The sequence below is a fragment of the Hibiscus syriacus genome, unplaced genomic scaffold (genome assembly GCF_006381635.1).
Source record: "Hibiscus syriacus cultivar Baekdansim isolate YM2019G1 unplaced genomic scaffold, ASM638163v2 tig00111392_pilon, whole genome shotgun sequence".
In the NCBI taxonomy this organism is placed as follows: Eukaryota; Viridiplantae; Streptophyta; class Magnoliopsida; order Malvales; family Malvaceae; genus Hibiscus; species Hibiscus syriacus.
Window position 1 is genome coordinate 1876444 of NW_024063078.1, and position 136873 is coordinate 2013316.

Here is a 136873-nt window from a genome sequence, read left to right on the forward strand (position 1 = left end):
ACAAGATAAGATTTGTTAAGAATATTTTTAACTAAATATATATATATATATATATATATATATATATATATTATAGGTATAATTATTTAAACTCAAAACTTTTAAAAATAATAATATTATCTTCCGACACTAAAGTGGTTTTATAAATTAATACTAAAATGCATGTTATCTTAACCAAACAAGCTAAACCTTTACGTAAAGTTGCCACAATTTAATTGTTGGTTAAATGTCGTTTGTTTCACGAAAAATAATTTTCATAAAATGAATTACATTATTTAGAAAATAATTTCTAAAATTATATTAGGGAGTTTGGATAATATATTGTAAAATATATTTCACTAGTTGGTAACTTTTCATAAACTATTTATTATAAATATTAAATACAAGAAATAATATAATTTATTATATATTATTGTTCTACAATTAAATATATTATAATAACACTAAGAAATATAATATTATATTATTAAACTTATTAATAAATATATTTTAATAATTAACATTTTTATTAAATAATACCAAAATAGTATATTAATATTAAATATATAAAGTATTTATGTTTTGAAGTGAATAATTCAGAAAACGATTTAGGAAAATCAGACGGTAAGTCACTTTTTATAAAATGTAAAAAGAATTTATGTTTTGAAGGAAATTATAAATTACATCAATTATATATTTTTCACCAACTAAATATTAGAAAATAAAAAAAATATTTTCCAATTAATAAATTATAATAAAACAAATAGACCCTAAGTATCAATAAAATAACATAAAATTAACCTATAAAATGTAATTTAACTACCTTCGATTAGATTTTGTCATCAATCTTTGTTTGAAATTCTGTCTATGAAGATATTAACTAGGGTTTGTAATATTTTTCTCTATTTTTCCAAAGCTTTTGTTACTTTATTTATTTTTTATCTTTGTGACGTCGGCAACACCAATTTTGATATTGGTTGTCGACCATTGGTATTCAATATTTTTTCTTTCCTTTATTATATCATATATTTGTTTTTTATTCTTAATAATTATGCATTTTTTTACATATTCTTCTACTTTTATGACACGTTTTTATTTGCCTTTATGACATGTTTTGGGTTGTTTGACCATTGTTTTCGTTTATTTTTTTTAAAGTTGGATTTGACATCATCACGATTGATCAAGATGACGTTTATTTGTTATCATAGTGATCTTCCATGCTTTAGATCTTCGGATTGATTTGGATATGTAATTTGCGTTCGTGGATAATATTTTCACATCGCTCAATTTTGATTTGAGCAATGTTGGTGGTCTTTCAATATATTTATTTTATTTTGTGGTTCGTTTACAGATGTAGTCAGATATATTCATATTTATCTATCGTTCTAGTTTATTTGGTTAGGTTTTTTAAACTTTTTCTTGTATGATCATTGTGTGATCTTAAATGTCTAATTTTATTGTTTTCAGGATAATATTCTTATTATACGTTTATTTTATGATTGTAATTGTAAAGTTTCATTATAATTTAAATGTTTTATATTTTTAATAAAATTAGCTGCTTCTATAAAAAATAATTAAGTATATAAAACATATATTATTAAAAAAGAAAAAGAAAATGAAAAAATATGTTGTGTTCCGTATGACTAATAATTCAAATTTTTAAAAAGAGGAAAAGGAAGTAAATGTGTTCGTATTAAAATCTTAACTATTTTCCAACAAAAAGATTTTCTACTCCATATAAATCTTTGGATAAAATATGTCGGAGGTCTTTAAATAATGTTTTAATGATCATTTTAATCATTAAAATTTTAAAAATTATAAAATAGTCATTAAATTTTTTAAACTATTATAAAATAATTATCTTTTTTCATATTTTTATAAAATCATCATTGAATTTATTGAATTATTATAAAGTTATTATTATATTTATTAAAAATGTACACTTATTATTATATTATTAAAACTTTATACTTATTATAATTCAACAACTATTTTATAATAATTTAATCAATTTAAAAACTTTTATAATAATTTTATTATTTTTATTAGTTTTAGGTGATTATAAGATAATACATGTTTGAATTTTTAACCATTTGATAATTCATACTGAATCTATCCCATAAAAAATGTCCATTATTAACTTTTTTTTGGTCAAATTTAAACGTTGACTAATTATTATTTAAAATTTATTATTGAAAAATATGTAAAAAATATATTTTAAAAACCTTCAATCAAGTAATTCTCAAATGTATATTTTATAATATTTAAATATTTAAAATAAACATGGTCAAAATTTAAAAATTTTGACTTTTTAAAAAATTAATAAGGGAAAATTTTTATGAGACAGAGAGAGTATACATATTGTATACACAATTGTTAAAATCTGAATTATCCATTGAAAACACTATTTCGTTTTATCATTGATACAACTTAATACAGTTATTCTTACCATATTTAAAATAATAAAAAATCTATGAAAATAAAAGAAAGAAATTGGAAAAGGGTAGCAAAGTAATTTAGCAAAGCATATTAAAAGGACAAGGATTAGGGCTGTAAATGAGACGAGACAGATCGCGAGTTATTCGAGATCGATACGATCAAGACTCGATAAATACTCGGATCGAATGGACTCGACTCGAGATCGACTCGATCAAGGCTCGATAAATACTCGGATCGAATGGACTCGACTCGAGCTCGAGCTCGAGCTCGACTCGAGTTCTTAATGAGCTGAAACGAGCTACTCGATATTCGACTCGAAAAGCTCGTGAGTAGCTCGAAAATATAATATATTAAGATTTTATTTTAAAAAATAAATTAATAATAATATTAATATTTATGTATTGATTTTTTTTAAAAAAATATAATAAGATTTTATGTATTTAAGGTTCATGTTCGAGTTTGAGTTTGAGGCTCCAATCGAGTTAAGTTTAAGAGTTTTTTTTTTCATTTCGAGCCTTTTCGAGCTGCTCACGAGCTTCAGTTCAGAATTTCGACTTCGAGTCGAGCTTAAAAATTTTAAGCTTGCGAATTTTCGAGTCTAGTCGAGCTCAGCAATACTCGAGCTCGACTCGGTTCGTTTACACCCCTAACAATGATAACTATTCCAATTCCAATAGAGTGAAAGGCAAGTGCTGCTACCTTCCCTTCAATTTGCTCAGTGAAAACAAGAAAAAAATGTAAATAAAATCAAAAGAGATGCTAATTTTCTAAATATTAAAATTATCAAAATATTATAAAAATATCACTACATACAATAAAAATGATAATTTTTTATAAATTAAAAAATATTTTACAATAATTCAATAAATTTCATTAATTATTATATAATAATTTGATAAAATTCAACTATTATTTTAAATTAATATGACAAAATCAATAATTAGTAAATAATTATAAAATTATAATGACAAAAAATGATAGTAAAAGTGTGAATTGGGTCACTGTCAAAAGTTGTGATGGTGGCATATAAAGAAAGGATCTATTCATTCAATCAATCTGATCTAATCAAAACAAAGCATCCAAACAGTTCTTAACTTCTACTATGAACCAAGTTAAAAAGGTTGTAACTTTCTTACCACGTCCAGGTTGAAAATTTTAGTCAAAACAAAAACCCTAATTCTTCAACAAGAAAGTGGCATCAAATCATATCTATCTATCTATAGTTAGTAAAAAATAAGATAAAGGTTATAATTTTATAATTAGGTGAGAAGGTGAAAAAAAGGTGGGATTTTAGCTTGGTTGAAATGGTGTTTGTTTAGGGTAATAGTACAATAAACAGCGGTAGAAGGTAGTGATGAGATGAAGCAGAGGGATCTTTAGTCTTTTGTCTGACCGCAAAAACGCTCTGCCACCCCTTGCCAGTGGTAATATCATCATCAACAACATCAAGGGTTTGTATAGGCCAAGAAAAGTGAAATTACTCTTCCCTATACTAGCTATTAGGCATTAGCTATAAGGCCCCCTAAACACATAACAAAATATCTTTTTCTCTCTTTTTGTTCTGGTAGTGTAGCTGTAATGGAAACTTTCTAGTTTATAGTGTATTTTCCCGAGAAAATATTTGTTGAGAAAAGAAAGAACTTTTGTTTTTGTTGTTGTTGTTGGGTTATCCTGATCAAGTTGGTGGCTAACCCATTTCTGTAATTTGGTGACTGAATAGAATAGTACAGATAAAAGAGAAGACCCAATTTGCCAAAAGTTGAGTTTTTAATGATGGGTTAGGCTGGAAATAAAAAAAGCTGGTGTTTTTAAGAGTGTTTCCGGCTAGTCTTGGTGGAGGAGCTGGTGGTGTGTCCTCCATTAAAAGCTGGAACAGGGAAAGCACAAGGATCTGAGCCTGGATCCACAAAGGCATCATCAGCATCAGCAACAACAGGGGCAACAATTGTATGCAAGCCTGGAAACTCAAGAGTGCCCACCGCCATTGAAGAAGCGCTCGTACTTGCAGTCGTCCAGTGCTTCTTTCGGTTCAAAATCGACACAACATGCAAGAAAAATGGGGGATAGCCACCACCAAGCTGCAACATCGTCAAGATTGGGGATAAAGCACTCCGGAGGGGAGATGGTAGAAGTCCAAGGTGGTCACATTGTTCGGTCTACCGGAAGGAAAGACCGTCACAGCAAAGTTTGCACTGCTAAAGGTCCTCGGGACCGACGTGTTCGTCTCTCGGCTCACACCGCCATCCAGTTCTACGACGTACAGGACCGCCTTGGCTATGACCGTCCTAGCAAAGCCGTGGATTGGCTTATAAAAAAGGCCAAGCCCGCCATTGACGAGCTCGCTGAGCTACCTCCTTGGAAACCAGAAAGTTTCAATACTTCTTCTTCGATTGCTAAACCTAGTAACCAAGAACAAAACGCCACGACGACTACTGACAATGATAAGCCGTATCACTTTCACATCAACCATGGTGGAAACCTGGTTGAGAACCTTGCTGCCGGGTCGGGTACTCGGAGGAGAACGGAAACAATAATGGGGAATGAAGTTCAAAATCTTCAGCAACGAGAAATGGGAGATAACCCGAATAATAATTCGGGTTTTCTTCCACCTGCTTTAGTTTCTGATGAGATTGCTGATACTATTAAGTCTTTTTTTCCATTGGGAGCTTCGAGTGAGGCTCAGTCTTCTTCCATACAGTTTCAGAATTATCCACCGGATTTGTTGTCGAGAACCAGCAGCCACAGTCAGGATCTTCGGCTTTCACTTCAGTCTTTTCCGGAGCCGATTCTTTTTCACCACCACGCACAAGCTGCTGCTGCAGCTCAGGCACAGCACAGTGAGCCTGTTTTGTTCTCTGGAACCAGCCCATTAGCTGGTTTTGATGGGTCTTCTGCTGGATGGGAGCATCACCACCAACATCCGGGGGAGATAGGAAGGTTCCAGAGATTGTTTGCCTGGAATAATAGCGGCGCTACTGCTGATACTGGCAGTGGCGGTGGTGCTGGTGGCGGCGGTAATGGTGGAGTAGGAGGATTTCTCTTTGGCACTCCAACATCGCATCCGCTGCCGCCGACTTTTGGCCAAAACAGCCAATTGTATTCTCAGAGGGGACCCCTTCAGTCCAGTAACACGCCCTTGGTTCGTGCTTGGATAGACCAGCCAATTTCCACAACCGACCAACACCAACACCAACACCATCATCATCATCAAATCCCAGAAAACATCCATCATCAAGCTGCTCTTTCTGGCATTGGATTCACCACACCTGGTGTATTCTCTGGATTTCGCTTTCCAGCACGAATTCAGGGCGAAGAAGATGAGCACGACAGCATCGCCAATAAGCTGTCCTCTGCTTCATCTGATTCTCACCATTGATCAAGTAAATCAAAGGGAAGCCAAAATCTTTCCCCTCTATCCGGTTAGCCCTTCTTTCTATGTCCATATTTAGTTTTCAATACCATATATTGCACTGACAGGCTTTTCTGCTCATTTAGGTGATTAATCTTTCACACTGGTTGATCATCGATGGTTGACAGTTGACCGTGAACTCAAGGAGGAGACAGTGTGATAGATACAAGAGTCAAAGACGGGAAGATTTTGGTCACTTAGAATCAATGGCCTATTGCCGTGGGAAAGAGAAATCTGTGTGGATTTCAGGTTTTTCAATCCCCGGTTTTATTTAGTTTTTATCATTTGATTGTGTTGTAGCTTAAATTTGGGCTCTTAGAGCTTAACAATGGTTTCCATCTTTGTTGGACGTGTGTTTCATGTTGCCAGTCAATTTGTTAGCAATGTTTGCTACTGTTTTCCTAGTGTTACCACCGAGACAACCTGGTTGTTTTAATTCTGATTTGATTCTTCCCTCAAATAGGACTGACTCAGTTTAGCATATCCACTCATTCTTTCGAAAAATTATCATGAAATAAGGTAGGTTGGGTAACCCCTGATCAGCTAATATTGGAAAAAGTCTTTCCGGATCCTATATATCCCTTTGATCAGATACCGAACTAGAGAAGCAGTCCAGAGTCTTTTCCTCTCTTTAGAAGTTGTCAATTTCTCATGTGGATGAAAGAGAACTCTGCTAGTAGTTTCGTTTTATTGCTTTATCGTTTACGGAACAGATTGTGCGGGGAACACCTTAAACCTGTAGAGTGGTAGCAGATTCCCACGGTCAGCGTCTACCTGGCCAAAAACAATGTATAACTTCCCCTCATAACTCTTTTCTTTCCGTGTTGTTTTACTAAACATAGGCTTGTTTTAGATGCTTCAGTTTAGAATCAAAAGCTCATTATAGAAACAAAGAATTGAAAACCCAATTCATTCTATTAGTTCAAATTGAACAAAAGAACAATGAACCAATCACTATAATAGACATCACGATTGCTGAAATTAACAGAATTCAGCTACTAGATGCTTTAGTACGAAAGATGAGGTTGACCCGAAATAATCACCTGAAGCATACATTAGGATTGAGGCCAAGTTGTAGGACACCCCAAGGTCACATAACAGCAATCAATGGGAGCATGTTAGCATATAGTGCAAGTGGGGCTATAAATGGAGTACCATCTGCAGTTGCAATGGAAGGTATGATCGTACAAAGAAAGCTCAATTATGGTATAGAATAGTAGGATACACTTGACATTAGATACCACAATTTTTTTTGGTAATTTGCCTCTGTAATGGTCCCCTTGAGTCTAACTGGAAATTCTTAGTTTTCTTAATTACCTTAAAAATATGATACCAATAATGCATGTATGTATTTGCTTTTGTTTCGATGTGTTACCGGATATAGATTTGAGATGGAGGGGTTGTTGGGTTGTCGCAGTGGTTATTGTTGGGGCTCAGCTATGGTATTGCATGATTAGCTGTTCTTAAGACATGATATCTAGAAGGTTCTGAATCATGTCCGAGATTCAAATCTCGAAATATGCAATTTTTTATTCTTTTTAGACTTTTTAAGTTCATACGTGTTGTTTGGTTCCTCAGAAAGTAATGTACATGTAGTTGCGTTTCAGATTTCACCAAGGAAATTTTATGTTTAAGATTTTTACATATATAGTCTCTGGAAACAGAGATCTTGAATTCGGGTTTAATCCGGTTGATATGGTAGCTTTAGTGTTTTATCCGCGGATTTCTGGCTGCAAGAAAACCTTGTTATTGTGTATACAATGAGTTGCAAATGCACACAAAAAGTACTAGAGAAAATTGTATTGAATCACTCAACATAGCTGCTTTCGTGAATCTTTCCGATTTCAGCCGTCGGTTGTGGCACCGTTTTTGGCTTTTGAAGCAACTTTCCCATTTGGCAAACTGGGTTTCGTAGATGCCGGATTTTTAATCTCTTTCTCGGATTTGCTTGCCTGCCTGCCGTGAGTCTTCCTCGCATGAGAATGAACCCTCACTTCCCATGGCCTCGCTGCTATCCATCGCTCTATCCAGCTCCAACCCCAGTTTCTTTGCCAACACCATAGGATGCTTGGCCTAGATATTGGCTCGCATTCGCCCTCCACTGCAATTCCACTACAAGTCAGTCTTGAAATAATGTTAAAGATGATTGAATAAACCCAAAGTTTGCAACCTGATGAGAGAAGGCATACGCCATAGCTCGTTCGCGTTTGACTGCTGCTTCTTCTCTCTGTTGAATCCTGGAAAGAATCTCCTCCATAGTTTCGGAGCCGCCACACCATTCTACCTGTAACAGCCAAGAATACTACTAGATTCTTAGGTTACCAGTTTCTCATTTTCTTGCTTGCCAAACAAAAGATAGGGGATGCATTATAGGGAAGCGGATGTTAATGGCTTTGAAAGCTAACAAAGCTGCTACCTTTCATTAATTACTAATCTGCAAGGCTTAACTCTCCATTAATGTAAAAAAGATGGATTCAAGTTTTCGTTTCTTCGTAGATATTGAGATCGGAAGTTAAGATGGTTGTTACCTCCAGGTCATGGAGTTTGGCCTCGAGTTTCATCTGGTTTTCCATTCTCTTTTGCTTAAGCCTACCTTCTGTAACCATGCAGATTCTTCGGGCTCGGATTTGAGACTGGACATTGCACCATGAATGTAAATAGCCTAGTGTGCTTGTGGTTTGTTTTTTCAATGTATGTCCCTGTATCAATATGTTGAATCTTCCGGCATCTCTCAGCCGGCGAACTGCTTTTCTTGCCTGGAAAGGAAAATCGTAGACCATATTATTGGAGCTCGAATGTATGAAATATAGCATAGACAACAAGTTAAAATACCCTGTAAGCCCGAAAAGCCTTCTGAATTCGAGCAGCAGCTATATGTTCAACTGTGTTTCCAGGACTGCTTTGAGAACCGCCGGTCGTTGCCGGACTCCTTCCCTCTTCAGGACCCTCATGATCTATCCTTACATCACCATTTGACTTCTCATTACTTGATTGCACCAGAATTGATTGGGCCTGAGAGCAAATCAGAGATGACCCCTAGAATTACATTACTAAATATCACCGTATATTTTTTAAACTAATACAAATATTAAATATAAGTATGTGTCTAATGTGAACGAATATTAAATATAAGTACGTGTCTAATACGGATATGTTCTCATAGTTATCGAATACATTCATACATATACTACCTTTTCTTGTTTGGACCTGCCGGACTTTGGTTTCTTTAAACAAATGAATGATCTAAACCAGTTTCCTGAACCCATCAATGAAGATTCAGAATTCTACAGTTTCGGAACAGATGAAATAAACCTGCAGGCCGATGAAGGATTTCCTCATAATATTTAAGCTCATAGGTAAACACATTAATTGCAAAGAAATAACGGGGAATTTGCAGAATCAAGAACAAATATTATGACAGATTAATCAAAAGAAAATGATCATCACAACAGATTTCCAGCTTACCAATTAAGCAGACCTCATTTGATGCAGTTTATTAAGGATCAAATGTAACGTTTACAGCATGAAGATACACAGATATAAAATGATCAAACCCAGAAAAAAATGAAAAATAGCAGATTAAGGAAGCAAACGGACCAGGAAGAGGGAGAGGTTGATGAAATACTGAGTTTTAGTGCAATGCAAGGAAAGCATAAATCCATAATAGCCCAAGAAAAGCTGTTCATGCATGGTTAAGGGTTCACTCTCTTGTAATGACAACTCAACCAAACTGACGCTGCTGTTTGATCTCTTGGAGGAACAATAGTCGGTATGCATAAATTATCCTTTAATTTTCCAAAGGGATTTTTTTTCTTATTATAGGAAATTAATTTTATTTAATTTATTAATAACAAAAGTGTGAAAAACAAGGGTTGATATGTCAATCAATATGGAAAAATTAATCCAATTTGCACCAACATTTTTCAAGCAAAAAGGACATTAGGTTGAGCTGTCTTAGCTTGCAAGGCTCATCAAAAGTAGCCCATCCCATCATTTCTCAACCTCTATGAAAATATCTTTTCAAACTTTCTTAATTTTACATATTTTACTTTTAAAGCATTCAGATCTTTTTCACCAATGTGACAATTTTTTCTGTAATTTTTATTATTTGGCCATTTTTTTGTCTATCTTAAAATCGGGTTAGTTTCGATTAAACGAAAATATGATAAAATGTTAGAAGATTTACCATGAATTTAAATGATCATTAATTTTTTAAATAATCATAGGTGGTGACAGGGGAAGGGAGATAGTTAATAGGGAGTGTCGGATTAATTAAGATAAAAAAATAGATTTTAAATAAGGATTAAATTGAAAAATATGAAATTTTCTTAATTTTTTAAATAGGGACTAAAGTGAAAGACGAGTAAAACTGGGAAGATATATAATGTAATTATACCAATTTTTTAAATTGGCTTAATATTGAAAAGAAATGAATAGGCATGATAGCTAGTACAAGAAAAGTAAAATAAATTATGTGGCAAAGATGACGTTTATATAATATATGACAATACAGATAAAGAGTGTAGGAAGTGTTAGCATTGCTACAGTAAAATGAGCTACATCATACATAAACATACATGTATTAATGCTTCGACTCATAATTTTTTTTTAAAAATATGTATAAGAATTATGTATATTCGATAAATTTTATAAATAATTTAAATATAAGGAGATATAATTATTAGAGTGTATTTGAATCAACTTGAAAATGTACATTAAAAAGTAATGATGGAGTAATAAGAAATGAACAAGATACAATATGTGTTATAGATATGGTAGGATAAGCATGATATAATATTATATGATCAACTAGATGACATAAGAACTTTGATTTTATACTATTGCATATATAGAATTTTTATTTGATTCAATTTTCATGCATAATAATATATTTATCTAATATAGAAAATGAATAATGTGTTTATATATATATATATATATATATATCTATATATAGTTGGGTCAAATTTTATGTATAATTATATCAAAATAAAGTTAATATATTCATATTTGATTAAAATTTATGTATAATTTTAATATTTTATAAAAATAATTCGAACGATAATAAGAAGACGGACCTATCAAAATTAATGTATTTGAAAGCAAGAGAAGCCAAGACATCTTCAATTATTGTTGAAACTTTGATGTCAATTCTCACACTTGTCAATTTTCTATAAATTATAGAGAAAAAAGCCCAAAACTACATGGAAACAAATAAAAAGGTATTATTTTATTTTAAAAAAAGGAAAGAATTTTAGTGATAGATGCCCTAAATGGGGAGGGGGACCTTAACATTTTTGAGCATGTAACAAAACCTTGGCATGTTATATGACAAAGAAGCATGCTGTCATCCATGAAATTAAGGGACATAATGGCTTTGCATTTGGAAATGGGTTTTATTGAAAGACAAACAATTTTGCTTTCTTTGCGATACAAGTATATAAATAATAATTTATATTTAATCCATATTTTTTTTATTAATTTAACTGTATTTATTAATTATAAGTAAAAAATTAAGAGGAATGAGGATAATACTCAAACTAAATTTAAATAGATAAAAAATTCGACATAATCTGATCAAATCTGTATTTATTCTTAATCATACTACATCATAATATAGTTTCTTTGTCTCATAATTTGTATCTCATATTAACTATGCACATTAGCGGAGCACGTGAGGGTCAAGACTAACCCCACAATTATTTTTGTAATTGTTAATTAATATTGAAAATATATATTTTTTAAAAATAAATAAAGAAAAATTTATCAAACCCTCTCAATTAAAAAAAATCATTTATGGAGTTATCTCTAAAAAGTGTTTGATATATTTATTTTAATAGGTGTAAAAAGAGTGAGACATTAAAGAGTAAAAAGATAAATACAATATAACTTTTGTTGTTTATTGAATTTTATAATAAGACATTGCATGCATGTGTTAATGTCTTAAGGAATAAAAATGAGGGTCCCATAATTAGGTCTGAAAGTTGCGAAGCCAGCAAGAGATAACCCCAAACTGAAACGGAGCTAAGGTGACATTGCCAAGTAGCATTGGAACTTACCTTCTTTTAGAACTCTGAAAGCATAATTTGACAGACACAAACAAAAAAATACAAGAAAAGCTGAAAGAGTGGCTCTAGAAATGGAAACAGGAAGAGTTGGAGCCAGGATAAGGGCAAAAATTAAAGAAATATGTATACACACACGCATTCACATATACTAATCTAAAGATATGCATTGAATTTCAATATATATATATATACATGCTTAATCTCTTGACTCCCAGTAACTGTCTAAATCTCTTTGTTTATGTAAACAGCAACATGCATGAAACTTAACCATGATTTCTGGTGAAAACTAGCAGTGGAAACTATGGTTCAAGAAGATCAAACAACCAACAGTGGTAAATCTTCCAAGAAGCAAAGGCCTAAAGAAGTACCCCAAAGAGGGCTCGGTGTAGCGCAGCTTGAGAAGATAAGGTTAGAAGAACAACAGAAGAAAGATCCCGTCTGTAGGTCACCTTCATCTGTTGCCTGTAATGGAAACGCTGGTGCTGCTGTTCCATTGACAAGTGTTGATGGTTATAGATTTTGGGGTTCTTGTGAATTCAAAGTTGAAAATGAGTGTTTTGGTTGGATCCTGCAGGTTGGGATTTTAGGACGAATTTGGAAATTGAACCAGTTTGGCCATTGGCTGGTTGATGCCGAGGGGACGACAACCTTTCCCACAGCATCTACAGCAACGGTCTTCTTCTTCAATGGTTAGAATTACGTTGATTGTTGGTGTTGTTAATAAAGATTAGGGTGAATTAGTGGTGTGTTTTTTTATGCAGGTGAATTTGTCATCAAAAACTTCATCATCAACATCTGTAATGAATTTTCAGATGAAGCCCCCTTCAAACCAAAGCTATTATACAAATTTTAAACCTTTCTTGCCTGGAGAGAAGGTATACATACGTACGTACATACATACATACATACATACATACATACATACATACATACATACATACATACATACATACATACATACATACATACATACATACATACATACATACATACATACATACATACATACATACATACATACATACATACATACATACATACATACATACATACATACATACATACACATACATACATACATACATACATACATACTACATACATACATACATACATACACATACATACATACATACATACATACATACATACATACATACATACATACATACATACATACATACATACATACATACATACTACATACATACATACATACACATACATACATACATACATACATACATACATACATACATACATACAACATACATACATACATACATACATACATACATACATACATACATACATACATACATACATACATACATACATACATACATACATACATACATACATACATACATACATACATACATACATACATACATACATACATACATACATACATACGTACATACACATACATACGTATATACATACATACATACATACATACGTACATACATACATACGTACATACATACATATACATACATACATACATACATACATACATACATACATATACATACGTACGTACGTACGTACGTACGTACTACATACATACATACGTACGTACGTACGTACATACATACATACATACATACATACAGACAACATACATACATACATACATACATACATACATACATACATACATACACATACATACATACTACATACATACATACATACATACATACATACATACATACATACATACATACATACATACATACATACATACATACATACATACATACGTACATACATACATACATACACATACATACGTACATACGTACGTACGTACATACATACATACATACATACATACATACATACATACATATATACATACGTAATACATACATACATACTAGACATACATACATACATACATACATACAACGTACATACATACATACATACATACATACATACATACATACATACATACATACATACATACATACATATATACGTACATACATACATACATACATACGTACATACGTACCTACATACATACATACGTACCTACATACATACATACATATATACATACATACATACACATACATATACGTATACGTATACATACATACATACATACATACATACATACATACATACATACATACATACATACATACATACATACATACATACATACATACATACATACATACATACATACATACATACATACATACATACATACATATGCATGCATACATATTTACATATAGGGATGGATGCAAGGAATAGGTAAGAGGGGCCATTGTCCTGGTTTAACTGTATTTTAAGCCATCAATAATTTTGAAAGTATTGAAATTAAGTTTTTTTTCCCTCTTAAATTTTTTTTGGTTTAATTATTTTAGGATTCTTTCTGTTTTAAAATTAAAGAAGTTAAGTTTTAACACTTAACCTTTTTATTTTATTATTTTTTAAAACTATTCAATTTTAAAATTAGTGAAATTAAATCTTTGCTCTCTTAGGTGCTGTTTGTTTTTGCAGAGGTAAAAGGTCTGCAGTCTGCGGACCACATCTGCAAGCATCTGCAGCAGAAGATGTGGACCAAAAGTCTGCAGTCTGCAAGAGGAAGACTGTTTGTTTTTTAACGTCTGCAGACTGTTAAAATAAACTGAAATATAAATAAATTGTTTTTTTAACTTAAAAGAGTTTTGCAATACTGAAATTTAAATAATTTTAGTTTTACAATATTGAAATTTAAATAATCCATACAACTACAATAATTCAATCCATATTTTGCATTAATTGCTCAGCAATTTCATCTCGTAGCTGAGTCATATATTCTCGATCCGCTGCAGAACCATGTCCTTCAGGCTCGTCTTCATCATCAGCAACACGCACATTGGTATTTTGAAACGTCACATTGGGTTGATCATATTCATTAAAGAACTCATCGCTGAAACCCTCTTTTCTTATAAAATTATGAATTACGAAACATGAAATGGTAATGTTTCTTTGAGTAAGCAACGGAAATGGTGCCATCCTTTTTAATATCGGGAATCGTGCTTTCAAGACACTGAAAGCACGCTCAATGATGTTTCGAAGCTTTGCATGTGCATGATTAAATTTTTCTTTATTAGTCAATGCACGCCTGTGACAGAAATCTCCAAGCCAATACCTCACATTACGATATGGAGCCATAAATCCTCGAATGTGTGCATATGCGGCATCACAAAGATAATATTTGTCTGTAAATATATAAATAATCAGTTATTATTTAAACTAAGATGAAAATATTTAAAAAAACTATAAACGTACCAGGTGGTGGAAACGGGAATGGTGCATCTGGATCTGCTAATGCTTCTGATAATATTCTAGCATCATGTGCTACCCCTTCCCAACCGACCACAATAAACGTAAAAATCATGTTGAAGTCACAAATTGCGTATATGTTTTGATAACAATCCCCTTTTCCCCTTCCTTTATATAAATCTTGTTTATTAGCAGGGACAACAACATGTATCAGAGTTCCATCAAGTGCACCAACCGCTCCTTTAAAAACTTGTCGTAGTCTCTTATTATGTCCCGTAATGTTTGGATTCGGATTAAAAGAGGTTGGTACTATCATATCTTTTGCAAAAAGCATCATTTTATCCAACACTTCATAAAAAAAATTATGAATTGTTTGCTTTGAGTGTTGAAATCTACGCTTGATAATCACGTATCGTTGATTATGACCGATCATCATAAAAAACATAGCCATTTTTTCCTCAACCGATATGTGTTTACTATCTTTTAACGAGTAATTTACTCTAAAAAGTGTGCATAGTCGGACAAATGATTCACGAGACATGCGCAGTACTTCAACGCATTGTCTAGGATTACCTTGCAATAACTCTAATGTGTATTGATGTCCAGACATTGCCGAATCATTGTCTCGCATTCGTTTCGTACCTCTCTTCCAACAAAAGCGGAGATAAAAGTACATAAGAATTATGAGTAGTAATTTTGTATCGTAATCCATAATGAACCTGTTAAAATGTCAACACTTGTTAATAAAATAAACAAGATAAATATAATTTTAATACAAACCATATAATATTTCTAACATAGACTACAAACCATATAATGTTTTGAACATCGACAAACCATATAATATTTCTAACATAAACCACAAACCATATAATGTTTTGAACATCAACAAACCATATAATATTTCTAACATAGACCACAAACCATATAATATTTCTTACATAATCAAAAAGACCAAACAATGTTTCCCTACTTTAATAATCCTAAACTTATAGCAGTCATCTTGATCCACCCCTTTAATACCTCAGGAACAGCCGGCAACGTCATCCATGCATCTCTCATAGGCATGGACAATCCAAAAATGTGAAAAGCTGCTAAGAATAGAGGATCCATTGGGTCTAAGTTACAAAGCTTCAACTTCTCATAGCATTCAGCACTTGTTGGCTCATCCTTGTTTTTAACAATATGTTGTAAAGCTTTTTGCATATCAACTGCTATATCATCAAAAGTGACAACTGTCTTATCACTCAAGGATTTTGAGGTTTTAGCCCTTTTGTTAGGCCTATCAAAAGTAGGGGATGACTTAGGAGGTGGATCAACTGATGCACTAAGAGGTGGATCAGCTGAGGTATTGGGAGCTGGCTCAGAAGGAGGCTCATGGGAAGTGCCATCAACATCTTCAGAGTCAATAAAAGAGTTGTTTGTAAGCAACAGTGGTTGAACATGATGACAAGAAGATGATCCAACCCCTGATATTGTTTGGGTTGAGGTCCACTTGCAATTACCAATGGCACTATTGCCATCAAATAATGCTACACAAAGTTCTGGAAAAGGCAAAAGGGTTGTCTTCAACGAAGCAGCCTTTGGATATCCCTAAACCCAAAATAATAAAAACTAGTATAAGAATACTTAAGAACTTCATACCTAAATGTTTGAAAATATATATAAAACATACCTTCCTAAATTCTTCCCATTCCTCGTTCGTTAAGGTGAAAGTGTTGGTTTGAGGGTTGTATAGGTTGCCGGTTTTGTTTTTCAGATACACCCATCCTATGTATTTTGCTTTTAGATTGTCGTAGGCATTTTTCATTTGTTTTTGACTCAACTCCATACTAAACCTTTCCTTAAGGATTCTTCCTAATTTAATCCATGACTCCTTATGCAAATTCAATCCTTTCCTTCCAACATTGTTTATTTCTTCGATACAAGTTTCCAATAAGCATTTTAAATGCTCATTGGACCATTGTTGCTTCTCTCCCATGTCTATACACACAAATCAGCATACACATCAAATACATAACATCAAACAGCAAATTCATAACATACAAACAACAAATTCATAACATACATACATATACAAACAACAAATACAATATATACATACATATATATATATATAAATCAACATATATATATATAATAGCCTAGTTTAAACTTTTGTGAACCTTATCCATGATTTACTAATTTGTTACTAATTATGTTTTAATTCATCCATATTTGGTATAGATTATTATATTAATTCAATTTAGAAAGTTACAAAAATGTTATTAAATTTATCGAACTATTATTCATGTCTTGAGTAAATAAATGCATCAGCCTACAGTAGAAATAAATAAAAGAATCTTATAAGGTTAAAAAGGTTTCTTACCAATATAAATGATTCAGTTAGTATGAGCTTTGTTTACAACATTGTATTAGACTAAACTATCAACTCAAGGTAGAAAAAGAAATGGAAAACTTTGCAGATGCCGATATGGGTACTTGCTAACTCGGGGCCGGAAGTTAATTGACTAGGTTGAGTATCGATCGGGAAATAAAAAGCTGTTCAATTATTTCATTCAAGGAAACTCTCTGAAATTTTCTGGGAAAAGGCGTTTTAAGACAAAGAAGAAGAGCTTGAACTGGTAAACTCTCTCTCTATGTATAATATTGGTCAATTGTTTCTTTGGATTTCTTGAATTTCCTTGAGATTACTTCAACTATTCAACATGTTGGCATGGTGTAAATTTCTCTGTTAAATGGTTATGAAAGCGAAATATTAATTATTAACAGTTCTAGGGGAAAAAATTTACTCTTGAACTGAGAGTAATCAGTGACATTTTGATTCTCATAATTTGGTTTAAATCTCTGGGTTTTTAACTCTAGTCCTGGTAACTCTATCTCACTCGGAAGAATACTACTAAGGATCACTTTGCTTGGCATTATTAATTGAAGTTATGCATATCAGATTGTTTTGGTTAATCTTCTTTATGGGGATAAATTTCAGTAACAATGGTGACCAGAACAGTTGATCTTCGATCCGATACTGTCACAACAAATTCATAACATACATACATATACAAACAACAAATACAATATATACATACATATATATGTAAATCAACAAAAATCGATGGTCTTGAAGCAGCAAAAACAAATAGCAAAGAAGTACTAATTTGTTAACAAGAGAGTCTCAGGAGGGTCTCAAAGCAGCAAAAACAAACATCAACATACACAAATCAGCATACACAGTAAATCATACCTGTGGTAGATGGCCGGTGACAAGGGGGAACATCGATAGAGGTCTGCAGCGAGGGGGGAACAACGATCGTGTGGGAAACAAGGAAAGGAGAAGCGGCGCAGAGAAGGGTTTTTTTAGGAGGAAAACTGCAGACAATGGGTTGAATATTGGGAGTGAATGGCTAAACAAAATAGGTTGAATATTGGGAGTGAATAGCCGTTGAAGCAGTCGATCCAGCATCCCTAATCTGGTTTTTGTTTATTTGAAGACGTTAGGCCACGTCTGCGCCGCGTAGACCATGCGCAGACGTTAGAAGAGCTTTTGTCTTCTAAAAAACAAACGGTCTGTGAAGCCCAATGTCAGCGCGTGGTCTGCACAGCGCAGACATAAGAGCTTTGCAGACCTTACACAGTAAAAACAAACACCACCTTAATTTTATTGTTTAATTATATTTAAGATATTATTCGCTTCGATGTTAAACAATTTAACTCTGTCATTGTTCAATCTTGATTTCATCCCTAACATACGTATATACATACATGAATACATGCATTTGAGCCATTGAAAAAAATTTAGTTTTAAATTTCTCTTTCCATTAATTTAGAGATCAATAAAGAATTAGGTTTTATTTCTTTTTCTTGTGTTTTTTAGATAAAAAAATTCTTAGATATGCAGCATTCTCTTATTTTTTAGGCCTTGATATCATCATGTAACAATAACATGCTTTATTGTTGTAGGTAATTGGCATGAAGAGACCATACCCTTTCTCCCTGGACAATTCTCCAGGACAATTCCCTTTTCACACAAAATATTATCCTCCCATTGTTAATTCCAACAATGGGAAATTTGAAGCCACTTCAAGTACTAGCAAAGCTACCACATTCAATTCCGATTCCGGCACCTCGAATTCCAGGTTCCATTTTTACTTTTCATCCTTGTAACATCACAAACTTCAAAGTTGAAGATTCAAACCCGAACCTTTTTTCGATCTTTTCCCAGGGAAGGGCCTTCAAATGGGGTTTTTGCTAGAGGTTTTCTTACGTTAGCTCCTCCAACAACTACATCAATGTGTTCAACCTAGAAATCCAAGCATCCTCAATCGAATTCGATCCCTTACGAATTGCCAGACCTCGATTTATTGGCTTATCATCAAGTGAGAAAATCTCCCATTTTCATTAATTTTATGCTTATTGGACCATATTTTGCATATATAAAACCTTGTGTGTGTGTATTTGAAGGCAAGCTTTGAAGATTCGATTATGAAACAAGGTGGCAGTGGATTATATATGCAGCGACCTTACTATAGCGTCTTTCCACCACCTGCAATGGCGAAAATTGAACAAGCAAGTGCAGCAACAATGGCTAATTGTAAAAGGGTTGAAGTTGCTGAACATATTGATCTCCATTTAAAGCTATAAAATTCATGTACATTTGAGTGAAATAAGCTCTTGTTTTGTATCATAATGGTTTTTTTTTCAATGAAAAAAATATCGAGTATTCGAGGAATAAGTGATCCAAGTTTGAATAATTTTATTTACATGTGTACCTCTGTTTAATTCTTAAAAAAAAAGTAGCAACGAAGAATTATAAATTAATCTAAAAAATAATGAAAAGATTAATTTGAATATTCCACTAGAATAGAAAGGTCGTTTTAGAAATTAAATCTAAAAATCATTCTACATAAGCTATATAGCTTAATACCAACTTCAGTCCCTCTACTTATAAAAATTCAAAAAATATGCGTGAATTATAAATCAAATTATTATTATTATTATTTGCATTTGGTTGGTGAATGAGTCAAAGAATTTTATTTTTGAATTAATCACTGGTATGCGATCTATTGATCGACTAATTCAGATTGGGTACTACAGAGACGAATGCGACCTTCATTATATAAGTTGCAGAATGGTGACATCTAGGAGGGTCCACATCGGATTGTATAGAAAAATAAGAGACTCATATTACCATATACAACATCATATTTTTTATACAGTAATAATATAATAAATTGATTAAATTATTGTTTAATGAAGCGAAACCCTAATGCTATAGAAATATGAATTAATGGTGCTTTCTATATTTTATTTATTTTTAATGTGCATTAAACTAATGTTTGAAGAATAAGATAGTATTAATATTAAATGACTTGGATATTGAGTTTGAAATGGATAATGATTGATTTTTAATATATAAGTTATTATTGAATATTAAGTTGGGTCGACCCATGTCGCACACCTGGTTTCTGTGAGTGAGTCTCCAGGTAAGAATTTCCTACATACATAAGGACTCTAACTTGAAATCTTACTTAAGCGATATCAAACTGCTTACCACTTGAACCAAATATGTTGGTTATAGTTCATCTATTTTAGAAATTAAACTTTGAATTTTAAATTCTATATCTTAAAGGAGACCTTTAAACCCTAAAATAGATAGATTTGTGTAAACTCAACACAATTGTGTGCCAAATAAATTCCTTTGTTGAAATGCATGCATGTGGATGGTTATAGACAATTGAGATTATCGTGTATACTATTTCTCTTTTTTATGAACCTATATGATTAATTATTCATTAACTATGCTTGTTATCCCAATTCCAAGTATGATGATAAATTGGACTATTATATAACTTAATGCAAAAATAAAAAATGAATAAATGATTTAAACTAAAAAGTAATTTAATTAGAATATATAACATATTTTTGTAGAAAATTTTTATATCAATATTGTGACTAATATAAAAGATAATAATTTTTATAAAAACAATAATATATCTTTATATCATATTGTCTAAAACCTCAAACGAAAATATGAAATCATATAAAAAATAATATAACCATCGGCACAAGAAATTATAGTTTTAGTAAAACACAAATTTATATATTACGTAGAATATTAAGCCTTTTTCCCTTTGTTGTGGCAACCATTAGGTTTGTTCAGAAAAATTCGTAACTGTTAACCGTAGCTGTTAACCGGTGTAATCGTTACGTTTAATAGATTAATTATTAGAACCGTTAATGTTAAATTGTTTCTATTAATTGAACCGTTAAAAATAATGATTAATAGTTAAGGTTAAGATTACATTTACAATTACGAATTTTGATAAACGTTGATTAATCTTGAATCAATTAAATTTATAATTATATTGGGAGATGTGCATACTTACACTTGTGTAATTATGTGTTAAGTGCTACATTTTTTATTTTATTTTATTCACTTACAAGTTACACCGATGTAAGTAGGGTTGTAAATGAGACGAGCCAGATTGCGAGTTACTCGAGATTGACTCGACCAAAACTCGATAAATACTCGACTCGAAAAGCTCACGAGCTACTTGAAAAAAATAATATATTCAAATTTTATTTAAAATAAATAAATTATTAATAATGTTAATATTTATGTATTTATTTAAAAAAATAAAATATAAATAAATTTAAGATTCAGATTCAAGTTTGAGTTTGAGCTTTAATCGAGTTCAGTTTAAGAAATTTTTTTATTTCGAGCTTCGGTTCATTGTTTCAAATTCCAATCGAGCTTGAAAATTTTAGGCTCACAAGTTTTCGAGCCGGATCGAGCTCTATTTCAGAGTTTTCGAGTCGAGTCGAGCTCAACAATACTCGAGCTCGACTCATCTCATTTACAACCCTAGGTGTAAGTATGTATTAAGTGCTATACTTTTTTGTAGTATGTATTAAGAAATTTTAGAATGTTTATATTATGTTATTTTTGAAAAATAATTGTAATAGATTAACAATAGGTTAATCTGTAACTGAATCGTTAATAAAAATTAATCATTTTTTAACAATTAAATTACAATTAGAAAAATTTCATAACATTCTATGTACAGTCCTAGCGAACATAGCAAGTTGTTGGGCCCTTTTCTCACTGCACTGCACATTTCAACAATGGTTTAGACCATATTGTGCATATAAGCTAGATAGCATGAGAAGTAGGTGGACTGGTTGTTCCATATAATTTTTTTTTATATTTTTATATTTTTAATAATATATTTTTATCTTTTAAAATTTATAAACTTATATTTTTATAAAATTTTATAAATTTATTCCTCGACGTTAGATACTAAGTATGTCTCTCTATAAAGATTGTAGTTTAGGGTTTAAAATTGATTGCTCTCTTTTAAGAGTAGGAATATATATGTTTTGGTTCGTTTTAAAAAAAATAAATTCCTTTTTTATTTTTAAATCAATTCATTTCGATTATCTATATTTTATATTAAATTTAAATTTAGATATTTTATTTTACAAATTTTATAATAATATTAAAATACTAACAAAACCAAGAACAAAATAAAAATAATGAAAAAGAAATCAACCATTATTTTATGTACTCTGATAAACATTCAGACATATCCACCATTATTTCTGACAACACTAACTAATTACAAAAGTTAAATTAAATTATTTTCATCATAATAATTTTTTTTTTTAAAAAAAAGAGATCAATACCCCAAACAAAACCCACACAATAATACGAATTAATTAATTTAAAAATGAAAAAGAATTAAATTGTCACGCTCTTATCTTAGAGCTCCACGTGTCCCTTTCTTTTTGCCCTTCAATTTATTTTGTTGTCTTAAAGGGACCCCTACATTAATAGAAAAACAGCAATTGGGAAACACAACATGAAAAAATAAATAGCCCCCCAAGGCCCAATGTTAGATAGCTTTATTGCATTATTTTAATTTTAGTTTTGCACGAGATCTTCTCACTGTCATATCCTTGATCAACTCATAAGCCGTTCTTCGTTCTCCGGCGGCTGCGACGGTTGTTTTTGTGGTGGTGCATGGTGGTTGTCATTGTTGTTGTCATTGTTGTTCATTTTCTTGAGGCTTTGTTGTTGCTGATAGACTTGTCTTAGTCTCTCAATTTCCTTCTTCAATGCTTCTTGATGAGCTGAAATTTTAATGCAAAAAGGTAAATTTAAGCAATTAAGATAAAGAATTAATGATACTAATTAATTATATAATTAAGAAACAATGTTACCATCTTTGAAGATCTTGTCTTGAGCCAAAGCTGCAATTCTTTGCTTCAAAGCACTATTGTCAACATTGAGAATCAGTCTTTGATGATCCAAGAATGCAACCCTTGGTGATAATGCTGATACTTCACTCTTCATTTTTATAAATTAATCAAGAAAAAGTATCAAAATTTGTTTATTTAAAAAAAGAATATAAATATGGATAATATCTTAGTCTAATTTGCACCTGTAATGTACTGACGCTCCTTTCAAGCTCTGAAATATATTGCAGCTTTCTCACTCTTGATCTTTGTGCTGATTGCCGGTTTGCCAGAATTCTGTTCATTGTGCACGAAAGGTTTAAAAATGGTGGGGGGAACAATGGGGTTTGATTATTTTTCTTTGTTTCTTTTACCTCTTAACCCTCTTCGGATCAACGATGGTATCGCCATTAGAGTTTGATGGAGGCTGAGCAGCTTGTGGTTCAGCTTCGCATGAGCTCTCCACCTCTGCCGGTTCATTCTTGGGCTGTTGTAGATCCAGGGACGGCACCGGTTTCTCATCATTGTTGCTGTTTTGATCCGACGTCGATGATGATACGGTCGGGACAGAAGCCATGGTGACGGCGACGTCGTCGGAGAACATAGACATGAGCTGCTCGTCATCGAGGCTCATCATGGCATTGTTATTATTGTTGGAGTACCTACAATCTTCCACTAATGGTTGCTCGAGGAAAGCAATGGAGTCGCTGATGAAACGACGGTGAGCCCCGCGGCGTGCCGACGAGAAGTTGAGGAACTCGTCCACCCATGAAGACTGGTGGTGGTGGTGGTTTGAGCCATCCACGAAGTAATTGTGCCAATTTTGGGTCATGTTGGGTACTTTCGGAGGTAATTGTGCCATCCTAAAACCAATGTCACAAACACCAAACTCAAAATACAAAACACAAAGCAAAATAAATCATAAAAATCACTAAAACCAAAGCTAATCTTAATCAACAACAACTAATCAACTAACTATACACCCAACACAAAATCTTTACAAAAAAAAAACTAAACAAAAAGAAAGTATGAAAAGATGACACTTATAAGAAAGAGAAAGGATCCAACCCCAAAGACAAACATCATATGAGAAAGTGATATTTAAGGCAATGATGTACCTTAGAATGATCAACAATGGGGGGATAAGGGTTGTTTTATTAGTTTATGTCTTAGGGGGAGGCGGGTCACATGGGGGAGATTAGGGACAGCTAGCAACAGCTGGGGGCTTTTTCCCAATGGGAAAGTCGCAGTGTGAGTTAATTAACTGGTGGAATCAGCACCACCACGTGCCGATGTGACCCCTTCCATTGCCATCAACCATATTCAATATTATTTTACGTACACAAACATTATCTATTAACTTTTTCCAACATAAGGTATATGCATTTGTGTATTATATGCCCCCTTTTTATATTTTGAGGAGGCTTACACATCCACTAACTACTTGATATTCTTTTTCGTGGATTCTACACATATACCACTTGCCCACGTATTTTCGGTTAAATTATATTTGTTTTCCTTATGCTTTGAGTAAGTTATAAGTTTTATCTTTTAAATATTTAAATTTATTTATTAGTCCCCTTCAACTTATGTATGTTTTGTTGATTTTTGTTTCATTGAATAATAGGTTTATATGTAGGGATGGGCATGGGTCGGGTTGGGTCGAGTTTTTGATCCATCCGACCCGACCCAAGAACAAGGAATCCTCCACCTGAGACCCGACCCAAACTCGACCAAAACAAGATTTCATTCGATCTGATATATAACTTAAAAAACCGACCCTACCCAAGATAATAAAAAAATATTATTTTTATTCAATAGAAACAGTGACTTAATTGAAAAAAATAATATATAGATGGCTATTATTGAAATTATTCCTAAATATATAAGGTAAATTTTTTTTTCGGGTCGGGTATTTTTCACCTTAAACCCGACCTGACCCGAACATCACATTAAAAAAACCCGTCACGACCCAACCCGAACCTGAATTTTTAAAAAAAGTGACCCGATCGGGTCGAAACCCGTCGGGTTCGGACCCATGCCCATCCCTATTTATATGTTTCTTAAATATTAGAATTGTAGATATGATCATTTGGGATAATAATTTTTGAAACATAATATTTTGACATTGATACATAAGAGTTTGGAAGGCCTTTTGAACATCAACATTGTATGTTAAGTTTAAAAACCTAGATGATCGATATTGGCGTTTTTAGGAGGTCTCTCATATCAACATACCTACCATCTCTAAGTTATTAAGTGGTTTAAATCCTTTTAATAATTTTAATCGTTATAGAATTATCATCCTCAATATAATTGATACTTTACCTCCTAAAGTAATGTCTAATAATTATTCAATAATTAAATTATCTGTATTAATTTTTATTTTGACTTTTTTTTGTTGTTGTTGTCCTCTCATTTCTAAGGTTTCGCTTTGACTAATCTGGACCGACCCACGTCGCACACCTGGTTTTGGTGGGTGAGTCTCCTAGCAGAAATTTTCTGCATACATAAGGACTCGAACTCGAGACCTTGCTAAAGCGATATCAAGTTGCTTATCACTTGAACCAACTACTGTTGGTTTATGATTAGATCGAATAGTCAATGTGACATCTTTAATTCGATTTACGATTAGATCGAATAGGAGATGTTACACGTATTTTTAGATGTAAGTGTATTGTTGTGGTGGTATTAAATTTGAAGAGAATCTACCCATTACATAAGGCGAGATTCGAATATGGAATCTCAAAAGATCTTATGATCCCAACCTTGTCATTAAATTAAGACCTTGTTCAGAGGCAAATCTAGTGTGTTTGACAAGGGCCAAGCCCCCTATATTCTATAAAATTCCATTTTGGTCTTTAAAACAAAATTATAGAAAAGGATAAATTGAATTTGCCCCATAAATTCTTCAAATATTCACTTTAGTCCTTAAAATGAATATCTAAAAATAATAATAAATGGAAAGAATATATATCATTAGTCCATCTTAGAAAGTTAACAATTTAATTAAGCTCTTTTAGTCCATTGATTAAATGGAATATTTTCATCTTTTGACCTGTCTTAAAAATTAATAATTCAATTAAAGCTCTCTAACACAAAATTTTTTAACTTTGACCGTCCAAAATATTATAATTTTATCTTGATCCTCGACATAAATTTTCTAACTTCGTCGATGATCTCGTCCACGATATAAGTGTATTATGAAGTATGCATATTTACATATATAGAAAAATAGTAATGTATAGTGTGATGTATATAGTGGGAAGATATAGGGAGTTTGGGGTAAGGGGATGAGCTGTGAAAGAAAGTGAACTTGTAAGAATCATGCCCTTCCTTCTTCATCGTGTGAACTGTTTTTAAGGGCCCCTACCTTTTCCCTTTGCTTTGTCTCCAAATCAGACTCACATGGACTCTAATGTGACCCTTATTGTTTATTTATTTATCCACCCCCTCCCCAAGCTTCTTGGTACCTTCCATCATCTCACCTTGGCATTTATGATTAGCTTTTTTCCAAAATAATATTTTAATGTGACCTCAATATAGTATTTATCTTGTTCTTAAATCTAAATAAAATTTACGTACAACGTTATTCAAATTCAGATCACTTGAATTTAAATTTACATAAACATATAGACCACGATACTCGAACCCTAATCATCAAAGAAGAATAGAATTCTCTTTAACTCTATAATCATTCCAAAAGTTTTAAATATTAAAATTAATAAATAATTAAGAAAAGTAAAAGTCTAGGACCAGCTGGCTTGAATCAAATGATTAATAGTAGTTGTAACATGGCAGTTAAATGCATACATGGTAACATTATTATAACAAGAAAAAATTAAGGGTAAATCATGCATTTAGTACTTAAAATATTAGTTTTTGTTTATTTTAGTATCTAAACTTTAATTTTTTTAAGATTATACCTAAAATTCAGTTTTTATTTTATTTCAGTATCTCATTGTTAGAAACTTAATATGTATAGTATCCAAACTATCATTTTTTATCCATTTTAATACTTAAACTTTTATTTTTTTAAAAAAAAAACTTAAGTACGATTTAGGTACTAAACGTGTTTTGACACCTAAACTTTTAATTTTTTCAACACTTAAGTATTGATATTAAAAATGAAACAAAAATTAAACTTTATACGTGATTTAAAAAAATGAAAATTTAGACGTTAAAACAGATCAAAAATGGTAGTTTAAGTACTAAATACCATATTTTTTTCTGCTTATTACAGTTGAAATCTTCTGCCGAATTAAATATATTTTTTCGGGGGGGGGGGGGGAATTAAAGATTTCACATAGTGCATTTTCGGGCTTTTGATCAAAACCCGTTAGATTCGGGTCAATCAACCTATCCAATTTTTTGACCTGACCCGAGCCGACATTTGCCCCTTCCACACTCTAAGTCTCTAACCCACTTTTTTTCTCCATGTCTTTTTGCAATTTCAAAATCTCTCTCTGACTCCACTGATCTCCGTCACCAGGAAATTTTCTTCATAAATTCTATTCCTTTTTTTTTAAATCCCAAAGAACCGACTCTGTGACCCGAAATGGCGGCGTATAGAGCAGATGACGATTACGATTATTTGTTCAAACTAGTATTGATCGGAGACTCGGGTGTTGGGAAATCGAATTTGTTGTCGAGATTTTCGAGAAACGAGTTTAACCTCGAGTCAAAGTCCACAATAGGAGTAGAATTTGCAACCCGAAGTATTCGGGTCGATGATAAGGTTATCAAGGCACAGATTTGGGACACTGCTGGGCAAGAAAGGTAGATCTTTTATAACTTTTTTATTTTGCATTACAATTATTTCATAAAGATGAAGTATTTGGTATTTTGGAGCTGTTTAGTAGCTGAGGAAACGTAGGAAAATTAGATTCAAGTAGTTCTTAACAATTTTGCTTCTTGTCTGTTTTTGTAAGTGTTTTATGGGGGAATTTTTTTAGTGATTTGAGGAAAAGAAGGTTCTTTTAGACTACAGGATTGGTTTAGTGAAGTTTAAGTCTTGGGATTTCCTTTGTTTGGGCTGTTTGGTTACTTAGAAAATGTGGGAGCAAACCCCATTCAGATTTTTCCTTTAATGTTAAAGCATGTGGATTTCGATTGATGTTATTTGGTGAAAAGTTGGTATTTTTTTCTCTGGGATTCCTGTATTGATCTAAATGTCACGGTCTGAAGAAGATTTTTGAAGAGGATTTCATTTGTACATCCAATGAACTGTTCAACTTTTAAAAGTATGTTGGTCTCGAATTCCATATGTTAACCTTGTTATGTCGTGAAGATCCTTTAGATGTCTAAAATTGAAGACATTCTTTTACCTGTAAACTTCGATGTTTGGATTTGTATCGAAACATCTTTAAACGTCTTCGGAGGGCATGTTTTCTTCTATGCTTTAACTCTGTCCATCGTGCACAAGTCTATACGAAGGCTTGTCTTGTTACTCGGATGTTCTGCAAATAGTTGCCCAGATTTTTTCTTAGTGATATTTTCCCAGGAGAGTGAGGTTCCATGAAAATTTTATTTGTATATAAGCTTTAGATGTCCCTGATTTGTAGATTGAGAAACCTAAGGCATTGAGAACTCGTGGAGCATGAAATGAACATTCTGCGTTGTCTTTCCTTGAAGTCGAATGTTAGGGTGCCGGATGGACGAGGTGTTATTGCTATAAAAAGGAGATATAAATTACTTTCTACCATTGCTGGAGGGGTCAAAGCATGATATGTTCCATTAGCCTTTTAAGAGTTGTTTTCTCCTTATATTTCTTTTTTCAGATACCGGGCGATTACAAGTGCATACTACCGAGGAGCCGTTGGTGCGTTGCTCGTCTATGACGTCACACGACACATCACGTTTGAGAATGTTGAGAGATGGTTGAAGGAACTACGAAATCACACGGATTCCAATATCGTGATTATGCTTGTCGGTAACAAGGCAGACCTACAACACCTGCGTGCTGTTTCCATGGAAGACCCCAAAGCCTTTGCCGAGAAAGAAAATACGTACTTTATGGAGACATCTGCCCTCGAGTCCCTGAACGTAGAGAATGCATTCAGCGAAGTGCTGACTCAGATCTACCATGTCGTAAGTCGAAAAGCACTTGAAGTAGGGGATGATCCTGCAGCATTGCCTAAGGGACAAACCGTCAAGGTCGGAACCAAAGACGATGTTTCAGCCGTCAAGAAACTCGGCTGCTGTTCGGATTAATTGTTATATGACTTCGAGTGTTGAAAAGTTTCCTCAAACTTTGATCTCATCAAGCAAAAAACTTTCCTCATTGTACTATTATCCTTAAATCTTTAGATCGTGACAAGTGAATTTAATCTTATATTTAATCAACATAAAAGAAATAATTTTAGACCGTGACAAGTGAATTTAATCTTTGCTCAGAATTAAGCAATTAATTGAGGGGTTGAAGTTAAACTTGCTCAGACTGATAAAGAAATGTTTTTACCGAGTTCCTGATAAAGTTTTAAAATGTACAGATTATCCTAGTCGATAAAAAATCAAATTAATATTTTAATTTCTAAAATTAATATGATTTTATCATAAATTTATAAAATACCCTTAAAATCTAAATTATTCTCAAAAACAAAATAAATTATTTGATAATTAATTATTGAGTTAATTAAAGTTTTATTAGATTCAAATATTAAACAAGTAAACTATCGAATCTAATTTTTCATACTTTAAACTTAAATTTATTTTTTTAAATAGTTTAAGGTGATTATAAAGTAATATCTATTTAGAATCTTTTATAACCATTAACAATGCACGTACACTCATAAATATAATTGTACCGAGGATTTCGAAGGAGAACAATATTTCTTTTAACAACTTTAGGCCATTCAACGGGAACACTTTAAACTTAAAATTTAGTATAATTTATATGCTTAGTATTTAAATTATTATTTTTATTCCTTTTTCGTACTCAAATTTTATTTCTTTTTAAAACCATACTTTACATTTATTTTGTATTTCAATTCGATACCCTACCGTTAAAAAATTAACAAAATTACTGACATAATATTTTTTTTAATTTTTAAATGATGTGATATTACATTTTTTTTCCCTTTTTAAAACCATACCTAACGTTATTTTGTATTTCATGTCGATGGCGTACAACACTAAGATAGTAGCAAAAGAAACGACTGCAGAAGAGGCGTCTGAGATGCCTGTTGGTTACCCTTCTTCCACCGTTAGATTCAAAGCTGATGAGGCTCCTATAGTGCTGTTTAAGACTGGATTTCGGGAGTGGATTGACGTTTTACGAAAGGATAAGGACTACTGTTGTAGAAAGTGATGTTATTGCCTTCAGGACTTGTTATGAAATCGAGGGACCATTTTGTGATTATGTTGCTAAAGGATTTGGAAAGCCTGTTTTGTTAACAGGGCCTTGCTTGCCTGAAACGAAGACCTCAATGCTTGATGAGAAATGGGTTAATTGGCTGAGTCGGTTCGAGTCAGGATCCGTTGTGTTTTGCTCATTTGGAAGCCAGAATCAGTTGCTGAAAGACGAGTTCCAAGAGTTGGTTCTTGGGTTTGAGTTAAGTGGGTTGCCATTTCTTGTAGCTTTAAAGCCACCGGAAGGATGTTCGACGGTTGAAGAGGGGCTGCCGGACGGGTTTCAAGAGAGGGTTAAAGTAAGAGGATTGGTCTATGGTGGTTGGGTTCAACAAGAGCTGTTATTACACCACCCAAACATCGGGTGTTTTGTGAACCACTGTGGGTATGGAACAATGTGGGAGTTTCTACTTAGTGACTGTCAAATCGTGTTGATTCCTGAAATTGCAGATCAAATTCTGAACACGAGGTTGATGGTGAATGAACTTAAGATCGGTGTTGAAGTTGAGAGAGGTAAAAGCAAGCCATCGAGTTTGTGATGGACAAGGACAATGAAACTGCTAATATGTTGAAGGCAAGTCATGCTAAGCTGAAGCAAACACCTTCTTACAGAGATCATCAAGAAGAATATATCAACGATTTCATCCAAGCACTCAAGATCTTGTCAAAAAATCGAATCTTAAAGTTCCAGAACAAAATGGATAAATCCAATGTAGAATCCAAGCTATGTTCTTTAATGTAGAATCCTAGTTCTGTTTTGGCAATGAACAATTATGGCTAAGAGTTAATATTGTAGCATGTGATTGCATAATGGAAGTCTGTACAAATGTTGATAATTACAGAGCCAACAAATAAATGATTGCCTGTTAGATATCCGAAAGTTCATTTTACAAAATACTCGCAAATATCGATTTATGGTTTAAACAGACCATCAACCATTTTATGTAGTTTACTACTTTTTGTTGGATAAAAGTCACCCCCATGCTTTGTACATCCTTGGATTATGTGGCTAATGCCTCCAATTTGCATATCGGGCATACGTTCTTCACCAGGAGCCACTTTCTTAAGCAACTTGCGTGATACTCGTGCCCGCAATCAAGAGTTCCAATTTTCTCTTCATTCTTATAATCCTCCTGCACAATTACAAGAAAGGAAATGGCATATGTTAGGAGTGAATGACCACACCGTGATGAATAAACTGTGCTTCAAGCTGTTCGACAATGAATAAAGTGAGTGAAGCTGTCAGATCTCTCAATTACCTGGCAAATTGTACAAAATTCAGGTTCCTGGTCAACAGGTGCCACTTCTTCCAGGTTAATATTCGTTGCAAATGTCGAATATGATCTTGTTTTCAACTTATTTCGGATGGTTTCATCTGAAAAACCAGTGTTAACATTGCCAATCCGCTCTCCCAGAGCGAGCAACTCCTGTGGTCATTTGGAAAGTCCAAAGAATTGGTCGGTAAAAATAAAGCCTTATAACATGCAAGACAAGACAACCTTTAATGGGATTCATCGTACCTCGTAAGACATGTCCTCTATATCCAAGCGCATATCTCTGTGATGATCAATAAGATTCCCAACTTCTTCATAAAATTCTGGGAATTCAAGCACAGCAACTCCCTGCAGCAAGTCAAATAAAAGACATCAGCTTGTATATAAAACCAAAAAAGTGTCTGACCATATACGAATTTCTTTATCCTAGTTTCAGAAAAGAAAACAAATGCAAAATGAACAGAGACAGCATTGCAGAAATGAAAAACAATACTTACATCAGGTGGGAGAACTCTCAGGTGAGGGAGATTGCGGTGTCTCAGAGATGTCTCAGGTAAAGCACCACTTTCCCTACGAGGATGATATATCCTAAAGCCAGTAGGTGGAACTGGTCCCAAATGCCTACGCCCAACTGCCAAACCATCCTGTAAGGGGTTCATGGTGCTCTGTGAGGCATAACTCGCAGAAAAGCAATAAGGAACAGCTGGTACTTGCGGATGGACATTGATGCTGTGGCCTCTTGCTCCTTCGATAGGTGGTGCAGGATGATGGAAGTTCGGGTTCCGAAGGTCAAGAGGAGAATGTGAGAAATTTGTGGAACTTCTATGCCTAGTCTCCATAGGTCCACCAACATTGCTAACTGTACAGAAACAAGTCAAAGGCAATCAATTTAAAGGTAACACATATTCCTACACTATCTCATTTACATCAACGTTGCTTTAAATAAATATCTATATTTAGATAAAGTACCATGCATATAAGGAACACCAGGAGCCTGACTCCAAGCTGAGGCACCTCCATCTGTCATAGTTGGAGGAAAAGGTTGACCCAAGTAGTTTCCTTGAAAATATTGGTTGGCATTTTGCATCAAAACAGGATCCACTGCAGTTGCCCCTAATCTGTTCCTCGCACTCCTTTGAGATCCCACTTCTCTAATTTGTGGAGGGCCATTTCCCCAATGGTGAGACATAGCGAAGGATGCAGCATCCACCGTGCCAACCCCATCAGGATTCCTAGTATTTAATGGAGTAATTGAGGAACTAGAGCTTGACGAGGCATTAAAATGCTGAAAATTTCCAGGGATTCCTTCAGAATTCTTTGTCTTATACAAGCCCCTAACATTATCCATGAAGTGGCAATTCCTTGCATATTCATCTGCAGACACTCCACTGGGACTGTAGTTGCTGGAAGATGGCATCTGATCCGTGATTCCATGATTTATAGGAATACTGGATGATGTAGCCGCATACGGAACATAATAGTTGGATGCACTTCCAATACCAAGATCAAGATTTGGGGAATGGTGATGATGCTGAACACCAGGGTACTGGGGAAAAGCATAGAACATACCGTTGTCATAATGCTCGGGTAAGTGATGCCTATCAAGGTTAGTTGTGCCTCCTGGAGCAGTGATGGGCATCTGAATATCAGGTGATGGGTAGTTTGTTACGCCACTAAAAAAGATGCAGGGTTCAGGATGCAGATGCCCCTGACCTTGTTGATCCATTTCTAAATCAATAGGGCATAGCATATTTCTTTGGCCCATGCTGTTCCAATAAACTGTTGTTGCAATTTGTTGCAGCTTCAGAATGAAAAGAACAAAGAGAAAAACTCAGCTGGGTTCCAAACGATAAACCATATAATTATTCAACCAATATACAAAGAAAACATAAAAACACCGGTAAACCTATAACTTTTGAAAATCAAAAAGGAACGTGAGGAAATGAAACTTTAGCCCATATTCAACCTAAACCAGAAAAATGAGAAATATTTCCTTTATCCAACTTGATAGCTGACATGCAACACATGCATGCAGAGCATTGCTAGCAAATAATGCCTTCTAATCTATTTATTTGGCATTTTGTAACACATGCTCCTAGTTAACCAGAACCATAAAGCATATGACTCAACCGACACAGAAAATAAAAAAACATATAAAGAACATCAACAAATACACTTTTGGTTATTACATATTACATCAGCTTAACATATCTAGAAAAAGATCGCCAAAAGCAAGTAAAAAGTATTTTTCGATTCAAAAATATTAAATTCCATGGAAACAAGCATTCCCTTAAAACAAAAATGGTTTTTGACCTTTCCCCGGCTCTCAGAGTTCCAAATGTGATTTTCCCATACATACTATCATAAATCTCTTTCCTCAAATCATCAAAAACAAAAACAATAAAAGAAATAACTCATCACTATGATCAAAATAATTACAGATCATCAAAAACTTTCAATAAACAGATTTTTCTATATGAAGTTACGAGGGGAAATTTCAAACATTTTCTCCCCTGTATAAATATATTGAAGTTGTTCATTTAAAAAAAAATCGTAATTATTGATAAAATTTTCTAAAAGAAAAAAAAGAAACAAAATTATTTTCAACTTTTGGTTCACAATTATCCCCGATCCTAAAGAGAACCCAACAAATCATCTTTACAAACTTCTCCTTTGATTAGAACCTCTAAGAAACCAAAAAAAAATTAAAGAAAATAGACAAATTCAAAAATACATACATGAATTGCCAAAAATTGTCAAATTGTTGAATACCCAATATTCAGAAAACAATTATCAACCAAGATTCTTTAACGGCATGCAAATTCAAAACGTAAAGAAAATAAAAATAAAGAAACTATGGGTCGGTTTGACTTTGCCGTACCTTATAATCATCAACAAAATCACACCCAGAAAGAGAACACCTGCGTATGTTAAAGCAACCTAGAAATAACGGGGGAGGGGGAAGAAAAGTTTAACGCTTTGTTAATCGAAACCGTGATAATCAAAATTCAGGCAATGTGGAACCCTAAGAATTCAATGATTCCCGTACAATAAATAAAAAACTGACAAAATAAAAATTAAAAACAGAGAGACTAACCGAATTGAAGCAAAATTAGGGGGAAAGAAACAACGGGCGATCGAGAGAACTGAAAAACTTAATATTTATTTGGAACAAATAAAAAGAGAGAAAAGAAAATAAAAATAAACAAAGATTGAGAAAGAGACGAAGACATATTTCTGCTTTTATAAACAAAGTTGTTTTCCTTTAATTTTATAAGATTATTTTTAACCACGAAAGTAAAATCTTTGTAATAATAATTTTAATATCTACAAAACTATTAAATTATAAAAAAAATTAATACATTTAATAATTATTTTATAATAATTTAATAAAATCTGTGATCATATTATAATAAATTGATAAATTTAAATTAATACTTTATAATCGTTTGATAATATAATAATAAATTATTTTATTACATAATTGTAAATAATGAAAGTCCTATTTAAAATAGGGATTTTTATATTTAAAGAAATTATTTTTAAATGCAAATATTGTATTTTATAGGAAATAGTTTTATTAGTTTTAATGTTTTATAATTTTATCATTTTCATTAATTATTAATAAAAATATATTTTTTAAAATAAATTAATGTATTTTAAAATAACAATAAATTAAAAAAAGTGTGTTATTTTGTGAATAAATAATTACTTTTAAAATTTTAAAATATAAAGATCCTGAAAATTACGAGTTTTTCATGTATGTTTGTCTAAATCTATAATTTATAAAAGCAAGAGTTGAAAAAGCTTTTGAAATTAATTAAAGTACTATTTACTTTGTAATATATTATTGATTTGATACTTCAAAATATATTTTTAGATAAATTATAATAATAATAAATATTATTAAAACAAGTTTTAATATCATATCTATATATTCAAAATTTATATAATGTTTTTATAATATTATTAATATGTTCATATTAATAATATAATTATTTATTACTATTAATACGTCTTTTCAATACATCTTTAAACATTCGACTAATATTTTTATTTTTTTTGTAACACATCTTATATTGAATTATTAATTCTTTAGAGAAGTCAAAATGTATTTTTTTTGTTTAATTAAAAGACTAATTGGGGTTAAATTGAATTATTAAATATTTGCTTTAGGACTGCTTTTATCATTTTAATAAATCCAATTTATTATTTTCATCTTTATGATATTTTCGCATTAATTTAGTTCTCGAAATTATTTAATTGCATCATCCTAATCCTCAAAGATGTTTATTTGCATCATCTTATATCGTTAACTATTTTGACTAACAGAATCATTAGTCTTCTGCGTATGTGGATTAAGAGATTATGGTAAAATATTTACTAAACACAACAATTAAAAAATTTCTCAGAATATTATTATTTATTTCAATGAGATTAATGTATTAGATTAAAAATTTAGAGATTATTCATAACCTTGTGTTTAGCAAATATTTAAAATAATTTATTATTTATTTTTTAATAATGTCACGTCATCATCAAACCACGTCAGTAATATTGGTTTTATGTGGAAATTGTTGACGTCTACATACGCCGCAAAAGACTAACGATTATGTTAGTCAAAACTGAATTATAGGGATAAGATAATACAATTAAACAAAATAATACGAAAATACCATGGGGACGAAAATGATAAATTTAATATCCTACATGAGCAAAAATAACCCTTGAGCCTTAAAATTTTAAAGAGAGTAAACAAGCAATTATGCCATTAACCAAAGGGGCCCAAGACCCTACCTATAACTTTTGGTTCATTTTGCGTATACTCATTGTGAATCTAGACCAACTAATAATATTATAGAAAATAAGAAGACACGTAACTATTTTTCTTTTTTATGATATACATGATTTTAACTCGATTCCCTTTAACATATATTTCGAAAATGTATTATTTTAATTAAATGTAAAAATAATAATAATATGAATATATACGAATATTCGGATGAATAGATTTAGTTATAGATGAGTTTTGCTATCTAAAGGGGGCAAAAGAATAGGGTGTGGGGAGGGAACAAAAGGCTGAATTTTCCTGGGCATATTCCCATGCAAATATACACTTCCAATCTTGAGCACGTTGTGGGCCCAATAAATTTCCTACACAAAAAGCAAAAGATTGGAAGGGAGATCCCACGCTTTGTAGGCACGCCTTGCCCTACCAATTTACATGCAATCCCTAGCTTCACTTGTCGTCTTATCCCTTCCTTTTTCCTCTTTCAAACAACAAAACAAAACCCTAGCTATGTACAGCAAAATTTTGCTAACAAATTTCCATTAAATTTAATATTTTTAATACTATATTTTTTTTTTTCTTATAAACATATAAGTATTGGTTACATTTGAAATTAAACAAAAATATAACTTTTATAACTTCGGTGATAGATGAATTGTTGTTATTTCTTTATGTATTGAGTTCGAACACCATAATGTCAGGGGTGTGATGTCTAAGAGTTATCTTTGAAAATATATTATTTTGTATTTATTCTATATTAATAATAAAAAAAACTTAAGAATTTAGTGAGAATATTTAACTCCTCACCGATTGATCCAACAAATGTTAATATTAAAACCATTATTATTACACATCATAATTATTAGTTGAGTTAATTGGACAATAGATCTTTAAAATGTGACTACGATCCACATTTTAAAATGATTTGTAAACTTTGAAATCTTCCACAAGACTCAGATTATAAACTATGACATATCATTTTTAAACTACGATTCACATTCTTAATTGATTTATGAATTTTAAAATCTTTTGTATCAATCCTCACACTATTAATATCATTATATTTTAGTCAATCTATTAATGTGTCTTTAATTATAATTTTGAAGGTCTTGAAAATTGTACTCGTGACCTCCTAAAAAATTAATATGTTTTTAATGATCATGATTTTTTTAGAAAGTTGTAGATTCAATTCCACAGCCTTCAAAAACAATTTATTATTTTTAAACTAGTATAATTAATAACGCGTTGATGGAGTGATCAAAATTAAATGATATTGATAGTTTAAGAATTGATACGAACCATTTTAAAATTTAAGGATTAATTTCAAATAGGAAAATCTTTTGCAGCCGATATAAAAAGTTAAAGTTTATAAATTAGTTTAGAATTAAGTCATAATATAAAAACATTTTATATAAATATCTTTTACTAATCTGATAATAAATAATAAAATTTAACTATGATTATAGTTATTTAAATTCTACTGTTTATAGTTCTAATGATTATACTTGATTTAAAACCAGACTAAAGAAAGGTGGTGGGGATTTCTTAATATAGTATGAAATAATGATGGGAACATCAAATAAATTATGACGAGGAAACTGATTGGAACACGAGGCAATAGCTAATTTGGTAAATTTAACTTCAACTCCTAAATTAATTGCTTAATTATTTTATTTTAAGATTGAAAGCTAAGCCATCATAGCAAATATTAAGTGGCCATTGATTCTTTAACTTTTTCCTTTTTTTTAATTCTGATGAGATATTTTATACATAATTTCATCATGACTCTTTGTCCCACATCCATTTTCAACCTTATCTATAAAAACATAACCATTAGTTAAACTTAGATCGATAAATTAAAACACGAATCAAGTTACCTCAGTTAAATAAATAATTATTATTTTTAGAGGTCTTAAATTAAAATATCGGAGATTAAACGTTATTTAAGTGTTCATCATCAAATGATTGAGAGTTGACGGGGAGAATATAGTCTAGTTAAATAAAAAAGTGTAATTAACAAGGTATATTCTTCTTCATCTTGTAATAGCATTATTTCCTTCAATGTGTAAAGTTCAGACCAGATTGTTCCACTTTGTTGAGGACAAGACAGGAACAAGGTTGGATTTATTATGCTGGATTTTGTCCATTTTTCAAGTCTACCAACACCCCCATCTTCAACCTCCTATATCATTTATCTTGACGTGTGAGTGTGTATATATATATATAAGATATGATCTTGTTACAAAATGTAAAATTTCTTTTGTAAAATTTCTTTAGTTTTATATAGATTTAGGATAGTTGGATGAGTAAAAATAGATGTTTGAGATTAAAAATAGAAAATTATAAGATATTTATTAGAAAAAAATAAATAATCAATCTCATTAATATATTTCACTCATCCAATGATTCTAAATCTATATAGAACTAAATATTACATTGTGTACGTAGAATTTAACCCTATATATATACACACACGATATTTGCTGTAATATTCCTTTATTACATAGGCCTGACTCGACTAGTCCATGGGCAAATATAAGCTCAAGCTTCTTCCTCCCAAGTCCCAATAACCCTCTTAGCCCACCGAGGCACACAAAAAAAAATATTTACATGTGATATATAAAGTAAGGTTTTGAGTTAAAGCTTTTGTGTATATAGAAAATCTTTGTTGCGATACTTACTCATCAAAATTAGTTGTGTGATGCAGGTCGGTCCAGATTATTCAAGGCAAAATCTTAATACCAGAAGAGCAACATTTTTTTAAAATATAATATTAAAATTATCTCTAATATTTTATTTCGAGATAAAGCGATCTATGGTTTAATAAAAAATATTAGTTCATTAACAATCAATGGTTTCGTGACAAATCTTACGTGTTTAAAGTTATGTGTACATTTTACTTTAGACACTTGACATGTATCATATCGTCATTTTAGACCATGACATATACCATATTATCATTTTAGACCATGACATGTATTAAATCATCATTTTATCTATATATAATATGTATCACGTCATCATTTAAACACATCATATTAACAACAAATATTGAATGTTAATCGAATAATAATTTTTTACCTGATTAGAGATAATTTTATCTCAAAATAAAATATTAAAATTAAAATAAATATTAAAATAATAATTTTTTTTAGTCTCATGTTGCTAATTAATCTTTTGTTTATCTTCTTTCCCATACATTACCTCTAAGTTTTAGAATTAAATGAACAACAAAGCTTTCGATTATTTATTTAGTGATAAAATATGAAAGACTTTGGGATTAGTGAGAAAATCACCATAAACAATTTAGGGGTGTTCAAATTTCAGTTAAAATTGATTTAACTGATTGAATCGTTTTTCAATTAATCGGTCGATTAATTTTAGGTTTAGTCGGATAATAATTAATAATTTTTAATTTTTTTATTGAAACTCAATTCGAAATCAATCGGTTAACCGAAATTATTAAATATTTTATATATTATTTATATATTAGAGTGTTTAAACTTCGGTTTTAACGGGATTAACCGAGAACATAAAATATCTAATACGTAATATATATTATTTATAAATTTCAGTTAACCAAATTTTATTCGATTAATTATTTTTGAACTTTTTTATTCGGTTAAAGATTAAAGGAAAAATTTTTTGGTTAATAAATTTTTGAAAGTTTTGTTCGGTGGACTACTTGAGCTTTGGCTTAAATAGATATAGACCAGAAAACGGTGTCGCTTTGCTGGATTTAGCTTTTTAAAACCGTTTTACCGTTCCTTTTTGGCCCGCGTAAATCATAATTTTATCATCACCTTCCAGACCTTTCGGTATATATATTTAAAAAAATCTCTATATATATAGTCGTTGATCTTTCTCGTCAAATTCTTTATTCATCGTTGCTTTGATTTCTGGGTTTTCAATCTCAAGCTAATCTCTCTTCACAAGGTAAAACAAATACTCATTTTTTTCAAAGAAAAAATGACAATATTGAATCTTTTGTTCTTTATTATTCATTTTGATTATTTGATCATCGTAACAGAGTCTAACAGTTTAATTAGGGTTTTAAGTTTCTTGGATTGATTCTTTCTTGTTTTCTTCTTGTTTGAAAATCTAATTGCATCATTATTTGATAGGTGATAACAGATTTAAGGTGTTTTTCTTCTTCTAATTAAATGGGGAAAAGAAAGTCGAGGGCAAAGCCACCACCCAAGAAGAGAATGGACAAGCTTGACACTGTTTTCAGTTGCCCCTTTTGCAACCATGGAACCGGCGTTGAGTGCCGCCTGTAAGTTTCATTGATTCTTACTTTTGATATTTGTTCATTCATTTATTGATTGCTTTGCGCCTAGATTTTTGTACTTTTTAAACTGGAATTTGTGGAAATGGAGGCCTTAGCACCTTGATCAACCGATTGGTAGTTTTAATTTCTAGGGATTGTATACTTTATTTCATCACATTTTATAGGGTGACAAGAGGGGTGCTAAGCGGGATTTAGTTTCTAGATTTTTTTTCTTTTGGGAACTTAGGGTTTGCTTTGATTTGGTTTTAGGGATATGAAGAACTCTATTGGTGAAGCATTTTGTAGGATTTGTCAGGAGAGCTACAGCACCACCATTACAGGTGTGTTAATTTTCAGCTGCTTTGGTTCTAAGATTTACATTATCGTCAAAGTTAAGGGGAGAGACGATTATTATCTTCCATATGTTTTCTAAAGTTTCGCTTGCAATTATCACATTCGAGAAAATTCGATTCACCTAAACCTTTCTACAAATGATTGTTCCTGTTTATTAACTTCAATAAGGGCATCCATTGATGTCCGAGTCATAATTCGGAAGCATATGGAATAAGGAAAAAAGTAAGCAAATTTTTAAAGCATATGCATCTGTGACCTGTTGATGGAATCATAAGATATGAGTAGTTTAAATGATGTTTGATATATTATTGCTAGAGATGATGATGGATGGTGATAAGGAAATTGATCGTGGAATCTAATAGTTTTATGGAACATTGAGTTGACATAAAAGAAGGGATTTCGGTTTTGTTTCGGTTTGCTGTAGCATGGACAAGTTATTGATGATGCCTCATCTTGGGAAGGTTACTTTTCGTATTCGGTACAAATAAAATTAGTCTTGAGAATGTAGTAAAGATGGGGAAGGGATTCTTCTATATTTGTTTGTTGATTCATTGCTTTACTTGGTGATCAGTAAGATATGGTTATTGAACACTTGACTTCCATTTGCTGTGCCTTTGAGTAGTTACATAAGATTTATCCTTATTTTCTTCTGTTTTTGCAGCTTTGACAGAGCCGATAGAAATGTAAGTAACAATCAACGCGGATCCTGTTGGAGATTCAGCTTATTATCATTAGACTTTGTTGTTTCTTAACTCGGTTTTTTGATGACAGATACAGTGAATGGATCGATGAATGTGAAAGGGTCAAAAACGATGAATACGACGACAATGCTTAGGAAGCAATGAAATTTCTATGTTTGTGCTGCACTGTTGGAAGAAAAGCCCATGAAACCAATGTTTTTTTTTTTGCTATAAACATACTAAACAAAAGATGTTTTTAATGGAATCGTTATAGTTGAATTTTACTGCATCAAGTGCTGCATGTATTCTGTTTGTAATGGAACTGTTGAATGTAGAATGCAATATTTTCCTACTAGTTCCTTGACAAATCTAATTGGAGTTTAATATGGAAATATCTATTTTAGTGTTAGATTTATTGGATATATATATATATATATATATGTATATATATATATCGTTAAATGAGAGAGTTTATACTTTTCATTAAGTTTTTATTGAATTGGTGTCTCAAGTCAATCGACATTAATTCATTTAGAAAAGATTAAAATAGGTTGGACAAGTATTAGTTAAAAACTTAAGTAAAAAGTCTTCGTCACCCTATCTATAATATATTGTTAAATAAATTTAAAAATAATATTGATTGTCCTTGACAGCAATGATTGCAATGAAAAGTAATTTTAAAATTCAACGAATTTAATGTAAGTTTTAAAAATGTAGTGGTTAAAGTGATTTTTTTAAAAGTTAGATGACTATCAATGTATTATACCCTTAAATTTATATCAGAATTTCTCAGTAATTGTTTCAAAACAAAATCTAGTCCTTCTTCAACCTTCCTTACCTCGTAAACACAGTAAAAAGAAGAAAAAAGAGAGGAAAAAATAACCCGCGCAAGTGAGAGTTGAGAGTCGGAATAGATGGGTCGGCTCCCGAGTAGTGGTGGCCCTGCCTTCCGTTTTACCCAAACTGAGGTACCCTTTTTTATTTTTAAAATCGATTACATTGCATTTATTTGAATATGGATGTTCGTCAGTGGTGTTTTGACTTTCTGATTCAAAATGTCAAACGGATTAGTTAGGTTGCTTGATTTATTCAGCTTATTCCTGGGTTTTTGGTTTTTTTTTGTCTTTGATTACTTTGATTAATTAGGTTTTCTTGATAGATGTTTTTAATAATAATTAGCTTAGATATTTCTATTCTTTGTTAATGATAGTATTAACTATTGCTAGAACTTATTCAGTGCGGTAAATAACCATAGTGCTAAGTTTCGCGCTCTCAAAGTTGCGTGGGAAGGGGATTAGCCCCGGTGTAGGCTTTGTGTATCACTGACCGTATCTCCAAAACTGGAAAGTTGTATAAAATTGGAATATCTAAAGTGAGAGTTAAATGAAAATTCCAAGTAGGCAGTATTCCTGGTGGCAATACAACCAAAACAGGCGAATTCGGTAGCAAGATTTTTCTGAGTTTGTAATGGCCTTTTAACCACAGCATGGATGGGAAACATGAGCTTCTGAGAATATGCTTGCTTCAATTATTTCTAACTATATGAAAACAAAATGCTCTAAATAGATTTAAGTATAATTATTCCATGTTCGCTAAGTGGGAGTTCGTAAAATAATTCCAACATCCAGGTTGCGGAGATGGAGACTGTTCTTCAAGAGCACCATAATCAAATGCCTGCTCGGGAGATCCTTGTAAGTCTTTCCGACAAGTTCAGGTGTGCATCAACATCCTTTGGAGCTATGTGTAGCATGGTGTATAGTTCTTTTCTCCTTATAAGCAATTGAGACTATAAGGGAATTTTATTTGGTTGTAGTGAATCAGCAGAACGGAAAGGGAGGATTGTTGTTCAATTTAAGCAAGTAAGAACTTGATTCATTTTTCATGTACTGAGGAAATATTTAGAGTTCTTCACTCTGGAAAATTTGTGTAGATATGGAATTGGTTCCAAAATAGGCGCTATGCGATTAGGGCAAAATCAAGTAAGGTTACTGGGAAGTTGAGTGTTTCATCTATGCCTCGAGATGATTTAAATCCTTTGAGGAATGTGCCTCAATCTGTTTCTGCTCCCTTGCCTCCCCCTATGACTGCTCCAATGTATGCTGCTATGCCTGCTACTACAGGTAGTGGCTTCAAAGTCTTAAAGGCTTCCTTTATTTTTCCCAAATTTGGATTGCTAATTGAATGCTTTACAGTCCGTAGTTATTCATGTGAAATATCAAAGAACATTGTCGCACATTGTTTAGCCGTGTTCTTATGTTTTTAAAGGTGATGCATAAGAGTACTGGTATTTGTATCTTCTGTCATAGCTATTAGTTTTAGTGGTTCCTTAAACTGTTTATTACCAAACAGAATCAGTAGGTTATATTTTTATGATACGTTAAGGACGAATTCTGTGCATTCTGCTTTTAGCTGTGCTTTTTTCTTTAATTATATGTTAATATTTTACTTTTTAGGAAGGGATATCACTAATCTATATTTGAGAAGCTTGTGTTTATGGAAAGCACATACCGGAAGAGAAGTAAACTCATTTCACATATTTTGAACCTAAAGTTGTCCAGATGCATCATTCATAAACATAAGAACACTGCTAAAAGCATGATGTTTTTTCTAAAGTTTATTAACATCTTGGCTACATGAAAAGATATTCTTATCCACTATGTGCATCAAATTAACAGATTGATTTCTGCTAACAACATGATGTTTGATCTAAAGTTTAGTGGATAATGCTGATTCACCTGGGTGATTTTCAGAAAATAAATTAAGAACTAACTCCTACGCATGAGATATCGCCTAAATGCACTTTAACAGGTTCAACATTAGATCTGACATCTATGATGTACAAGGGGGCGAAAAGCCAAAAACCTTGACAACCCTACCATTGCATTCAAGTGATTAATCAGTGTTTAAATATGCTAGAGTTCTACTTCACCTTGAGGCTTCCGTGCTTTGCAGTGTTAAATATGCTCTCTGTGTCATCTCACTTTAGACTAATAGCCCTCGTTTTCATTGCCAGTTCCTGGTGCAGCAAGGCATATGTCAGAATCTTACATGGAGTTTGAAGCTAAATCTTTAAGGGATGGTGCATGGTAAGTTTGCGATTCAGATTGGAAAGTTTGGAGACAGAAGCTTCCTTTCATCTTATTCAAATTTTGTTCTCTGATAAATGAATTATTTGCGATCAACTAAATTCTTTTAATCACCAATTTTCAGGTACGATGTTTCAATCTTTTTGGCCCATAGATATTTGGAAACAGGTGATCTGGTAGGTTTTGAACCCATTGTCACTGAATATGCAACTGCTAGTGCTTATTTAATATTGCATGATAGATTACGCAGTCTAATTATTCTCTTCTTATTTCTTATGTTTACTTGATCCAATCCTTCTTTTTTCTCACGAGATTGATAGATACTTTTGAAATGTCACCGTTATGCCTTTTTCCATTTCACTTAAATAAAATGTTCTGATGGTGCTATTCTATAACTTTTCAGTGGATTATGAACAACTGAAGAACACCAAAATTTGGCATCCAAGAAAGAGGATTCCAATTATGCCTTGCTGTCTTTGCAGGAAGTACAGGTTCGGTTTGCTGGTTTTGGACCTGAGGAGGATGAATGGGTTAATGTTTGCAAGCATATCAGGCAACGGTCCCTCCCATGTGAAGCATCCGAGTGTGTTGCAGTTCTTCCGGGGGACCTTATACTTTGTTTCCAGGTAGATTTCCACTTACAAATGCCAATTGATGATGACATTCAAGTAATCTCGAGAGAATATATATTTCTTTCAAGCAAACCTTTTCTAGAATTCATTTTCGGGATTCTTCGAAAATTTTCAGGAAGGTAAAGATCAGGCCCTTTACTTTGATGCCCATGTCCTTGACGCTCAAAGGCGGAGGCATGATGTAAGAGGTTGTCGTTGTAGATTTTTAGTGCGATACGATCATGATCAGTCTGAGGTATTAATTAACGATTCAATTATTGTTTTAACACTCAACACACCCACACAAACTATATATTGCATTGTTTGAGTCTTGCGTATTCCATCCCTTAGGAAATTGTACCTCTGAGGAAGGTTTGTCGCCGGCCCGAAACGGATTACAGGCTGCAGCAACTGCATGCCTTGACTAACACAGATCAGCAGAAAACTAGCACAGATCCTTCAACAGTCACCGCACCAACTGATACAATGCAGAAGCAGCAAAATCCCGATGTATCGAGGACAGCTCCAGTAGGTGTTTCACATACTAATATTTCTTCAGTAGTTGCACAAACTGGTAATCCCGAATCAAAAAATGCTGCATTCACCACTACCATTGCTACCAGTGGCCCTTCTCCAAACATGCAGGGAGGAAAGTAGTAGGTTCAGAGACTGATTTACAATGGGGCTAAGCCCCCACTGAAATTCTAACCTTCGTGTTTTCTGTTTGCGGATATTATCATGTAATTACTACAAAGTTCATGAAATTTTTAATTTGGTCCTCGAAATTTGTGTGTAAATTTTGTAGCTTCTAGTTAAAAGGTTGAAATTTTGGTTCATGTTTTTGTTTTGAACATAAAACATATTTGGTAAATAAGTTTCAGTTAATTAATTTAATTGTAACAAAATAAATTTATTTATTAATTTAGAGTGATTACAAAGTAGTATATGTTATTAAGATTTTTAACCATTTGATAATGAAAGTTTAAACATTCTTATATTCTCTGATGCACGAATATGAGATCTCTAGAAATAACAATAATTCTTTTAATCATTTAAGTAGTTTGGTTCATGTATAATTAAAATAAATTATTTACAGTAATTAAACAATCATTAATATCAAATGAATATTTTTTTAAAATAAATGGTAAATTTAAAAATCAATTAAGTATTTAACATTATACTTTATTTAAATTAATTTGATTTAATATAATCTTATATTCATTTCTGTCAAACAAACATCAATTTGCAAATCTAAAGTCTTGATTTAATTAGATAAGGTTAGAACTTTTGATTTATTTTATTTATTTATGTAATAAATAAGCAAATAAAAACGTTTTATGCAATGTTCATCTCCTCCTTCCACGCCCCCTCAGGTCTTTACTAGCAACTACTTCTTCTGCGTGACTAGAACACTTCCACGTTTCTCCTTTGCTTCACTCTTATTTCGTCTCTCCCATCATTTAACAGACGAAAGCAGCTGAAACCCAGAAAACTTGAGCAGAAAAAAAGGGGGAAAAGGAATGGCTTTTTTCAAACTTCAAAGCCTGAAACCCAGACCCATGTCGGAGTTATCAATGAAAGTGGGTTCGATTCGGTGCTACGTCAGCAGGTGCAGGGCGGTGTTGCTGCATCGGTTCGGTGGACCTGAGGTGTTGGAGCTCCGACCCGATGTGCCTGTTCCTGATCTTAAGCCCAATGAAGTTCTCGTTCGAGCCCGAGCTGTCTCTATCAATCCCCTTGATACCAGAGTAAGTGGCTTGAACTTTTCTTGTATAATATAATCTTAATTTTTTTTATTTCTTTATTGAGTCGGATTTTTTGGTCCACAGGATAGTGAGAGAAAATGAAATGAGTTCCTTGTTTACTGTTGGTTTCCGTTGAATTAGTAGCTATACGAGTCAATCTCCTCGATGCATTTTGAAGGGGTATTTTAATTGAATTCCTTATTTAATTTGTTTCATTCATCTAGAGTTTGATCATTTCGTAGCCATGAGAGTATGCAAAGAAAATAACGAATTTAAAGGAATTTTCTTATATAATTTCTTAATGCATGTTTGAGTTGTGGGATTTGGAAACTGTATAAATTTGGTGAACTAATTTCAAAAACTTAAAAAAGATTGAAATTAAATATGTGTGTATATAAAGAAAATCTTTCAAATTACGTTTCAAGTCATGCAACTAAAATTATGTGGCATTAAGTTCTCAAATTTTTGTTTCCCCAGATGCGATCGGGCTATGGTCGTTCCATATTTGAGCCACTTCTGCCTCTCATTTTGGGTCGTGATGTTAGCAGTGAAGTTGCAGCTGTTGGTGCCCAAGTGAAGTCACTGACTGTAGGACAAGAAGTTTTTGGTGCTTTGCATCCAACTGCTGTGAGGGGTACATATGCCGACTATGCAATTCTTTCGGAGGACGAGCTTTCTCCGAAACCAGCTTCAGTTACTCATGTGGTAACCTATATGATCGTTTACTTATTCTCTCGGTGAAGAATAAATTTATGTTTCAACTGTTTTCAGAAAGCATAGATTTACGTGACTTTTGAGTACTTGTTTTTCATTCATTCTGGTTGGCTCTTGGTGGATGATAATACACTCTGCCCATACATTATCTGCTCATATATTTGATTTCATAGTTCATAGAATATTGTTTATTTCCATCCTTTTACTCTAATAGTTGTGTAGCATGAATTTGAGAATTGGTTCCCTTTTGCTGCATTGACTGCATGGCGTGCCTTAAAAGTACTGCAAGGATAACTGAAGGGTATGTTTCTATCTCTAGGATGCTCATTCTTTTCAGCAATGTTTTTCATGTATTTACTGAATCTCAACGAATTGTTGTCAAATATTTTTGATTCGTTAAAAGTTTCTTACCATCGATAACTTGTTTGCACTTGTTCATGGAAATCTTTTATCATTATTGAGGTGCATAGTTTTTTTCATTGAAGGTCAGAAGGTTTAAAAGGGCTTCTACTATAATGGCGTCGGCAAATGGCAATCTGAAATTTCTAGTTCCGCAAACATTATTCTCCTGGCTGATAAATTATAATCCATCCCAGTTTTCCTATGGTTATTCTGATGCTCATTATCTTTGGCTTTAACTTTTTTTTAATTATTATTTTTTCATCTTTTGATTGTTGTCCAATCGGAAATTGCTCATTATTCTCTATACATGCACAAATGTCATTTTTGGTAGAGGGTATAACAATACAATCTGCCAATTGAATTTTACAACTAAATTTTCTGGGAAACTGTTGCAATGTATCCTCCCATATGATAGAATTCTCATGCAACAGGCAAAGGCTGTTAGTAATAGGTGGCGGAGGAGCAGTAGGTTTTTCTGCTATTCAGATTGCAGTTGCTGCGGGTTGCCCTGTTACAACTACTTGTGGAAATCAAACTGTAAATCGTCTAATGGCAGCAGGTGCTGAGCAGGCTGTTGATTATACTTCCGAGGTGGTGAAGTCATAATTGTGATTTGTTATTTTGTTATTGATAGCTGCTTGGAGTGCTTACTAACTGGCTCTGCCTTATATTGATTACCGATTAGAGTTTAATGAGTTGCTTACTTTCAGGATATTGAGTCAGTAATTAAGGGAAAATTTGATGCTGTCCTGGACACCATTGGTGTGCCCGAGACAGAAAGAACAGGTATCAATCTTTTGAATAGAGATGGGCACTATCTGACACTTAAGGTGAGAGATGGAACCTTGTAATGATTGTTGCTCTTAGAAGGGCACTTCACTTTTCCTCAAATACCTTTCTCGTTCGTTACAACACTTTGAATACTTGGACTTTGCCTGGAATTTTATCACTGCCTTGTGCGGACCTTTTAAGAACTTAGACCAGCGCTGCAAGCTGGGAACTTCTGTCGGGGGTTTTGTGAATGATGCGATGTAATTATCGGATGTTTAATTGTATATGATCCTGTCATTGTAGGGAGAGGCAGCAGCGCTGAGCGACAGGTATGGATTACCGATTGGGCTTCCTGCGGCTGCGGCTACAGCTGTTTTGTGGAAGAAAAGGATTCAGTACAAATATTCTCACGGAATAGGTACATGGTTTATTTGTCGTCTTACATGATGCTTATTTAAAATCTATATAAGAAAGCATCTGAGAAGATATAATCATGTATTTCATTTTATTGAATTTGCTGGTATATCATGTATGTGTCATCCATAACAGAAATATCACTAAAAGACTTTAACACGTGCGTCATCTTGTCCATCATCCATGCGTTTTTGCCATTCTATTCATGAATGCTGGTAAAAGACTGTTATTCTAAGATTTCTTTCTTCAATACTTCGATCCCGTGTGTTTTATAGTTCAATAAATGTGTGCCATGAAATGGTGCATTTCTGAAACACGGATTCATAGGCCTTGACATTAATGATCTGCTGCCGAATCTCAATCACTTGGTGTTTTGCAGAATATTCATGGATATACATGAGGGCAGACTTGGAAGGCTTACATGAGATACGCAGATTGTCAGAAGCCCGGAAGCTGACTGTACCTGTTGAAAAAACATTTCCGATAACTCAAGTAAGAGAGGCTCATGAAGCTAAAGAGAAGAAACTGATCCTTGGTAAAGTAGTGCTGGAACTTGACTAAAGTAAGTTCTACATCACAAATAACTTAAGAATTTTTTTTCTCTTCTAAATGTTCCTTTCAACATAAAATTGCTAGGATATGCGCTAAAGTTGTTGTATACTTGTATATAATGTCGGAATCTGTAAATACTCGAGCATAACTTCTTTTTAATTATTTATCCCCTTCATTTTTACTGAAATTTTATAGTTGAACACTTTATTTGAAATATGTATCTTTGTCGAACCATCTAAAAATGCTTATACTTGATTGAACTTATGGGGAATCTTTGCTGAACCAATATAAATACATGCTTTTTTTTAGAAAAAGTAAAAATTTTGGTCTCAATTGATGTGATAAATAAACTTGCAATTTATATTTATGTGGAACAAAGCATGTTAGAGAATAGGATATTGGGGGAACATGAACAAGTTTTATGATTATGATCTTTTCGTAAGATTTTTTTTACTTGTACATGTATGTGTGTGTGTGTGGCTGTCAAGTCATTAATAAGTATTAGTTATAATGATAGACATTATATATTTTTAAAGAAAAAAATAAATTTGATGATGTTATTGAGACGATCACAAATCTTGGACTAAAATAGAATGTAGATGTATACATGGGTGCGTTTGATAAAATGGTGGTGGAAACCTTCACCCGTTATCCTTAAATGCCATGCATGGTTAATTATTATGGATCACATATGTTCTTATTTATGTCAATGATAAGAAAAAACTACGTTCTTGATTTAACTTAAATGAATTATTGATTTTTATGTAAAATGTTTTAGAAAATCAATATTAAATCTTATTTTTTATGTTGAGATGTAAGAATAATTGGTATCATTTGTCTATCATGTAATGATATATAATGACAAAAAACAAAACTATACAAACACTTTCTAAATCCTAGATTCCAATATAAAGTGTTCATGCGCTTTGTTACATAGTAATTGGAATTTTTTTTGGGTGTGGGGGTGGGTTTGTTCTTCTTGGTATTGCTATCGAAATGGTCAAATCGAAGTAAAAAAATGGATCTTTAGAGACCCCATCGAAGTAATAGCTTCAACAAAAGCAGTAGCAACGCAACAAGCACCAGGAGCGAGCTCAACGTCTGTTTCACTTCACGTATTTCTTCGTCATCGATTAAACTCTCTTCAAAATTGATTTTGTCCTGGTCGTGCAAGGGAACCTTCATAAATCTCTCTTTTTCATGGCTTACCAGGAGATTGAAAACAAACGGTAGAATGAAAGGTGGCCAAGCTTCACCGATGTTCCCAACAAACGGCAAGAAACAACTACTGTTGTGCAAGGTCTTATTGCATGGGTAACCAAAGGGACAAAGAAGAGATCGCAAGAGGGTCCGGTGGGGCTGTTTGTGCGAGAGGTGGCTGCTGGTGGCGGTGCGAGAGGTGGCTGCTGGTGGCGGTGCAAGAAGGGAAAGGGAAAGGGAGAGGTAGGGGGATTGAGTTGGTGGTGAAGGGGAAGATGATGGCGAAAGCGAAAGTTCAGATGATGTTGAGTAGTAGTCAAAGGAGACATGCTTTTGAGGGTATTGTAATAAACGATGAAAATGAGGGAGGAGGAGAAGCAGCAACTAAAGATGAAAATGTGGGCGTTGAATCAGAGGAAGAAGGGGTTCTACTTCAACAGAGACAGCCCAGGAAAGATCCAAATCCGACCCGGAAAACGAGAGTGAAGGTCAAGAGAAGATATTTCCAGATTGATTACTGTTAATGATGGTTGAGTCAAAGCAGTTAATGGAGGTTTCCAAGGAGACTTGGGTGTGTAGCACGGATTTCATGAGGTGTGTACCACAGGAGAAGAAGAAAAATGAGCATAATCAGGGGCAGTCAGAAGTCAAATAAAAGGACGGTGGAGATCAACCCAAATCAAGGATCAGCATTGACTGTGTTCCTGTTCCTATTTTGTTACACCCACCTAGGTCATCTTGCTCCTTCCCGGCTGCTCCACCAATGGCTACAGCAGCTGCAGCCAACAGCAGCGGAACTGCGATCGATAAGAAGCTTGTTGGGGGGTGAAGGGTACAAGTCGTTTGTTCTCTCGCGCTGCAAGTCAGAACCACAAAGGTCATCAGTTAAGCTTACACCTGGTGCTTGCTTTTGGAGGAATAGGAAGCTTGTGCTGGCTGCATTCGGAGTTGGCTTTTGATGAGTCAGGTTTAGTGGAAAGCAGTAAAAAGTTTTTTTTTGTTGAAAAAAAGCTTATATCTGTGTGGTAAAGTTTGAAGTTTTATGAGTAAATCAGTAATTTCTTAGTTTTCTGTACAACAGTATTGGCTCTCGTTTCTCTTCATTTCGGGTCACAGTAAAAAAAAAATGTTTTGATTCTGATTACTGTGGATGAATTTGTCTGTAAAAAGAAAGCTTGTTACCAATGGCCAGGCAAAGGGTCCATCAAAAATCAATCATGACGCGTAAGATCGGTTTGATGCAGTATCAGAGCGATCATAGCTCATTAATCAGCTATAGTTTCCAGTTCTCAACCATCTCTTGGTTAATAGATACATCTGTGTATAAGATAATAGACAGGTACAAGCACATGAAAACTGCATCTTATTATAAATATATTCTGCAGTACATAAGTACTCCCTATCTTCAAATTCGTCGACATCAAATCGGATTATTAGACAATAAGAAATTAGCCAGCAAGAAGTAACTTTGAAGAAATTCTATCCCAAGCAAAGACTGATAAAGGAAGCATCAAGGAGAAAAAAAGGGGGGGGCGCTTACCCCAAAATGTCTAGCCAATCTATAGAGATGTAGTAGACAGCAAATTTTTGCTCCGCCCTTCCTCTGTCTCAGTATCAAAGAAGTCCTGAAGTGCAATCATGTTAATGGTGCTTGACTTCAAGCTTCTGATTGCTTCGGCACTTGCCAATGCTCCATCAACGGTTGTTATTATAGGAACCTTGTAAGCAAGGGCCATTCTCCTCAACTGCCGACCATCAATCTGATCAAGTGCGTCGAAAGAACTCGTGATAACCATCAACTGGATTTGTCCATTAGCAACCATATCACCAGCATGTGGCCGCCCTTCGTGCAATTTCAGCACTCGTTCCACGGGGATACTTTTCAGTTCAAGAAAGTGAGCTGTCCCGGATGTTGAAATAATATGGAATCCCAGCCCCAAAAACGCTTTTGCAATTCTTTCAAGATAGGGCTTTGTCAAGTCATTTAAGCTGAGGAAAACCGTGCCAGAGAGTGGTAGCCTCTGCCCAGCAGCAATCTGAGCTTTTGCAAAAGCTATTGCAAACTCAAAGTCAATGCCCATCACCTCACCAGTACTTTTCATTTCAGGACCTAGCAAAACATCACAACCTTGGAACTTCTCAAATGGAAGAACAGCTTCCTTAACCGACACATGTTTTGGAATCACCTCTTTAGTGAAATCTAGATCATTAAGTGATTTTCCCGACATAACAAGAGCAGCATATTTAGCCAGTGGGTGCCCAATTGCCTTGGAAACAAATGGTACAGTACGTGAAGCACGTGGATTTGCCTCAAGTAAGAAAACATCACCAGAAGCCGTGATTGCATACTGACAGTTCATGAGCCCACAGACATTTAGCCTCTTAGCCAGTTCTGTAGTCCATGACCTTATACTGTCTAAGCAAGAAGACGCAATAGTTTGCGTGGGAATTGAGCAGGCAGAGTCACCAGAATGGACCCCAGCCTGCTCAATGTGCTCCATTATCCCTCCAATGACCACATTACCGTGTGAATCAGCAAGTGCATCAACATCAATCTCGATTGCATCAGATAAATACTTGTCTACCAGTACAGGCCGTTCTGGGTCCACCTCAACAGCGTTCTCTAGATATGTCACAAGCTTGTCATCATTATATACAATCTCCATTGCTCGGCCACCCAATACATAAGAAGGCCGGACAACTACCGGGTAACCTATATTTTTTGCAATGGCAAGAGCATCGTCTTCACTCTTGGCAATCCCTCCTTTCGGCTGCTCAATCTTTAACTCTTCAAGGATTGCATTGAACCTTTCTCTGTCCTCAGCTGCATCAATGGAATCTGGTGATGTACCCCATATGCGAACATGCCCAGTTCCGCTGGCAGCTAAAGGCTGATGCTTATCTAAGTAACGCTGAATGGGTAGAGCGAGCTTAAGCGGTGTTTGACCTCCAAACTGGACAATGATGCCATCAGGTTTTTCTAAATCAATAACATTTAGAACATCTTCAACTGTCAGGGGTTCAAAGTAAAGACGATCACTGGTATCATAATCTGTGGAAACAGTTTCAGGATTTGAGTTCATCATGATCGTCTCAAAACCAGCTACCTGCAAAGAGGAAAATCACAAAAAAGAAATTGGACAGGAGAAAAAAAATCAGCAAATTGATCAAAACACTGAAATCGCCATAAACAGCTTCAGATTATTGAATGTGTGGAAGCATAAACAGGAAATAGGGAATGCAAACCTGAAGTGCAAATGATGTGTGGCAACAGCAGTAGTCAAACTCAATCCCCTGACCAATACGATTTGGCCCTCCACCCAAAATCAAAACCTTCATCTTTCCAGTAGGATCTGATTCGCACTCGAAATCATAAGAGGAGTACATATAAGGAGTATTAGCCTCAAACTCTGCAGCACAAGTATCTACCCTCTTATATGCTGGAACAACTCCCAGAGATAATCGTCTTTTCCGGACTTCTTCCTCTGAGGTCTTGGTAGCAAAGGCTATCTGCTTATCACTAAAGCCTCTCTTTTGACTTCATAAAATTCATCCTTTGTCAGATCAGACAAACTTCGGGACAAGAGATATTGCTCCACATCTACTAATTCTTTAAACTGAGTGAGAAACCATTTGTCAATGAAACTCAACTCATATATTTCATCTACTTTCATCCCCTTCTTCATTGCAGCATATATAGCATGGATTCGATCTGGGCTGGGGACTCTGAGACTATACTTCAACTGATCCCAATCCCAGTCAAGTTCTTTAATTTCAGCACATCCCCATCCAGGGTAGCCACATTCCAGTGATCGGACTGCCTTCTGAAAGGATTCCTGAAATGTGCGGCCTAGGGCCATGGATTCACCAACGGATTTCATCTGAGTTGTCAATATTGGTGGGGAACCAGGAAATTTCTCAAATGCAAACCGTGGGATCTGCATCATTAGTGTAGACGAAAGATTTTAGGAAAACAAAAAGAACACAGAAGTTGATAATACAAAACCACATGCAAGTAAAAACTAAAAAATGAATGCTAACTCAATCTCGGCACAAAACAAATATTCTAATCTATTGTTCCTTCTATTAGATGAATGATCTTAAGCATTAAATATGGAAACTACAATTCTCTTGAGTTTCTATTGTTGCTAAATGAACCAGTGTTTCCTAATCTTATCTACATTGTAAACCCACAAAAGCATCCCATGAGGCAAAGAAACAAGTTCCTCACCTTAGTCACCACATAATCAATAGAAGGCTCAAAACTTGCCGGAGTCTTCTTAGTAATATCATTAGGAATTTGATCCAAAGTATACCCAACTGACAACTTAGCAGCCATTTTCGCGATAGGAAACCCTGTAGCTTTCGAAGCCAGGGCAGAACTTCTTGAAACCCTAGGATTCATTTCAATGACCATAACTTCACCATCAACGGGATTAACCGCGAATTGCACATTTGAACCTCCACACTCCACACCAATCTCCCTAATAATCTTAACACTGTAGTCCCTCAACCTCTGATACTCCTTATCAGTCAAGGTCTGTGCCGGCGCCACGGTAATCGAATCCCCAGTATGCACTCCCATTGGATCAATATTTTCAATGGAACAAATTATCACAACATTGTCAGCCAAGTCCCTCATGACTTCCAACTCATATTCTTTCCATCCTAGCAACGATTTCTCAACCAAAACCTGGGATGTCAAACTAGCAGCTAAACCGGACTTGCAAATAGCCTCGAATTCTTCCTTATTATAAGCTATCCCACCACCAGTTCCTCCTAAAGTAAACGCTGGCCTAATGATCAATGGGAACTCCCCGATTTCACTAGCTATTTGGAAACATTCATCTAAAGTGTTCCCTATCCCTGAAGGTGGAGTCTTTATACCTATATTTTTCATAGCTTGCTTGAACAAGTCACGGTCCTCAGCTTTTTTTATGGCGTCAAGCTTCGCTCCTATTAACTCCACGCCATATTTCTCCAGAACCCCGGATTCTGCCAAAGCCACGGCAAGGTTCAAGGCTGTTTGGCCACCCATTGTCGGTAAAAGCGCATCGGGACGTTCTTTCTCGAGGACTTGTTCGACTAATTCCGGTGTCATGGGAGTTATGTAAGTCCGGTCAGCCAAATCCGGGTCGGTCATGATGGTAGCTGGATTCGAGTTGATCAAAACAACATCATACCCTTCCTCCCTCAACGCTTTGCATGCTTGGGTGCCCGAGTAATCGAACTCACAAGCTTGTCCGATGACGATGGGACCGGCTCCAAGGATCATGATCTTTTTTAAATCCGTCCTTATGCCTATTTTGAAATCCTTTTCTTCCGCGGAGGCTGTGGAATTCGCTTGGGCGAGGACACGTTTGGAGGGCGTCGGAGAGAGGCGGCGTTGAAGCGGCCATGAACGGAGGTGGAAAGAGTTGCGGTTGGGGTTTGGGTTGGAAGAGGAAATGAAGTAAAATGGATGGAAGTTAAAGGATTTTGGAAGGATGGGTTTGGAGAAAGAAGAGAAATGGTGAGTTGAAGAAGAAGAAGTGAAGCTTTTGCAGCAGCTCATCTTTGGGTTCTTCTTCTCTGCTCTTCTGCTTAGTCTGTGTTGGAAATGGTGCGGCTGCTCGGAGTGAAGTGAGCTACTAAAGAAGAACCAACAATGTGACAAAGGAGGATTTAACTAGGGCTTTTTCTCTACGTTAGCTTTTTGTTGCCAGTTTGTTTTCCTTTTTTCCATTACTATTTTTATTTACTTTTAAGGTAAATTACATAACTAATCACCGACATTTTAGGACAAATGTATTTTAATCATTAAAATTTTAAAACTTACAATACAATTACTAAATTTGAGTCGATCTTTTCAATCACCTATTACAAGCTAACTTGAGTTAATCATCGTCGTATATTTACAAGGACAAACACATAATTTTATACGAATAAACTATTAATTTTAATATATTTTAAAACCAACTTTCAAATTCTTTTTCTCTGTGGTTTTTGGTTACTTTCTTCGATGTGTAAGGCACTTAGTTGATGCGACTGCAGATAACTCTAGTTTTGGTCGATGTTTGTTGCTTTCAACGAATATACTTCTACTGCTTTTGCATATGCTTCAACTCATGAGTTAGAAACGGCCATCTGCTGAAACCTGTTTGTGAATATGCCTGAACGAAACTCCATTAGTTACATAGCAACGCAACAAAGCTATTCACAACTCATCAATTTTGTTTTACGTCTTTCTTGGACGTCTCTTTTTCTCATAGTATATACTCTGCTTAAAAGTCTCATTTTTATTGTTTTTGAGAAAGTAGAAGCACTATTCAGAGTTTCAGGGTGTACGAAATCTGGAATACTGTGTTAATTTTGGGAGACAACGTCCACTTTCGAGAATACAACAATCCAAACAAAATTACTTGTATAAGATGGTGACTACACCGTACAATATTTTACTAGCAATGTGAGGTTGTTGGGAAGCTCAACGGATGAGAGTGACACTAGTAGTAACAAGTTGAACCTTATGGTATTTTCTAAGATCAAGACATGAAAATACATGAATCATTATGTATGATGGGGTAAATGGTTAATTGGTTGTGTTTACATGGTTTATTGGCATATTGGAGGGTTTATAAAGGATGAAACTGGGGTTGAATTGTGAATATTCAACCTTGAATAGAGAAGAGAATAGAGATTGGTAAACCTGAAAATTGTGTATATTCGGTAAACAACTATCTGTTTCGGATTTTCAGTTTCGGATTCCACTATCAGGCATAGGCTGCACGGATCGATGTTACTCGAACTCAGATATCAGTTTCAGATTTTCATGCATTTGGAAGATCATATCAATGTTCCGATATGCTTCAAACACGAATACTTTAAAAAAAATGAAAAGTCAGACGGAACTTAACAATTATTGTTTATCACCTGAACTCTGATCCTCCCTCCCCCTGGTCGATTCGATACCCTCTGCAACATTTTCTTTCACCGAACTCGGTGAGACTACATTCTCCTCACCTTTACTCTCGTTTTCATTATTTGTGCCACTTCCCATGATCGAATTTACAGCAAGCTGACCCGAATAAAGGAATAAGCCTAGAGAGTTGATGCCAAAAACAAATGTTGCAAGGTAGCACAATCCATTCACAATAGTCCTGCAAATCAGAAGCATATAAAGGATGAAAAGTGCAGAGATTTACAGCTAGGAGCATAAAATGAACTAGTTGAAATCTACCTGACTGTTATTGTTATCTGACGAACCTGCAAAGCATAAAGATGAAAATTGTAAAGAAAAATGGTAAATACTCTCAAACAGGAAAGGGCACTACATGTATGCTAAGAAGTAAGGTAAGCTCATAGATAAACTGCTCACAAATTGAAAGAGCTAGGCAACTACAAACCGAGAAATTATCGGAAACCGATTGCCGATTAAGAGCTGCCTCAATAGTTGTGGTGAATTTGTAAAGAATAAGAGCAATGACACCAGCAGCTATGCTTCCCAACAATGCTTGAACTGCTGAGGGTGTCGATGATTTGGTATCAATTGAAGTTGACGCCATTGCTTTCAAGTTGTCTAGTGCCTCTTCCTTCAATGATTTCTGCGCTCCTGATGACCTAAATTTCTAGAGACAAGAAAACTACTATCTTTAACATCCAACCCTATTCAAAGTTCCAACCTTTAATGGGAAATTGAGAGTTTAAACTTGAAATTCCGATTCAAATATACCAGATGAGGAGAACCCAATTCCTAAAATTAAGAATTTGAGAGTATCAACCAAAACAGGCTAGGGAAATTTTGTTTTCAGCAAAGTGGATACTCACCAACTCTTTGGCACGCTTAGCACGGCGTCTGAGCGAGCGAAACAGGAAGACCCCAATGGCGCCGGTAAGCAAAACACTGGTGGCGGTTTGGAGGGGAGTGGGGTCATCGTTTGTTGCGAAGATTGAAGTAGAAGTGGAAGATGGTGGTAGCTCAAAAGGTCCATCTTCTTCCGCTTCTGCTATGGTGGTGACGGGTCCTTGAGCTTGAACTAATGATGACCCAAGGTGCAGTTTGGAATGGAGAGAGAAAGGAGAGAAAAAGCTGGGGTTTTGGAGAAGGAAGAGTGGGGAAGAAAATGGGTTGTGGAGGGGAGGAGGGAGAGAAGGGAAGGGGAAGAAGATGACAGGAGATGAAGAGATGAAAGCATTTGCAGCAGAGGGTTTCTCTTTTAAAGGTTTTAGCTTTAGAGAAATTTGGTTGTCATCAAAATCATTTATGGGTCTAGATTTGAAGCATTGTATTCTGAAAAATATCTGTTTTATCTTCAACTCCAATTATAAAAAATTTCAAAATCTATTGGCAACTCAAACTTTATATTAAAAATATTTATCCAAACAAAATAATTACAAATATCTGTCTTGGTATCGGACAAGAACTTTGTGCTACCTTTGGAACATGAATACTAGGGAAAGAATATGTTATCAGTCCTAAATGAAAACAAAATAAAATATGGGTAACTGGAAAAATTAGATTATAAATAGTAATGTCAAATTTTGTAATGAATTCTCAGCACTCGTGTCGAACATTAGTTGCAACAGCTCTGGCCCAAAACCTGATTTGTGCCTTCATATCCTCTGCTGAGTTCTTAGTTACACAAGCTGGAAGAGGAGGTGTAGGGCCTTGTACGAGCCATGCCTCGGACAAATATGGCTTCCTTCTCACTTTCCCTTGTTCCAACTCATCTATCTTAGTTCCCTGCAAGCCCGAGAGTATATTAACCACATCGGGGCTCAAATCTTCGTCGTCGAATGTGAATCCTAAGTCCTTGAACCCTTGCAGCTCTTGGAATGCAAGATCGTTAGGGCTTTTTCGCAACATCGGCTTCGGATTCGAATGACGGCCTCCGTGACCGAGGCCTCATTCGTGTTGTTAATGGCTTCCACTTCTTGGTTTCTTGGCGGTCTACTAGATCTTTGCAAATTCATTGCCTGCAAATGCAAATGACAGAAGATTAAAATGAAATTCACATTGACAAATTGCAGAAAAATTATATATACAGGATCATGAGTGCCTTGTTATGACTGTGCCTTGGGGGTAATATATCTGGTGAGTTAGCCATTGCTTGTCGGATCAATTTGCTCATTCTAAGGTCACTGTCATTATCCTGAGTTAACTCATTAGTCCTCCTTGGAGAAGGCAAAGAAGGTGTTCTTACTAAGTTACGTTGCGACAACTCATCGGTCGATCTGATCTCATGTATCTTACTATCGGAACACGTCATTTCCGATATCTGAACTGATAACTGCGTATTCAATTTGATCTTCCCACCATTGTCCTTACTTTCTCGAACCTTTTCTTCCTTCCCTATACACGGCGGGAACGATGGTGCACGAACCAAACCATTGCCGGTTTGATCACACGAATCTTTAGCCAAAACATCATGGCTGAAATTCGGTGAAGTACAAGGATCAGAATAACATCTTAACATCCTTCTTCTCCTATCGAATAAGTTCTCGAAAAACCAGGACTCCTCTAAAAGATCGAGAGCTTCAACTTTATCCATCACTGCAGACTGAATATCATATGCAAGGAAAGACGGACAAGGGAGATACTTTTGCATTTTACCATCGTTTTATCATGTCATCTATTGGACGAATTTGATTAAGAAAAGCCATGTGGGCAAGGTAGCCATGTGCTTTTCGAGATCACAGCTAAGAAACCCAGATTTTATATTGGAATTGGTAGATGAGCTGAGCTGAGACTTATATGTGTTATATACAGGCTATGATTTTGCTGTCATTTTTGACAGCACAGCTCATTTGGCATGCGATGGGTGTTTTTGGTCATGGATTACGAGGAATAACATAAGAGAAACAATGGCTTGCTTTTTTGTATAAGACAAACTGGAAAACAACTCATTGCCTGTTGAAACTGAAGTTTTTTGTTGTTGTTTTTTTTCTTTTCTTCAGTTGTTGATTTGGAAGGTCAACGAGGGTTGGAGTCGTTGGTTTTTCGTGCAGAGATCTCCTCCAATCATGGGTGTGATTTTTGTGGGTGATTAAAACACTTTGAGGGTTTGAGTTTTTTGAGTGTTTTCTAAATGGATTCTTCAAATACTTCTTCAACATATGTTCCTATTTTAGTATTTTTACAATAACTCATTACCATGTTTGAGCAATTAAGATGAAAGTCTATTTGAGATCTGTCGACTTGTCGAGGTTTGTAAAAAAAAAAAAGGAGAGGGAAGTCGAATATATAATTCTAGAAATGAAAACGCTGCGTTTTCACTGCCAATAAACGCAATATTGAGTTCTTTATTTTTAGCATAAACTACACAGACGATCATTTATGTTTGTATAAGATTGCGTTTATAGCATTAATATTTGAAAAGTTTACATTGTGCTCGTTAACATTATTATTTTCAATTTCTTAGCAAAAAAATCTATAATCTTTAACATGCCACATCGGTTTTTTTTTTAACGACAACTATTAGAAACAATAACAATAGCAGTGAATTAAAAATCAGTGATTGTAGTGTATGTTTTGAAAGTTTAAAGAACAAAATACAAACATTTTAAAATTTTAGCAATTATTTAAACAGTTTACCCAATTTTTAGTTATCAATATATTATTGAACTTATAATTTATTAACACGCATACGCACAAGTTTAAATCTAACAAACATTAGATTCTGTTACATCCAAAATGTGATTGGAAAAAAATTATATCCAAATATATATATTTATGCAAAATTAATCAATAGATTATCATAAATAAAATGATAAATAATTTATATATATATATATATATATTAATCTTATAATCGATCAATAAATGATAATTTTTAAATATTTCATTTAAAGATAAAATAAAATAATAAATCGATAGTACATATACATAACAATAAAAATTGGTAAATTATATTGTTTCTTACTGAATTTTACTCTTTCTCCTATTTTACTTATTATACTTTTAATTTGTTTTAATTTGTTCACTGAACTTTTGAAATGCTCCTATTTTGATAACTCTGTCGTTAACTATTTAACGGTGTTATGACATGACACAAGCAATAAAACGACGTTGTTTTGAAAAACTCAAGTATACACCAAAACAACGTCGTTTTGAATCCTCTATAAAATCCTTTTTTCCTTCTTTATTTTTTTTTGCTTTTATTTCCCCTCATTTTCTCTCTACTTTACAAATAAGTTGGTCGTCGATCACCACATCATTTTTCATTTCGATCACCGTCTACCGACGTTAATGGTGACAATTGAATCCCAAATTTTTCATACATACTCTTTTTACATCTCCTAAACATGAATCTGATATCATTTTCACCAAAAAAAATCCCAAAGTGATGGATCTAAGCCAAAACTCTTCGACTTCCTTTATTTTCGAACATCATCCTCCGTCGTTAGAGCAACGTCAAATCAATATATGGTGGTGTTCTAACTTTCGACCATCTCTCTTTCTTTTGTTCTTCATTTTTTTTTACTTTTTTTGCTGTTGTTGATGGTTGTGATATTGTGTGCTTGTTTCAATATTTGGGTTGGTGTTTGATTTTACAGTGAGGGACTGAAATGATTTTTAGGTGTGCTATGGGTCTGGAGGTGGTTGATAGAGTGAGAAGAGTGAGATGGTGGGCGGTGATGTTTTTACAATGATTATGTTTGTGGGTTGAGAGATTTTATCCAAAACCCCATTTGTATAGGACCAATTTGACTTTTTCCAGAAATTTTGTAAAACCTTCAGCTTAGTGGTTGTAGTCTTTGACGAGAGATATAATAACTTATTGGCTGAATTTAATGATCCATTAATAAATCAAATAGGAAGTAGTTTTTTTACTTTGAAAAATAACAACTTGCTTAACCTCAATTAATTGCTATTAGTTGTTATTTTCTTAGTCAACTAATGTGTTTAGTTGGCTTGGAAATGTATATGTATTTATGTGATGTTTATATTATTATTGTAATATATAAGATAATGTGAGTGATCTATCAGTAGTTTGATTCTCTATTATGGTAAATTTGTCGATACAATTAAATATGTTTGTATTTACCTTTTGTTTAATTTTTTTGTATGAGTTTTTAACTTTTCATTTGTATGATCATTGTATGATCTCAAATGATTAGTTTCTTGTATCAATCATTATAGAAAAAATATTCTAATTATATTTAGTTTACATTTATGGTTATAAACATTCTTTATAATTTTAAATATTTTCTTTTTTAATAAAAACGATTTTTTTACATTATATATATATATATATATATATATATATATATATATATATGTATATGAGAATAGAGGAAGATACCGAAAATGATTGATTACCAAAGAACGATGCATGAATGTCTTAAGTGATATTGTCAAGATGCCACTTGCATTAAGCATTAATGCTGGATGTAAACAAAGCAATCTATAAAGGTTCAAAGAAGGGTCAATCACTTTGCCAATATGAAGGACAAATTTATCATCATCCCGAGAGCCAAAAATGTAGCGAAGGAGTTTAGTGGGATGGTCATATTCTTTAAAAAAAAAAACTATATAATTTAAATATTATTTTTGAAAATATTTTATTAATAATTTATCTTTATTTATCTAAAAATTTTATAAATTTACCGCTAATATAAAGTATTGCATCATCCCTCGCTAATTCAGGCCAACTTTGCTTATATGCAAGACATGATCATTTCAATGATACGATTGCTACAAAATCAACACTAAAAAAGAATTTTTTAAACCAAACAGCTTCGATATACTGCATAACTTAGCCATTGTATATATATATATATATATATATATATATATATATATATATATATATATATATATATAATTGCTTGGTCGATCCTTTTGACTTTTCCTTCTGACCAAACACACCCTAAGAAGTCACAACTATTTTCTTACAAATTTTAGACACCCAACAAGGAACATGTTATTGCACCTTCAATACAATGAAAAAAAGAGGATCAAATTTCCCATAAAACCCAGCTTAGCTCCAAGTTGACTTATCTGCACCAATCAAACAAGCATAGAGTTCATCAATTTGCAACATTTCATGATCTTCATGGAAGCTCGAGCTTCCCCCTTCTTCACTAGACCCCGTCGATTTGCAGGAAACAAAGTTAAGCGGCTGATGATTTTGTTGTTGATGGTGATGATAATAATCTCTTTGAGAACTGTTCATGGCAAACATCATCTCTTGAGCTTTCCTTAACTCTTCTTGGAGATACTTGACATCTTTATCGAGCCTCCTATTTTCGGACAATGCGTTGTCTAGTTTCACTTGGAGGGTGTTGTAGTCGAGTTCCAAGTTCTGTGTCTTCCATCGGGCTCGCTTGTTTTGGTACCAAATCGCCACCTGTCTCGGCGGAACGCCGAGCTGGTTGGCGAGGTGATGCTTGAGCTCAGGCTCAAGCTTCTTGTTGGCACTGAAACTCCTCTCGAGCAACCTCACTTGCTCTTGGTTTAGCCTCTTTTTGTTGAATTTTGGGGAATATAGCTTTTGGCTTTGGAAATCCATGTTTTTCAGAACAAAGTAAGTAAATTTGGGCTGGGAATTTTCTAGTGGATTGATATATATATATATGAAGTTTTGATTAAGCCACTGAAGAATGGGGTCCTACAAAAAAAATGAAAAGGATGTGTGAAGAAGAAATAGAAGAAGAGAAAGTCGCTAACTAGGCGGCTTACATATAGCATTCTAGTCATGCATAGGGACAGTCTTCACGTGGATTGGCCCTACTCATGCATATGTATAAATATATATAATATGTTATCTTCCCGTTGTATAGATTACATATATGATTCGATGAAAACTAAAATTAATAATTTTTAAAATTTTAAATATCAATATTTAATGTTGTACTCCCTATAAATCTCATGTTCAAACAATGATATCTACAAGATGTATATAATGTAAATGATTAACAAAATATTGAACATATATTACATTGTAATCATCTTAGGTTATTCAAAAAATATTAATATTAATGTATTGATAGTGTAGTATGAACCAAGCGACCTCAGTGATTAAGAGATTTGTTGTTATCTCTTTATGTCTCAGGTTTGAGCATTATGTATTCCAAAGGTATAAGTGTTCATTGTCAAAGGGTTGAAAGCCTTTGAACATATTTGTATTCACCCCAAATTTATAAAAAAAAAATGTATTGATAGTGTAATTTTTTTTATATAATTATAGAATGAAATTGTGTCACATTTTTTAATAGTCTGAGGTGATTACAAGGCAATATCTGTTAAGAAATCAATTTACAACATACAAATATCTTGCAGACACAGTTATTTGAACCCAAAACCTTTAGGGAAAACAATATTTCCTTTTACTTATTGAGGTCACTTGATGGATTCAAATTGTGTTACATGATTATTTAAAAAAAATTATTTTATTTTATTTTTGAAATTGTGTTATCATTAACTCATTAATACATACAATTATACAATGTGATTGATATTTAATTTTTTTAAAGAAGTGGAGGAATAAAAAAAAATATACATAACTGATCTTGAAACAACCACTTAATTGATTCTTGATAACCAATGGGAACTGTTTGTTTGCCTTTGGCAGGTATATCGGCTACCCATCCGTGTTAGAGGTCGAGTTTTGAAGGTGTTCGAATCGCGTGGCAACAATATTATAAATATGCTGTCGTTCAGACTGATAGTAGTGAGGCTCTTAGCCTTCTTTTCCTTTCGCCCATGGATAGCCCTTTCGTGTTGGTTAGATCCATTTCGATTCTTTACAACAAATTTTGGTTCATTGACTTCAAGAAGATTTATCGAGATCGTGAAAATGGACACTCTATCAGATGTCTCTCTATTATTTTTTATTATTTTCAGTCTTAATTACTTGATATCTTCCGCAGGGACACTTATGGTCCCCTATTTTCTTACGAACAAATTATTGTAATTGCGTTACGTTTCTCATTTATTAAAAAATAAAAATAATAAAATTTTATTATAAAAAAGATATTATTATTTTATATCATTTTTTTCATAAATATAAATTAAAATTTTTAACTATATTCCAAAAATTATTGCATTTTGTCGCTAAAATAAGTTAAAAAGAATTTTATGTGTGTTAATGAAAGCTATGCATGAAGCAATGGTTTTCAACTTAAGTAATGATATACGGACCAAAACATTTTACTTTCCCAAAGAAGAAAGAAAAATAAAATAAATAAAATATAGTAAAAGTCATATATATATATATATATATATATATATAAGTTTGAAAGAAACAACAGACGAGAGCAATGGCATTCGTAGCTGTTAACATTTGACCGTCAGCTTCAACATATATATATATATATATTTGACTGTCAGATTCTCACAATCTGATCAGAGACGGCGGCCAACTTTGCAACATATAAAATAATATATAATATTTCAAAGGAATTGAAAGTACGAAAACCATTAGATGTATGCTTCCCATTGAAGATGAAATATATGATTTTTTTAATAGTATAGAGTAATTAATAATGTTTATATATTTTATAGATATAGTTATTCAAATTAAGAGCTTCTTAGAAGAATAATAATTCTAATTATTATTGAGACTACCTGATGAATTTAATATAAGATGTTTTTTTTTTGGTGATGTATGTTGAAAATTATATCGTTGTAAGACGATATGATAGTACTAATTAGAATAATTTAAATAAATAATTGTGTCATAGTAAATTAATATCTTACAAATGAATTCGTCATGTGTATATAATCGCTACAATGGACGAACGTCTCCTGAGATTAGTATGGTCTCTCCTAGAGTTTATACATCTAAAAATTAAAGTGAACTTTGATGATACTAATATTCTCTCAAAACTTAAAACTAATTAAGCTTTTGAAAGAGTGAAAAAAAAATTAAGAGAATATAAGATAAAAATTAATTTTTTGATCATTTCAATAGTTGAAAATCGTTGGTATCAGAAAAACAAAAAATTGGAAACCTGTTGCAATTAAACTGCTATAATAGTTGCAATCAAACAACTATAACGACTGCAATTAAATGGTCATAACAGTTGAAATTAAACTACAATCAAACAACTATAACAATTGGTAAATTAAACAACATTAAAAAAATACTTTAAATCTGAACATTACCGATAATGTATGATTTGTTAATTGAATACCAAATATTATATAATTTATTAGAACGATATTTTCTTAAAAATATAACGTTTTATTTCATTAAATCGATTAGTAATCAATAAAGATAAAATATATGATGATATTTTTTAAAGATAACAATTTGAAATATTATATGAGGAAGGAAACATAAAATGATTAAGAAAAGTAGTATCATGTATTCTCTCTCTCTATATATATATAATACTACCTTTATCAATATAGTTTTAAAAATATTGAAATTAATCATTTATATTCTAGTTAATGAAGGTAATTTTAATCTCCAATTTAAATGAGTATTTTTTTAATCGTCTTAGATCCGATAAAAAAGAATTTGAATTCGTTTGAATCGTACATGATCATATCCTATTCGAGAAGTCCCTACACTTATTTTTTTCTAATAGATAAATGTATTATCAAAATAAATTAGAAGCATAAAACCTCAGCAATTTTAACTTAATGTTTCACAGACACCTACAAAAAAATATTATAAGTTCAATAGCAGCCGACATAACATGTTGTGAAAGCTTCTTCGTACCAAAAGATGTTTTCCAACAATGTTTGTCACCTTTTACTGGTTATTTGGATGAGGGTCACATATATATATAGATGTCATAGTACTAAATGCATGAATATGGCAACATTAATTGCAATAAACAGTGAAATATTTTCAATCAAACACTGCAAAATACAACCCCTAAAGCTCAACTTTTTTTGTTTTGTTTCGCTATGGGACCAAAACATTATAATAGTTTATGTGCATGAATTTGGTCTTTTGGTCGCCTTAAAAAGACAAGATCAATGGTTTTTTCCCTTCAAACTATACACGGTAGAATAGTTGTTTTATAACTTGTTGAGCTTTGAAGATTTTTGTTAAACTTTATGGCCTAAATTTTGTTTGATTCGATTTGAAAAGTTTATGGTACGATATATTTAATGAATAAATGAGATGTGATGCATATTGATTCTCTCAAGTGTAATTTTACCGCATATTCAATCTATATAACATAAGACAAACACACTACTTTATAACATTTCGATGGAAGCACATGAGATTGATTGGTGGGGATACACCTCAAATGGGGATTGGGCATGGAAAATCTTGATTTTTATTCCTCCTATCGCTTACTTAGATCTAGAGCCTAGTCGTTTCTTAACTATCGTACCCTATACTAAGCACGAGGTATCGGTCCAGGGCGCGAGAACGGTACCAAATCGAGGCAAACTCTGAATACTAGATGTGACCTCAAAATAACATGAGTCGAGGTCGACTAGTGAGACGATGGTGGATAATCTTCATCCTCGAGAGGAAAACAACTCGGATCACCAACTAAGGCCCTTGAATGACCGCTCGGTGATATAGGAGGTAGGAGTGCAGAGATAGCCAAGATGTTTGCCTAGAAGTAGCCACCCTTGAAAGAGTGCGTAATAGCTCACGCCGAAGATGAACCCCCATTTCTTGGGGTTAAATCAAATTAGAAAATGTGTAGTTTTGGAGGGCGACAGGTTCCCCGCATTTACGTTTGGGCAATTTGGTGGTTGAAGACTCTGTTCATGCACCTGTAATCTCTGATGTTAGCTAGCGGGGCCTCCCATTTCTTGAAGCATCTAAGACCATTTTTTGGATTAATTATTTTAATTGAGTCTTTAAAAGTTCTTCAATCGGATAGATCAAAATCAACTTAGATGTTCATCGAACATGGAGCATTTGAATAAGTGGATTATATTTAAAAAAATATGTATTATTGTGAATTTTTCAATTGGTTTCAGTGTCCGTAAAAGGTTTGATAGCTTCCCGTCTACCTCCATGCATAAATCAGAAAGCTATCTTGTTAATCGGTCAACTTCCATGGCCTTCCAACTTGATATATGAACATTAAAATTTGACAAAAATTATTATTTTGATCGAATAACAAGGAGGTTGATTTTTTAATATATATATATATATAGTTTAAAAATATATTTAATATCTGAATTAAACTTTTTTTTTTTCAAGTTGATACTTGAAAAAATTGTTTATAAATTAATATCTAATTACTTTTTTCTCCCAAATTAATATTGAACTTTAATTATATTTGATATTTTTTATATTTTTATTGATAATATCATCATGTGTTTTTAAAAATAATTTTAAAATTTTGTTAAAAGTATCAACATAGTGAATGAAATTAGAGATCGAGTATCAACTTGAGAAAAAATATTAACGATCACCGTTTGTTACATAATTGATATCAAAACATAATTGACAAAACTCAAATTAAAGATTTGAGCTTATCTTAGTCTATTATGTAATTTTATGTAATTTTTACAGTATAATCGACATCAAATACATATATATTATCTTTCTCCTTCTCAATTTTCTCATTATTCACATTTAGAAGAAAATCCTCTCGTCTCGATAATCTAAAAAATTAGTTATATAATCCATTAAGCAACATAGTGATAAAAATGAGTATTATTCTCCTTAGAAATATTGGATTCGATCGTTGTGTCTACCGGATGTGTGCATTATTAATAGTTAAAAAAGATTCTCAACAATATTACCTTGTCATCACCCAAACTTTTCAACAACAAAAAATAGTTATAAGATGACATTAAAGACTTAAGGATTGCCTTGTTAGAACGAAATTTGAAAAATGATGAAAATGAAAATTTTAAAGTTAATGATCAAAACAAATCACGGACAAACAAAAACTAATTTTACCCTAAATATTTGATTTTTTTAAAAACTATTAATACCTAATTCAGTAACTAATTAATTTAAATTGAATATTGCACGATCTCATTATAAAATATTTCTTTTAATTTTTTTTATTCATAATATTGTAATTTAAACCATAAACATTATTTGAAGAATTTAACATAATAGTAATCATGAGTAAAAATAATATACTGAAAAAGGAAGTTAGGAGGTAGAGTTATAAAAGAAGATCTCGATCTGTCGGACAAAAGAAAGCCTGAACCGAACTGGACATTCATTCCGACATGATGAAGAGAGTATAAGAATTGCTTTCACAAATTTCTTTCACACTTGCTTTAATGGTGGGTTCCAACTTTACAAAATGGAAACCAAATTGGACAAAGTTTTGATTGACAGAGACCCAGAAAATGAAAGATAGTTGTTTCATGAAATGTTGTGTCTTGAGATCAAGTTGATTTACTGTCAAAAATTGTCATTTGTTCCCGTAATATCATGGATATAGCCAGATATGGATAGAAACAGTCGTTTTTTAAAATTTAAAATTATCATATATTTTAATTTTTTATATATATTTTTTTAAAAAATTTGATGTCCCCTGAGCTTTTACAGCATCAGTCCCCACATTACACTCCCAGCATTCCTCATTAGCTCTCCATTTTTCTCACATACAAACAAAAACCCATTTCAGAAATCACTTTATATACACTCAAATACTAAAGTGCCTCATTCATAAATAATAATAATAGATCTATTCAAAAGATCATATTTATATCAAACATAAATGGTTAAATTGATAAAATATATTTTTTTAAGTATGTATAATAATTATATATATATTTGGTTGGACTAATATTCAATTCAATTAAAAAAATGACCCAAAGATCTAAAAGTTTAACTGATCCGACATAGACAAATTTTTTAGTAGACACCTGACTTACTATAAATCTAAATTAAATTCAAATCAGATATGATCTCACCCTAATTGATTGTAGTATGGATTCGAATTGAACATAATCTGATCCAAACAATCTAATTATCATCTCTTTATATAATAGAGTTATAACATATAGTCATTATAAACTCAATTATATATAGGTAAACTATGTGTTTAATACTTAAACAATCAGTTTTGGTCTATTTAGGTACTTAAATTTCACTTTTTTTAAAAAAATATACTTAACATATAGTTTTTGTTTTTTTTTAGTATCTTACCGTTAAAAACTTAACGGACGAGCTCGTCACCTACAGTCGCCAGTCATCACATCCGTCAACCGATGAAGTCTAAACTTTCCAGTCTGCACCTTTTCGACCTTCTAAACACTATCTCGACATCTGTTTCACCGGAAAACGCCTCAATCTCTCAAATCGACGATGAACTCTTTGATTTCTTCAACCTCCGATCTCCATGGTCCATCGTCCGATAGGCCTAAAACTGGACTATGTTGGTTAACTCATCATTCTCTCGTGGTCTACCGTTCAGATTGGGTCCACCTGAGTTATGCCACATCAGTATGTCCATTAAGTTTTTAACGACTGAGTACTAAAATGAAACAAAAACTAAACGTTAGATGTGATTTTAAAAAAATAAAATAAAAGTTTAAGTACTGAAACAAACCAAAACTGACAAATTAGGTATTAAACGCGTAGTTTATCCTTATATTTATCGTCAAAGCAAAAATGGATTAAATTAGTATCTAAAATCTACGACTTATATTAAAAAGTAATATTTTTAACTGATGATCATATCATCAAATTAATTACATTTAATATCTTAGTGATCAAAATATTATAAACCAATAACATAAATAATTAAAATTTTACTCCTGTTTAGATTTAATGACAAAAAATGAACACTTCTAAAACAAAAATGACCATTTTTATAACAATGAAAGCATCTAAACTGCATTCTTCAAATCGATTCCGTAAAAATCCAACTGGAATATCAAATCATAAGTATATAATAGGTGACATGTTTTCGATTAGGCTCGAACTAAATTAAAAATATGATTTCAATTAAGCACTAATATATAATCGAATTAAAATAAATATATAAATGTTATCTGAACAAAGAACAAAATACACTGCCATATTAAAAAGTAGTATGAGATATACTTATCTAAAGCTGTGTATTAGTATCGTTTGAAATCTAATATTTATCATCTAAAATTTCGAATCAAGAATTTGATCGTCGATATAAATAAATTATTGTTCATGGGCAAGTTGTATTGATGGCATATAATAAAATAAAGAGTTAATTGCATCATACGTTCTTAAACTATGATTTTTTAAATTGGTCTTTGAACTTTTAAATATTTTAATTTAATCCTTAAACTATGATTACTATTCTAAATTAGTCCTCAAACTTTTTCACCATTTCGATTTCATCCCAAATTATATGTATATACTAACCATATTCTATTTTAATAAAATTTTTAGGCCAAACTATATTATTATATGTTTAAAAAAATAACGTTTAGGTTAAACTATGGTTAAAACAAATTAATATTTGGATGAATTTGGGGATAAAATTAAAATATTCAAGGAAAAAAAGGGTAAACAATAACAAACAAATTGAAGGCTTTGCGTTCAACTACTTTTACAGTATGAAATTGAATTCAACATTACAGTATTTTTGTTGTATTAAGTTCTTAAAGTTAATAGAAAACAAATTCCAGATTGTAAAATACCCCACCTAAGATCATGCCACGTTACCTGATTCTTCCATGCATGTTGACGTGTCAAACGATCAAAGGCGTAAATAAAATTAACGCTATATATGATAAGTTCACAGAGCTCTGCCGCGCCACATGCCTGACTCGAGCTACAAGGTGCCAGAGGCGGAGGGCGGCGCTGCTTACTTCACCTTGCCGTCACTAAGCTTTGTTTTTTTGTTTTGTTTCATTGGTGAAGCAGTTTGATAAGGGAAAGTCTAACATGCAGCCTAATATATACTTATGGAAATATGATATTAGAAATTTTATTATTTTTTTAATATTTTGGGTAAAAAATTACTTAAAATATTTTTATTTGTATCGAAAAATATTATTATTGAGCGTTTTATTAGATTTGTTAACATATCTGGTAATACGCTACTTAAAATATTATTTTTTCTATCAAAAATATTAATATTGAACATTTTAACAAATATATTAAAAAACATTAATATTTTAGATAAAAAAATAATTTTTTAAATAATTTTTTAAATAATTTTTTACTATAAATATTAAAAAAATAATATTTCTGATAATATTTTTTTTAATCGTATATTAACTATTCATACGGTTGAATTTCCCGTTTCATAAAGCATCAAATTCCAATGACATTCATTTCCCAGTTTCAACAAAATTTTCACCAATAAGGAGAGTTTTGGAAATGTGTAAAAGAAATAAAGTGAGATATTGCATGGATTCGCATAGGGCAAGGCTGGTTACAGCATCTGCAAGCATAGAAACAGCCGTAAATGCCAATGGCTGGGCTTTTTGTTGAAATTATCAGGGTTTCGGTTGACAACTAGAACCATTGAACATGCCAAAATGAATATATATATATATATATGGAGAGAAGAAAAACCTAAGCATGCAGAGTTGCAGATGATTTGATGTAAAGCGTGTTGGATTAACGTGTATCTCAAAATCCGAGCATGACGCGTCAAAATCTCGTCTCTCTTTGATTGGTGATGGATGGATGGATGGATGGTATTGGTTGAATTGATGCATGCATGCTAATCTAATCAATTCATGCGTTGAAATTCCAAAGACCTGTGTTGTACTGCAAACCAAAGATTTCTATGATGCTAATTTCTCCACATCAACACAAAGATTCAAACTTTTTTTGTATCAGTCTCCAATGAATATAATACATCGAAAATAAAAGGCAACGCGTAAACCTTGCGGCGAAGTAGTTCCCGACAGCTGCCAACATTCCTTAGCCAAAAAAACATTCGAACAGGGCATGTTGCAACGTCTCCCGCATCCGACATGGTTTTCAGAACCGGACCGGCCATGCTACCGATTTATTGGTTCAATCAGTTGAATCAGTTCGATCGGTCAGAAGAATCGGACGACGTTATAATTATTTAAAAAATTAAATAAAAATACCAAAAATATTTAATAAAAAATAAATTTTTATATTACAAATCATATTCGAAGCAAAAAATCATAAAATCAAGTGAAACAAAATGATTCAAATTAACTACAACATAATATTTAAGGTAAAACATATTAAATAATAAATATAATTATATAACTATAATTAAAAAAAAAATTTGGGGCTAACAAATTATAACAAAATGATATTGTTTGGTTTTTTTTTAAACAATCTCACATGGTTAAGAAACATAGAAGAGCATCCCAAAAGTCTAAAGAGTAAAAATATGAGAACAAAACAATCTTACATTGCTAAAAAACATAGAAGAACATCATAACTAACTTCTATAAATAATAGAGGTAATTTGGCATTCAAAATCATGAAGCCTTTTGGTGAGCATTGAGTGAACTATTCTTTCACTTTAATCAAGCTCGAATTTTAGGCTTCAATTGAGCTTCTAAATTTTTTTTAGTTCAAGCCTTTTCGAGTTCAAATTTCAATATTATATTTCGAGTTCGAGTTGAACTTGATAATTTTTAACTTGTGAGTTTAAGTGGAGTTGAGCTTACTTTTAAATTTTTAAGTACGAGTCAAACTTAGCAATACTCGAGTTCGACTTGGCTCGTTTAACAAACGACGTTTAGTTTAATTTAAAAAAAACAAAATTTTCGGTTTTAGAGCATTGGGTTCTTTTCCTTGGCTTTATTTTCATAGTGTAGCTGACCGAAAGGTATTTGTTTAAATGCCAAAGAGAAACCAACGCTTGGACTGAGACTCAAGGTTATTATAAGGCTGCTCTAGCACTCACCAAATTAGCATAGCAAAAGAAGAAGAAAATATCTCTCTCTGTGTGGAATTGAGGTTTACAAGTTAAGTTTTTACACCAGTGCATTTGGATATAGTGTGAATTTTTATTACTTTGTGTGGTGGATTTATCCTGCACGTTTAGTGATATGGTTTTTCTAATTTTTGAAGGCCTATGAAGTAGTTTCTTGGTTCTGGTTAATGCGTCAAATTCCATGCTATTTTGTTTGGTTTGGATTTGGTTTTTGCTGATTTTTAACTGCTATAGTTGTTGCAATTGAACTGTGTCTTTATATGCTTCATTTGCGTAAATGGACTTATGCATCATAGATAAAGGATGTACATCCTTTATTGGTTACCTGCTCATTCTGCACTTTCTTTAAGTCCTCGTATAATTCAACTTTACTTATGAAATATGCCCTTAACTTTTCATTCTCAACTTTGACTTCATATAGTTCTTCATAAACCTTATCCTTGGCCATCGTTTCCAAGAAAATATAGTTAACAAATCACACTTGTTCGTATGTAAAGTGTAAATCCTTTAGAAGTGAAAATGTCATACAATATTTTAAAACCATACGAATAGTATATAGTCCATCAGTTTTCCTTAGTAATTTAAACTGAACTACAATATCTATTACAAAAGTAAAATCCAGGCTCAAGTAAATGCAACATGCCTATCGCAACATGTTTCTCATTATGTTTTCTGTGAATTCATGTACCATTCATATCATACTGTGTAAGGAGGAAATATGCTATTCCATTTTATAGTCAGGGAAAACTGAATCTTGTGGACACTTACATTGTATCTTTTATGTTTGATTGTTTCTCCGATGAGCTGATAAGCTCTCTTTAGCAATATGAAAGTGAATTTAGTATTTAGCTTCGATTCTTGCATGTTTGTTTTTCTTGTTTGCTTTTGGTTTGTGTTCACTTGTGCTTACTAATGTTGAAACATCAAAAAGCATACAATAAGTAACTCGATCACTCATATGTATGCACAGAGTAAGAGAAATTGATTGTGGATTAAACTTCAAAAAATTTAATCCATAATCCCTAAGCAAAATCGTCGAAATGTCCACGTAGCGTATTTGCTCTAACACCAGATCAAATTATCGTTGGGAGGCTTCCGTCCGTTGATAACCCAAAAGGAACTCCTATTACTCCATACCCTTCCATGACTGATCTCCTACTTCAAGGTAATAATCTCTAAATCTTTCCACCGCTATATTTTTATTTTGTACTCTCAAATTTCATAGATCGTGCGCAGGATGTTCGAAGCTTATTGAGAACGATGATAGATGAGTGGATAAATACCAGATGTTTAGAACCGGATTGAGGAAATCTGTGGCGTTGCAAGAATCTTCAATGACAAAAGCAATATCTATCATCGATGAATACGACGATGCCTCTACTGTTACTCAAAGTAAATGCTTCTCTCTTTTACTTTAAATTTTTTTGTTTAATGTTTGATTATGTTCACAAACCACCTTCAATCAGTTTTCATATTGTAGGTGGAAGGTCATTATCTGTTTCAAGTGAAGCATTGAAGCGTGCAATGAGTCTTCATGGTGAACCGAAACTAGTGGATTTATTTGGTGAAATGAATGAAGAGCTTATCCATACACGGAGGAAAAACTTAATGATGATTCATTAAATAAGGAAAATTGTTTTTTCACTTCATTTCCCCACGAAAGAGTAATGATGACTAAATTCTAGTGAATAATATTTTTTTAATTGAAAGTAAAATAACCTAGACTAAATTCTAAAGAACAATGTCAAACTACATTACATTTAATTTTAATGTTTATAAATTTTATTTATTTTGTTGTTAAAATTTATGTTTATTGTTATTTATATAAAGTTACATGATATTAGATTTAGGTGATGTAGAGCAAAAATGAAATATACAAAATATCAATTAATCTTATTTAAAGAATGGTAATTAGCGGCGTTTGTATCCAAATACACCGCTATAGATCTGACCTTTTACGATGTTTTTATTCCACAAACGCCGCTAACATTAACGACGATGGTATGACTTGGGCTTCTTACAATATTTTGGCTATCGCCGTTAGTGCTTTTACCGACGTTTAAAAACGCCGCTATAAGACTAAAAAACGTCGTTAAAATTCTATTTTGTTATAGTGCACGAAGAACAATTGAGACATTAAATATGATTCGATGCGAAATTTTCTTGGGATTTTTAATTGTTGAAAATCGCTATCATATTTATCTGCGAAGATTCAACATGAAATTGGAGAAGTCTAAAAAACACGAACGTCGAGTTTTTATAGATATGGAAAAGTATAAAAATCATGAAGATTCTGAAATCAAAGGTAATTCAGCACGTAAATCCCTACCCATGATTATTTGATGCTATTTCATAAAAAAAATACCTTAAACTCTACAAATCTATCGAATAACACTTGACTTCATTTAAAATTAGACTATAATTTTAAGATCCAAAAGTAGTCGACATCGACGACCAATGTTGACCCACAATGCCTGACGATAGTGCTGAGTGATGATAGAGATTACAGAATTTTTGTCGGATTTATTTGATGTTATATTTAAAATTTTATGGCCAAATCAGTAATTTATCAAAGATATATTTACTATTGGTTAAATTTTGTTAATCGAATTAGACTTGGATTTGGGTAGATGTTTGGTTTCATTCAAGGGTTCGCATATTCTCCTTCGAATTAATACTACAGGAAGACATGACCATTATTCTACTTAAATCTATTACCTTGATGAAGTCGACAATTTTAGTCTTTTGTACTGTTCTGACAACAAGAGATATGAAACAACTTTCTCGATTCATTACATTTTTGCATTAAATCTTTTTCTCATCTCTTAAAAAAAAAAAGAGAAAATTCACTTTTTTTCTTTCATAATTTTCTTACACCGACAGGGCAGGGAATACCTGCACACTTTCTCACGCACGCACGCATACTCTAATCCCCCATACATCACCTTCTCACGGGATTGTCTCAGGAGAGGCGGGTTAATATACGGCTAATATACAGCATTACCGGATACATTAAAATGTATTTAATAAATTCGGTTTAGCGGTACCTATTATGTTGACAACTAATAATGTTTTAGGTAGAAAATATGAAAAACTATTAAAAAATTTGATAACCGGTAAACTTTGGTTATCGGTAAGTATCTATCTTTTTTATAAAAGTGTCCATACGTTTAACATATCAAGTAAATTTTACCGGTTTTGTCATATTTTTACCTGTTATATTGTAAATTATCTATCCTTTTTATAAAAGTGTCCATACTTATTTCACTGTGAAAATATATTTATTATTATCTTTAGTTAATATTGTTAAATTTAAAATCTAAATAATATTTTATAAAATATCAAAACAATCAAATAATTTTTTGTGTAAATGAAATTATTAAATTAATATTGTAGGTGGAAAACATGAAACACTATTAAAAAAATTGAAACATAAATTACATAACTTTCAAAAAAGTATATATCATTTTTATAAAAGTGTCCATACTTATTTCACTGTTGAAAACATATTTATTATTATATTTGGTTAATATTGTTAAATTTAAATTCTAAATAATATTTTATAAAATATTAAAACAATCAAATAAAATTTTGTGTAAATTAAATTATTAAATTAATATTGTAGGTGGAAAACATGAAACACTATTAAATAAATTGAAACATAAATTACATAACTTTAAAAGCAGTTTTAAATCCTAAAAAGTGTCGATACTTTAAAAAAATATATCGATCCAAAACGATATACCAGGTAAAAATATGATAAAACCGGTAACAAAATGATAAAACCGGTAAATTTAAAAGTGTCGATACGTTATATAAGGATCGACACTTTGTGAATTTAAAAGAGAAGCAGTTATAGCGCCTATAATGTGTCGATACTTTAAAAAAATATATCGATCCACAACGATATAACAGGTAAAAATATGATAAACCGGTATCAAAATGATAAAACCGGTAAAATGATACCGGATATATTGAAAGTGTCGATACTTTTGTAAGTACGTGTAATAAATTATCGACACTTTCAAAGAAATAGGTAATTATCCTTTCGAAAGTATCGACACCTGACATAAAAGTATCGACACTTTTGTATTTGTATCGATTAAATATAAATAACATATCCGATGAAAATATAAAGGCCATAGCTAAATATCCTCTGAAAAAAGATAGAACGGACGAGTTTTTGAAATCGAAGAGTAATTGTTGCTGCATTTCAGAAGGCGTTTCTAAAGCGAAGTTTGTTTGTTTGTTGCTGCAGTCGAATCGAAAAGTATGTTGTCGAAACCCTAATTTTTTATTATTACAGTAATCGCGATAGGGTTTTTTATGTGTTGTTTGGGGTTTTGGAGTAAGGAAGCATTTGGGACCAATTGCAGGTAGAAATAGATATTCAAGGAAAAATATAAATGTCGATACTTTTATTAAATATTATAGGTAGAAAATAATATTATAGGTTGTATAAATGTGCCGACATATTTTGGTGTGGCCATTCAAATTCTTTTGAAGAAAACCGTTTTACCACAAGAGTAGTTATCTATATTTGTATATTGAAAAGTGTATGTAACAAAATAATTTGATTTGCGTAAACTGATATATGAAGGAAAAATGGAGTCAATGGGTTGGAAAATTGTTGGTGGAGCAGATGACTTTGTAATATATAATGTAATAGATAATTTTGTAATATAACCGGTATAAATATACCGGTTTTATGAGCGAATAGGTCTACAACCTATATCGACACTTTATAATATTGTGTCGGTACTTTATGTCCATATTGGAAGAAAAATGTGTCGATACGATTTAAAAAAGTGTCGACATTTTACACATCGGAACCCATAATTATAATGTAATAGATAATTTTGTAATATAACCGGTATAAATATACCGGTTTTATGAGCGAATAGGTCTACAACCTATATCGACACTTTATAATATTGTGTCGGTACTTTATGTCCATATTGGAAGAAAAATGTGTCGATACGATTTAAAAAAGTGTCGACATTTTACACATCGGAACCCATAATTATAATGTAATAGATAATTTTGTAATGGGTACATTATTTGGATTAATTAAAAAAGTGTCGACATTTTACACATTTTACACAGCGAATAGTTCAATTAAACATTGTTGTGGGTACATTAATTGAACATTGTTATGGGTACATTATTTGGATTAATTTCGTTGAGATGGGTTATGTATAACAAAACAATCTATCTCGCATGTGAGTACTTTATTCCAACCATGTGACAAGTGTGACAACTCCATCAACTCACAACTCAGCTTTGAACTCAATCAATATTGTCTTTTAGCTTGATGGTTCATAAAGCATGTTACTTGAACAGTATGAATCAATTATGCAATTTTCATGTTCAATTTAACACTGCATTTCAAATTCATTTTATATGTAATTGGAGTTTGAATTTAAATTTCAATTTGAGTTTTAATTTCAATATATATTTCGGCTCCACTATAAATATTAGCCCAAGCCAATATGCATGTTATCATTGATTATTCCTAATTTCCATTGTTTTTTTTCCAACGTATAAACGCGAGGGAAATCCCGACCATTTTATTTTTTGGTCAACTTTAAAGCGTCAGAAACGTTTCGGGCGTATGATCTGGGTGGTATACAAGAAATGTAACAAATAGCAACTAAAATCATAAGTTGAGTACCACCCAAATCATAAGTCTGAAATACTTCCGATGCTCATCAAAATCCAAAGCTCATATGGTGCCAAGCAAAAGGAAATCAAAATCTAAATCTCATATGATGCCAAGCAAAAGGAAATCAAAATCTAAATCTCATATGATGCCAAGCAAAAGGAAATCAAAATCTACAACTTGAGTTTGAACATTGATATGATATGTTCGGTTGTTATCATGTTGGGATTTTCTCTTTTTTGATTGCTTGGATAGTTGTTCTCTTGCTTCTTCAAGTGTTCTTAAGGTTATCCTTTGAGTGAGTTTTAAGATATTAATTTTGTAATTATAGGCGTCTAATGATTTATTTCTTACGTTACGATATATATTATTATTAAATTAAAAATTCTAAATATTATTTTATAAAATATCAAAACAATCAAATAATTTTTTGTGCAAATGAAATTATTAAATTAATATTGTAGGTGGAAAACATGAAACACTGTTAAAGTATCGATCCTTTTTATAAAAAGTATGGACACTTTCAATATAATATAATGTAATAGGTAAATTTGCAATGCTATCGGTATAAATATACCGGTTTACTTATAAAATAGGTAAATATAAGCGCTACCTATTACATTATATAAGCGCTACCTAGTATGTTATTGTACTTTATAATATTTCCGGTTAAATAATATAACATAACCGGTCTAAATTTTAACCGATCACTTATTTAACCGGTCACGTCGTATATTAGCCGTTTTTTTAGGCGCCGCACCGCAGAACCACCCCCTTCTCACTCTCTACGGCTAGAAAAGAAAAACAATTCCAAACAGGACACCGCAAGAAAAGCAACACAGAGTTTCTCAGCTACCGATTATCCCCTGTATCTTCTCATTATCCCTTTTTTTCTCCGATATATCAGCCCCACCTCCACCTCCACCTCCACCTCCCTTTCCTTTCACTTTCTTGTTTGAAGTTTAGGGTTTCAAACCTTTTGAGTTTTGGGGTTTGAGTATGGATAGCTACCATCATCTTGACAACGCTAAAACTCATTTGCCTCCTGGTTTTCGTTTCCATCCGACGGACGAGGAGCTTATTACTTATTATTTGTTGAAGAAAGTTGTTGATAGTAGCTTCACTGGTAGAGCTATAGCTGAAGTTGACCTTAACAAATGTGAGCCTTGGGAGCTTCCTGGTATGTAATCACAAACTCTTTTTTTACATTTTACATATAAATTTGTTGATGTAATATTTGGTTATGGAATATATATGACAGAGAAGGCGAAGATGGGGGAGAAAGAGTGGTATTTCTTTAGCTTAAGAGATAGAAAGTACCCAACCGGGTTGAGAACGAACCGAGCAACTGAGGCTGGTTATTGGAAGGCGACTGGGAAAGATAGGGAGATTTATAGCTCGAAGACGTGTGCACTTGTTGGAATGAAGAAAACTCTTGTTTTTTATAGGGGAAGAGCTCCTAAGGGTGAAAAGAGCAACTGGGTTATGCATGAATATCGCCTTGAAGGCAAATTTGCATACCATTATCACTCCAGAAGCTCAAAGGTCATCTTCCTCCTCTCTCTCCTCATTTACGTAACTAAGCCATGAAATGTAATGTAGATTGATCAGTTGATTCATTGTTGCATTCGCTATTTACTTAAGATGCAAGTTTTTTTTGGCAGGATGACTGGGTTATATCGAGGGTTTTTCAGAAGAGTGGTGCTGGCAATGGTGCAGGCAGCAGCAATGGCAGTGGAGCGAGGTGCCGCATGAGAGCCTCCATTGCGCTCTGTCAAGAACCAAGTTCTCCATCCTCAGTTTCCCTTCCACCACTATTTGATCCCACCACCGCCGTTTCCCTTACCGACCGTGACAGCTGCTCCTTTGACAGCCATACTCAATCTGAGCACGTGTCCTGTTTCTCCACCATTGCTGCTGCAGCCGGCACTGACACTTCCACAACCACCCCTCTCTACCACCCCATTTTTGACCTCGCGTTGCCGCCTCCGCCGCAGATGATCAACAACTGTTTCAATTCATTCCCAAGGTATTCACGTGATGCCGGTGTTTCAGTATTTCCAAGCTTGAGGTCTCTTCATGAGAATTTGCAGTTCTCTTTCTTATTCTCTCAGCCAACAATGGCCGCACTTCCACTTCAAGGCGGTTCCCCATTAACCTTTGGCGCTGTATCCGAGGAGGGCAACAATGCTTCCGGTGCTGGTGCCAAGATATCCTCTGGTTCATCTGGGTTCGATTGCATGTGGACTTGCTAAACCAACTATCAGTTCATGAATATTCCTTTAATGTGTATTTTTTAACCTTTTCTTCAAATTATCCAAGTACGTTGTCATTAGGGTTAAGCTTAGAAAAGGACTGGTGATTAACGTCAGCTAAGATTTCTTTTTCACGTCTGTATGATAATGTTTTATTACTATTAATTAATCTTTGTTTTTGCTGCTTAGATGATGGAGACTTATCCACTGCGGATAAGTATGTTTCAAATATGCTGAGATCACAACAGTCAATCTTCTTTTCCTTTTCTTTTTCCTGTCAAATGTCTAAATTTAGTTTTCCAGGAAAAGATTCATGTTTGGATTTTGGGGTTTCTAAGAGAATGAATCATTATTTCACCAAAGAGCAAAATGACTATATAAAGTTCTTTTTTCTTTCTTACATTAAATGTTCCAGAAGAAAAGAGATTTATAACCACACTTATCCTCCAAATATCTCCCATTTTTAAGATTCAGTTTCCTTCACATTGAACATGAATATGGTTGATAATGAAGAATGTTGTTGTGATCAAAGTAGGTAGTTCAATCTTTCTAATTCAGGCCGCGGAGATCTTTATGTGACAATTTATATAGATATTTAAGCATAATTATTATTTGCAGATTGATAAAATAACTAGATATGATCATCTGATAGTTGATTTAGTTTTAACACATCATGTGAGTTTATCATAGGTGATTTAAAATGATTGCGACTAGTAGAGAGATGAATTTTCAGAGACTTTAATCAACAAAATAATTTTTTCCTTATTAACGAAAAAATAACAATAGAGACACCTCTCTTTCGAAAAGTTTGATAAGCAGAAAAATAACAAGAGAGACACCACCTAAGAAGAAGATAAGCAGAAAATACAATAAATACAAATAATATATATATATATATATATATATATATATATATATATATATATATATATATATATTACGTAACTTGTTATTCGCAACATTCATGTAATCCTAAACAGAGGTGACAAAAACGAAATTACCAGCTTGATTGTCTGGAAAGCCTTATCCATGATTTTCAGAGATATGAATACATATAAATAGTACAGATTCATGCAGAAACATTAAAGCAAGGCGCTTGGGTATTTTGACAGGTGGAATAAAAAGCAAAGCAAGGAAGAAAAATCTCTGGTCATGATTGAGAGGCTAAGCAGCATCTTTTGGTTATATTAAAGTTGGAATTGAGCACGTGAATGGTGAAATAATTGGCATTGCAATCAAAACACTAACTTTCCTGGCAAGTTCCGAAGCCAGTTCTTCCAAAGGAGCCCCCCTCCGCAAAGCACCACTGATTAATTTGCAAGAGAACAGCAAAGCACGCCATTGTTTCCAAATTTGTGAAAGAGCTTCGGAGAGATAATTGTGAATTCAGTTCGCTTTTGCATCGTCAGTTTCTGCTTGCTCTGACCCTCTTTTCCTTTTTTTGTGTTTTGGGGTTTAGGGTTTGAGAAAAAGGGCAAGCAAATGCAGGTAAAAGATAAAGCACTAAAAGCTGGGATTTGGTTGTTTTCGTTAGCAGTGTAAAAGGAAGATGAGGGTTATCATTAGGGTTTTCAACAAAGTTTTGGTTCTGGTTTTCATTAACGCCATTTTTGCATAAAGGTTTACTAACTTTATTCTGCATGATTGGCAGTGTTTCTTCCTATCGGCGTTCTTCAATATGAAGCAGAATTTCCTTTCTCGGTGAGTATTCCTTCTCCATAATTAATGTTACTATCATTTCAACCATTCTTTTAGAAAAATAAACTATCATTTCAACTGGGGATGACAACCGGAAGAATTAGAATTATATATATTGGGTTGAGTGTGGTTTTTATCCTCAAAATCAGATCGGATAGAGTCCTCCTAATTTAGGGTCGGGTACAGGTCAAGAGGTTTAATTTTTGGGTTGAATTTAAGTAGAGTATTAGAAACAAAGAGTAATTTTCATTAATTAATGTATCTTATATATCTTATCTAATTAAGACTTTATAACTTATGTATAATTGGGTCACTATGTGATTATGTATAGTAGAATGCATTCTGTTTCCTAAACTTATATATAATCATCTATTATAACAATGATATTTGTCGATATATATATTCTTTACATAGTATCAGAGTTTTGTAAAATTTCATTACTTTTCATCACTCTTTATCGTATATTTACTATGAATCTATTGTTTGTCAACAACGATCTTATGATCTTATGCTTCTTAATGTACTAACAAACTTTCCGATCTAGCTTACGTCCGTCAATTTTTATGTATGAAGCTAGCAGGTGAAGGCCATACTCATTAGATCCGACTGGATAGGCTATATTGATGGATCATATTATGTTTCATCTCAGTTTTTCGGTATTGCGAACATGATGTTTATGATACCTCATTATTTCCGAAATTTGATTTGATTCGAATCTTGTATGGGTGTTGAGTTGGTTTGATATCTATTTCGATATTCTTCTGTCTAAAATTAGATGTTGTTTCTAAATTATTCTATCCTCCTTACTCATTTAGCATTTTTTTAAATTTAATGAGTTTTCTACTTGATAAAAAAGCTTGATTTAATAGAAATATATTTATCCCAAATAGTAATGAATATGAACCTCGTTAATAGGACGGTTGATTGTGGGCACTGTCCTCCCATGGGAAGGTTTAAGTTGGAGTAGAATTGAATGAATGGTTTGATAAGGTTGTGTTGTGTTGTTATAGAAGTCCATCAGGGCATTATGTGCAATAACCAGATATATTTCAAATAGCATCAAAAGATCGGCTTGTTTCATGAAGGAGGGATGGGTGAGCCATAAAACCAAGTCAGAGATCAAAAGAATCACAACCAGAATCATTGAACTGGTTCGTTGATTACAGATGTGCGACATAAGAAGATATAGGATTCTACGGATGTAGAGGATGTGTTTGGCTTGAGTTATGATGATTTTATCTGCATCATTGGTGATCCCTCGTTTCCTTCTGCTCGCAGAATTTGTTAAGACATCTCATCTCCTACGTCCGCGTCAGATTGACGATAAAACCAGGATGAATTTGGGCACACTGAGAAACCTTCAAGCTTGGATAAGAATCTGCCAATCATCAGAAGCAAACATATTCAATTCTTATCCATGACTGGAGACGAAATAGATCCAAAACTAGTAGCTCACCTCTGGTTTTAGAGGGAAATGTTAGCAGAATATCACTTTCATACGCTTGGATCGAGGAAGATCCTATGCCAATTTCAACAACGTAAAAGATAAATTAAAAAACGTTAGTGCTTTTATTAAAAGTTTTCAAGGTATACACAACAACAATGATAAGGCGACATCACCTTCTAGCCGTTAGATTTGACGAAAGGCAACATCACCTTCCAAAGCGAGTTTCAAAGTACGAGATCCGTCCCACACGGCTTGGGGTGAATGAGACCCAAGCAGCTCCCCTACGTACTAACACCGACCAAAAACATTAAACAAATTAACCAAGGGTAAATTATAAATTTGATAATTGAACTTTACTTTATCTCCTATTTTACTTATTGTAATTTAAATCTTTTCAATTCTCATTGAACTTAATGAATTGGATTTTTTTGTCACTCCGCCATTTTCTTATTAATGACGTTATAAATGAGTTATTTTATAGATACAAAACGATGTCGTTTTGTTTTTTTTAAAACAACATCGTTTTAACTTTGTTTATTGTTTAACGATGAAATTACAAAAAAACTTAATATATTAAGTTTAGTGAGTAAATTATAAACCTTTAAAGTTCAATGAATAAAATAGAAGAAGAATAAATTATTTACCCATTAAATAGATTATCGCCGTCACCACTCACTACCTTTTCCGTTAATCCGGACAGTAATCTAACAAACCAACGCCCAAATCCCTTTAGCCATCGCCCATCGCCGCCCTTCATTGACTCTTTGCGGTTTACTCAACACGTGGTCCACTTGGTTCACCTGTTTTTCGTTGTTGCGGCAGGGCGGCTACAACTTAGCTTTTATTTATTTAATAATATATTAAATCAATGTTTAGGATGTGGAGAGACGACACGAAATAAAAAATAATAATATTAAACTACAAGATATGATTTAATATCAAATATTGAGAATGATTGGTATCGACGTATTATTTGTTTTATTATATTTAAAATTATCACGCGACACCGTAACAATGTATGTAGTCAAAGACTACGCCGGCTAAAGTGAGTGCAATTCCGGGCGAGCGATTGTACATTAACGAACAATTAACATCGGGAACGAGATATAATTTTTCACATGTGCAACGTGTGATTCTCAGCGGCTTGTGGGTCCCCGCATTTTTATCATGTTGTTTAAAATGAAAAAACGCGGTTTGGAAGGAAGAGCCCATTTTAATTGTATTTATTAGGATGGATTTAATGATTTATTTTAAATATATATAATAATGACTAATATTAATAATTAACAAAAATTTTATATTTGTTATATCTCTTTTGTAGACCCTTCGCAAGTTATATTAGGTTGTAGTTCCAATTTTTTTTTTTATATCCTTTAATTAATTATGATATCATGATCCAATAATTTATTTTTTAATTTAATTAATTGATAGTCAAATCTATTTATACTATCAATCATAAATAATTATTATGATTTTATACCTTATATAAATATTAAGAGTGTGTATGTAAACTATCACATGTGACTAAAAACAGAGATTTTATTTATCTCTCATATCTCTAAAATCAGACGACATTTACCTTTTTAATTTTATTATATCCTATAGAGTCTTCACTCAAATTAAAATGGTAAATTATCTACAAATATCATAACTTAAATATTATCATTAATAGTAGTTATTTCTTAATAAAAATTGATATAAAATTTCTAATAATATGATTTTAACGACTATCAATTGATGTAGATAAATTAATTATATAATCTTTAAGTGATACTAAGAATTTAGATTATAATTTTATGAATGAAATAAATTAAATAATTGTATTGAATTTAAATTAATGGTTAATAAATGAAATATAAATAATTATATGAAAATATGATTCTAATAAAAAATAAATTTGACAACTTTTTATAAATTTGAGATACATGGCGCAAAATGATTACCGAGATTGAAACAAAGTTGTTCAAGCAACAAAGAATCAACTCGCACATTAGTGCTGAAACGGTGCATTTGAAGCTTACCTCCCACTATATAAGCCCGTGCTCTATTCCACTTTCCTTAAACCAATCCAGTTTCCTTAATTACTGCTCAAGGGAGAGAAAAAAGACATGGCTCCGAAATTGAAACCGGTTAACCCGAATCCCGACACGACTACCAACGAGATCCATTTCCGCGGTGTGAGAAAGCGTCCATGGGGCCGTTACGCATCTGAGATCCGTGACCCGAGAACAAAGGCCCGAGTCTGGCTCGGTACATTCGACACTGCCGAGGAGGCAGCGCGTGCTTATGACGCGGCGGCACGGAAATTCCGTGGCGCCAAGGCCAAGACAAATTTCATCTATAGTACCGTTAAAGACATCGCCCGAAGCCCCAGCCAGATCAGCACCGTGGAGTCCTCTTCTCCGCCACCGTTGGACCTCACACTCGCCGGCGGATCTCCTTCGCTTCCCTTGACGAAGAATAATCCGGCATTTATCTTTGATGTCTTTACTTCTGCCGGTAAGATCATCTCCGATGCCGGAGGGGCACAAAGCGACACCGATTCGTCATCGTCGGCTGTTGACTTTGAACAAGGCGTGCAACCGAGAGTGTTCGATCTTGATCTTAACCAGTTGCCTGCTGAAATGTTTTGATTTCTCTGTTATTTTACCGGACGTCGTTTTTAACTTCGGCTCTCTGCGTTTTCGCTTTCCTTCCTTTTCGAATGTTAAAAGCTGACATGTAACGTATATAAAAGGAAGATAAATTCTATAGATGTATTTTTGGCAACGTGAGGAAGCTTTCTCAATGTTGTTTCTACTTAATTGTATTTTAAGAATTATCCAAAAGAAATGGAATGGACGATTTCGTTTAACTAATTTTATATTTTATTGAATTTACACAACCCTTTAATTTTAATTTCAACTCAAAGTAGTTCCAAACCAATCTTAACGCTAATATTAGAATATATTTTAATATAAAAATAGAGGTGCTTTTATTACCATATAAAATATTTGTATTCACAATCAATTGACTTAGTTAGATGAGACATTAAATTCTTTAAGAAAAGTAAGTGATTCAAATCATCGTATGAGCAAATTAGGTTAGAAGAGTCATACTCATTTCTATAATACATAATTTGATATCGATTAATAAGATATCAATAGTTATAAAAAAAATATTGGTTAAATTGTACAATTAAATCATAATCGTCAAAAATGACATTGTTATGCATAAATTATAATTATATTTTTTTATATTCATTATGTTTATTTTCTTATTTCATTCTTATTATTTTATATATTTTTTAAATTAAAATTTTTAGAAAAAAAATTATTTTTAGATAAAATTTTTAAGAAACAAATGCAATACAACCAATCATTACGATTTTAGACTATCGCAATGCGAATATGTAAATCGCAATGCGATAGTCCAAGTTCGCATTGCGATTTACATATTCGCATTGCGATAGTCCAACTTCGCATTGCGACTATCGCATTGCGATTTACATATTCGCATTGCGATAGCCGACTATCGCATTGCGATTTACATATTCGCATTGCGATAGTCCAAGTTCGCATTGCGATAATCCAAATTCGCATTACGATAGTCGAAGTTCGCGTTGCGAATCTGAAAACTGATTTGCGATACCGGAAATCGCGTTGCGAATTATCGATCGCATTGCGATTTAGTTGGTCATTTTGGTAAATCTAAACAAATTTGATTAAAATCGTATATTATAAGATATTTTTGGTTAATGAGGTTATTTTCTCTTGTTTTAAAACTCTTCAATTTTTTTCTTTTCATTTGACACTTTTTTCCATCGCCTCCTCTCTTTTATCCTTTCTTTGTCGCCTCTCTATCATCTATTACTCCTATTTATTTTTTGATTTTTTTTCTTCATATTTTTGTTTGTTTTCTCGCCTCCTGATCTCTCCTCATCGATGCAATAACTCTTGGTCGGTCTCGAGTCGAATCTCCTGTGCTATGATATCTTAAGCTCTCTTGTCATCCCCTATCGACATCCTCCTCGTCATCCTCCATATATGACATCACATATGCCTAATGTCAATCTTTTGATGAATTTTTTTTTGTTCGTTCTTGATGTTTCAGTATAAAATATAAAATATCAATTTTCTCGTAAAAAAAGTTAAAAAAAATAGTGATTTGGTCAAAATAAAGTTTATAGCTTACATTAAATTGTTGTATTTGGTCAAAATTTATTTAACGAGTTGTCTCGTGCGTGTTCTTATTATTTTGAAGAATGAGTATTTCACTCGTTCTAATTATAACATTGTTTAAATTTTATTTAAAATTTAAATTAATCCAAGATATATTTTATTGTTCTTCGACCTTGTCCATTCTATTATTGTTGGGATACACTATCCACCTTTATTTATGTTTTTTGTTTTCAGTTTGATTGATAAAAAATATTTAAATTAATTAAATTAAAATTTAAATATTAAATTTATAAATCTAATCTAATCTAATATAATATCTAATGACACAATTAGACCTTTTATTTTACATTATATGCTCTATTGTTGCTCATTTGCTATCTCTCTGCTGTCCAGGCTACCAAGACAACACGTCAGCAATGGATTCGGCGGAAGCTAAGACGGTCGACCTTTTTTATAACACCATAGTGGGACCCATATCGTACGGCAACCGCACTTAGTTTATAGTAATATAAAATGGAATCGACTGCCCCTAATAATAATAATAATAATAATAATAATAATAATAATAATAATAAGGGTAAACTACATCAAATATCACTCATCTTTAAGTTTATATTGGAAAATATTACTGACGTTTTAATTTTATTATTTTTAACATAAACGTTTATGTTTCACTGTAATTTTGTCACTCCGCCGTTAATCTATTAACGAGACGATGACAAGACATATTTTTTCCGTGACGGCTGTCGGAACCGTCTTTCGGTTGGGCCCCGGAATTGGGCTTCGACTTAGATTAATTGGATTAGAGTCGCCACCGACCATTTTAAAATGAATTTAGGTGGGTCGGACACCATCTTACCTGATCTGCGTTGTACCAGAAACGTGTCGGGTTCGGGAGTCGATTACGGTCAAGGAAGGGTTAGCACCCTTGAACCGCCCTTTCGGTACCAATTAATTTGTCGGTTGTCTTAGTTGCGAAAATTTAAAATTTAAATTTAAATTTAAAAACTCGATGCAAATCACTTACCTTTGATCAATTGGAATTTCTGAAAACAATGAGTCGAAGATGTTAGGGAAAAAAAATAACAAATAAGTAATGAATTAGGAAGAATAAAATAATAAATAAATAAATGAATATAAATCAAATGGCAAGAATTTTTTAAAAAATACTAAAGTCAAAATAAATAAAAGAATAAAAAGATAAAAGGTGAAGAAAACGAGATAGGGAAAATAAAAATAAAAAATAATATTAAAATAATAATTAGAACGAATATTAAAAACGTTAACTTTTAAAAGTAAATAAAATAAGAGGAAAAAGTGAAAAGTGTAATATGGGAAAGAAATAACAATAGTAAAATAAAATAATAAAAATAGATAAAAAAAGGGTTAAAGTTTGAAATTAGAAAATGTTAGAAAAAACAAATAAGGTAAATAAATAAAAGGATCAGAATGAATTAAATTGGACCTTGTGCACTGAAATTGATACTAAAACCAAACTGTAAAAAAAACAAAATTAGAGGGTTAATTCACAAATATAAAAAAGTGTAAAAGGTGACCAATTTGAATGAATTGAGAAACCAGAGACGAAATTACAAGTGATGGCCAGATTGAAATGCGATTTAAACTACCAGGGACTGCGGAGAGAATTAAAGAATCTTCTATTTGCATAATGGTCCCTGCTATATATATATACGAAAACACTCTTCTCCCCTTCATATCTCCCATTTCTGATTTTCCTCTCTCTCTCCTCAACGAGAGAACAATCTGTTCTCTCGCTACATCCTCTGTTGGTTCTCTCTGAACCAAGCCTCATATCACGGCCATGTACTCCGCCGTTCGCCGCCGCTCCGGCCACCGACTCCGGTGGCCGGAAAAAATCTAAATAACCTCAAGACGCTCCTCTCGTCTCCGTAGAACCAAAACCGTAGCCCAAATCACCAACACCCCTATAGATCGACGTAGATCTAGGAAAATAGCCTCGACTTTTTACCTTCTCCGACGACCGTTCGCTTTTCCTGAAGTTCTCTTGACGCGTACTGTTTTTGCTATTTTTGCGTGTGTGTGTGTTTGGTATTTGGCTATTGTGGTTTGGTTTGCCTTCGATATTTTGTTTTCGTTGGGTGTTTGGTTATTTGGTTGTGATGATATTCTGATGGTTCACTGTTTGGTTTCGTTTGTTGGCCGTATGTGGGTTCTGTTATTGGCTGATGGGTTTTCCTCTGTGTGGCTTTGGTTTACCGTTCACGTGTGGTTTCACTGTTTTGTTTCTCGATCGTTCGATGGCTTTGTGTTTGGTTTCCCCCCCTCTGTGATGGTTGGCCGTGGGTTTTTATAACCCACGCCGGTCGTTGGGAGTCCCGACGATCTCGGGATCGTGGTTGGTTGGCCGGGGATTTCGGGATGGGTCAGTCCCGATCCCCTCGGCCGGAAATCTCGGTGACCGGTGTGTGGTGGCGTTCAGGCTTCTGGCAACCTTGATTTGATCTTGACCGTTGGATTGGGTCAGATCCAACGGTCCAAGATTGGCCGCGGCTGATAGCTCTTTGTGGGTTAAACAAACCCTGATTCCCTTGTTATATTGGCCGTTGATCTCTTTGTTGATCCAACGGTTCCCTGTTATGGGGCGCTGTGACATATACTAGAACCCTAATTTGACCTCTGGGCTGGATCAGGCCCGTCTGACTGGATTTGGACCTGTTTTTGGACCTGGAGGAAAAAAATATATGAAATTAAATTAAATTAATAAAATAAAATAAAATAAATAATATGATATAAACTATATAATATATATATTTCAAAAATACGTTTTAGAAAACTATATATTACATAGTTTTCAAAACGTTTTAAAAATATTATATATATAAGTTTTCAAAAATGTTTTTAAAACTATATATTATATAATTTCACAAAAAATGTTTTTAAAACTATATACTATATATGTTTTCAAAGTGTTTTAAAAATTATATAATATATAAACGTTTTCAAAATGTTTTCAAAACTATATATTATATAATGTTTTAAAAACTATATAATATATAAACGTTTCCAAAATGTTTTCAAAACTATATATTATATATATTTAAAAAAATATTTTCAAAAACTATATAATATATAAATTTTCGAAAATCATTTTCTGAAAATTATATATTATATTTTGTCAAAAACATTTTTACAAACTGTAATAAAAAACACAATAACTCCGGGCGAAAATGAGTGTCTACAGCTGCCCCTCTTTGTCCTTTTTCGTGGAACGAAAAATAGGACAAAGATAAAAAGACACAAATTTTCGTTCGGTGGAGTTGAAGAATAACTTCCTGTCGGATTGGGTTGCAGATGGTTCCTTCGTCGTGAAGTCGAGTCCACCTTGAAATGATATAGAATTGAAGCTGCAGTTCGGGATTTGAATCGGGATGTGGCTTCTCGTTGTAGTCTGCCTCGGTCTTTTCCTCGGTTTAAAGACTCTGATTGGAAATTCGACTGGAAAGTAGTTCATTGACTCCATCATGTGGTTGATAGGCCCTCGAGCTGAACGAACTCGAACTCGAAAGGTCTTTGTTGACAGATAGCTTTTCTCGACTTAAGCTATACTGCCGGAAAATGGCTTCTTGTCACTAAGGCACGGCTAGCCCAGGTCTTTTCCTTGACTTGAAAAACCTTGATTGCAGCCGGACAATAGTGTGATTGAGGTGTCATCGAGCTGATTGGAATCGAACTCAACAATTTTATTGACAGATAACCCTTCTTGCCTTGAGCTATTCTGTAAGCTTGATTTGCCTCTAAGCTATGCTGCAAATGATGTGCCTTGGAGCTGAGCAGAGTCGAACTCGAAGGTCTTTTGGTCACAGATAACCCTTCTAGCCTTGAGCTATTCTGTAAGCTTGATTTGCCTCTAAGTTGAATATAATCAAACTCAAAGGTCTTTAGCAGATAACCCTTCTTGACTTAAGCTATGCTGCAAATGATGTGCCTTGGAGCTGAGCGGAGTCGAACTCGAAGGTCTTTTGGTCACAGATAACCCTTCTAGCCTTGAGCTATTCTGTAAGCTTGATTTGCCTCTAAGTTGAATATAATCAAACTCAAAGGTCTTTAGCAGATAACCCTTCTTGACTTAAGCTATGCTGCAAATGATGTGCCTTGGAGCTGAGCGGAGTCGAACTCGAAGGTCTTTTGGTCACAGATAACCCTTCTAGCCTTGAGCTATTCTGTAAATGATGTGCCGTTGAGCTGAGCGTAGTCGAACTCAAAGGTCTTTTGTTGGCAGACAACCCTTCTAGACTTAAGTTGTATTGCAAATGATGTGCCTTGGAGCTGAGCGAAGTCGAACTCGAAGGTCTTTGGTTGGCAGATAGCCCTTCTCGACTTAAGCTATGCCGCAAATGATGTGCCGTTGAGCTGATCGTAGTCAAACTCAAAGGTCTTTTGTTGGCAGACAACCCTTCTAGACTTAAGTTGTGCTGCAAATGATATGCCTTGGAGCTGAGCATAGTCGAACTCGAAGGTCTTTGGTCACAGATAACCCTTCTAGCCTTGAGTTATGCTGCAAATGATGTGCCGTTGAGCTGAGCGTAGTCGAACTCAAAGGTCTTGGTGGCAGGTAGCCCTTCTGGCCTTGAGCTAAGCTGCAAATAGTTTGTTCAAAAATGGCTTCCCTTTATGGGTCGAAAACGGCCATGATTCTTCCGGTGGTTCCCCTAAGCTGGTCTGGGAAAACCTACTGATAAATTCTGACAGTCGGATATCTTCCGTCGTGGAATTGAAATCTGGCTTGAAAGTGTTAACTGAAAACATGCTGCTCCTGGTGAGTTTGAACCGAACTAGATTTGATCTTGAATTGGTTCTCGAACCCATCTGAAATTGGTTCTGAGATCTGTAGTTATGTAAAGTCGGTTGAGGTGTAGCTTCTTGCTGCTGAGTTACACCATCGTTCTTAAAAGATGCTTGCAAGTCGAGTAACCTTCATTCTGAAGTCGAAGCTTGACTCTGAAAGTTGCAAAATTATGTATGCTAAAATGATGAATGTGATGCACCTAAGTATGTCTAAGATGTATGCAACATGAATAAATTATGTGTTATTTCTTGGATGGAGTCTCGTGCTTTGCCTGCCAATCTGGTCCATGGAATCGATCGTGCCCCATTTGCTTCTCGAGCTTGGGCTTTACAGACATTTCATGTCTGAGATTGTTCTGTTTGAAAACGTTTTTCTCCTTTTTCTTGTTTCAGGAGAGAGAAATGATAAAAATGTTGTAAAGTATTGTTCGCAATTGAATCAAATTGTAAATGTGAGTTCAAAAAATATCAAAGGAATCAAGAGCTCTTTTAATGCTTTCAGAGTTACAAATCTTTGACAAATGTTCAAAGGGACGAGTCGGCTTTAGGTTGGCCTCCTTTCTAAGGTTTTTTGGTAAAAAATGTCATTTTAAATATCGCAACATGCTTTGGCACTTTAATTGGGTGCGGACAAAATGACGCAACTAGCATGATCAATTACTAGACCTTTTATCTCAGTCCTCTGAAATATTTCATTTGTTCAAGCTTTGTAGGCTCTTCCAACAAAGGCAGTGCAAAAAATATCGGTCTAAAAATGAAATTATTGAGTGCTTGTGTGTAGTCAACTATAACAGGTGTTCCTTAACTCCCTTAGTCCATTTTACCGAAAATTTCTTGCTTAGATAAATTTGATTTAATTTGGCGTTATCTGACTAGCTGAATCCATAAAGCCGGGGTGTTTAACCAATTGCTTTAGAGGGACAGCTTAATATTATAATCACAGATATCAAGTTAACTGAAGGGTTCATCTCATCACAGAGTCTTCAGCCTGACAAGAGCAGTGGAGCAAACACCGAATTGCCAAGTGTCCGAGCAATGTCATGGTTTGAACGTAATCTACTCATAAGGCCAGGGCTTTCAAGTTTCCTCTATAACCAATTGCCTTAGCGGAATAGCTCAGTTTTTACGGATTTAATTTCCTAAGATTGTCAAGAAGAACCTGTTATAGCCTAGGTGTTTTTGAAAGTCAAGGAATCTCATCTTTAGAGTTCAATTTTCAAGCAACTGACCTAAACTGGATTCACCTACTCGACTCTTTCATTTGTAAAGATCATCATCGTCATTGAACGTCTTAAATAACAAACATAGTAATTGTCATATGCAAATGATGCCCCATGTTGTCCGCACCTTATGAAAGAAAAAGGGTATATTGGTTAATTACAAGAGCGGGGTATGGTGTTTGAGGGTATATTCTGGATAAGGTCAAAGTCCTTGTTATTAAATCATGTTACTTCGTCAAAGATTCATAACTTTGAATCGTTTACAGAGTTTCTTAATTCAAATGATTTGCAAAGAATTACAAATTTGCAAATATGATCCATTGCTTAACATCTTTTAAAGTAACATAAATTTGATTAAAATGTTCTTACAAAAACTTTGAGAAAAGGAAAAAAAAATGGAAGAAAAACAAAGTCAAACAGAATGCCTCAAATGATGAAATGATATTCCTCACTTGGATGCCCCCAAGTTGTTGAAGTCGATCCAGTTCTGGTTACGCATCTTTTGTACGACCCTCTTAAATGCGTAACAGTTCTCAATTGTGTGCCCTGGGACTCCGCCGTGATATTCACAATACGCATTCTCGTCATACCACTTGGGGTATGGGGGCTTCAGGGGTTCTACTGGATATGGTGACACCACATGGGTGTCAAGAAGTTGCTGGTAAAGCTCTTTGTAGGTCATGGGAATAGGGTCGAAATGTTCACTTTCCCTCCTGGAATCTTGTTTAGAAGTACCTAACGGTACAGCCGCAGTTGATTTTGGGCTGGAGATTGTAACACCTTTGTTGGAATGTTTGATGTTGTTAACCTCTCCATCCCTCTCCCTCATAGGAGGCTTTTTACTGGCTTCCCCATCCTTAATCTTGCCTTGCTTTATGGCCGACTCAATCATTTCTCCGGCCATAACCAAGTCTGAAAAGCTTCCTGACGTGATCGCCACCAGATGCCCGAAGTATGGAGCCTTCAGAGTCTGCACAAAAAGTTTTCGGGTTTCCTTTTCATCTAACGGTGGATGAACTTGCACAGCCAAGTCCCTCCATTTTTGTGCGTACTGCCTGAAACTCTCGTTATGCTTCTTTTCCATGTTTTGTAGCATAACTCGATCTGGCCTTATGTCATTGTTATGCTTGTATTGTTCCAGAAATGACTTGGCCAGGTCCTTCCAGGTCTTGATATTTGATCGGCTTAGCTGGTTGTACCACCGAATGGCTGAGCCCGACAGACTATCCTGAAAGCAGTGGATCAGGAGTTGGTCGTTTCCTCCATATCCTGTCATCTTTCGGCAGAACATGGTGATGTGAGCGGATGGGCAACTATTCCCGTCAAACTTCTCGAACTCCGGGGACTTAAATTTCGGGGGAAGAACCAAGTCCTGGACTAGACTAAGTTCTGCTGCATCAATTTCATGGTAGTCACGGTCTCCTTTGACTATATTCATTTGGTCCTCCAATTGTTTGATTTTTTCCTCTATCTTCGCTTTTTCCTCTTCGTCCAAATCCGGTACATGGTAATAACCCGGATTGTTCCTAGGGTTAAATACAGAGGACAAGGGCTTTGATTTCGCAGCAGATGAATCCCCTCGAAGTTCTGGTAGGATTTCAGGTGAGATAACCACTTGCGGGGTAGGTTGTATAGTTACCCCTTCCGATGAACCTGCCCCAGGCGCACTGGTCTGTTGTAGGCCAACTAACTTGGCAACGATCTGATCAACCAAGGACTCTTGGTTCTTTGTGATTGTTTCTAAAGTATTTCGACTGTTCTGGTTTATTTTGTCTTCTAGCTCCTTTTGTAGTTTTAACATATTCTCCTCGATTTGTGTAATTCTGGCTTCCATCCTCTTCTTCTTCAAACGAGTGTTATGTGGATGGGGTGTGTCCAATACTTGAGGCGGTGTATCCAGTATTTACTCCTTTTGATGAGACATGCATATATTAGTTAATGTGAATGCAAAGAAAATAACAAAATGCAAAGAAAATAAGAAATGCAAAATGTCTAAATATATGATGCATGAAATGTCCGAGGCATTTATCCAAAAAAAATGTGCCTGTTATTCTGAATAACCCTTATTGGTGACAAAAGTGTTACATCTGAAGAGACAAAAACTCTTTTTGACGGTACAAATCCTGTACAGCTTCTGACAAATTGATTCGTCTTTTTCACTAGTTGAATATCCTGTCGAACCATTCTGGCTCCTTTGGCTAAAATGTGCAAATAATGAGATGCTTGCCCCAAAAAAGATCTCGAAGGACTGCATCTCCGACTTTCACTTTCTTGTTTCAAACGAAAGTGTCTTTGGAGCCTTCCATCCGAAGTTTGTCGACTTGTCTTTGGAATTCATCAATTAATGGTCTGCAGCTTAGCTGGGGTTCCGCCACTTGTTATCGTAGTTTTCAAAAGGAGTTTCTGGGTCAGCAACATTTTCCTCGTCTTGCCCCTGCAACCTTTGCTTATGAGTATTCTTTGACCACGGCTGTACTTCTGAGCTTTTTATCTCTTTGTATTATAACCCCTTTGTCCATTAATACAAATTATTCATGTTTAACAAACACATTTTTTGTGGATCAATACCTCATTTTAATGATGCGAATGATAAAAAAAAATGCCAAAGAATAAAAATGAAAGGAGGAAGAGAAACAGAAAAGTTAGTGAGATAATGATGATAATAATAAAAATGATGAAAATGAAAAGTCTTACCCCTCATGATAATCTACCCGAACATGCTTAATATTCCTACACAGACATGATTTCTATCCCGCATGCTAATTTCAAACAAATCCTAGCCGCATGTTTGTCTAGTTCGCATGCTTTGAACAGAACATAAAGCAGGAAACAAAGCATCCTAGGGTTTGGAATGAGGTTTTGGGGTGGGCTCTACTTCCATGTACTATCCCGGTTTAGGTTCTAAAAACGGTACTCGAGTTCTCCTAGCCGGTGCCCCCTTGGGCTTACCAGACCCTTAGTCCTAAGCTCATTACAAGCTTGTGTGGACTAAGTTAAACTCGAGAGGAAACATTCCCTTATGCCCGCACGGTGAATAAATTCACACGAAGACATAAGGTATATGAATCCCGAAGGTTACTTGCTAGGCCCATACGGTGAATAAATTCACACGAAGGCGTCGCTTTCGCCCCCACTTAAAAGGGTTCGGAGCTCGGGTATAGAGCCTGAGATGAAAACTTTGAAAAATCTGAAATCATTAAAAAATGTTAGTACAACTATTTATTTAAAAAAATAATCAAAGGTAAATAACTGGAATCGAATAAATAAATTTAAATTTAAATTTACCATTTTCGCATAAAAAGACAGCCGAAAATTAATTTCGGCCTGACTCACTTACCTGTCCCCAGCAGAGTCGCCAAGCTGTCGGAACCGTCTTTCGGTTGGGCCCCGGAATTGGGCTTCGACTTAGATTAATTGGATTAGAGTCGCCACCGACCATTTTAAAATGAATTTAGGTGGGTCGGACACCATCTTACCTGATCTGCGTTGTACCAGAAACGTGTCGGGTTCGGGAGTCGATTACGGTCAAGGAAGGGTTAGCACCCTTGAACCGCCCTTTCGGTACCAATTAATTTGTCGGTTGTCTTAGTTGCGAAAATTTAAAATTTAAATTTAAATTTAAAAACTCGATGCAAATCACTTACCTTTGATCAATTGGAATTTCTGAAAACAATGAGTCGAAGATGTTAGGGAAAAAAAATAACAAATAAGTAATGAATTAGGAAGAATAAAATAATAAATAAATAAATGAATATAAATCAAATGGCAAGAATTTTTTAAAAATACTAAAGTCAAAATAAATAAAAGAATAAAAAGATAAAAGGTGAAGAAAACGAGATAGGGAAAATAAAAATAAAAAATAATATTAAAATAATAATTAGAACGAATATTAAAAACGTTAACTTTTAAAAGTAAATAAAATAAGAGGAAAAAGTGAAAAGTGTAATATGGGAAAGAAATAACAATAGTAAAATAAAATAATAAAAATAGATAAAAAAAGGGTTAAAGTTTGAAATTAGAAAATGTTAGAAAAAACAAAATAAGGTAAATAAATAAAAGGATCAGAATGAATTAAATTGGACCTTGTGCACTGAAATTGATACTAAAACCAAACTGTAAAAAAAACAAAATTAGAGGGTTAATTCACAAAATATAAAAAAGTGTAAAAGGTGACCAATTTGAATGAATTGAGAAACCAGAGACGAAATTACAAGTGATGGCCAGATTGAAATGCGATTTAAACTACCAGGGACTGCGGAGAGAATTAAAGAATCTTCTATTTGCATAATGGTCCCTGCTATATATATATATACGAAAACACTCTTCTCCCCTTCATATATCCCATTTCTGATTTTCCTCTCTCTCTCCTCAACGAGAGAACAATATGTTCTCTCGCTACATCCTCTGTTGGTTCTCTCTGAACCAAGCCTCATATCACGGCCATGTACTCCGCCGTTCGCCGCCGCTCCGGCCACCGACTCCGGTGGCCGGAAAAAATCTAAATAACCTCAAGACGCTCCTCTCGTCTCCGTAGAACCAAAACCGTAGCCCAAATCACCAAGACCCCTATAGATCGACGTAGATCTAGGAAAATAGCCTCGACTTTTTACCTTCTCCGACGACCGTTCGCTTTTCCTGAAGTTCTCTTGACGCGTACTGTTTTTGCTATTTTTGCGTGTGTGTGTGTTTTGGTATTTGGTTATTGTGGTTTGGTTTGCCTTCGATATTTTGTTTTCGTTGGGTGTTTGGTTATTTGGTTGTGATGATATTCTGATGGTTCACTGTTTGGTTTCGTTTGTTGGCCGTATGTGGGTTCTGTTATTGGCTGATGGGTTTTCCTCTGTGTGGCTTTGGTTTACCGTTCACGTGTGGTTTCACTGTTTTGTTTCTCGATCGTTCGATGGCTTTGTGTTTGGTTTCCCCCCCCTCTGTGATGGTTGGCCGTGGGTTTTTATAACCCACGCCGGCCGTTGGGAGTCCCGACGATCTCGGGATCGTGGTTGGTTGGCCGGGGATTTCGGGATCGTGGCGTTCAGGCTTCTGGCAACCTTGATTTGATCTTGACCGTTGGATTGGGTCAGATCCAACGGTCCAAGATTGGCCGCGACTGATAGCTCTTTGTGGGTTAAACAAACCCTGATTCCCTTGCTATGTTGGCCGTTGATCTCTTTGTTGATCCAACGGTTCCCTGTTGTGGGGCGCTGTGACATATACTGGAACCCTAATTTGACCTCTGGGCTGGATCAGGCCCGTCTGACTGGATTTGGACCCGTTTTTTGGACCTGGAGGAAAAAAATATATGAAATTAAATTAAATTAATAAAATAAAATAAAATAAATAATATGATATAAACTATATAATATATATATTTCAAAAATACGTTTTAGAAAACTATATATTACATAGTTTTCAAAACGTTTTAAAAATATTATATATTATATAAGTTTTCAAAAATGTTTTTAAAACTATATATTATATAATTTCACAAAAAATGTTTTTAAAACTATATACTATATATGTTTTCAAAGTGTTTTAAAAATTATATAATATATAAACGTTTTCAAAATGTTTTCAAAACTATATATTATATAATGTTTTAAAAACTATATAATATATAAACGTTTCCAAAATGTTTTCAAAACTATATATTATATATATTTAAAAAATATTTTCAAAAACTATATAATATATAAATTTTCGAAAATCATTTTCTGAAAATTATATATTATATTTTGTCAAAAACATTTTTACAAACTGTAATAAAAAACACAATAACTCCGGGCGAAAATGAGTGTCTACAACGGCAATGACATGGCTTCCTCATCAAAACGGCGTCGTTTTGGCACGACCATTTTGATGCTCAAAAAGTTCAAAATGACGTCATTTTATTGATGAAAAAAATATTTTCATAAGATTCGAACCGTATATTTTTAGAATCTAATACTAAATATCCGACCACTAAGCTAACTTAGTAACTTAGTTTTGTAGACCCGGAATTATGTTCACCATTTTCCCACTGAATCAGGACGGAACGAGTGATCTCAGTGACTGTGACGGTGGCCAGGTTTAATCTCATGAATTTGGATTAGATACTCAACGCGAACAGTCGGCCCTATCCAGTTCTTTGCATTCAAATCAAGAACCATTGCTGCACAAACACACTATTATTTTATCTTAAACTGTTCAATCCACAGGGAAATTGAATTCCTGCAATGCAGAAAGCATTATAATTTTAATAGAGAAAACTTTGCATAAAAAATCAAATGCACGACTAATTTGTAAACCCCAAATACAGTTAAAGAAAAACCCTTTTTCCTTTCAACGTTTCCAGCATTTTTCTCAGCAACCAAACATACAAACGTATATCTCCAAAAGAATCAAACACAAACACATACTCAAAAGCAACCGATTTTTCACTTTGGGTACACTGAATGAGGGAAGAAAATTTACCAGTAAAAATTAGAAGAAGAGCAACAGCAATAACAGCGGCAATGCGGAAACTACAAGACTAAAACACCGCGTTTTGGAGTAGTTTCCAGTTTCCATAGTAGACGAATAGTTTGTTAAGATTATACCTAAGTTCTTAAGTTAGTTTGGTGGTTGGATATTTAATTTTGGATTCAAAAGGTCTACAGTTCAAATCTCATGAAAAATATTTTTAATCAACAAAACGCCGTCGTTTTAAACTTTTTGAGTATTAAAACGGTCGTGCCAAAACGGCGTTATTTTGATGAGGGAGTCATGTCATCTCCGTCATGGAACAAAGATGGTATATCATCGTTCCGTTAACGGATTAACGGCAAAGTGATAAAATTTCAGTGAAACATAAACGTTCGTACTAAATTGGCTAAATTAAAACGTCAGTGGCATTTTCGAGCCTAAACTTAAATATTAGTGGTATTTGACGTAGTTTACCCTAATAATAATAATAAAGCCTTCTCGTGATTAACATAATCAAAACCGTCCACAAAATCTGATCCTCCGGACAGCCATAGATCAAATGGGTTGGGTTTATCGTCCACAAGTTATACAGACTTCAAAGTGGTGGCCCGCGGCGGCCACTTTAACGGTGGGACCCAGAATTCGTGTCGTCTTTTTTTTTGAAGGATCGTGTCGTCTCGAACCAGCGAAGAAGGGACATTTTTCTTCTTCTTTGTGTGATGGAATTAATTTCCCATTATTTATATTTGAAATTGACCACCTTTACCCGATCATTTTTTGCCACGTTTATCTTTACAATGTAAAGTGTATAAAAATCTATGTGAGTTGTCAATATTTAATTTCTTTTATTGTATATTATTTTATAAACACTAAATTTGTTTTAATAAATATAATTTAATATCTCAACTTAGTTTTTAGATATAATCATGACGTTAAAATATTGTAATTATAGTGTGTTATTATTATGCGCATAATTATATATTTATATAAATTATTCTCATGTTTGAAGGGATGTATTATTTAATTATGTTATTATTTAAATTTATTAAGTGATTTTAATGATTAAAGGAAATGTTGTTATTTTTAGATATTTTAGGTTTGTTTATTGTGTTTTTATGATGTATGCGTGTTATCAATGGTTAAGAAAAGATTTTAAACGTATCTTACTTTATAATTATCTTAAACTATTCAAAACAATAATTATTTAATGTTGTAAAATAAGTGGAACGAAGCAATGAGAAAAACAAGAATAAGAGATACAAGAATGACGAAAGATATATGTATTATTATCTCAATACAAGTTGTGTAGAAAAACTTATACACCCTCTACATTTATAGTCATAACTAGTAGATGTAATATATAACTCTAAAACTAATGGATACTAAAGAACTAATAATAATATACCTCAAAATTTTATCTTATAGATAAAGATGAAGATCTATATAAATAAATATTTATAACATTTAGATTAGTTAATGATGTTATAAAGATAAAATTACACTAAATTGAGTTATATGGGTTGGAAAAGTATAAAACTAACTTGGAGATAATAGAGATACCAATAACCAAAATTCTAGTGTTACAACTTACAGGAAGTGTTCTTTGGAATTTTGTTCTTATTGGATTTGTACGAGTGAACACCATATGAGTCTTGGTCATGGTCCATAATTGAATTTCATGACTGTAGGCCAGTTAAACGAGACCAAAGTTTGAAACTTGATTAATGGGCTTTACCACATAACTCCCACAATTCACCACCATCATCTTCATCTTATCATCTCCCTATTATGTCATCTAATTAATCCCCACCTCTTCAGCCTCAATTTTATTTTATTTTCCCAAACTTAGAAGCAAAAAAACAGAAGTTTTGCCATGGCAATGTAAAGAACAGAAAGTAAAAATATATATATAAAGGGAAATGGGAAGGATATTTGTTGTTGAGCTTGATTGAAGGTCTTATAGATGCAGGTTTTGTAGAACTCACTTGGCTCTCCCTGATGATCTTGTTTCCAGGGTACCCACTTTTTTATTTTCTTCCCTTGATCTCCTTGTCTTTCTGGGTTTTTCATATCTCAGCCATTTTCTTTGCACTTATCATCTAACCCTCTTCTTTTGATAGTAAACGTCGGTTCTTCTAGCTATTATTGATGGAACAAGGCTTAAAGTTGAGAACTTTTGATGTGTGGATCCTGTTGTGTTTAACAACGTACCACTAGGAACATGATAATTAACAGTACTACTGGTTTTATGGAGTACATTTGTTGTTCAAATGTAGTTGGCATTTAAGGGAAGGTTAAATAGGAGAACCTCAAAGTTCTTGATTTTGGAGAATTTGGGGGGGGGGGTGATTTGAAATTTCAGTAAAATTTACGATTATTTGGAGGGCTGAATTTCAATAAAATGTGGAACTTTTGAGAATCAATTGAAGAACAAGAGTTGCACCAAAAATACTTTACCTGAAGGCTTCATTTTCTTTTAAGATGGGGATTTTTCATGAGTTGATGTATCATTTATATCTTACCTAAGGGTCTTGTGTATTCTCAGGATTACCACGCCTAATGATTTGTTTGCTTTTCCGGTTAGCTGTGGTTTGATGTATCGATTACGCCTCGTGTCTTCTTTGTATGGCTTTAATTAGATTCTTTAATGCACCGGCTGCAAAATGTGAACTGAATTTTTTCAATCTGCCTCCTAATGAGGCTTTGCTTTCTCGGGATATTGTTTATGATTTGTAAGCATTGCTTTATGCTGTATAGAATGTTAAGACCTGTGTGAAATTCTTTGTTGTACTATTTTTTCCTCCCTTGCATATATTGTTGATCATTGGTTTATTATTGAAAGCCCCCGGATCCGTCTGTGATATACCTTAGAGCTCAATCATAACATTACACATACACATTATATATAATAGTGCAAGCAAGGACCTTTCGGAATAGGAGAATACAAAAATTACGAATATTGTTCCCCTAGCCTGATGTATACAGATATGATTTCATCATTTTCCATCGACTCCATTCTAGATACTAGGATGTATTCAATCCTCAAGACTAAACAATATATAAATTCTGCAAAAGTCGGTTTTGCTGTTTCTCTCGCGTGCATATTTCTGTTCTGTGTTTTGAGATGTGTATGCAGGAGTTGTATGTGCACTTAGGTTCCTCTCAATGCATGCCTCGGTTCTGAATGTTTTTTTCCTCTTAAAATTCTGATATTAAACAACATACACAGTTGAAACCCATGCTAGATTGCTAAGTGCTAACGACTTGTTTTGGTTTTCTCTATTTCCTCGGTCTTTCCATTGTCGCCGGGGGAATGCTTTCCTCTTCAATAATGTGTAAGATCTCTTAGTTCTTTCAATGATTGGTTGACTAATTTCTTTTGCCATTTTATTTTGTCGTGATGACCTTATAGTTGTGATTCAACCACCTAAATCTGCTTTAAAATTTACTATTACGCCGCCATGAATCTTCAAAAATCTCGTGTAAGTGACGATCGAAGCTTTGAGTTGCTTGTTGTTTAGAATTTCATGTTCCAGGGTGAACATAACAGTTGGAGCCTTAGAAGAGAGGTTGATGCTATCAGGAATGCATACTGTGGCAGATGTATTTTGCTGCTGTTGTGGGCAAATTGTTGGCTGGAAATATGTAATTTCCCGAACAATTCGATATTGATTTCAAATCCAGTACCCGAAACACTAATCATAACCGAGTCTCACTAAATTTCCCGAACTTTGCTTTTGCTTCCGCATGATTGTTCGATCTTTTCCGGGCAGGAGGCAGCACAAGAGAAGAGTCAAAAGTACAAGAAGGAAAATTTGCCCTTGAGAGGTAAAACGTTTTTCCCCATTGGGACGATGACTTACTCTTGCCAATGAAACATCATGTAGGTTAATCTTAATCCATTTTTTTTGGGCATAGAACAGGGGAAGGATCGTCGATGGTATCGACTACTCACCGAAAGTATACATCGATACTTGTCCTAGTATGAGCGACGACAAAGACTAGGATGTAAACCACTGTTTCTGAAGTAGATCTACAAATATAGCAGGTGGAATGTTCATGTAATAATTTGTTATGGACTGAATTTAGTAGAGAAGAAATATCGAAGAAGAAATAAGAGAGATTACAGAAAGAAGTTTTCATTCATTCATTTCATGAGCCTCCAATGCTCTACAAGCAAGTAATTTATTTAGTTACACTTGTAGTACTGCGAATCTAGCTATGCCAGCTGGCATTTACAACAACAGACTCATAACAGAATGGTTTTGTTTCATTTTTCTTTTCAGCAGGTATTGGCCATCTGGTCTGGCCCTTTCCAGCGTTGCTAGAGTCTTCCCAGCTTGCTCCAGCTCGTCGGGTAATATCCTCACCTGACCATCACATGTTTTAATTTCCAATTCGCATTTCTCAATCCCTAATTCATTTTCTGAATCCCCAATGCCCTTCGCTTCGTGCTTCTCCTCCTCTCTCTCGACCATGACAATTCCTCCCCCTTTAGACGATCTTTGTCCCCAAGGATCAAAGTATCGTATTTGTGATAGCAAGACCACAAAATCCTTCCAAGTTGCAAAAGAAGGAAGTCCATCCCAACTAATTAGCCATTGCTTATAACCAACAACACCCAATATCACATGGATAAAATGATCCATAGGATGCGTCCTCGAAACATGTCCCAATCTCATCAATACAACCTTGGCTAAAATCACTTGTGCAGTCCATTTAGGCAACTTATTCGCATTGTTCTTTAACTCAGTAGCCAAAACCGCACCCCTTTGAGTCTCCAACTTCTGCCTCCAATTAACACCAGAGTACTTGGGACCAAACTCATTAAGTGCATTCAAAGTAAGGAAAGACTTCTGGTTATTAACCTCAACAACACTCTGAATCTCACACCGAGCATCTAACTGCATATCATTATCAAGCTTCCACCTTTTATACCTATAAGCAACAAAAGCCACTTCGTCGCCTTCATTGACAAACGGATTTAGCTCATCGAAACTAACCTTATTGCCATGCCTAACTAAAACCTCCTATGAAAACTTCTGATTTATATCATTTTTCTCTTCTGCAAGTTGGGACAAATCATCCTTCGCAATAGCCAATAAGTCTTCAAGTAATTTCATAGTTGGTTGGGTCTCTGTTAACTTGCCAGCCAGGATGCTAGCCTCTTCCTTTACTTCCCTCAACTCTCGTTCAATATGTGTCTTGGTAGACTGACAATAATCAATTGTCGGTGGGGCCTCTGCTAGGTTTCCAACCATGGTGCTAGCCTCCTCTTTTACTTCCCTCAACTCTTGTACAACATTCCTCAGACAACCCACATCAACAGTCTCATCAAGCAGATTCTCGAATTGAAAAAAAAAATTACAGCAAGGAAGTCATTGCTATCAATCCTGATGTCCTCTATACGAAGAGTTTCCTAATTTTGAGCTGTCATAGCCTTGTACTGAAATGGAACAAAAAAGAGCTTGCAATAATTTGCCAAGCAACAACCTGTTGCCTCAATCCTTTGTTTTGTGCGGAAACCACATTGGGGAAGCACAATTCCAGTTATGCATAGCTTAGGAGGCTTACCAGGTCTCTTCGAGAGATGTTGGATAAAAATAAGCCACTGAAAACTATATAGGATACTGAAATCTACAATATGAAGGGAACTTGCGTTCCCAACCATGTGGTAAATCATTTTGTCTCCATACATAATTGGTAGCTTATTAAACTGATAAGCACTAAGGTATCCTTTGTAAGACTTCAACATATCAGCAAATGTTGTCTTCTTGGAAGCTAGAGATGCATAAAAAATTTGTATTACAGTTCCACTACCATCCAAGCATGCCTCAAGGTTATTCGCAAAGACTTGAGCCAACCTCTGAGTTCCATTACCGAGAGGAGTAGAGTTATATTTAGTTTTCTTTAGTATGTTATACACATAAGAACCAGTCTCGCTATGTGTAGTATAGCAGCTTATAAACCCCCACATATGTATAGCCTGAAGGAATTCATTTCTGTATATAACCCACCTTTTTGTAACGAGCAGAACAATTGTTGGTCTACAGAATAAACTAATTTCTCTTTTAGGCACACTCAAACTCCTATCAAATTGAATCATCTTCCATCTCATCAACAACAGTCGAAACAAAAAATGATCAAAGATTTTAACATGTTTGTTAACATCCCTAAACATCTTGGAACAATTTTCTCTAAACGCGGATAGAAGTAGATAGTTGGAATTATTGGAGTTACCCAGAGAAAAATCAACTATGGAGGGCGTAAAAGTAGCAATTTGAACTGATATAGGCAAACCTGTCTTCTCAAACAATGGAAAAACTATTAAGGGTTGTTTCACATGGCATTTATGCTACAGGATTCCAACATCAAGAACATCCGAAGGGGTAGGTGCCATTGAAATAATGTATGCTCCAAAGTTGTATGCTGGAAGCTCTACCAAGACACTAAATGTATCCAAAACATCAGTAATTTCTTCTATTTTAGAAAGATTAACACCAAACAACGGACGCTTTCCACTTAATTCAGATAGTAGCCATTCCTGTCTTTGTTCTTCAGACTACTCACGGTAGAGACTGATTTCCAAGTGTTGGATAATGGCTTCCAACACATTTGTATGGCGGTTATACTCTTGACGATTGTTAAGTCTAACAAGTGAGAGGCCAAAAGTTGAAACTTGCCTTAAGAAATCAAGAAGATTTCTATTAGCAATTGATCGGTCACCACAAGAGCAAAGTGATCTATAATATAGTTTAAGAGGTTCCAGAAACTGCTCAATGTTGGTGAAAATTTCTTCATCGGGAATGTCAGATATACCATGAGATAACATTTGGCGAGACCTTTCACGTTTCTGATACAACTTATCCCTAACATCACCAAGAATAACACGGTAGGGTTCATTTGGAGGAACTTGTTTGCAGAACTGTTGATGTTTCCCCGAGATCAGTTTGATATATCGAACTAGACTGGTGTTCTGATGCAGCCTTGAATCAACCTTTATGGTACTAGTATTAATGACATTGCATCAATTACTTTTTTCCCATTTTATCAAAAACTTGATACCCATCATTTGTGCCTTCTATTGCAACAGGTAACGATCTCGTTTCAGGGCTGTTTTGGTCTTGCTCCACCGCCGTTCCTGTCAAGACCCCCAATATCTGCTCCATGTAGCTTTGAGTCGTCTTCATCCTAGCTTCCAACGAACTGATACGTTTATTTTGTGCCTCCCACCACTTGGGAGGGTTGGTTTCATCATTTGCTTGCTGCACAGTTTTCTTTAAATCCTCAATTTGCTTTTTGATGGCAGAGAGATCAGTAGATTCGACCATGGTTAGGTTCTTCTTTTGCATATCCAGTCTGCAATTTGCCAGGAGTTAAGGCTCCTGATACCAATTTGTTATGGACTAGATTTAGTAAATAAGAAATATCGAAGAAGAAATAAGAGAGATTACAGAAAGAAGTTTTCATTCATTCATTTCATGAGCCTCTAATGCTCTACAAGCAGGTAATTTATTTAGTTACACTTGTAGTAATGTGAATCTAGCTATGCCAGCTGGCATTTACAATAACAGACTCATAACAGAATGGTTTTGTTTCATTTCTTCTTTTCAGCAGGTATTGGCCATCTAGTCTGGCCCTTTCCAGCGTTACTTAAGTCTTCCCAGCCTGCTCCAGCTCTTCGGGTAATATCCTCACCTGACCATCACATGTTTTAATTCCCAATTCGCATTTCTCAATCCCTAATTCATTTTCTGAATCCCCAATGCCCTTTGCTTCGTGCTTCTCCTCCTCTCTCCCAATTGTGACATAATTGACATTTAGTCCCAAAGTAGTCAATGACATACTATGAGTTTTGGTTTACCGTTTTGTGTTGCTTGTTATTATTTTTTTATAAAATATTTCACCTATATATTTTACATAAATATTTTTTTATTTTATTAAATATTCTATATAGAGAATGTTTTATGAAATTAACAAATAAAAGTTATATTATTAAAGTAGAGAACAATAATTTTAATGAATTGATTAAAACATGAAAACAACAAGGGTTTGTGAATTACTTTGGATAAGACGGCAGATTAATGTAAAAATTAATTTATAATATTTATTAAAATAATATTTTAGTCCTTATTTTTATTTAATATTTATTAAAATAATTTTTTTCATTTTTATTCTTTTTAAAGCATTTTGATACTCAACGTTTTATTTTTTCTCAATGTTTTATTTTAACACAAAAAAATCTTAATGTTTAAGTGAATAATAATTTTGATTTTTTTTCTGAAATATTTTAACACGTTTCATTTTAAGATAAAAAAAACATATTTTAAAATATTAATCGTTTGTTACTAATAATTTTTATTTATAAAGAGATTTTTTTGTCCCTAAATGAAATATTAGAAGATAAAATATTTCAGAAAAAATATCAAAATAATTATTTAATCAAATATTAAATGTATTTTTTGATATCAGGCCAAAAACGGTGGGAACCTTTTAAACGACACACTTGTTTGATCATGTCGTAGTGCTGACGTGTTTCATCGGTCTATCAAGGTTGTCAGGCCGAGGCAAAACTCTTCCAAAAAATTTACGATTTTTTTATAAGGAAAACTGTTCTTTTTCATCTTTTCGTTCTTCGATTTTTTCTTTTATTTTTCCGTTTATTTTTTCATAAATAAATTTTTTTGTCTTTAATTCCTCTTATTTTGTTTTGGGTTTTGTTTTATCCTTGCAGATGAACGGTAGAGGCAAAGCAAAAAAGAATCAAAGATGGGAAAGTCTTCTTCTTTGAAGAAGAAACGTTCCAAAGATTCATCTCTAGTAATTTATATTCTTTCCCCTTTTTAAGTGTGATTTTTTTGGGGTAAAGTTAGGACTGAGACGAGACAGATCGTGAGTTACTCGAGGTCGACTCGATCAAGGCTCGATAAATACTCGGATCGAATGGACTCGAGCTCGACTCGAATTCTTAACGAGCCGAAACGAACTACTTGATACTTGACTTGAAAAGCTCGTGAGCAACTTAAAAATATAATATATAAGATTATATTTAAAAAAAATTATTAAGAATATTAATATTTATGTATTGATTTTTTTAAAGAGAATACATTAAGATTTTCATGCATTTAAGGTTCAAGTTCGAGTTTGAGGCTTCAATCGAATTAAGTTTAAGAATTTTTTTTTTCATTTCGAGCCTTTTCAAGCTGCTTACGAGTTTCAGTTCAGGATTTCGAGTTCGAGTCGAGCTTGAAAATTTTAAGCTCGCGAGTTTTCGAGTCGAGTCGAGCTCAGCAATACTCGAACTCGACTCGGCTCGTTTTCACCCCTAGGTAAAGCTTTTGGTCAATCATTGCCTGCATTTGTAGTTTAGTGGTTTAAAAAATTACCCTTTGTTTGGATGTCTAGGAATCCTAGGAAGATGAAAGTAATCTTTAGGCTCTCTTTGTTTGGTATTTTGTTCTTGATTTGGCTTAGTTTGTACTTATTTTGGTAATTTAATTAGGTATAGACGAACCCTTTTTAGTAAATAAAAGTATCATTTCATGTTTGAATGGAAGCTTAGTGAATTTGATCTCTCCCTATGTATGTATATGTGTGCATTATTCGTTTTAGTCGCGAAAGAGGAAGAGAAGTAAGGTTAAGAGCAAGAAAAGCAAATCCAAGAAACTCTGTCGTCGAAGAGATGATTCAGTTTCTTATTCAAGTGATACTGAGCCTGTTTCATCCTCTACTTCCGAGGATGATTGTAGAAGTCGAAGGTCCCAGTCCCGTTACAGGAAGGGCAGAAAGAAGAGGTCTAGAAGGTGGTCCTACAATAAGGAAACTTGTGAGGATTCTCCTAATGTGAAGAAACGTAGGGGGTCGAGGAGAGGTGATACGAGGAAGAGAACCAGCAAGAGGAAGAAGTCTACGAGAGGTGGGAGTGTGAGTTCTTCCGGTAGTCGGTCGTTGAGTTGCTCAAATTGTCTGAGTGACAGTGACGATCAAATATGAGAATAGATGGGGCAGATCAGAAAGGAAGGAGAAATACGGAAGATCGGAGAAGGTTAAAAGGGGAAGCAAGAGGAGGAAGGGCCGATCAAGGAGTTTTTCTTCTTGCAGTAGATATAGTGAAGGATCTGATTATTCGATCGAGGGGGGAGTACTGGAGGATGGCAATTCGAGAAGGCTGAAATCAGTTATTACTGTTTTCGAACAAGTAAACGAAAGCTTCAGAGAACTGATTGCTAATGAGCCTATAGAAGATGTATATGATCGTGATGATTATCCATCCTGCAGAAGCAATGATAGTAATGATGGCGGTGGTCAGAGGGAGTTACGGCAACATACCCATACTGTGTCTGAGATGATAAAGCCTCCAGATGATGAGCAAGTAGGAGTTTCTCACATCAAAACTAGCAATGCTGAAGAAATTAATGTTTCAAGTGTCACTGATGGTTTAAATGGTGACGATATTGAATCGATTTTAAGACAACGTACTCTGGAAAACTTAAAAAAGCTTCGTGGTGAGCTCCAGAAAAAGATTAATCCTCCAACTACTCAGAATGATAAGTGTTGATGATGGTCAATCTCCATCCTACGTAAAAATGGTCTCGTTTCGGATTAAAGCTCCTACAGCAGATGATGGTAGAGTGGTGGTAACAAGCCAAGCCAGCCAACAGATTAGACGGCCTCTGGATAGAAGAGACTCATCCACTCTCCCTAAGGACGATAGGAACACAACAAATACGAGTGATGATGGAAAATATTCCAAGACTCGGGTGTGATGTTGCTTCCCCACCAGCTCGGTTGGTTCCCGCTGGTATTTGTAGAAAAGTGGATAATACAGGTATATTCTGTCTCTAATAAGCCGAAGCTGGTTATATCACGAGTCGGACTTGATTCACCTAATACTTGCAATAGTCAGAAACAAGTTGTTGTTACCCAAGAACCTTCTCAGGCCAGTTTGGTAACTGAAACCAGTGTAGACGAGGGTGGTTTAGAAACTGCCAAGCCATAAAACCCTCCGACAACTGTGCAGCTTCTGTTTCTATTAGGCCAAAATCTGCCAAGTCGCGAATAGGACAGGAACCACCTAATACTTGCACCACCCTAAAACAAGAATTTGCTGCACTAGAATCTCCTCAACCTAAGTTGGCAACCGAGAGCAGCTTGGGAGAGAGTAATTTAACTGCCCAAACTGTGAGTCCCGATGAGTGTGGTAATCCGGTCGGTAGATATAATGATACCTGTGATTCTACTTGCGATAAGACATCCCCTTCTGGAAACGTTAGCTCGGATAAACAAGAAGATGAGACAAAGGATGGTTCACAATTTCAGCAAAAGACGATGTCCGTAATGCGGGGTGGGGAAATGGTGCAGGTTAGGTTTTGATTATAATATTGTTGGATCTTTTTGTCTTATTTTGTGCAGGTAAGTTACCAGGTTTATATTCCTAAGAGAGCCCCTGCTTTGGCTAGGAGACAGCTCAAGCGCTGAGCCCATTTGTTAATCGATGGATTTTGATTAAAAGAATCAAACTTTAGAAGCATCGGCTGTAGAGAACTATTTGATTGCAGTACATTTTGGTAGCATTCTTTAGTTCACTTGCTTAAACCATTTGATGTACCTTTTTATATATTTATTGTTGCTCGGCATGCACGGATTTGATAATTTTAGATACGATACGAGAAAATAATTAAAATACGATATAAATATAAAGTTTTAAATTTTATTCTCCTCCTATTTTATTTATCTTATTTTTAATTTTCCAATTTACTACTAAACTTTAACTTTATAGGGTTAATTTTTTTTTGTCATTCTACGCTAATCTTCTAATGATGTTATGATTGTTAATCTTCTAATGATGTTGTGATGTGGATTAAATAAACAAGTTTTTAAGACAGGTCGGAAAAAAAATAAAATTAAAATAATATTACCCAAATTCTAGTCGTCTTCTTCCCTGAGCAATCTCCACATCCTTCCAACCTTCACCAAGCAGCCTCCAAAGTCTCTCAAACCTTCATCGAGCAGCCTCATTCACAATAATCTCTTCTTCACTGTGAGCTATCAAGCATAGTTCATCGTTGACGCCTCCCTCAACCCATCAACCCTTAAATCCACAACCATAACCTCAAAACCACAACCATAGCTCTCAAAACAACCATTGTAAACCCTAAACTCAAACCCCAAGCAAAGTCTTGAGCTAAACCAAGTCTATAAACAAGAAAGGAAGAGCTTACCTTCAGACTCCCGATGGTGGCGGTTCTAGTTCATGGATCGAGAATCCATTTGATGGAAAGCAAGTTTGGGTGACGACGAGCGACATACCTAAATCTCGCAACATCTAACGACTACACAAAGAGATAGTCACAAAAAAATTCTGAATGGTTGGGTCATATCGAGATTTTTAAAGAGGTTTCCTTTGAATCTGATCCGATAGAGAGAAGAGGAGAGAAAAATTCTGAACGGTGACCACAACGACTGCAGAAGTTGTCGGACGATGGCGATTTGAAGCAGATGTTTGGTTCATCTCGGGATTTTAGAGAAGGTTTTCCTTTGAACCTAACCTGAGAAAGGAGTGTTGCCCGGTTACTTCAGGGGGTGTCCAGCGGTGACGATATGGAGATGTGAGAGCAACGACGACGACAATATGGAGAGGTGAGAGCAACGGCGGCGACTAGGTCTTGACTAGAGAATAAGAGCAAATTGAAAGTGTTGCGAGTAAAATAGGAAATAAAACAAAGTTCACGAAACCTCCAGATTCGGTGGTGTTAGAAGTGAGTATTTGAATATGTCGAGTAGAAAAAAATTCGAATTTGAATTAGTCGAGTTTACAACTGCAAGGTACATTGAAAAAACTGTAGTGTAAGCAGGCTCTGCAAGATTATACAAAGAGATTATTGTTTTAATGAATGATTAATGTTTGTGAGATTACATCCTATAATGTGATGATAGCAAAGTTTAAATTATACATCGATGCCATCTCCCACAACACAAAAAATTTGATCGTAATGGATGAAAATTACACAATTTCTTACAATGTTATGTACATCAAAATCATAAGGAATGCAGAACTGTAAAACACAATACAAAAAACAAGAGAGAAAATCCATCTCTGTTTTCTTCCCTTCAATTCGGGTTAAGATCACGCGATGTTTGGTTTTGCCACCTGCATTACATGCGAAGATTTCAGAACGATTCGGGTTAAGATCATGTGTTAATGGAGCAGTAGTTCAACAAACCTGGAAAGCAGAAATCTCGCAAGAGGGCTCAAGTTGGAATTTGAATTAAGTTCTTTATGCTGCTGTTTTCCTCTACTGTCGGCTTCTGCGTTCAGATTTTGTGCATCTTCAGGAGTCATCTTGCCCTTGTTGAACAAGCGAACTGCAAGCTCCTGCATATCTCTCATTGAAGATTCCTTCGAGCTGCAAAATTTTATCTTTGAGTTTATGATTTCAAAGAGACCAAGATGGCTTACTTTCAAAAGGGATGATAATGTGGGATACAAAAGTTAACCTTGCCAATCGCTCGAGCAACCTGCGAACAAGAGCTTCACAAGATCCGGGCTTTGCACCCTCCATATTTATGAGAGAACTAGTAACTCCACGTACAACTGACCCTTCTGAATCATCAGCAAGGACCTGTATTTTTATGCATCAACAAACTATTATGATGCGAACAAAATGAGGAAATGCAAGCAAACCTCACAGTAAATAGCTTCAACCTACTTAAATATGAAGAATATTTCAAAGTTACTGTCACGCTAACTGGCAGGGAAACCTAAAGTAAACGCGAGTAGTGCGCACCTCTTTTAGGGATGGGATAAGCAACATGGATAGTGGGACAGATGATGATATTATCTTGGCGTTTTCTTCATCATCACTTGGTTGGCGTACCCTTGGAAATAATCTTCGTGCATCCAAATAGTCACGGGAACTTCTGGAGAAAAATAATAATACTCAGTTATAGTATCACAGCCAAAATAAATAACCAAATCTGTATACATTCTCAGCATAAGAGACGTGGAAAGTTAACTCTTTATCAGGCTTACCTGGAAGAATCAGAACTGTTGTTAATTGGACGACTTCTATTTTCCTGCCCGGTATTGATCTTGCTCAGTCCAGATCTATCCTTTGCATTCCCTTTCCTCAACCCTGCCTGAATTGCAGCTTTCGCCTGAATTGACATATTAAAAGATGAGCTTTTCAACAGAAACCATGACCATACACAGAATCTGTAAGTTAATAATGCAAGTTCCATGGCAAACTCATGTTTCTATGGGACGAAATTGGGCTAACAAATATGATATAACATATCAATATAATCAACGTAACATACACTTTATAGCCCATTTGATTGAAATTCAAATACAACCAAACAAGAAATAGCTAAAAAGGGTTACAACATAACGAAACCGATCAAGAAAGATAAAAAACAAAAACCACCTCTGCAAGATTTGATGCACTATCTTCAACAGATGCACTTGAAGTTCTCTCTTGACTTCCTAGCCTGGATCTTGGAGTTCGAGGAGAACCGGATTCATCATGTTGGCCACGCAAAACAACAGTTCCAAAGGTAGAAGCATCTTCATTAGAAGAATAAGCGCTGCTAGACTACACAGCACATTGAAATCTAATACAATCAATGGCAGGGACACACGGGAACAGAGACTTTATTTACTTAAAATTTGTGGGTAAAAACGTGAAGGAAGCTTACAAGAGAGCTTGGGTTGTGAAACAATGCAGGTGATTGAGATCCTTTAGGAGACCTTACTACAACAGTTCCTGACCCACTGACAGACATTTCATCCTGAAAGCAAAGAAAAAAATAAAACAATGTGCCAAGATCAGCGCATAAAAGGAACATATAGATAAGTGTACGAACGAGAAATAAGAACATGGACTATACGAAACTGGCTCTAGCTTAACAGAGATGATTGGTAAATCCAACGTAGGGAATTTAATTTCTAGCCCCAATCATCAGCATACAGGAAAAAAAAGTTCTCAAAAAAGCATAATCGTATTACTAATTGTATGTAAATTTAGTCATATGTTTAATTTCACTGTGTTAATTTGAGGGGGGGGGGGAAACAAGCCTTTGAAGCCCATAGATTGTCCCATGCAACAGAGCTTTTAATTAAGGGTGTAAGACAAAACTGATTAGGTTTTGATGCCAAAAGCCACAATGCAGAGAATAACTTTTCCATTGCTTCAAGTTTTGTTTGGGAGGAAAGAGAATCTTACATCATAGTTACTATCCTGGTTTTCATCATAGTATGGATCTCTAGTGTCTTTTCCAGAGGAAATTTCTGAAAATTCATCAAGCGCATTAACCCTCTCTAGTGTTCTCCGTATAGCTTGATTATTAGCAAATTTTTCTTTCCTTTCCCTGAGACTTGTGGAGATTGTACTGCACTTCGGACAGTGCCTGAACTGTTTGGTCCACCAATGCTGAAGTCCCATCCAGCATTTCTTAATGTTTTTCCCTGATTACTGCTGATCAAATCAAGTCAGCATGAATACAATCAAAATCAAGAAAGTACTGATGGTTAACACAATTAACCCACCTAGCTCGAACAGTTTCTTCACCTCTTACATCTCTATTCACCTTCACAGTGTCAGTGGACTCTCCTACAACTCTGGTGCCATTTCTTGGGGTTTCTGCATCTTCCTTTAATTGGTATTTCGGGCGCTCTCTATTAAGAACACAAAACACAAGCATCTCAGCTACAATAGCCAATGGAAGAATGTACTTGAACTTAACATCCCTTGGCACGGCATTTCAAAAACATAACTAACACGGTAACACCATTCACATAATATAGTTTTGCGGGTGCTTTGACACCTCAAAACTCTGTCAGATACAAGTTCCAATAGATAGATTACAGAACACTAAGCACGAGGTGGCACCTAATTCTTTCTGGAAGACTCTGACTCTTCCTAGCATTCCTGATAAAACGGTGCTTGAGAAGTTCCTTGGCACTTGGCCTCTGAAATTAAACAGATAACAGAAAAGCATAAGGCACTTTACAGCATTCAGAAAAAAATAAAGCCAAAAAAGGCAGGCTCATGCAGTTTATACCCATCAGAATATTTCTTGAAGCTAATAAATCATAAAAAACATTGTACTTTAATAGGAAGCAGATAGAGTTCAGGGAAAACTTGAAAACCTAAACAAATAGGCATTCAAAAGCATAACTGCATACCTCAGAAGGAACTTTCTTTAAACATAAGGAAACAAATTCTTTCATAGGGCGTGAAAAATGCTCATCCAACTGCAGGATAGAAATTTTGATTATAGTTAAAATGAGAAGAATGACAATTCCATCAAGAATGAGAAACGTAAGAATAAATCATTGACATAAACTTCATCAATATGACAAATATCTATTGACATTACCTGAGGCGGATGTTCTCGAGGTATTATAAAAAGAACTCTCATAGGGTGAAGGTCTGCCAGTGGAGGTTCACCTTTGGCCATTTCAATTACAGTTATACCCAAAGACCAGATATCAGCCTGTATCAGCACAAAGTCCCAGTGATGTTATACTCATTATTCAACAAGATTGCAGGCTGTGCACAGAAGTCTATGAGGAGGAGAATGTGCAGATGGATGGCAGGTAAAAGAAGCAAAACATGTCAGAAAAATTGCGGAAAAACTCCAAAGAACAGCTTTTAGAAGTACCTTCTCGTTGTACCCTTCGGAATTCTGAATCACTTCTGGTGCCATCCAGAATGGTGTTCCTACGAAAGTCTAGCATTGTCGACCTTATTAGTTCATTGAAAATCATATAGAAATCAAACCATTCATGCATTAGAAAAATAACCAAAAGTGGGTTAAATGGAACGCTGAAAAATTTAGCCGCAAAAGAGTATATACTGAAAAGATAAAAGAATCATCAGTTATCAAAGAGTTGTCAACATTGCTTTTCTATAAAAGAAACAAACATAAGCCAAAAATCAACTTATTTTCTAGACAGAGAGAATAACCGGCCAGAAACCAATGTCATTAAAGGCATAGAAAATAGTAAATAAACAAATAAACACAGCAGTCAAGCCCTGGAAAGAGAATTTATGCTTATCGGAAAAATTATGCATCTTAACAAACCAAAACACAGTACCTTCCTCCGTGATATCGTTCTTGTTAGTTGTGCTGAAACACCAAAATCCGCGACCTGTTACACGGGCATAGATTTAACTTCCAACAGCAAAATTTATAGACCACCAATTTTAAGCATACTCATGGTCACTCTATGCAAACAATTCATGCTAAATATAAGCCAATTTGAGAGGAAGAAAAGTACTTTGACATCACCGTTCTCGGTCAATAAAATGTTTGCCGCTGCCAAAAGTGATAGCACAAAAGTTGTAAGTGATGAACGATTAAACTCACCAAAACCAAACATATAAAGAAATCAAATAATGGCTGAAAAATAAATGAAACAAAATCTGAAAAAGAGTCAATACCCCTACAAGTCCAAAACAAATGTTTAATAATTTTCTTCTACCTATGAGAACCATATTTATTGCTTATAAGTGGATCAAATGAGTGAAGAAAACAACCTTTGATATCTCTGTGAATCTTTCCTTCATTATGTAAATATTCAATTGCGTGCAGCAAATCTCGTGAAATACATGCAATTGACGTTTCATCTAGTGGAGGGCCTGATTGGAGCTGTATATAAAGAATCACCATTACCTTTCCACAAAAACTAAATGCTGTTCAGGAACTATAGTGCATCAGATCAGATAATAAGCAAGTTTTCACCAGAGTGATACGAGAAATTTATCAGTTGGTACCCCCAATGGTTTTCAAAAAGGAAAAAAGAAAGAACGACCACAAAGGTCTACAAAGAAAATGCCTTGAAATCGGAACTAAAAGTACTAGAATAGAAAAGATAGCACAAATGCCTTCAATGTTTAGCAATCTAGAAGCAAGTAACAGAAGTAACCTACTAGGTCAGCAACTGAACCACCAGCCATGTATTCCATTATTATCCATAGTTTAGTTTGATGAAGATAGGAACCATAGTACTCTGTGATGTATGGACAACGGCATTGTGACAGAACAGAAATTTCCTGGGAAAGAAATGAAACATATGAACAACCTAGTAACCAGCTCATTGAAGACTTAGGATACTAGCACACAAGAAAGTGGGATAATACCTTCTGGATATCCTCAATTTCATCCTCACTGCAGAAAGCAAAACAAAGGCAAGAATAAAAAACAGATAAACAGCAAAAGCAAAATAAACACCAAGTGAATGGAAAGAAATTATTATTTGCCCCATCTACAGATAAACAAAGGCACGCGCAATTTGATGACTAAGCACTATGAGGGATGAAGTTGATAAAGGGAAGAAAATTTTGCTCTGCGGATAATGCACAAACTATTGGTGCAATTAATTCATTTATCAAGCAAAACATTCACCAGAAATACCCATGCATACACTTACAAACCAAGAGTAAGAGGGAAGGATCAGGAACATTAAGCAACTGGTTAAGTTCATACTTAACAAATGAAAACCATATACAAGACCTTATTTCTCATAGCAAGCACCTGCCACTACAAACATGAAGAGGAAGAAATGAAGGAAAATATAACAGGGGAATCCACTTACGACTCCTCTAAATCAATAACTTTAATAGCAACTACTTTGTTCAGCTCCTTGTCAAACCTGCAAACCAAGAAAGGCATCAGCCATACATTTCATTTTCATAAACCATGATTCATGATTTAAGCAGTCACAGCATATGCAACATGACTAAAGATAAGAAATAGGCATAGATATATGCAATACAAATTAGCAGTCACATAGTCAAATAAGATAAAGCATAAAAAATGCTTCAAATCTGAAATATAATGTTCATTATCTGGTTTGCTGAAAAAGAATCAATTTAATGAACTGTTCCCATATAATTAAGCCACCATGTCAACGATTAAATAAATATATAAATAACAAATTTAATAAGAGGGCGAGTTAAAAGTGGGGGTCCCACTAGAGGGATTAAACTTCCAGCAGTGCCCTTTTTCAAAAATATAGTTTAATCTAGTTAACTCAAAAAGAAGACGGAATACCAGTTTGGCTTTTATCACTCATGTGCACAGCACAGTAAACATCCATTCCACCTCTAAAAGGAAAGAAAGTCAAGCAAGAACTAACGAATAAAAAGGTGTCACTATCTCTAAAAGGACAGTAATAGACAAAACAGACCAAGAAAAATCAGGCTGATGTATGCTTTTGCTGAATTTCTTAAAGAGATTTGTAAAACCATGCATGCAAAGCTCGTTAATTTAAAAATGTAATTAGTAGTTATTTGACACTTAAAAGATGTTACATCAAGGCTAAACAGCATCGAACAAGAAATCAGAAAGAGAGAGAATAAAAAGATCAAAGGGAAATTTAATAGAAAATGGTAATGAGAGAAGGAAATTTGAGGAGGAAAAGGAAAAGGAGACACCAAAGAGAACCAAGGTTGGGAAATTCCAAATCCCAATAATAGAGTTACTTATATGCTAAACCCTAAACCTTGAGACAAAATACAAAACACCATATGTAACCCTAAAAAACCTAGAAATTACTGTAAAACTTATATAATAAATATTAAAATAAATTCCTATAAGATTCTAAGTCTTCAAGCTTCTCTTTATCCTGCACCAGTAAGAAGAAATATTTCCATCTAACAAGGGCAAATAAATCATTGAACATTTTAGTAGGCCAAGTAGATTCTACAGCAAAGGAAGGCATATAATTTAGCAATCACAGTTCACAATAAATGGACAAAAATAAAGAAATTTTTAATTTTAGGCATTATAATTTCAGTTAATTCCTTTACATAATAAACAAGTAAGAAATTTAAATCAAACCATAGCAGCTTTGATAAGTTCAAAATGTACATTTCAATTTTGAAACCATCTATACAGGGTAGGAAAGGCGGGTTTCATTTCACTGATAGATTTTCAATTAAATTTATTGTTTTCAACCTTTTTAAGAAAACAAAATCAGAGGTCCATTAATTTATTAACTTCCATGATTCCATCACATGACAAAAACAGAGTCTCCCCCCCCCCTTTGGAGGGAGGAGGGAGAATAAATGAGGGCACTCTACATTGATTTGAATCAAAATATAACTAAAAATCAGTAAGATCTACCAAGTGATGTGACTATCACAGGATAACTCAACGGTTCAAATTTTGCAGAATAAAATTGGTAGTAATGAAATAATAAATAAATAAATAAAGTTATTATAATGCTCACAAAGTTATTGGACCTCTTCCTAAACACCAAATTGAAGTGTATGATTTAATGTTTATAGCTTAGTCAATCAACAACCAGCAGGCCTTGAAGCTCCTTTTTATCTCACTCACAGGAAGATTTGTTTTCTCTATATTTAATTATTAAAAAGAAATTAAACTCTTAGGGGCATGATGTGATTTAATTTGTATTTCAAAATATTTCCAGTTCAACAATAGTATTGGTATCAATTAAGACTAATCCACCAATCTACGCCTATAAAACACCAGTAACTAACAAAAATCCTACGATGTGCTACATAATACATTCAATCACAAGTCCCCCATATCACAATCACTTGAAGTTCTTTCCTTATAGCAAAATGGAAATAAGCAATTCAATGCACTCAAGCAGTGCAACTTACGCTTTATAGACGTCGCCAAAGGATCCTCTGCCAATCAACTCTGACTGACTAAATCTAGACCCTGCTGCTTCTGGTAAACCTGCTATATCAGCCATTTCTGCAAACAAACCCTTTGGACAACAAAGAGAAAACGCACCCCGAATTCAATCCCTCAAACATTCACATTCCAGGCATTCTTCAGTGCGAATTCCATATTCAACTTCACAACTGCCCAAACCAACCTCAAAAACCCAATCCCTGGAACAGAAATTTTGGAACAAATCCTATTAATATCCTCAAATAAAAATCAAAACTATAAATAACAAAAACAAAAGTATGCCCCTCATAAAAATCCCACATTTCAAGATCTAAAACCTCAACTAAATTAAGCCCTTTTTTACCCCAAAAAAAAAAGAAATCAGAAAAATGCCTAATCTATTGCCTATTAGCTCTTACAACGAAGGCAAAACATAAAAACGCAACAAAGAACACAAACAAAACAATCAAAATTTCCTTTCTGTTAGGTGAAAAATATGATATGCTAAAGTGATAGGCGAACAAGAACAATAACAATTCTTACAAACAAATTCAACATCTACCCTTTACAAAACTTCATTCTCTGCCGATAGTGAAATCACAACACCCCTACGTGTCCTACAAAAAAGGTCGGAAACTAGTTTTTCATTTCATTATTTCTTTTGCTATTGGAGAATTATTTCCTATTATACAAATTTTTACCTGCTGGGTATCGTCAGATCTTTCTCTTTCGTTCTTTCGATGTTTGTCACTGTCCCTGTATGAAGAATTTTCAGATCTATGAAATAGACGAAAAAAAATTGTTAATGGAATTATGTGTTGTAATTTTTACAGGTAAATTTTCTTTTGGATAAAGTACATAAATGATCTCCCGACTATAGAGTGATATTTTTTAAATCTATTAACTATTAATAGTTACAAAATGGTCACTTTTATATTCATATGTTTCAAACTCGTCATTTTCTGTTAAAAACATGATCGTCTGAGCTGGGCGTTAATCTACTGACTGATATATGATAAAATAGTATTTTAATGATGTATATTGGCAATATCATTACTTTTAAGTACTAGCTCGACGACGTAATGTAAACAGAGATTCGATCCATAAAATAAAACTCAAACGGTTTTAAGATTATATTTTATCATATCCCAGTGAGCATCTTAATGTCCAGCTGAGACGTTCGCTAATTATTTAATTGAAAATGATGAGTTTAGAACATATAAATAATCATGTGAATATTTTAAAAATTTTAATAATCGGGGACTCAACAATGCATCACTTTATAGTTAAAGGATTATTGTGTAACTTTCAATAGTTAAACAGATATTCGATCCATAAAATATAGCTCAAACGGTTTTAAGATTATATTTTATCATATCCCAATGAGCATCTTAACGTCCAATTCAGACGGTCGCTAATTATTTAACTGAAAATGATGAGTTTATAACATATAAATAATCATGTGACTATTTTATAATTTTTAATAATCGAGGATTCAACAATGCATCACTTTATAGTTAAAAGATTATTGTGTAACTTTCAATAGTTAGGGGACAAGAAAAAGCAGCATCCTATAGTCAAGGGACCATTTGTGTACTTTACCCTAGTTTTCTTGCTTCATGAATCAAAACGCTTCGTATTTAATTTTGTACACAGAACGTCCACGTTGTAATGAAACGAGTCCGTACCTTTTTGTCAGCTCTTATTTGTTCTTATGTCTTTTACACACTCAAATGGGCCTAGGAAGGACGGCCCATTTAGATCAATGACGTGGCTCCACGATGCCCAATGGCTTGATTTCTTAGGGAAAATATATATTTTGGTACATGAATTTGGCTTTAAAGTGTAATTCGGTACCTAAACTCTTTTTGGATCCAATTAGGTATATAAACTTGATTTTCTGGTTCAAATTGGTATTCAAAGTTTACTTTTTGGTCCAAATCGAGACTTTTTGTAGAATACTTATTTGAACCAAATTTATGTATAAATTGAACCTAAAAGTCAAGTTTAGATATTAAATTAAACCTTACCAACAAGTTGGAGTACTTAATTGGAACAAAAAATATATATAAATTGCACTTAAAGCCAAGTTAATGTACTAAATCTATATTTACCCCATTTTGTACTTAATATAAGGATCTGTCTTTCGGTTGGGTCCGGAATTGGGCTTCGACTTGAAATAATAGGTTAGAGTCGTCACCGATCATTTTAAAACATTTAGGTGGATTGGACACCATCTTACCTGATTTGCGTTTTACCATAAATATATCGGGTTCGGGAGTCGGTTACGGTCAAGGAAGGATTAGCACCCTTGGACCGCCCTTTCAGTACCAATTAATTTGGCAGTTGTCTTTAATTGCGAAAATTAAAAATTTAAATTTAAATTTAAAAACCCTATTCGAATTACTTACCTTTGATCGATTGGAATTCTTCTAAAAAAGTCAAAAAGATTAGATAGAATAAAATAATAAAAAATATTAAATAAAAAAATAAAAAATAATAATAAATGAAATAATAAATTTAAGGGAAACAAAAATAAAAAATAATAATAAATGAAATAATAAATTTAAGGGAAACAAAATAAAATAATTAATAAAGGAAAATTAATAATAATAATAATAAAATTTTAAATAAAACAAAAGCAATATGAAGAAAAAGAAAATAATTTAAAAATAAAAAATAAAAAAGATATGTAAATTAATGACTGTAATGAAAACATCAAAAACTAGAGGCTCAAATTGAAATATCAAAACGTTGCATTAATGGTTAAACATCAGGATTACAAAATAAGGGGGACCAAACCTGATATTTCCTCTTTTGTTCAAAAACACGGCAAGTTAGGGGGCCAAAATTGCGTAGTTTTGGTTCGACTATTTAAACCTAAAACAAAGCTTCTTTCCTCCCATCTCCCCGCATTTTACACTTGGTGTCTTTCTCTCTCTACCCAGAGAGAGAAAAACAAATTCTCTCGCCTCTCTCTAAAGCCCCTCCACTGGAGGGATATCCGGCCACCGCCGGCGGCTGGAAAAAAAAATCAAATCTTTACCGAATGTTCCTCACTCCACCCCGAACACAAATCCACGGTCTGATTCTCACAACGACTCCCCAATCGGTGTAGATCTAAGGAAAAGGCTTCAGTTTTTTACCTTCGCCGACAAAACCCCTCGCCTTCCCGACGTGCTCCTCTCGTCTTCGACGAAAAAAGCTTTCCTTTTTTTTTGTTTTTTTTTTTGGTTTAATGCTTGTTGTATATCTCTATTTTTTTGGTGTTGTGGTTTGCTTCTTTTGTGTTGTGGTTTTTGTTCTGCTCGATGACTGTTGTTTGGGTTCGATGATGGGTTTTTGTGTTGATGTTCCCCGACTGTTGTCACCGTTGATGTGGTACTGGTTCGATGTTTGTTGTGGTTTTGGCTTTCCATTTATGTCTCCCGATGATGGTGTTGTGGTGGGGTATTTATACCCACCATCGGTTGCCTGTTGGTTCCGATTATCACGATAACATACTCGTCGTTGGCCGGGGATTTCAGGATGGGTTAGTCCCGATTTCCCCAACAGAAAATCCCGGTGTTGACCGGTGTGTGGCCCTCTCGCTGATGTTGGTAGCATTCATGCTTCTGGAACCTTTGATCTCGACCGTTGGATTGGATCAGATCAACGGTCCAGATCTGGCTATAGCATGACATAAAATTTTAGGGTTTTATTTCCCTAGCTGCTTTTGATCTTGGCCGTCCATTCATACCCTGATCCAAGGGTATTCAATTGTGCGGCGCCAGATCCTAATGTGGAAACTCCAGACCCCTGTTGGCCTGGTTCAAGCCCGGTTTGGTTATCTTGGACTACTTGTACCCTAAATTTGGACCTGGACCAGAAAAACAAAATAAATTAAATTAAATAAAAAAATAAAAAAAATAAAAAAAAATAATATACTAATAATAATATAATATAAACTATATAATATATATATTTCAAAAAAAACTATATACTATATTTTTAAAAAAAAGTTTTATATTATATAGTTTTCAAAAATGATTTAAAAATATTATATAAGTTTTCAAAAATGTTTTTAAAACTATATATTATATAATTTTTCAAAAATATTTTTAAAACTATATATTATATAATTTTTCAAAAATGTTTTTAAAACTATATATTATATAAGTTTTTTTAAAATGTTTTAAAAGCTATATATTATATAAGTTTTTTCAAAATGTTTTAAAAACCATATATTATATATTTTCAAAATATTTTTTTAAAACTATATATTATATAATTTTCAAAATGACTTCAAACTATATAATATATATATATAACAAAAAAATACGGACTAAAATGAGTGTCTACAATAACATATGGCCCCTTAGTTTGAAAATCAATCTCAAAGTGGTATCTGCAACTTACGTTTTTTATTTTCTAAAGACTTGATAGAACATATTGAGAATGGTTTCTAAGTTCATGTATTAAAATCGATAGAATTTAAATATGAAGAGTTAAACTCATTGAATATGATAAAATTTATATAATATATAAGTTTATGGACTAAAACTATTATTTTATCATGTCTCTTTCATTTTTAACAGAAGGGTGATGTGAATGTAACAAAAATTTAATTGAGTGATTGAATTATAATTTTTTGAACTTATATTACTTGTTTATAATCCGACTAATCATTAAGTGACCAACCATATATTTAACCCCTTATGGAAATGGTGTAAGATTGCCGCCATTAATGTTTAGTTCTTGGTTATCATCTGTCGCTATTGCCCTAAATCATAGCATAATAAATATGTGTAATCAATTAAGTGGTTGTGTGAATAAATTTGGCATTAAAAAATTCATGTATAATCAACGGGTTGGTTCAAGTGGTAAGCAGTTTGATATCACTTAAGTGTGTTTTGAATTCAAGTTTTTTATATACATAAAATCCCTGTTGAGATACTCAACCACCAAAATCACATGTGTGACACGAATTAATTAAGACAAAATCCTAAAAATCAGAGAGCAACAAAAAAAAAACATTCGTAGATAAAGTTGTAAATGTTATTTCATTAAAGCAACGTTTTCTCCATCTCAATGTTTGAAATATGCTACTAACAAAACCCCAACAATTCATGGTAGTTGGTATTGAATTGAGGTTAATTGTCTCAATGAAGTATTGGGTCCTTACATATTAAATAACATAACTATGTATGGTGCTATTAGATTAAAAAAAATCTTAAAAATATATTATTATATATATATATATATATATATTGTGTGATTAATACAGAAAACTAGTAACAACTATTAAGATTTATGCGATGCCTCTTGTGCAACGAGTTGCAACAAATTCACTGGAGGTGTAGTAAAGAAACGTTCTTCAACAGTTGAGTCGCGAGATAACGCGACAAGAAAATTTGTCACTGGACTAACCTCTCTTCGAACAAAACTAATCCTAATTTCCCACTATTGTTCCGTCAACGATCTAGTCGAATCCACAAGTTTTATCGCGCTAAACGTGTTCAAAGGTCCTTCCAAAGCACGCAAAGCCTCTAAGCAATCCGTCTCCACTTCTACTTTACTGTAACCGAGTCTTCATGCATATCACTAAGCATCATGTATCGCTCAAACTTCTGTTAGTAGCGTCGGACACTCACCTAAACTTCTAGAAAATCCGAAGAGTCACTCCTCTTTATCATTACGAATGACACCCCCCACAGCAGCCGCACTATCGCTGAAACGAACGGCTCCATCAGCATTCACTTTAACCCACCCCTCCAATGGTCGTTGCCGTATAGAATGTTTAACTTCATGAGAAATAGTCTTGCGCCGATTTCTCTTCCCCATAACTATACATAAATTCCAACAAATAACTGGAAACAGCACATCCCAATTATTAATATTGAGAACCTGACATTCCTTGCTTCGCAAATTCTCCCATATCCAAACGTTGAATGGTTTTGCCATGAACTCCACAATCTTCTCTCGATGAATCAATTTAGTCGGTTAGTCCATAAGGAACGAGCATTAGCGCAATTACGTAACACGTGATTTGCATCCTCCCTTCTTACAAATGTTGTAAATAATATCCTCATCTCCCTTCTTACAAATATTGTAAATACTATCTGTGGCCATATGATCCGCAATGACGTAACACATGATCCGCATCCTCATCGCCTTATACTACATAAATATAATAATTAAATTTTATTATTTAAATCTCACCTCAATTGATATTATTATTATTGTAATATATACGAGGATATGAATTCAAGCATGTTTAAGGACGTGGTATTCTTCAATTTATGACAACAATGAGTTTTAAATAGTTTAGACATTGTATCAAAAGTATATGATAATAAAAATAAAAATAATTATGATAAAAAGAAACATATATAGTAATATATGAAGTATTCTTTATACATGCGTTCTCTACATTTTAGACTTCATAATCTTGTTTATTTGAATGTGTTGTATCTTATTTAGGGTTTAATATTTTAAGATTAAAATAAGTAAGATTACGAGATAATATTTGTTTAATATATAAATAAGTTAAGTTTGGTTATTGAGTAGATTAATTTTTTTCTTATAAAAACAATTCGGAGTGAATACAAGATAATATTTGTTTAACGGCTCTTTCAACATTTTTATAATGAACGTTTATATCCATACATTCATGATGCTTGAACTAAAAACCTCAAGAAATAACAATAAATTTATTAACTACTTAAATCGTTCGGGTCGTACGAATAACATTGATCTTGTATGATGCTTCTCGTTAATATAAATGAGGGCAAAACATATGTAGTCCATAATGATTTTTGGGCCTAAACCCACTTTATTGACCATATAGTAAATATGTTTTCTAATACATATAGTATATGGAAAGATTCTTGCATGCATCAACTCACGTGATAATGGTTTATTTTTCTTATATAAAAGTTGGAAAAAGAGGGGCTTGCTCTGCAACTTCCTTTATTTATTTTATTTGAATTTTCAGAGGTTTGTTCAGAGAAATCAGAAGTTAGTAATTACTATATTCAATAAACAAATCAAAGGCCAACTTAAAAGGACAAATAAATCCATTATTAATTGATTAATTTAATATGATGAGGCGTTAAATTTTTTAAATAAATATAATCTGAATTCTTTTTATAATAAATTCTTTTTATAATAATTTTTATATAATTTAATTTATCGAATATTGATAACTCTAAAAAAATAAAACGGTCCTACAAACATAAAACAAATATTTTTCCCAAAGGAATCTTTTTACTTTCGTCAATATTTCAAATTCTTGTTCTAGACATTGTTGATTGATGTATCATGGAAAGAGCAATAAAGTTTTAGCAATAATATGTTTTATATTATATAATATTTTACTTATAATCATCACTGTTATTGGTGGACTTAGCTCAAAATACAATATTATAATTATTTACTTCATTTTTTATATAAATAAAAGGCATTAGTCTTATTAAAAATAAAAAACTATTTAAAATTAGAACGAAAATTTATAATTATAAATATAAACTAAATACATAATTAAAGCATATTCATATAACTATTAATATAAAAATTTAGTTATTTGAGATCATAGAAATATCATATAAGGAAAATTCTAAAAATCATTTAATTTTTTTACGAATGGATGTGACTGCATGAACAAATGAACCATATAAGGGGATTAAACTTGTCGTAACAGTCCCTCAGGTGGTCCCGAAATCGGGTTCTGACTTAAATTTGATGTGTTGGAGCCGCCACCGATCATTTTAATTTGGTCGATCGGATACCATAACTTACCGTTATTTGGTCTACGTTTTACCATAAATTTGTCGGATTTGGGAATCGATTACAGTCAAAGAATAATTAGCACCTGTGTACTGCCCTTTCGGTACCAATTCGATTTCTCAGTTGTCTTAATTGCGAAAATTATGAGTCAAATCAAAATTAAAAAATTCGATCCGAATTACTTACCTTTGACGAATTTAAAACTATCCTAAAAATAAATAGAATAAATGTTAGGTTGTAAAATAAAATAAATAAATAACATGAAATTAAAAAAAAAGATTAAATTATAACTTATTAAAAATTAGGGGTCAAATCGAAATTAATTGAAAGCTGCAAAGAAAAATAATGAAAGGTTAGGAGATTAAATTGCAAAAATATAAAAGATAAACATGATTAAATTGAATTAATTCAAAAAATCAAGGGAAATTTTACAACAGGTGACCAAAATGAATTACGCATCAAAATAAAAGGGACTGCAAAAATTATTTAAAAATATTGTAATTACACTATGATCCCCCAATAAATACCCCTAAAAACCCAAAAATTTCAATTTTAAACCATTTTCTAAAATATCACTCTCTTCCTCACTCTCAAACCCTCTCAACACAAACCCCAACCGATCATAGGCCACCCACACTCCGTCGATGCCTCTCTGTCTCGGCCGCTACGCCCTGTCGCCCCCGGTGGCCCGAAAAAAATTCAAACTACACCAAAATGTTCTCCCCAACCCCGTGAACGCAAATGTAAAGATCGATTGTCCCAAATAAACCCAAATTGGCGTTGATCTAAGTTTTAAAATTCGGACCTTTACTTTTCCCGGCGAACCTTTCCACTTCTCGACGACTTTTCCTTTTCGATGAAGTTCCTCCGCGTCCTTGGCGTTCTCCCACGAAACAAAGCTTTAAGCTTTGTTTTTCTTTACTTTCGATTTTGAAAGTTTTTGCCTTTGGGGTTTTGTATGTTTACCGTATGTTGTTTTTTTGGTGTTGATGGCTTTCGTGGCTTTGTTTCTTTGTTGATATGTTGCTTGGTTGCTCGATTGGCTTTTCGTGTTTTTTCGTTGTATTTTGCTATGTTTTTTCTTGGATTTTTTTTGTGTCCTCGACAACTTTGGGGGTATTTATCCCCTACCGCCGATGGTTTTTTCGGCTAAAATGGGATGGTGCAGTCTCGATTCTAGTGGGATTCTCGGTTAATGACTGCATGTTTGGGTTATGGCCGATTTTCGGCGTTGGTTACTGAGAAACGGGGGAGGTTTCCTTCGATTCACTCCCTGATTTTGTGTTATTTTGGTTTCTGGTGCCAAGATTTTTGGTCAGTTTTTGGATTTGACTGGTGCGTGGCCTCAACGCGCTCCCCGTGTGTCTCCCTTCCTTGATACAAGACCCTAATTTGATTTGGGATGGGTCAGGCTATTGGGCTTCCTTTGCTGAGCTCCCACCGGGTTTGCTTGTTGGGTCAGGCTGGCAGGCCCGGTTGGGCTTCGTTGTTGGACATGCTCTTTGGATTTGTATTTAATTTGGACCTGGACTTAAGGAAAAAACTGAACAAATAATATTAATAATAAAATGAAAATAAAAATAATATTATATGATATGATACATACTATATATTTATTTAAAAACTATATTACATATATTATATTTTCAAAAACTATATAATATTTTTTCAAAAAAGTATATATATTACATATATGCTTTCAAAAACTATATTATATATGTTTTAAAAAAACGTTTTCAAAAAAACGTTTTTTAAAACTATATATTATATGTTTTCAAAAACCGTTTTTAAAAATTATATATTATATGTTTTCAAAACCGTTTTTTTAAAACTATATATTATATGCTTTCAAAAATATTTTCAAAAACTGTGCTATATATCTTCAAAAACTATATGTATTGTATATTTTTGGAATTATTATATATATTATCATATATATTAAATTAGAATCAAATTTGTAAGAAAACTATATCCGAATAAAACTTATATATCTAAATCTAATATGAAGATCTAAAAATAATCAACTAGACAATAAATAAGTATCATTTTTTAATTTGACATTAAACTAATTAACGTTAATATGTATAGATAGTACAATAATTTGACAGAAAGCTTACATAAGATTATCTTCCCATTGTTTTGCCTAATAATTACAAGAGCCGAAAGTTTAAGATTATGGTCTACCCATCATATACAGCTAAGGTTCATTGATTAAATGAAGACAATGTAATCATTTAAAACAAGTTTAATATGAATAAATATTCAACATATCAACAATGAACTTTTTGATTTTACGAGTGGATTTTAAAAAATTAACATGGGTTTTATTTATTTATTTATTTAAAATAATAATTAAGGGCTTGAAATTAGCTGACCCTTATTCTCATATGTAATGAGATAAGGGGAGGTAGGATAGTAGGCTGCCCCCAACGCCAGGTTGAGAATAGCTTCCGTGAGAGACCTCCAAATTATGAAATGCCATCTCACGTATAGAATTTAGAAACCTTACCATTAGTATAGCATATAATAATTAATATTGTATATTATAATTAAATTTGAATATTTTTTATTCTATTCCCAATTGTGTTTGATGTTGGATTTAATTTGAGCTAGGTGAAATGAATAATTTGACAATTCAACGTGTCTAATTTAACAGTGGCAGTCAAAAAAAGGAGCCACTGTCGGTAACATAAGTTTGAATTCCTTTAAATATATATTGATACATTGAATTTCTTAGAATATATACATCTTGAGTTCAAAGTGGGAATATTGACATTATAAACTATATATATATTTACATATAATATGATCGAAGAAGCTAGGAAAGTTGTACAACTTGTTATATGGGTCGCGAGGTTGAACTCCATCATGCTCAAAATCTTCATTTCTTTTATTAGTTTGTTTATTAAAGTGTTTTGTGACTCGATTACATTTATATGATTCTTTCATAATTTTTAATATAATCATGTGAATAATTTTTTACGTTCATTTCAGATATGAAAAATAAAATTTTAAAATTATTATAAAAACATATTGAATATTAATCTTCTAATTATGTCAATTTATTCAATATTTTTTTTGATGAAATTCATTTGGATCTCATCTGAGCGGAATATCAATAAATTTACATATAATTATAAATACTATAATAAAAATAAACATGTCACTTAATAATTAAATAAATTAAAAAATTATCATATGAGTAATAAATACGGATTGTTAGTCTACTAATAAATTTTATTTACGAAAGAATTGTTTTGATTAAAAATAAAATATCGAAAATCAAAATATTTTAAAAAAAATATGAATCTAATTTTATATACTATTATAGAATAATTTTAACCCTATCTAAAAAGAATACACAACTAAATAATTATAATCAAAATTAATCATTATAATACATAATTTGATAAATAAATTAAAATATATCTAAATCTAAATTTAAAATTGTTATATAAACTTGTTTTTTTCCCACATATAAAACAATATAAAAAAGAGATTAAAAACTCGTAATTCCAAATATGAATAGGAGTCAAATACTTAACAGTTGGGTTTGAAGGTTGAAAACTGTTGCTGACACACATCAATGCCTGATTTTATGCTTCCATAGGTTGGCATGGAATCAAAGTTATCGTAAATTCAACCAAACTTTATTAGCTTCTCCAAAATCGGTTTTCGTTTTTTTTATCTTCTTCTAAGAAATATACTATTTTTTAAGTAGGAAAACATATATAATTTCATGGATTTTGTATCATATCCGTATCTGTTTCAATTGAGGTGGAGATGAATATAAATTTAGTGAGTAATAGGCGAATGTAGATGTAAAAAGTTATATCCGTCGTAGATAGATGATGAGTTTAAGATCTTACTCACCTCGTATCCGTCCGCCTCGCATTCGCCTGCCCACTAATTACTGACCATATAAATTTTGGACTATTATGAATTTAAGTATAATTTCAGAGACTATTCTATAGATCTTAAATTTTTTTAGGACATGACTTGTAATATAACCAAATATTGAATCATAAACATTTATTTAACCAAATGTGAGGATATAAACATTTTATTATGTTTCTTAACAGTCGTGTTTGTTTTATGTTTTGTTATTTATGTAATATGTGAGGTTGCTACCAGACAAGTATAAACGGGGTACAAACGCGTACGAAATGGGTAGTATGTAACCAATTGAATAGTGAGTGTGTAGATGAATTTTAAAATATATTTACATTGATAGATGTAGATTTAAAAATTGTATATATCGTAAGTAGTTAATATGTAGTGAATACGAAAAATATTATATGAGTATATTGATTTGAACAATTATTAGATTAAATAATAAAGTAGTTGAAATTTGTTATGCCGAGCGGCGCGTAATTGGAAAACAGCGCGTGGTGGTGTTGGAAGGGCGGGCCTCCGCAATTCATGCGCTTTGGCTTTTGTCTATGAGGAACGAGGTACCGACTCACTGCCGATGGCACGTGCACTCGTGACCTCTTAATCACCCACCAACTCTCTGTTTACACACCTTTTTGTGTGCGTTTTGTTTGTTTACTTAAAGCTCAAATTTAATTTATAATATTCTTATTTGTATTTAATATAATAATATTTTTATATTTTATCTCTTTTATTGTTTATGTTTGAGTTTTATAGTAAGGATTGCAGCACGACAGTATAGATGCCAGTAAGGTAAAAACATTTTGTAAACTGTATTTTTAAAAGATATATTCAATAATTTGTGTTTTTGTCTTATGTGATATTTAAAAAAAAATCATTAATTTTCTTTTTAAGTTAATCAACGAGTTTAAGAAAATTAAAATTCGACATTTCATATCTTAATATAGTGTAAAACTTTTTTTTACATTAATTTTAAATTTTTAGGTTTATATTATCTTTGAAAATTTTGAGTTTGAACTTTTTTAAACAGTTGAACTTAAAAAATAATTTTTATTTAAAAATATACATAATTGTTTATAAAGATTTAATACGTGTAATTTTATTATATTTTTTAATTTTTTAATGAAATTTTGTTAGGTATGATGCAGAAAGATTAATAGAAATTTAAATTTCAAACAGATTTATTAAGAATTTCATCATTTACGTCAAGTGTTATGATAATATCTAATATATTTCTTTTGTCAAACTCAAATAAAAAGCTTGAAAGTGATGATGAATTTTCAGTTTATATAAAAAATTTACCGCGACTTTCCATGTTAGAGAATTTATTTAATTATTTCATCCTCATCCTAAAATTCAAATTAATCATTGTTGTCAATAGATAAATTAGAAATGATACTTAAACAAATCAACTTATAGCTAAAAAATAGATAATAAATATGAAATTTATGTTCATGAAAAGTTAATTTATATAT

At 33.5% G+C, this 136873-nt stretch overlaps 17 protein-coding genes and 4 pseudogenes across 21 annotated transcripts; 13 read left to right on the forward strand and 8 right to left on the reverse strand.

The window, feature by feature from the left end:
* Positions 1 to 4080: 4080 nt before the first annotated feature.
* On the forward strand, positions 4081 to 5808 carry LOC120160722 (transcription factor TCP4-like). Its single transcript, XM_039171071.1, has one exon. The coding sequence runs from the start codon at positions 4475 to 4477 to the stop codon at positions 5792 to 5794; it is 1320 nt and encodes a 439-aa protein (XP_039027002.1). The 5' UTR covers positions 4081 to 4474; the 3' UTR covers positions 5795 to 5808.
* Positions 5809 to 7521: 1713 nt separating this feature from the next.
* On the reverse strand, positions 7522 to 9291 carry LOC120160444 (annotated as a pseudogene).
* Positions 9292 to 12524: 3233 nt separating this feature from the next.
* Positions 12525 to 19915, forward strand: LOC120160602. The gene is made up of 6 exons (XM_039170979.1): positions 12525 to 12584; positions 12657 to 12770; positions 19147 to 19322; positions 19409 to 19476; positions 19543 to 19562; positions 19648 to 19915. The coding sequence occupies exons 1-6, from the start codon at positions 12525 to 12527 to the stop codon at positions 19825 to 19827; spliced, it is 618 nt and encodes a 205-aa protein (XP_039026910.1). The 3' UTR covers positions 19828 to 19915.
* A 3192-nt stretch (positions 19916 to 23107) lies between these two features.
* Positions 23108 to 24405, reverse strand: LOC120160763 (basic leucine zipper 61-like). The gene is made up of 4 exons (XM_039171115.1): positions 23799 to 24405; positions 23631 to 23721; positions 23410 to 23536; positions 23108 to 23319 (listed from the first exon to the last, which is right to left on the reverse strand). Exons 1-4 carry the CDS (start codon positions 24284 to 24286, stop codon positions 23150 to 23152), a joined length of 876 nt encoding a protein of 291 aa, XP_039027046.1. The 5' UTR covers positions 24287 to 24405; the 3' UTR covers positions 23108 to 23149.
* Positions 24406 to 27802: 3397 nt separating this feature from the next.
* LOC120160764 (ras-related protein RABA1f-like) lies at positions 27803 to 29707 on the forward strand. Its single transcript, XM_039171116.1, has 2 exons — positions 27803 to 28203; positions 29205 to 29707. Exons 1-2 carry the CDS (start codon positions 27983 to 27985, stop codon positions 29635 to 29637), a joined length of 654 nt encoding a protein of 217 aa, XP_039027047.1. The 5' UTR covers positions 27803 to 27982; the 3' UTR covers positions 29638 to 29707.
* An 836-nt stretch (positions 29708 to 30543) lies between these two features.
* LOC120160603 lies at positions 30544 to 31516 on the forward strand (annotated as a pseudogene).
* Positions 31517 to 31533: 17 nt separating this feature from the next.
* On the reverse strand, positions 31534 to 35298 carry LOC120160753 (probable E3 ubiquitin-protein ligase ZFP1). Of its 3 annotated transcripts, XM_039171103.1 has the most exons (7): positions 35146 to 35272; positions 34930 to 34988; positions 33018 to 33849; positions 32546 to 32907; positions 32295 to 32396; positions 32034 to 32201; positions 31770 to 31907 (listed from the first exon to the last, which is right to left on the reverse strand). In XM_039171103.1, the coding sequence occupies exons 3-7, from the start codon at positions 33811 to 33813 to the stop codon at positions 31776 to 31778; spliced, it is 1560 nt and encodes a 519-aa protein (XP_039027034.1). In that variant the 5' UTR covers positions 33814 to 33849; positions 34930 to 34988; positions 35146 to 35272; the 3' UTR covers positions 31770 to 31775. The 3 variants fall into 3 exon arrangements, with proteins under 3 accessions (XP_039027036.1, XP_039027034.1, XP_039027035.1); XM_039171104.1 differs by lacking the exon at positions 34930 to 34988 and having other exon boundaries at positions 35146 to 35298; XM_039171105.1 differs by lacking the exons at positions 34930 to 34988; positions 35146 to 35272 and having other exon boundaries at positions 31534 to 31907; positions 33018 to 33813.
* A 5380-nt stretch (positions 35299 to 40678) lies between these two features.
* On the forward strand, positions 40679 to 42470 carry LOC120160523 (transcription elongation factor 1 homolog). 2 transcript variants are annotated; one of them, XM_039170934.1, is made up of 5 exons: positions 40679 to 40773; positions 40979 to 41113; positions 41378 to 41448; positions 42123 to 42144; positions 42233 to 42460. In XM_039170934.1, exons 2-5 carry the CDS (start codon positions 41001 to 41003, stop codon positions 42294 to 42296), a joined length of 270 nt encoding a protein of 89 aa, XP_039026865.1. In that variant the 5' UTR covers positions 40679 to 40773; positions 40979 to 41000; the 3' UTR covers positions 42297 to 42460. The 2 variants fall into 2 exon arrangements, with proteins under 2 accessions (XP_039026865.1, XP_039026866.1); XM_039170935.1 differs by having other exon boundaries at positions 40703 to 40773; positions 40962 to 41113; positions 42233 to 42470.
* Positions 42471 to 42952: 482 nt separating this feature from the next.
* LOC120160519 (protein SAWADEE HOMEODOMAIN HOMOLOG 2-like) lies at positions 42953 to 46632 on the forward strand. Its single transcript, XM_039170930.1, has 9 exons — positions 42953 to 43109; positions 43770 to 43855; positions 43955 to 44000; positions 44072 to 44261; positions 45155 to 45227; positions 45352 to 45403; positions 45710 to 45853; positions 45975 to 46094; positions 46190 to 46632. The coding sequence occupies exons 1-9, from the start codon at positions 43056 to 43058 to the stop codon at positions 46493 to 46495; spliced, it is 1071 nt and encodes a 356-aa protein (XP_039026861.1). The 5' UTR covers positions 42953 to 43055; the 3' UTR covers positions 46496 to 46632.
* Positions 46633 to 47179: 547 nt separating this feature from the next.
* Positions 47180 to 50623, forward strand: LOC120160520 (reticulon-4-interacting protein 1, mitochondrial-like). Of its 2 annotated transcripts, none has more exons than XM_039170932.1 (6): positions 47180 to 47586; positions 48061 to 48598; positions 48783 to 49290; positions 49410 to 49529; positions 49774 to 49888; positions 50264 to 50623. In XM_039170932.1, the coding sequence occupies exons 3-6, from the start codon at positions 49108 to 49110 to the stop codon at positions 50443 to 50445; spliced, it is 600 nt and encodes a 199-aa protein (XP_039026863.1). In that variant the 5' UTR covers positions 47180 to 47586; positions 48061 to 48598; positions 48783 to 49107; the 3' UTR covers positions 50446 to 50623. The 2 variants fall into 2 exon arrangements, with proteins under 2 accessions (XP_039026863.1, XP_039026862.1); XM_039170931.1 differs by having other exon boundaries at positions 49131 to 49290.
* Positions 47398 to 48324, forward strand: LOC120160606 (reticulon-4-interacting protein 1 homolog, mitochondrial-like). Its single transcript, XM_039170982.1, has 2 exons — positions 47398 to 47586; positions 48061 to 48324. Exons 1-2 carry the CDS (start codon positions 47398 to 47400, stop codon positions 48322 to 48324), a joined length of 453 nt encoding a protein of 150 aa, XP_039026913.1.
* Positions 50624 to 51339: 716 nt separating the features above from the next.
* LOC120160522 lies at positions 51340 to 52733 on the forward strand. The gene is made up of 2 exons (XM_039170933.1): positions 51340 to 51551; positions 51649 to 52733. The coding sequence occupies exon 2, from the start codon at positions 51747 to 51749 to the stop codon at positions 52158 to 52160; it is 414 nt and encodes a 137-aa protein (XP_039026864.1). The 5' UTR covers positions 51340 to 51551; positions 51649 to 51746; the 3' UTR covers positions 52161 to 52733.
* Positions 52734 to 52980: 247 nt separating this feature from the next.
* On the reverse strand, positions 52981 to 57268 carry LOC120160518 (carbamoyl-phosphate synthase large chain, chloroplastic-like). Its single transcript, XM_039170929.1, is given in 4 exon segments — positions 52981 to 54743; positions 54883 to 55172; positions 55175 to 55574; positions 55868 to 57268. Coding segments are annotated over 4 exon segments (3561 nt in total). The 5' UTR covers positions 57191 to 57268; the 3' UTR covers positions 52981 to 53195.
* A 1234-nt stretch (positions 57269 to 58502) lies between these two features.
* On the reverse strand, positions 58503 to 59934 carry LOC120160608 (the record flags this gene model as incomplete). Its single annotated transcript, XM_039170983.1, has 4 exons — positions 58503 to 58772; positions 58853 to 58878; positions 59019 to 59240; positions 59440 to 59934. Coding segments are annotated over 4 exons (984 nt in total), but the record flags the coding sequence as incomplete, so codon positions are not given.
* A 198-nt stretch (positions 59935 to 60132) lies between these two features.
* Positions 60133 to 61332, reverse strand: LOC120160609. The gene is made up of 3 exons (XM_039170984.1): positions 60672 to 61332; positions 60567 to 60588; positions 60133 to 60516 (listed from the first exon to the last, which is right to left on the reverse strand). Exons 1-3 carry the CDS (start codon positions 61218 to 61220, stop codon positions 60167 to 60169), a joined length of 921 nt encoding a protein of 306 aa, XP_039026915.1. The 5' UTR covers positions 61221 to 61332; the 3' UTR covers positions 60133 to 60166.
* A 3087-nt stretch (positions 61333 to 64419) lies between these two features.
* On the reverse strand, positions 64420 to 65132 carry LOC120160197 (homeobox-leucine zipper protein ATHB-52-like). Its single transcript, XM_039170614.1, has one exon. The coding sequence runs from the start codon at positions 65124 to 65126 to the stop codon at positions 64596 to 64598; it is 531 nt and encodes a 176-aa protein (XP_039026545.1). The 5' UTR covers positions 65127 to 65132; the 3' UTR covers positions 64420 to 64595.
* Positions 65133 to 82018: 16886 nt separating this feature from the next.
* On the forward strand, positions 82019 to 83289 carry LOC120160610 (protein CUP-SHAPED COTYLEDON 2-like). The gene is made up of 3 exons (XM_039170985.1): positions 82019 to 82214; positions 82296 to 82579; positions 82699 to 83289. The coding sequence occupies exons 1-3, from the start codon at positions 82034 to 82036 to the stop codon at positions 83287 to 83289; spliced, it is 1056 nt and encodes a 351-aa protein (XP_039026916.1). The 5' UTR covers positions 82019 to 82033.
* A 5189-nt stretch (positions 83290 to 88478) lies between these two features.
* On the forward strand, positions 88479 to 89255 carry LOC120160356 (ethylene-responsive transcription factor 4-like). The gene has a single exon (XM_039170782.1). The coding sequence runs from the start codon at positions 88543 to 88545 to the stop codon at positions 89065 to 89067; it is 525 nt and encodes a 174-aa protein (XP_039026713.1). The 5' UTR covers positions 88479 to 88542; the 3' UTR covers positions 89068 to 89255.
* Positions 89256 to 104955: 15700 nt separating this feature from the next.
* LOC120160611 lies at positions 104956 to 106914 on the forward strand (annotated as a pseudogene).
* A 4825-nt stretch (positions 106915 to 111739) lies between these two features.
* Positions 111740 to 114584, forward strand: LOC120160612 (probable ATP-dependent RNA helicase DDX46). The gene is made up of 7 exons (XM_039170987.1): positions 111740 to 111900; positions 112693 to 113044; positions 113091 to 113635; positions 113691 to 113842; positions 113911 to 114055; positions 114103 to 114443; positions 114495 to 114584. Exons 1-7 carry the CDS (start codon positions 111852 to 111854, stop codon positions 114558 to 114560), a joined length of 1650 nt encoding a protein of 549 aa, XP_039026918.1. The 5' UTR covers positions 111740 to 111851; the 3' UTR covers positions 114561 to 114584.
* Positions 114585 to 116064: 1480 nt separating this feature from the next.
* LOC120160714 lies at positions 116065 to 124525 on the reverse strand (annotated as a pseudogene).
* Between the last annotated feature and the right edge of the window lie 12348 nt (positions 124526 to 136873).

Excerpts from the sequence above, each read along its gene's own strand:
- LOC120160610 (XM_039170985.1), top strand. The coding sequence starts at position 82,034 with ATGGATAGCTACCATCATCTTGACAACGCTAAAACTCATTTGCCTCCT. Across the intron at positions 82,215-82,295 it reads TGAGCCTTGGGAGCTTCCTG|AGAAGGCGAAGATGGGGGAG; the intron begins GTATGTAATCAC and ends TATATATGACAG. Across the intron at positions 82,580-82,698 it reads ATCACTCCAGAAGCTCAAAG|GATGACTGGGTTATATCGAG; the intron begins GTCATCTTCCTC and ends TTTTTTTGGCAG.
- LOC120160602 (XM_039170979.1), top strand. The coding sequence starts at position 12,525 with ATGCCGAGGGGACGACAACCTTTCCCACAGCATCTACAGCAACGGTCT. Across the intron at positions 12,585-12,656 it reads AACGGTCTTCTTCTTCAATG|GTGAATTTGTCATCAAAAAC; the intron begins GTTAGAATTACG and ends TTTTTTATGCAG. Across the intron at positions 19,323-19,408 it reads TCCGGCACCTCGAATTCCAG|GGAAGGGCCTTCAAATGGGG; the intron begins GTTCCATTTTTA and ends ATCTTTTCCCAG.
- LOC120160197 (XM_039170614.1), bottom strand. The coding sequence starts at position 65,126 with ATGGATTTCCAAAGCCAAAAGCTATATTCCCCAAAATTCAACAAAAAG.
- LOC120160722 (XM_039171071.1), top strand. The coding sequence starts at position 4,475 with ATGGGGGATAGCCACCACCAAGCTGCAACATCGTCAAGATTGGGGATA.
- LOC120160612 (XM_039170987.1), top strand. The coding sequence starts at position 111,852 with ATGGGAAAGTCTTCTTCTTTGAAGAAGAAACGTTCCAAAGATTCATCT. Across the intron at positions 111,901-112,692 it reads ACGTTCCAAAGATTCATCTC|AGTCGCGAAAGAGGAAGAGA; the intron begins TAGTAATTTATA and ends ATTATTCGTTTT. Across the intron at positions 113,045-113,090 it reads CGGTCGTTGAGTTGCTCAAA|ATCAGAAAGGAAGGAGAAAT; the intron begins TTGTCTGAGTGA and ends TAGATGGGGCAG.
- LOC120160522 (XM_039170933.1), top strand. The coding sequence starts at position 51,747 with ATGGGTAACCAAAGGGACAAAGAAGAGATCGCAAGAGGGTCCGGTGGG.
- LOC120160356 (XM_039170782.1), top strand. The coding sequence starts at position 88,543 with ATGGCTCCGAAATTGAAACCGGTTAACCCGAATCCCGACACGACTACC.
- LOC120160753 (XM_039171105.1), bottom strand. The coding sequence starts at position 33,813 with ATGGGCCAAAGAAATATGCTATGCCCTATTGATTTAGAAATGGATCAA. Across the intron at positions 32,908-33,017 it reads TGGTGTTCCTTATATGCATG|TTAGCAATGTTGGTGGACCT; the intron begins GTACTTTATCTA and ends GTTTCTGTACAG. Across the intron at positions 32,397-32,545 it reads TGAGAGTTCTCCCACCTGAT|GGAGTTGCTGTGCTTGAATT; the intron begins GTAAGTATTGTT and ends GACTTGCTGCAG.
- LOC120160519 (XM_039170930.1), top strand. The coding sequence starts at position 43,056 with ATGGGTCGGCTCCCGAGTAGTGGTGGCCCTGCCTTCCGTTTTACCCAA. Across the intron at positions 43,110-43,769 it reads TCCGTTTTACCCAAACTGAG|GTTGCGGAGATGGAGACTGT; the intron begins GTACCCTTTTTT and ends TCCAACATCCAG. Across the intron at positions 46,095-46,189 it reads ACGATCATGATCAGTCTGAG|GAAATTGTACCTCTGAGGAA; the intron begins GTATTAATTAAC and ends TCCATCCCTTAG.
- LOC120160764 (XM_039171116.1), top strand. The coding sequence starts at position 27,983 with ATGGCGGCGTATAGAGCAGATGACGATTACGATTATTTGTTCAAACTA. Across the intron at positions 28,204-29,204 it reads GACACTGCTGGGCAAGAAAG|ATACCGGGCGATTACAAGTG; the intron begins GTAGATCTTTTA and ends TTCTTTTTTCAG.
- LOC120160606 (XM_039170982.1), top strand. The coding sequence starts at position 47,398 with ATGTCGGAGTTATCAATGAAAGTGGGTTCGATTCGGTGCTACGTCAGC. Across the intron at positions 47,587-48,060 it reads TCAATCCCCTTGATACCAGA|ATGCGATCGGGCTATGGTCG; the intron begins GTAAGTGGCTTG and ends TTGTTTCCCCAG.
- LOC120160763 (XM_039171115.1), bottom strand. The coding sequence starts at position 24,286 with ATGGCACAATTACCTCCGAAAGTACCCAACATGACCCAAAATTGGCAC. Across the intron at positions 23,722-23,798 it reads GATCCGAAGAGGGTTAAGAG|AATTCTGGCAAACCGGCAAT; the intron begins GTAAAAGAAACA and ends CACAATGAACAG. Across the intron at positions 23,537-23,630 it reads GGAGCGTCAGTACATTACAG|AGTGAAGTATCAGCATTATC; the intron begins GTGCAAATTAGA and ends ATAAAAATGAAG.
- LOC120160523 (XM_039170934.1), top strand. The coding sequence starts at position 41,001 with ATGGGGAAAAGAAAGTCGAGGGCAAAGCCACCACCCAAGAAGAGAATG. Across the intron at positions 41,114-41,377 it reads ACCGGCGTTGAGTGCCGCCT|GGATATGAAGAACTCTATTG; the intron begins GTAAGTTTCATT and ends ATTTGGTTTTAG. Across the intron at positions 41,449-42,122 it reads CTACAGCACCACCATTACAG|CTTTGACAGAGCCGATAGAA; the intron begins GTGTGTTAATTT and ends CTGTTTTTGCAG.
- LOC120160520 (XM_039170931.1), top strand. The coding sequence starts at position 48,561 with ATGGCGTGCCTTAAAAGTACTGCAAGGATAACTGAAGG. Across the intron at positions 49,530-49,773 it reads GGCACTATCTGACACTTAAG|GGAGAGGCAGCAGCGCTGAG; the intron begins GTGAGAGATGGA and ends CTGTCATTGTAG. Across the intron at positions 49,889-50,263 it reads CAAATATTCTCACGGAATAG|AATATTCATGGATATACATG; the intron begins GTACATGGTTTA and ends GGTGTTTTGCAG.
- LOC120160609 (XM_039170984.1), bottom strand. The coding sequence starts at position 61,220 with ATGCAAAAGTATCTCCCTTGTCCGTCTTTCCTTGCATATGATATTCAG. Across the intron at positions 60,589-60,671 it reads CAAGGCACAGTCATAACAAG|GCAATGAATTTGCAAAGATC; the intron begins GCACTCATGATC and ends TTGCATTTGCAG. Across the intron at positions 60,517-60,566 it reads AATGAATTTGCAAAGATCTA|GCCTCGGTCACGGAGGCCGT; the intron begins GTAGACCGCCAA and ends AACACGAATGAG.